The 144,179-nt window shown below is 34.0% G+C and overlaps 1 protein-coding gene and 1 pseudogene across 1 annotated transcript; one reads left to right on the top strand and one right to left on the bottom strand.

The window, feature by feature from the left end:
* Window positions 1–46,337: 46,337 nt before the first annotated feature.
* On the bottom strand, window positions 46,338–124,683 carry LOC145668681 (uncharacterized). The gene is made up of 2 exons (XM_081736751.1): window positions 123,798–124,683; window positions 46,338–60,695 (listed from the first exon to the last, which is right to left on the bottom strand). Exon 2 carries the CDS (start codon window positions 60,561–60,563, stop codon window positions 58,662–58,664), a length of 1,902 nt encoding a protein of 633 aa, XP_081592877.1. The 5' UTR covers window positions 60,564–60,695; window positions 123,798–124,683; the 3' UTR covers window positions 46,338–58,661.
* LOC145669331 (5S ribosomal RNA) lies at window positions 104,507–104,625 on the top strand (annotated as a pseudogene).
* Window positions 124,684–144,179: the final 19,496 nt, after the last annotated feature.

Raw genomic sequence — 144,179 nt, 5'->3', positions numbered from 1 at the left:
TCCTGAGTTATAAGACATAAACTGAAAATAGAGTTGGAAACCAGATACAAATTTTTGCTATTTCTTTTGAAATAAAATGCTTTAATTTTTTTCCACATTACTACCATTGGTTAGTACATCGTTTGTGTACATTTCTTCATGAAACCCCATCGTTTGTGCTTCAATAGTTTCAGAGATATGAGTGAAAAACTTATAGGAGCCAGTGTGAACTTGACCTCAAGACTGCGAGGGTATAAAATATGAAAATAGTGTCATTCGTTAGTGCATTGTTTCTGCTCGTTTCTGCACAAAACCCCATCATTTGTGCTTTTAGTAATTCCTGAGTTATAAGCCAAAATCTGAAAATAGAGTTGGAAACTGGATACAAATTTTAGCTATTTCCTTATAAATAAAATGCTTGTAATAATACCCCACGTGAAGTACAAATAATGAAACTAGTGTACTGATTAGTGCTTCTTTCGTGCTCTTTTTTGCACGAAACCCCATCGTTTGTAGTCTATCAGTTCAGGAGATATAAACGAAATACTTTTAAGGATGCCAACTTCACGCAGGCCTCCCGATTACAAACCCAAACGATGTTATTAGTGTCCTTGGTTAGTGCATGGTTTGTGCTCATTTGTGCACGAAACCTTATCGTTTGTGCGCTATTAGTTCCGGAAATATAAGTGAAAACTGAAAGGGGGACCAAGTTCACGCTGCCCCTCTGATTTCAAGCGCAAACGGAGGGGATTAGTGTCATTGGTTAGTGCATCGTTTGTGCAAAAAAACCCATCATTTGTGCTTTGTTAGTTCTACAGATATAAGAGAAAAACTCGTAGAGGCCAAGTTCACGCTGGCCCCCCCGACTTCAAGTATAAAAGATGAAAATAGTGTCACTCGTTATTGTATTATTTGTGCTCGTTTTTGGATGAAGTCCCATTGTTTGTGCTTCAATCATTTCTGAGTTATAGGCCAAAAACTGAAAACAGAGTTGGAAACTGGATATAAATTTTTGATATTTTTTTTTAATAAAGAGCTTTCATTTCTCCCACATGTGAAGCACAAAAGATGTGATTTGGGTCATTGGTTAGAGCATTGTTTATGTTCGTTTGTTACCATTTTGTTTCTCGTTATATATTTAATAACGCTGTTAGTTTTCCGGCACGAACGATAAAATTCAAGCATTTTCGAGCACAAATGTTGAAGAATCGATTGACATATTGAAAACATTGTTTTCGGAAAGTCTCTGGGCAACTTGAGTATCGTCATTTAATTCACTCCGATAGCAATGAAACTCGAGCACTTTCCTTCACAAACGTAGTTCAACTGAACACGATATTGACGTCAATTTGCCGGGATTTTTGAAATGTGAATAACGTCTTAGTTTCATTGCACAAACATTCAAACTAGAGCACATTATAGCACGAACGATTAATGTCTTTAAATATGTGCCATCTTAAAATCTAGAAAAATGTCACGGTTAACTTGACGTCAAGTTAGCCGGGATTTTTGAATTGTTAATAACGTTGTTAGTTTCGTTGCACAAGGATTAAAACTAGAGCACATTTCAGCACAAACGATTAATGTCTTTTAATATGTGCGATCTTAAAATCCAGAAAAATGTCCCGGCTAACTTGACGTCAAGTTGGCTGGGATTTTTGAAATGTGAATAACGTCGTTAGTTTCATTGCACAAACGTTCAAACTAGAGCACATTTCAGCACAAACGAAGAACAAACGATTAATGTCTTTAAATATGTGCCATCTTAAAATGTCCCGGTCAAGTTGACGGACATAAAGGCGAATCTTGAATTCAAAATTCGCCTACATTTTTTCTTGAGTTAACATCTGTAAATTCCATTGCCTGGGGTTATTAGGCGAAAGCGACCATGCTTCGCAACTATATTGCACAACAGGCATGATTATCGTTTTATGTATTTTAAGCTTCAAATTCCTCGACAGAATCCGCGACGACAAGAGATTTTGAACTGAATAATAAGATGAATTACCTACTTTTAGTCGACATTTAATTTCTTCATGAATATGGTTCTGGTCTGTTAAAAGTGATCCTAGATATTTTAAGGTATCCACTTTGTCAAAAGTATTATTTGATATTTAACGCATTCATAATTTGCCGTATTACGATCCCGACGAACTTCCATGTATTAGTTTTCTCAATAAGACATCTGCATATGAAATCTTCTTAAACAGATTGTAAACCATACTCTGAAATTATTATTTCATAGCACATAAAGTCAACAGAATATTATCCTTCTGTACGCTACACATATATTAGAATTGACCTCATTGTGTAAAAGTATTAACTAGATTGTTTTACTCCAATACGTAACAGTTATTTCATATTACAGCATTCAATGCTGTTTTTGTTTCTTGTAATGCTTGCTTGGATACAAACTCATTCTCTACTGGGCAAATAACCAGGTTAAAAGTCCCCCACGCCTTTTCTATCTGCATGGTTTGGTTAGAAATGCTCTCTATCCAGAGAATCATCTGGGTGTGGACCATGAACCGCGGTTCAGTAGTTATCAGGGAAGATTTCTTTCCCTTTCTTTCCAGTTGCTGGAAGCTAATCGTGAGGAGAGTCACAACGTCCAAAACATTCTCTGCTAAACAGTTAGGCGGAGTTCATGCCATTTGTTCAGTGATGCTAACTACCATATTATTCTTACATCAATTGATCCTATAGGCATGGCATCTAAATATACGCATATGTTGAATTCTAGAGAAACATATTTAAAATTTTGTAACGTCTTAAAACGTCTTAAAATTTTGTAAAATGGTTCACGGAAAAATATATATTTTTTGTAAAAGAAAAGAACTTCCAAAACTATTTCTTTCTTTTTTTTTTAGACTAATGAAAAAGGTGACATTTTACGCACATGTCTTTCCATACTTGTGGAAGATAAGGAAGGATAAGGAAGTTCACAATGGAACAGAAACAATGCTTTTAGGATAATTATTAGACTTTTAAAATAAAATAAGACAAATTTCTTTTAAAACATACTTTCTTTTAAGAATGAAAGTATTATACCGTACAAAAATTTTTAAAAATAGAAAAAAATTTTAAACACACTTTCTTTAGAAAATAAAACAAATCGTACTAAAAGTGAAAAATAATTCAATGAAATTACTTTCTTATTTGAAAAAAACTATTTATGCATGGCAAAATGAGAAGTATGGGGAAGTTCTCATCTACTTATATTATAAATTTATTGTACCTAGGTATATGAGAGCGCTCCTCACGCTTTTTCTTTTAGTCATGATTTTTTTTTTTAAAAAAACGTAATTTTCTTCAAAGCAGAATCATTTTTCACTTTTTAGTAGTTTTATTTTTTTAAAATATTTATATTTTATTTTTTAAACTTTATAGCACGATTATTTCATTTTTTAAAGAAAGTATGTTTTTAAATATGTTTTTATTTTATCATATTTTCATATATTAGACCTATATTTCATTTGAGCTATATTTCATTTTACTGTATTTCTCATACGGTCTATATTTGTATGACTAAGCTTCAAATTTCCCATATTCGAGATTAGCCTAATGCCTCCTAGCTATGGAAATTACGAAAAAAAATGCTATTGTTATAAGGCGAAAATTATATTTTATAAAAAGGAGTTTAGCTCGTATATGTTGGTATTTGTGGACACGGACGTCATTGGCTGGTGAACATAACCCCTCCCCACCAACTACAGATACCTTGTGTAGAGGATGAGCTAGGCCCCTTGTAAAGTATTTTCACTGCATAACATATTTGAAACGACGGAATGCAACCCGTATGCCTTTCATCAGGGCCGTACGCAAGGGATGTGTCCTGAGGGTTCGGATCCCGCCTTAAAATCCCAATTTTTGAACAAATTTAGACTAATTTTAGGGACAATTTTACAAATTTTAATATAATTTACCCTCATATTGGATTCTGACCCCTCCCACAAAGTAAATTTTTGCATACTGCCTGCCTTTCATATTTTCTTATCTGGAAGTTTCACGTGTGTATCTGATAAAATAAGTGTTAGGCTTTTCTCAAGAATCTGAATTAGATTTTATAAACAATTCTGACTTATTCTATTCAATTCAGATAGTTGGTGTTTTGTACTTAAGCATGAAAATACACTCATACACTCATAAAATACATTCAACTAGATAAAGGTCTATTTTTTTTTTTTTTTTTTTTTTTTTTACATATATTGTACTTAAAAATAAAACAGAAAACTGCAAGAGGATATTTATTGTCCCATAGTATCCAAACACAGTATACACGAACGCTCTCTTCAAGTTACTATTATTTTTTTTCTTAAAAGTATTACATAGAGGTCTCGAATCAAAACTGAAATACTGTGCCATCTGTTGAAATAATAATTATCTAACTGGCGTTACCTAAACATATATACCACACTCAAATGTTTACAATCAATCGATAAATTAGGGCGAAAATTATATTTAAATATTGTACTGTTATTACGTTTAAGTACGTATCTCTACAAAATTTCCGAGATCTGCTTAGTATAGAAGTGCACGGGATTTTTAAGTGGCAAATTTTTGAAACTAACATAGTAAAACGTAACCTAGAAATCAAACTTGTTGATATGAAAGGCAACTGTAACTAACAGATTCCGGTGAGGGTTTGAGTTGTATAAGTTGCAGGCACTCGATACTTATTTCTAATTTTACTAAAAGTATCATATAAGCTAGAGTGATGTATTATGTGAAAATATTGTACTGTCATTAGGTTTTATGTCAGTGGTGGATCGAGCCCGGGGCTAGGGGGCTTAAGCCCACCCAGTTTTTCGAGTGGTAAATATAATTGAACCATTGTTTATATATTTCTGAAAGTTTATAGTAAGTGTTGAATTTTATTTTTTATTGGAAAATATTTTGAATTATTACAAAATAGCTGCAGTTGCAATTTTTCTGTTATGCAATGTGTAAAACAATATTACTTGAGGTCCACAATGTGAACGTCCAACCTAGCCATAATATCAATAGGGAGAGAGTTAAGTCAGAATCTTCTGCAGAACCCATGAAAAATTGTAAACTTATGACTATCGGTTATGGCTCCCCCCTAGTTTTTACCTTCTAGATCCGCCACTGGTTTTATGAACTTGTATAAAATTTTTAGAGCTGTAGTTAGTGTAGAACTGCGTGAATTTTAAGTTGAAAAATTTGAATGTAACAACTAAATGAACAGAAAATTAACCTAATAAAATCTTTGTAAAAAAAAGAAAGAAAGAAAGAAAGAAAGAAAGAAAGAAAGAAAGAAAAGAAAGTATTTGAGAACAATAAAAAGGGGAAAAATAGAAGTTGTTTATACCGTTTAGAAGCTGAATAGTGAGTTGGAAATTTATTTTGAAGAACGTAGTAAAATGTGATAGAATAAACATATGAAAGGGAAGGATTTACTTCATGTAGGGAATGACAAAGAATAATTGTATGATTTAATATAACCCAACAAAAATTCACATATGAAATCTTTCTTTCAGTTTTACGTCCCATGGTTATACCGTGTAGGCTAAAGGAGACAGTGATGATGAGAAATGAATCGAATGGTGGAATGAAGAAAGTGGAAGGAAACGGGAGAATTCAGAGAAAACCCATGCACATGGTGTTTGTCTATACCATAAAGTTCACTTGGCGTAAGAGGTGATCGAACTAGGGAACCTATGCACCAGAAGTGAACGCTCTACCACTGAGCCACCGCGATATGGAAATTCACTTAACCGCGATATGATATGGAATCGAACATCAGTCTCGTTAAATTTGATGTGAATGCATTATTACAGAAGCAGTGTCTCCGCTGTCTGAGAACAACTTCTCTCAAAGCTTTATTTTGATTGGATTAGAAAGAAGAGAGGGAAAAGAAAAAGAACAATTCATATCTTTCTTTTTCTTTTTATTCTTATATTTCATTTACGTTCAATTTCTGTCTCAAACTCTCTCTATCTCTCTCTCTTAGTTTCTTTTTCTTCCAATGTTTCTTCTTTTTGAATCAATTGCCACGCTTTCCCCTTAAAATGTCCTTGAGCGCCACATTATAAATACGTGATCTATTTGATTGATAGGTATGAGGTAATTTCCATCCTTTATGCAACTTTTTTGTTTTTTAATCAAAGGAAATTTTCTGGTGAAATTTAGCAATTGGTTTGTAATTCTTTCGACGCATATCCTCCTCCCAGCTTACAATATGTAAGAAAAAAAAGAGGTTTTAGTAGTTAAAACAACATTAGAGTTTCGGACTGAAAAACTCGAGAAAACATGGGTATACTACTACTACTACTACTACTACTACTACTACTACTACTACTACTACTACTACTACTACTAATAATAATAATAATAATAATAATAATAATAATAATAATAATAATAAGTCAGTGTAGATTTCTTACCTGTAATGCAAGGGGTGCTAATTCGATTCGTGGCCACGCCAGTTTGTTGTGGCCAACACCGCGTCCTGGGTTTTGTCCATCTTCTCTCGTTTCTTCCTTTTATCCCATTTCACAAATTCTTTCGTAATCATTCGTTTTCATGAATTATTCAAATCCTTTAGCCTATTCCCCGAAATCCCCACTTTTCTGTAAATTTAGTGTAATTTTAGTGGTGATTTTACAATTTATCTTCATTTGGACTCTCCGAAATAAATTCCTGCCTACGTTCCTGGTACTGTATGTATATTTCTATTGTTACAGAGAAATATCAATAAAATAATTATCCCTTTGTTTTATTGTTATGCATCATAAAAACGAGCTCAGTTCGATATTTAACTCCTGAAACCTTCATTTAAATTCCTTCTTCTCTACCCCAGTACCGGTATTTAAATAATACCCTTCTAATAAAATCTTTAAAACCTTCTATTCAAATATATAGCAAACTCCATAGATAGCGGATCAATTTCGAATTTTTTAAGAATTTATTTCGCAAGTGCGTGCTCAGGATCCCACGAATAGGATTGGCATTTAAATGCCGTCCGTCTGGAAGTATTTAAACTGATACTTTTCTCCTGCCCTAATTACATGAATGAAACAATTTAATAAAAAGTTCTCCGTAATTGATTAATTAGTGGAGGATAATCATACTTCATGAGTATTTCAGTAAGTAAACTACGTTATGCTATAGGCCTAATAAGTTATATACGTAAAAACTTAAAATCTTTTCCCAATTCATAGGGATGCATTCTTCTGTGTATTCAACAATTATTTTTCACGTTAAGTATAATGACTTATTTTTTACTTCTACTGTTTCTTCCCTTACCAGTTTAATTTGTACTTAAGCAAAGTTTTAACAGTCTCTTGAATTTTTCGATTATTATTCTCCCGTTAAAAAAAATAATTAAAAGGTGCTGCCATCTATTGACGAGTACCACTCTTGTATTATATACCGTATATGTACGTTGGTGAAAATGTATGAAGACATTTCAAATTTCTTCACAAACAACTCACAAACTCATACTAACAAGTATTTACCAATAGTGTCTGGTGGCCTGTAAAAGAAGCGCTTGCAAAATTGAAGTTGTATTGACACAGAGGGGCGCGCCTTTCGCCCTCCTTTCATATTAATGAAATACGGAGAGGAAAGCACCTTCTCTATTTTCACATTTATTGATTTAATTTGACATTCGTTATTAGCGCTATGATATTTAATTACTATTCACTCTCAAACATAAGGAACAATGCTGTACGTATGCATGAAAGTTATTTCTATACAAAACTTGTAGAACTGAGCATGCGCGCCGACTACGTGGGTGCTCTGGGGCTGCGGCATCAACAAGATTTTTAGTTTGGACCCGGGTTTGAATCCGTTTATCTCGCGTTTAAGTCAACCGTGTTACCGACCGAGCTAGGGCAGCCCCAACTTATCCTTATAGTTCCGATATATTTTACTTTATCACAGCACAGCCCTTTATGACAAGTGTTCATAAAAGATTTTAACTAAAAAGTAATCAATCAAATATCAAGACTTCCCTGAAAACATATAGTCTAACACGTCACGCCATTGATATGCACCCATGAATTTTGGAAAGTCGACGCCGTTGGAACTGAGTGTTATTTATTATTATTATTATTGTGCATTTTCAGTGCCTTATCCGTGGAATTTATTTTATTAAGTCAGGGAGGAGGGAATAAATATACTTCCTCATAACTATCTGATTCTTGCCCCAAACAGTGAGGATTGAAGGAAAACCTTGTAGAAATATACATCACATTGTATTAAAATAGACTAATTTTTAGGAAAGCAATTATGGAATGGATTTCCTAAATCGAAGTACCCCCACGTCTTTAAATTATTATTATTATTATTATTATTATTATTATTATTATTATTATTATTATTATTATTATTATTATTATTATTATTATTATTATTATTATTATGAAAATTAACCGCAAAGATATGTTTAAGTATATGTGTGGGAGGGGTAATTAACCATTTCATTCTTCACGTACTTTATCTCCGAGCAGTTTATACGTCATATTGCATCAAAATCGAATACTTTTGGTAACAGTTATCGAAGAAAATTATTATTTCCATCACACAGCATTATACTAGTACTCGTATATTTCTTTTTTAAATCGAAATTTGTGGGACTTAACCCCTTTTATCCACTTATTCTTGTCCAGTTTCAACCATAACCGTTTTCAACTGAGCGGAGTTGATCGGGACTCCCTACTGAAAATATACACAATATTTTATCAAAATCGAATAATTGTTCCGTAGTTTATATCGAAAAAAATGTTTCTTATGTGTATGTGGAATATTGCAGCATACGGTGGAATTTGCCCCCTTTACTCCCTTATTTATTATGGATTGTAACTCCAAATGATAAGATTGAATATGAAGGATAGAGAAAAGTACCTGCAAAGTGTCATTAAAATCAGATAAGTTTTAGGGAGATTTATCCTGGAACAGAAGGGCGGACGGACAAGCACACAAATGCCTGTTGAATCTAATGGTAGAAGCTCCATATGCTTGCTTCAACTAGTTAAATGAAATATAAAAACATACTGTAAAGTATATTTTAATAATTACATAAGTTCCATTTCATTTACGGGATTATAAACAATAGTTCGATTACAATCTCTAGGCACCCTTTCATTACAATAAAATAACAATACCTTGTGTTTTATTGCAGCACCATCATGTTGATATCATACTTGTTTACCTTCACCAAGTGTGTTTCTGTCTTTCAACTATCCTTCTCTTCTTTTTTCCCACTCCTTCGCCATTTTCACACAAAGCGGAAAAAAGTTGAGTCCACTCCTGCTAAGTGGCAGTTTCATATGAATGTAGACCGCCGGTTTCCAAATGACTGCAACCCTTGTCGACAATACGAGCAGATAGGAACCATGAAGGCAGGGATAAATGTGCTTTTCCATGTTAAGTAATAGAAATTTCTTGCCATATGCTGAAAGTTAATGGATGTAGTTGCAGCATTCATGCAACTATAAACGTAAACCTCTCTTTCTTTCAACTTTTTTTTTTTTCGTATGAATTTATGGAGAAACATGAATATTATCTTGTGCTGAAGAGCAAAGTTTCATTATTACTCAAATACGAGGGTCAGTATTTATATTTTGAGCCTTGGCAACACTGATTGTAATTAGGCGCTATTTTTTTGCTTGTATGGAAACGTTTGACGTTGTTGACCATAACGTACTTCAAATGTTTTGTCAATAGCTTTATTTGTGATGTTTACTTTGACTTGAAGATTGCGTAACAACAGAAAAATGGAATTAACTCGTGAAAATTTTCGTGCGATGATTTATCACAATTTTTGACGTGGATTATCAAGACAAAGGTGCATCGATCAGCTTACTTCCACATTTGGCGATGAAGCCCCATTCTTTGCCACTGTGAAACGCTGGTATAACGATTTAACTCGTGGCCGCATTCGCTCACTGACGAAATTCGTGAAGGTCGTCCAAAATCAGTAGTTATTCATTGATGCTGTGCAACATCTAATACTGCAAGATCGTCATGTAACATACTGTGAGGTTGAGGCAGCTCTAGGCATTAGTTCCACCAGTATATATAAAATATTACATAATAATTTAGCTGTGAGAAAAGTTTGTTCTCGTTGGATCCCACGTAATTTGACAAAAACTCAAAATGAAGCTCGCGTCGATTTGTGCACACAAATGCTCAATAAATAATGGCAGTGCTTCAAAAGAAGTATATAAGATTATATCAGGTGACGAATCATGGATATATGCATATGAGCCGAAACGTAAACACCAATCGACTGTATGGGTGTTTCAAGATGAACCAAATCCAGCAAAGGTTGTTCGCGCCCGAAGCATTTTTTCGGGAAAACTGGTCATGTGGCAACTGTGCCTTTAGAGGAACGTAGAATGGTCAACTCTGAATGATACACAACAATATGTTTGCCGGAGGTTTTCGATCAAATACGGAAACCAAATATGCGCCGTCGGATCATTCTTCATCAAGACAATGCGAGCTCTCACACATTTTGTCTAACAACCAACTATTTGAACACTCAAAAAATCGAATGGATGGGTCCTCCGCCATACAGTCCTGATAAGGCACCCAATGACTTCTTCTTGTTCCCGAATGTCAAGGATAAATTGCGTGGGCAACGATTTTCGTCGGCGGAAGAAACCGTTGATGCGTTCAAAAAACATATTATGGAGGTGTCTCAAGAAGATTGGAAATAATGCTTTGACAAATGGTTCGAACGAATGCAAAAGTGTATTGATCATAAAGGAGAATATTTCGAAAAACAATAAATCAATTTTTGAATGACAAATTACTATTTTTTTCATTGTTAGGCTCAAATATAAGTAGTGGCCCTACTGAAAAAGAAATTTGAGGTTAAACTAGATGTGATGTTTCAGTGAAAATATTTTCAGACGACTTGATTATTATTAGTAAAGGCTTCGGCCCCCTGTGCTTCCAATGAAGTGTTGAAAACTGAGGACAGGTGTGCACTAATCAATCGTTTCCTGAACTAGTAGTCCAACCCAAGTTGATTTAATTGGCATTCTTATTTGCTATCTATTATCACCTAAATCTGTCTCTCAGAAGCATAGGTAAGATTATCTTTTAAGTTGGAGAGGGGAAGTACCACAAATCATTGCAAAGATGATAGTGTACTAGAAATTGTGTAACTAGAAATACAGAATTGAAGCACAATTTGATTCATATTTCGAAGATTATTGTATCTTGAGCTATCACTACAATATTACCAATCAAATGCACTTTTGATTCTAGTTTCATGTTTCGGAGTTTTACACTCTCACTTAATTTATGGTTAGTACATATACGTTTGGTGCGTAAGGTCTCAAGATCGGTTCCAAGTAGTAGCGATAAATACAATCATTACTAATTAGAAAATTGATTAGGGTTTTAAAGAGAATTTTGTCTGGATTTAATCCCGCTCACCTCTGGTACGAGTGATCCCTTGTTCGATTCCAGACCATGAGAGTTTATGGCGAACAACACTGTATTCTAGAATTTTATAGAAGTCCTCCTATTTCATCCCATATTCTCATTCCACAAATTATTTCATAAGCGTTCACTTTTGTTAATTATATGTCTCCTTTAGCTTATAGGGCATAACCATGAAGCCTTACATCAAGGGGGGGGGGGGCAAGAAAAAGCGACATTTGAAATATAGTTTCAAATTTTGCTGTAACTATTCTAAAAATTCTATTGGGTTTTCGATATTCCGAAGTACAATTTCCTCTAAGGGGGCCCGCGCCCCACCTTGCCCCCCCGTGATGGGCGCCCTTGCCTTACATTAAAGATTCCCGAACAAGTGCATAAATTCAAGTGAAATATTTAAATAATACTGTTTGACTAAAGTTGAGTCACCAACCTAGATTCACATAATTATTATGGTTTCCAACCATCGAGGATCGAATCTGGGATCTTTCTATTCCGAAGTAAGCACACAGCCCAGCCACCTACACGATGCTGTTTGACAGGACTTCTAATCTGCTGCGTTTCAAATCTACTGTAGTATTAATTAATTCTGACCACATGCAATGGTGCGACATGATCCTATCTTACTAAAGATTGAGCGAAGAAAAGAAAAAATCAGACAGAAATTAAGACCAGACCCAAGGTGAAATTAAATGACACCCAGTCGCATAGAATATGTGACACGAAATGTGCATTACTGTAATTTTGAGCTTTGGTTCGATTCGTTCCGGCGATATCCCGCCCATCATCTATTTTGTGATGCATAATAACCGTAGGCAAGAACTGAGCTCCTGAAGAAGTTGTAATGGGCGACCACCATTGAAGAAACTGACTCCGACTCTCTCTTACATCATAACCTTTCTGACCTCCTGCTTCATAGATCGCCCCAGATCTTGATTCGCACACACATGTATTGTTCAAGTCAGTTCCTTTATGACGTAACAATGGAAGGAGCACGCCACTCAGAGGTCAAGAATACATAATGTAACTCAAAACCAGATGAGGATAAAAGGAAAAAAAAAAAAGAAGATCGGACGTGACGTGGACTAAATGTTCATTTTTTTCTCCCCTCCACTCTGTGCTTCTTGGATGGAATATGAAATAAGAACTCATATGGCATATGACTAAGTACCCTTGTTTTCGGATTCATCCCATGTTTAAGAAAAAAAAAATGATTGCAAAATAGACAGTTGCAGAATTGTAGAAATTGTTTTAGATTCAAGACATGTGTACTAACTAACTCACTTTAGAAAAAAATGTCAATAATGTAATATAGTAATGTCCCAAAGAGTCATTTTATAACGCCCCAGTGATGACTTCAAAGGATTTTCCCCGGGAGGGGGCATTCAATACACTGGGAATGAACAGCAGTAGTGTGAAAATACTGGGAATTCACATTGAGTACGATAGGATATATGATACAGGACGAGGAATTTCGTTGCTCCAGGGGAAACTTCTCTTGGTCCATCTCAGAAATCATCTCTGTCCACAAGTCTATAGTAGTGACATTGTTTATGTCTAATTCTCTTTTAAAATTATCGTTTGCTTGTAGAAGTTTAATGTCTATATTTAGACACCTTGGCTATATAAGAAGTGGACCTACTGATTAAAGTGGGATCCGAACCAGCGTAATGTATTGAATGCTTGACCACCGGGAATCGAACCTAGTGCCACGTACGCTAAAAGCATACGCGCTGGCCATTAGACCTAAGGCAATATCTCTTTTAAAATCGTCATGCATGTATATATCCAGAGAAACTGTGTTTGATATAAAGATTTGAAACTGTATTAAAACAGCATTAATAATATAAACAGAAAATGCTTGAGTTTAATGCCCCACAATTATGTCCTTTAGGCTAAGGGAGACGGATGATTAAGGCAAGTGAATGATGATGGAAGAATTGGTGGAATGTGAATGTGAGAGGAAACGGGAGTACCCGTAAATACCTACGGGCATAATGTTGTCCACCACAAACTTACTTGGCCGGGAACCGAACCAGGGACCTCACGAACCAGAGGCAAGCGCTTTCCTTCTTAGCCACCGTGCTCGTCAATTGTATACTATAGGATTGTTAATGAAATGTTGATTTACGGCAAATAAACATGGGAGTTCAAGCCACTTTTGAGAAAATCGTTTTTTTTTTTTTATCTAAATTAAATTTCTCGTCTCGTATCGGTTTTAGTTTCGAAAACGAGACGGGAGTCGAAATGAAATATATTTATTTCAAATTCAAGTCGAAACGAGAAATTTCTCGAGTCTCGAATTAACACTAGTTCATCCAAATTTTAGAACTCAAATACTGATGCGGAATGATTCTGATAACTTCTAGATGAAATTAAGAAAAAAAAATCAGGTCTTAAAGTTTGTGCATGAATTTACAAAACGACACGATACAAAATTTTGAAGATGAGACGAGAAAGAAGTCTTCAAGTATCGAGACGAGATTTCTTCAAACTTTTGGAGAACAAGACGAGAATATCTTATTTCTCGTCTCGTCTTGTCCCGTGGGCAACACTAGTTAACTACACTTATTTAAGTGGGTAGGAAGAAACTTCGACGTCTTTAGACAATCTTTTAAAAACGATAATTATTTTAAAAAAATAGTTCGGACACATTGAGCGGCTGGTCTTTAGGCGAATGTCCACAAGAAATTAGAACTTCTTCGGTATTTAGAGGCCATGAAACTTGTCGATCTGTTGAAATTTCGATTATTTTTTTTTTCAACAATCAAGTTTTTTTCTTTCCTCCTGTAGTCGCTCAAAAGTACAGTAAACATAAAAGAACTGCAATTTTATCTGTGGTTAAAGGAAGGGAAGTAAAATGATGCTTTAGAAAATTCAGTAATTAAGACAAGAAATATATGTAGGAGTGGAACTGAAGTTTGCGCCCTTTCAGGATCGAGAATAACTTACATGATACGTTTAACTACAGGTTAACGTGCGAGCTGAACCACATGAGCTTCCACAGGATTCGAACCCAGATCTTCCGCACCTAAGGCATGTACGCTTACCATATAGCCAAGAAAGAGTTAGGAAACTAATGTGTATTCAAACAGGAACTTTAGAGGTCTAATCACTGCGAAATTAAAATAGTACTAATTTTACAGTAATTATGTAATATATTCAAATAGATAAAAGATAATCGAAATGTGGAACAAGAGCGCGCTAGACAATATCATTTTGCATGAAGTACCGTTATCACGAGTCACCTAGTAGCTTTCCGTTTGCAGCCATTTATAAAGTCGAAAATAGATGCCGACTGGAAATCGAAAGCAGATAAGTGAGTCGTGATAACGGTATCTCATGTAAAATAATTTTGTCTAGCGAGCTCTTGTTCCATTTTTCGATTATCTTTTATCTATTTGAAGATATCAGATAATTACTGTAAAATTATTGGTAATTTAATTTCGCCGTGATGGGTCCTCTTAAGTTTATGAAAAGGAAACTGAAGTTTTCTTCGACTTTTTTTAAATGATTATTATTAAAAAGAGAGTTCAAATGGTTTAGACAAGGGTTTCATGAGTCATTGTTTAAGCCGAGCATAAATGTATGTTCAATTGCTTATTTTCCTTACTCTGCTAAACATAATCATTTGCTTTTTGCGGAAGGTATATATACATACACCTAACATTTTCTTAAACTTGTTGTCGTAGCTTCAAAAGTAGAGCTTTTATTGCCTCAATTTTATCTTTGGACCTACCTTTATTGTTATTAGCATTGTCTTTATTAATATCTTGCGGATTGCTTCGTCCTGTCAAAAGATAACTTCAAGAGAAGAATGTTATTCAGATCTTTCTTTCGATTCTCACTTCCGGAAATATCCCTGAGGGTATAGCATCATTATTGTTCTTTATTTTTGCATTTTAAATGATGGTCTATTCACGTGCGAAACTGTCTTCATAAAGTCTTTTGTCCAGCTTACTATCAAGGACACCTTTTCGTGAGGCGTGCCTGGAAAAGGCGGAGCACAAGAATAACGCCTAGGAAAAGAAAACGAAAAAGCCCCTCCGAGAGACGACGTCGGGACCCATCAATTAATCATAACGACCCCGAAAGCGATCTCGCAAGTGAAGAGTGGGCTTTTAAAATGATCTTCCTTTCTTCTTTTTTAATGATAGACCTCATGCCTCAATGACTTTTCTTGTTTTTTGTGATGTAACACAATAGTTGGTAGCTACCGCTTCTCCCATGAAAAACATCTTGAGAATCGTAATTCCAGAGGCGAGACGCTTTTGGTAATCCTTTTTTACAGGAAGAGGGGAGTGGATGTTTGCACCAGAAATTTTCCCCTCAAGGTCAGTTCTACAGCCTAAGGCCAGGGTGGTTTCCAATATGATTGTTCCGTTCTAGACTTAGGCAGATATCGTCATCTACAATATCCAACGGCATTTCCGTTCGTTCAAATGGGACATCTTCTCTTATATCCATTGTCCATGGCATGGCAGCTCATAGGTGAGACAAGAGAGGTGGGAGGGAGAAATTGCCTTCCAATAGAATTTAGAAGCGGTCAATACTTCGTCATACAAATATATCGAGGGACACGGTAAAGGGTTCAACTCTGGTTCACGGGGTCCCTAGTTCGATCCCAGCTCGTGCCAAGTGGGCTTTATAGTAGACAAACATCGTGTTCGTGGATTTTCTAGTATTCTCCTGTTTCCTCCCACTTTATTTATTCTAGCATTGCATTCATTTCTTATCATCACTGTCTCCCTTAGCCTAGCCGGCCAGCATAACTGTGGGACATAAAACTGAAAGATTTCATTAGAAGTAAAGTAGTTCAGGCAAAGAATATATTAAGAAAATGAAAAGCCTTTTTTGTTCGAAACATTGACATAAAACCCAAGGAAAGGCTGATGAAAACATATGTACGGAGTAGGATGTTGTATAGACAGTGAGACATGGGTTCTAAGGAAAAAGAAAAAAGAAAAGAAAAGGAAAACGAAAAACGAAATCGTTTGAAATGTAGCATTAAAGAAGGATGTTGAAAATTAGATGAGTGAATCAATTATCAAATGAAAGAGGAATGGAAACGGTAATTTTAAAGAAAGGAATATAAAGAAGATTATTTCGAAAGGAGAAGATAGGACATATTATGAGACATGGAGAAATCACCCTATCATCTATGGAGGGAATAAAGAAGGAAAAATATCTAGAGAATGGCCGCAGGTATTCGGTATTGAAATATACGAATCAAATAATTCAAGATGTAGGAAAGTATGGTTAAAAGGGAGTTACCGTGGCCCCATATTTTTCAAATTTTGGGGGTTTTAAATGTAGATTTCGATGAGCTGTGTCTAATGGCAGCGCTTTTGATTTCTGGAAACGACCGCTTCAAGGTCAAATGAGAAGTCAAAAAGTGGAATCATTTGGGCAATGCGGACCAGTGACCTACTGGGACGAAAAGGGTGTCATTCAATTCGTATTCACACAAACATAAATAATTGATATGCCATTTTCCCGAAAATTCTACTTTGACCCCGAAAATTAACGAAAATCTGGAATTTTGGATCCTGGATTTTCGCTAATTTTCCGGATCAAAATTGAATTTTTGGGAATATGGTACATTAATTATTCATATACGTGTGAATACGAATCGAATGACATCCATTTTGTCCCAGTCGGTTACTGGTCCGCATTGCCCAAATGGTCCCACTTCTTTATTTTTGGCCCCTGATTTGACCTTGAAGAGATCGTTTCCAGAAATCAAAAGAGGTCCCATTGGACACAGCTCATCGAAATCTACATTTTAAACCCCAAAAAGTTGAAAAATATAGGGCCACGGTAACTCCCTTTTAACCGAAGAAACAATGGAAAACTGCGCCAATCACAAGATTGATAAAGTGAGAAGATTATAGAATTTGTTGTTAGTTATTTTGCGTTTTTAACCAATTGCCTTATTAACCCGAGTAGACTCGGAATCCTGTTAAGTATAGAATAATATAGGCCCTATCATTTACCCGAGTTTACTCGTAGGATCTGTAACAAAAGTTTGCATTTTTCTGCGAACCCGAGTATACTTGCTACAGAGTTAACTCGGGACAATAATGTTAAGGTTTTTGTTAAAGGATTTATGACGTCATAGCACCGTCAATTATATATTTTGTTTCAACCGTTATTAGTGACATCAAGTGTACATTCCAAAAAACAAATAAACAAATGTGTAAAATAGGTAAAATCTTTGTGACTAAAATATGTAAGGCAAGTGCTATTATATTTTTTCTATTTATTTATTTTTAGTTTTTCTGTGTTGAATGTTCAATCTACAATGGGTATCCCAGTTGTGTCCGGTTTCCGTAAACAAATATTAAACCAAAAATGACAATACATAATTTCCTAAGAACATAATTTCTTCACATGGCTTTCTTGCGGTATTGTTCTCCCTTGTGCTAACTGTTAAATACAAAACTAATGAAATTTACTAGAAATTTAAATTTTTGACAGAAATACCTATCAGAAAATTAAGATTAATGGTTGTTATAATCCATTTTTCTTTCCCTCTCATTTTAACTGTATTCTATAAATTTAACGTTTGCTATAACTTACGTTGAAGTGTTAAGCATGGCAGATGGTGTTGAAAGCTGACTTTGTGACCTTTTGCTGCGAAAGAAACATTCACTCTGCGTTTTTAGCATAATCAACAACTCGCCATGCGTGCTCATATAGGCTTCCAGCAATTCATTACCATTGTTTCTTTCAAAGCGATTTCGTTTTCATTCTTTTTTCCACACGACAGAAGGAGAGTCTGGTATGTAATTTGGAAATGGCACACGACCAACCCACTAGAGGTAGACTTAGTCACAAGAGAAATGAGTTAAGGTAGTTGGGTTAATTTTCAAATAGAGCTACTGTTTTTCCTACTTGTTTCATACTTTTATACTTCTTTTGAAAAATGGAAATCAATAAATGCAAGAGATACACTTTATGCCCGAAAATTATCTCTATTTTTAATAAATATCCAAAGATAGTAAAAGTAAATGGAAACATAAAAATCTGCTACACGGTAAGTATTTAATGCATTGTAACTTACTACTTATGTTGGTCGTAGATAAACCCCTACAACATACATTTAAAAAAATAAAGTTGTTATACTTGTCTAGTAGAGAACTGATTAATGTGGTATCAAGATTTGATTTTGCATTTAATCTGTGCTTTTTTAAATATAAAAACAAAGTAGTTCTATGACGCAGTATATTGTACTGGGACATGGGAAACCCAGGTTCGATTCCCAGTCTGAGCTCGTAGTTCGGATCCCACGTTAAAACTGTAGGTCCACGTCTCATATAGCCTGGTTGCTGGATGGGACACTCAACTCACAAATCAAATCAAAATCAAAACAATTCTTGTATTGGACCCTTCTCAATAAACATTTTTGGGTGTGCGCCTGTTCTCGGTCAATTTCTTTGAAAATTTAAAACACTATTCATACAGTTGGTTCAAGTTGGTAGTCATGCACAATAATTCGAAACTACGTTGGGTCTAGCCAAACAGTTTACAAAATAAATAAATAAATACAATAAAAAAGTTATAAGTTCGTTCCAGCTATAAAATACGTTTTAAAGGCGTTGCCACACAGAGACATACATTTAAGAAAAATATCTATACTATGATTTAAAAAACCAATATAAAGTTCGTTAATCATTAGAAACTGTGAAACAGCCAAAAATAACTAACCTAATAAATGATTTAACCTGTTATACTCGTTTAAGATTTTAATGAAAAAGAATAAACACAATGGAAATTTATTAATATTCAAATTACCATACCCAGAAGAAAATCACAATATACGACAGAGTTGAACCACCACGAAAGGGAATTCTTATCATCGAAGAGAATATCACCTATGAACATGCGTATCAAAACTGCTGAAGAAGAGTTCGTCTGCCGAAGGGTTCGGGGTTGTAATTAGTTGTGGGCACCAAAACCGTTTTTTTTTTTTTTTTAGACACTAGTTCAGAGGTACCTATAGTCATTGTATATATACATTGCAGGCCGAAATGTACGTGCAAATGTCAGCCTCATAATTCGTAAGTGTTTATATATATAATTTGGAGTCCCCTCACCTTAACCGAAAAAAAAAGGAAAAAGATAAAGAAATGTTAAAATTCAGGCTGTACCAGCTAATTCGGGACAGGTGGCAACCCTGGTTATAAAGACAGCACGTGTGATAATTAATCAATCTACTATTCGGAAATAAACTTCTCCAGCACGCAAAGACGTAGACCCGCATACAATAGATCAGGAGGTACAGAACAACCTGCTAGCAGAGAATGTGTATATCCAAGCATGCATAATCAGTTGCAACAACATAGAACTCTTATATTTATTTCTAGTTCTAACACCTAATCAAACTGGTTATCGATCATCTACTAAGGATACTTTTATAAATCACACTACTAAAAGCCAAGCATTCGCGAATACTAGCTCTAATACCAGTCCTGTGCCATGGAAGGTGTATTTATAAGTGAGAGAACAAATCGTGCCTTCGTTAGCACAAGCTCCATTACCAATCCGATGTTTTGAAAATTACACTTATAAGCGACGCCACAAAATCGAATCTTCGCCAGCGACAGTCTGGTGCGAAAGGTGTTAATCCTACAATCAACATCATTTAGCTAAGTGCTCAAATGTATTTAAATGTGTCTAGTGCGTTCAAGATAATCAAACTAAGGATTGACTAAGTAGCTCCATGTTCTAAGGGCTTTCCTAAGTACACAACACGCTCAGAAAAATATCAATATTATAGTTAATTTTGAGTTTAACGTCCGTTTCAGCAGTGAGGCTATATGAGACGGGACCTACTGATTAATGTGGAATGCAAACCACAGGAGATCCTGCCGGGAATCGAACTCGTGTCTCCTACGCCAAAGGCGCGTGCGCTAATCGCTTAGCCACAAGGGAACTCTATCAATATTATAGTTATAAATGTAAAGAACTAGTTTTACCTTAGTAAAGCTTACAAACACCTTAATAAATCTTACGAATTCACTTTGCAACTACTGTAGTTACTGTTGAAGACAAGCTTCGTACCAAATGTGTACCTTTCTTCATAAAATATTTTTCGACAAGTTAAATATATATACACAATCAAATTCGGAAAATATATATGCAGACTCCATACCAAACATTCCTTTCCGAACTATTTCACTTGAAATCTGCACCTGATTCATACGGGCTAAAAAAAGAATCTTTGATTTTTGCATATTAATAGTATTAGAATTATATGCAAAGATCAAGTTTCACAACTCCTTCAAGAACTACAAAAGAATACTCTCATCATAAACGAAAATCTTTTGACGTCTAAACAACACATGTACATTCCTCTGGATGATGGCTTTTCTGCATGATGTGTTGATTCTTTAAAATTACCAGAACCATGCAACCTAAACATACAACCTCAACATACAAAAAACGTCAAGCGCTAAAGAGCTGAAACCGAGTTATATTTTCTCCCACAGATGGCACTATATACCATAAACGCCTTATTACTAGTGTTAAGCTGAAAATTTCTGGATATACCCTCGTATATGAGACAAAAATCTATTTTGTGGAATCCGAACTATTGCTCGAGTTGTTACCCGCAAATGAGCACGAGACAAGATTTGAAGGTGTATCGTCTGGAAAATGTGTGAAAGTAATGTCTCGTCTAGGAACGTATATATATGTTTATATCAGAAGTGGTCTCTCTCCTCTCGAATCACGTCACAAAACTTCTGTTTTGCCTCGTCTCGTGCAAAACCCTATTCTTATCAGAGGCAAGCACCCATTTCAACATCGAATCTAGGACTATCACGAAATGGAATCTTCTCAAAATGAAGCAAGGGACTTAGGGCTTAGATAAATTAGAAGTGTGTTATATACGTACTTATAGGGTAAGTCAAGATAGTGTTCCCAATTTTGTTAGCTTATAATTCGAGCAATAATGAGCTTTTCTTGCAAATGCATTTTTTCTGGAATATAATCTCAGAAAGTTTTTATCTCTTTCTATTGCAGAGGCGGAATTACCTAGACGTCCACAAGGAGGCACTTTAGTCGAAGTGAGCAGTATGGCTTCTATAGGCTTGATTTTCATGCGACTAAGTCCGTTGTGCAAGTACAACGGCATTTCTGTGAAAAATTTAGAGTATTTGTGCCACCAGTATTTGAATTGTGTGTGTGAGTATTAGAGTATTTGAATTGTGTGAGCACATCACTGCAGCTGTAACCGAGATCGACTTTGACATACTAGGAAGGTGTCTTCCCGTTGTGTCTACTTCCCGTTATGCCTACAGGCCCTCCAGCACTTTGTAGAAAATATTTTTAATGATCTTATCTGTAGGCAGAACGGTAATTCCCGTTGTGCCTACTTCCCGTTCTGCCTACTCTTTCGAGACGGGGAATTCTGTGCAGGGAGGGATCTTTTCTAGGGATTTTTTCTTTAGTAATTCTAATAGATTCTGTAAGAAGAATAACTATTCCTTTAAATTTCATCATATATTTTAAATGTTATCTTACTTGCTCTTCTCAGAAAAAATGACTAGGTACAGTTTTGTTATTAGCAGCGTTATTCACGTCTACTTTAGTAGAGATGTGTTTTTTTAATACTTACAGAGAAATGGAAAATTAATTGATTCAGTTACAAGAAAATAAACTTATTTCGGTCTAATATCAAGTCATTTCACAACAAAATTTTATTCAGTTTTCCAGTAGTTCATCTCCAACATTCTAAGGCTCGCAGTACGTAATAGGTGCTACAGTTCACATCCTCAAAATATATTTGGCCATATATTAAACAAACAATGCAAGAAGATGCATAATTCGGTCTCTTTTCTTTTTCTAAAAAAAGCCTTTGTCTTCTACATCACAGATCTTTTTCCGGCATCACCTCTATATATGATCAGGTGCTTTGTCCTCTATACATGATTCTGTATTACACGCAATATGTCGTACTTATATTGTAAAAAAAGAAAAAAATGGGACCGCAATGGCTCAGGGGTAGAGCGTTCACCTCTGGTGCATGGGGTCCATGGTTCGATCCCAGCTCGAGCCAGGTGAGCTTTGTGGTGGACAAACACCGTGTGCGTTGGTTTTCTCGGTGTTCTACCGTTTTCTCCTACTTTCCACTATTTCATTCATTTCTCATCATCACCGTCTCCTTTAGCCTAGCCAGCATTACCGTAGGACGTAAAACTTAAAAATTTCATTTCATTTCATTTATACTGTCAATGTAAATACTAAATACCACATATCGTCAATATACCCAATGTAATTTAAATAAAGATCTCATAATCGTTGTTCAAAATGTAAACAGTATGCAACCACATCTATGTAAGCCATCAAGCCTATTACACGTGTTGCTGTTGCAGCAAGAACAGAGTGAGAATGAAGCTTGTATGCTGATGTTGGAGGTAGGAAAAAAGCCGAAGGAACCAAAGCTGAAATATAAGCGAATTGAACAAAAAATAAAATCATTGAAGGCACGTCTGGAATCACATGTAATAGACTTGGTGGCTTACACAGATGCAGTTGCATACTGTTTGCATTTAGAACAGTGATGGTGAGATGTTTTAAATATATTGGCTATATTAACGATATATGGTATTAACATTGACGATATGTAGTATTTACATTGACAATATAAGTATATGTAACATTGCATGTAGTATAGAATCGTGTTAGAAGACAAATTACCTGTTAAGGTAATGCCAAAGAAGGAGCAGTGATGTAAAAGACAAAGGCTCTTTTTTTTCAAAAGGGCCGCCTTATGCATCCTCTTGCATTGTTTGTTTAATGTATGGCCGAACATGTCTTGAGGATGTGAATTGTGGCACTTTTTAGTACTGCAAGCCTTAGTATGCTGGAGATAAACTACTGGAAAACCGATTAAAATTCGGTTGTGAAATGAATTGATATTAGCCCGAAGTAAGTCTGTTTCGTGTTCGTTTCAGATACAATGTCAAACGGGTTACTGGCAACTGAATCAATCAATTCGAGGAAAGAGATATGATGGAGACAAACACTCTTTTTAAAGGCCGCCTTATGCATCCTCTTGCGTTGTTTGTTTAATAGTTGGCCAGACATGTCTTGGGGATGTGAACTGTGGCATTTTTTAGTACTGCAAGTCTTAGCATGCTGGAGGTAAACTACTGGAAACCCAAATAAAATTTTGTTCTGAAATTGCTTGATATTAGATCTTTTTTTTTTTTTTTTTTTTTTTTAATGTTTGTTTCACATACAATGTCTAACATTCTTGCAACTGAGTCAACCAATTTTCCATGTATGATGAAACTTGTAGAGGTGGTGGTTGTTTTTACAGAAGCTTTTAGAAATACTAAAGAAATATTCCCTACAAAAATTCCTCCCTGCACATAATTCCCCGTCTCGAAAGAGTAGGCACAACGGGAAGTAGGCACAACGGGAATTACCGTTCTGCCTAGAGATAAGATAATTAAAAATATTTTCTTTAAAGTGCTGGAGGGTCTGTAGGCAGAACGGGAAGTAGGCACAACGGGAATGAACCACTAGGAAGAGTTTGGCAACAATTTGATTATAGACTAGATCTGTGTCGTGTAACTCGTGGATCGCATATTGAACATTTGTAATACGTTAGAAAAACAATTTTTGAGTTGATGAATTAGTGTGTGTAATCTCTGTTTACATACGTGTTATTAAAAGCAAATAATAATAATAATAATAATAATAATAATAATAATAATAATAATAATAATAATAATAATAATAATAATAATAATAATAATAATAATAATAATAATAATTGAAATCGGAAACAATTTTGACTCATCCTATATATATATGGCCGGATTTAGGGTGGTGCACCGGAGCATGTGCCCCTCCTTCCGTACTGAATATACACTACTTAAAGTGGAACTGGCAGTGGAAATAGCAATACTTTCCTAAAATTCCATGTCATGTTTCCGTTTCGGGCTTGAAAGACAGCGGTTTTGCTAAACACAATAGTTTAAGTCAGTTCCTCGTACACATCACAGATGCCTAAACGCATTTAAAAAATTTAAATTTGATTCAAATGTACTGATAGTTATTGGTGCACCTCCCTCAGAAAATCCTGGATCCGGTCCTGTATATATATATATATATATATATATATATATATATATATATATATATATATATATATATATATATATATATATATACCTAGTATGTATGATTAGTAATAAAGAGTACAAATCCTAATTTATTACTATATAATGAAGATACATAATAAAAACATTTTGCTTCTTTGAGGAATTTATAAGTGACATAATCGGCTTTTTCTGAAAGATAAATCTAATTTATGGGAAAGAAATAACTATAAAAAACTAGTAATTCATATTATAGTGTTCGTGCTGTTTTTTTAATGTAGAAGAGATCCTCTTATAACTTAGATGAACTTAGAGGTTAAACCACAATAAACACAACGAAAGAGGAAGTTACATAAATTAAAAATAATAATCTTATGCTCGAGAAAGTGACATAGCCATAAGCAACATTTTTTGGTTATGTTTAATCAAATCATTCCGTTGTTTCTCTTTTGCAGAAAGAAGATGGGCGTTCCAAAGGGCAATAAAAGATTATCTCTTTTTGTTTGTTTGTTTGTTTTCCTCCTTTAACAATTTGAGTTTTCTTACTCAAATTTTCAGTTCGTAAAGAAGAAAGGGAAGAAGAATATTATCGTATTCATTTCGAAATAAGGAAGAAAACAAGATAACATTTTTCGGTAATGAAGTCCATTATACCTGATGGAAAACGTGTGCGGAAGAGAAATAGAAACTTTTTTTTTTTTTTTTTTATTCAAAGCATCTTGATTATGCATTAAGTTCTGGAAAACTCGTGTATTCTCTCTTAGAAGTTTCTTCATAAAGGATTATCTCTAATTAACTACTATAATATACAGGATTTTCAGAGTAAATTTGACAGTTGCTAGTGGAAGACATAACGAAATATATTGGAAACATCCAAGACTGCATACTTATGATAGCAGTGAAAAAGTAGGTCACTCAAAAAACCCACCCTCAACATTCACAACTGCCTCGAGATGGATCCAGAATTTGGCATATATGGTACGCAAGGTCTCTTCAGGTAGAGGTTCAGACAATGCCCGAATCCTGTCGATCACCTGAGTCTTTATGTTACATGCAGTGCGGTTACTCACTTGCTCAATTTCACTTCATACACATAATAATCCATAGAATTGCAACCATGAGAATTAGAGGTCCATGCGATAGGACCGGTGAAATTGTAAAAATTTTGTGACAACCACTTCAAAGTCTTCACAATTGTATAGCAGGGAGCTGAATCTTGCTGCTACGCTCATGAGCTCTCAACAGGCATCCTTTTCATCCAAAATTTGATCACCTATAAGCATTCGAATTGAGCCTAAGACCCTGTTTGAAGACGTAATGGTAGCATCTCATCAACATCCAACGACCATCACATTTTGGGAAAATTTAATGTCTATATCATGAGGAACATCCAACATTGTAGGCAAGCCATATGTTGTTCTGAGTATTATGTACTTTTTCCTTACAAATGTTTTCTTCATCAGAGAAGAACTACTTTGTTCCTGGATCAACGGGGTGTCACTTTGTTAAGAAGTTCCTCAGCCTTGATCAAGCGGTTTGCTTGAAAGTTGTATGTTAAAAGTTAGTCCTCATTCATTGTAGAAGTGATTACAGAGGTCCTTATTCAAAGCTAACTTCATGATGGTTGCTCCAATACCCATTTCCCTCATTAAAGCTTGGGTTCTCTTACCTTCCCCATCTCTTTCTCCTTCAAGTGTTGAATGAATTCTGGTGTTGAGGGAGCAATTGGAATGCCGTCTGAGTGGAAATTTCACCCCAAGGCATGTTCAATAACCTCCACGTTCTTTGACAATGCCAGCTACCAATTTGATGGGGCCCAAATTTCTGGAAATAGCCGTTGTTGAAACCAAACGGAACAGTCTAGAGTTGTTCTGTAAGAAGATGTTGTCATCGACATGAATCGACATGTTGATGCAAATGTTTCACAGCTACTACAGTACAAGGATGGTGTTATATCTACAAATACTTTCAGATCAGAGTACCTTAAGCAGCAAAAAGTGGTGTTTGTCATACATATATGATGACATACCACAGCATAAGGAACTCACTGTCTGGTGCTTCTGTGAGCAGGCTGTCAAAAGTTCACACACACTTCCTTACATTGTCTGTTGAAGCCAACCTTTTACACGTCCTTGAAAAGGACAACCGCATTTTGAGTCTATTCTGCATGTTTCCTTTGTCTACTTGTTTCGAGTGAACAGGAATCTGCACCATATATCAAAAGGTTAACGTTTTGAAATTGATTTTGGATGCTTTGCTAAGTAAGAACTTTGAAGTAATCCCAACTTGGACTGACGCAACTGAATCCTACAGGTAACAATCCAAAGATGATGTTCCTGTGATAGCGTATTTGATTGAGTGAAATGTGTATGATCATCAATATTAGATATATTGTCTATAAAACGGAATTCTTGTAAACGATTCTAGGCCCTAACAACATCTCTATGGTCTACTCCCATCACATACGGATCACATCGCGTAAACTAATAGCTTTTGCAGACGCAGTGACAATACATGTGTGGTTGATTGTTGTTATCATCCGACGGATCATATTGTGACAATAATAGAACCAGGGCGCAAGTAATGACTTACATTGAATACACGAGCACATTTTCCTCCGCGAAGACAGAAGTAATCGTTTCGTATCCTGTCTTCTTACTCGAGAATTGCTAATGACACTTGTTTAATGTAGTAACTGATGCTTCTGAAGCAGTACGAATGATGGGGAAATAATTTATTAATTTGATTGATTTATATTTACGTCATTTCCCAGCAGCGAGACTGTGTAGGACGAGATCTATAGTTTCAAGTTGGGTCTGAATTACTGTTGTGCGTTCTATAGTCCCCACCATGAGCTAAACCCGGAACCTCGGGCACCAAAACTACTAGACCAGCCATGAGAACGAGTATATTGATTGACTTCTTTCCATGTGTGTACGAGTAGATATATTATTTATTTTCCATAATTTTTCAAATTGTTAGGAGCAACGTAATGTTGTCCTTCTTATTGTTAGAAAAGCACGAGATCTTGAACAAACTACTTAGATGAGTATGAATACGATTGAACTCTCCGTGTTTTGATCCGTTGACGTGATACTTCTCCTGTTGTTATTGTAACTAAAAGTAAATATTTTAAAAAACGAGTGCCTATAATATATTGGAAATGATGCATTAAGAAAAGTTCATGGACCATCCTTAGCTAAGGTTATCATTTTCTGAAATGACAAAATACTGGCACATTTTCATCTACCTAACTCGTTATATAAACATTAACTTTCGATACAAGCTTTAAATTGTTATGTGTTCATCACTTCTAAGATTCAAAATTCGTAACTCTTGATAAGTTTTACGTCCCGCGATTATGCCGGCTAGGCTAAAGGAGACGGTGATGAGGAGAAATGAAGGAAATGGTGGAATGAAGACAGTAGGAGGAAACGGGAGAACCCCGAGAAAACCGACGCACATGGTGTCTGTCCACCACAAAGTTCACTTGGCTCGAGCTGGGATCGAACCAAGGACCCCCATGTACCAGAGGTGAACGCTCTACCACTTTTTTTTTAGTTTACTGACTCACCGAACATGTCTCTATAACTTACTTGAACTATTTATTACTAATTTTATTTGCTTTTCCCAGTTACCTAGAACGACAGGGACACGAACACAGAAATATCGAGAACAGCTAAAATCACAAAGGCTCTCCCACCGGGAATCGAACCCGGGACCCCATACACCAAAGGCGCAAGTGCTAGCCACAAGATCAGCGGGGAGTGCTTACCACTGAGCCACCGCGGTCCCTAACTCAAAACTCGAGTAACCTAAGTGAGTACAAACATTATGTTGTTGCTTTTTCCTTTTTCTTATATTCTATTTATATTCTGATGTGTTGTGATTCTTTCATATATCATTGTCCTCATTACATACCATTCTAACCAAATCAACGGTCATTTATCAAATATACATACACACACGACGTCTTTTGTGAACTTTCAAACCAACACTCCAGTCACCATAAATATTATCAATCGGTGAAAGAAATTGCATATGAAAGTAAAATTCACCCTTCCATCCACAAGACTCTTTCTTCTTAAGTATTGTCAACCATTTTGTATACATTGTTATCAAGTATTGAAGCAAGAAAGAAGAGAGAAAGAAGTGAACCAGGAACTTTGTATGTGGATCATATCCATCCTTTAATAACCTCCTCCTACACGCATACGTGTTATAGCCAATATGCGATAAGAACTTTGAACAAGAGTCCAAGTGCAATTACAGTTTCCGGTGAAAGGAAACGATCAATAATGCCGAATTGGAAGAGACAAGAATGGGATAGCCAAAAAATATACATATCTTCTTTTTTATTTATTGTCCAAATGCTATTTTATTTCCTGATAAATCTTCTTCAAAATAGAAAGCAACAAGTGAAATATATATGTATGTACAATCACCTGTAACAAAGTGAATATCTTTCCCGCAGTGGATGATTCAAACATTTTCATCCGGGAACAATATATATACTCATCAGAATGAGACGAGAGGATAGTCCAGCTTATTAATGGTTATTTTTCTCTTTGTATGCTTTTACCCTCTCATACAATCAATGCCATGCTGTGGGGGAAGGGGCGAGCGGGGTGACGGCTCCGGGCGCCAAAATAAGGGGGCACAAAATTCGGGAGGAAAAAATAAGATGGAAGGAAAAAGTAATAAAAAGTGCTCAAAACTAAGGAAAAGCAGGATTTATTTTTGAAAATTTTCTTACGCTTCTTGCTTTCGCGGCTGGTCTGTGGATTTCACTCATATGTACGGGGGCGTCGTCGTATGTATAGTCTCGCCCCGGGCGCTGATTTTCCACGGCACGGCACTGCATACAATATGAAATTCACGTTCATGTTCAGTTACAATCTGGGGATTTTGTCTTCAATTTAAAAAAAAAAAAAAACAGTACCATTCCTTGAAGGAGTGATTGTTGTAAAACATTAAATTTGTTTTTCTATGGAAGAATAGTTTGTAGTGTATCAGAATTCGAAATATAACGATAACTAAACAGTGTAGTAATATATTCTCTTCTGATAGAAAGTTGAGACCTTATGTGTTTTACAATATCTAGTATACGTATCAGGATATGACTATTAACACACACATCGGACACAGAGATGGAGTGGGTCAGGTGGGTTAGTGGGTCATGGGTCAACATGACGTGACTCATTGCGACCCACCACCCACAGACCCACTCTGCTCAGTGCATCGTAGACTGGTGAATTCTGAACACTGGTGAATTTGTCTACATTTCAATTTCAGGGCCTCCATTTTCCTTCCTTTTTCATTTGTTTGTATTTACTTACCTGAGATGAGTATATCTAAGTAAAAAAGAACTTCAGGCACTTTTGGGTATTGATATTTGTGATTGTAGTAATAACAATAGGAGATACAGTCGAATTTTATATTTTTCGCCTTTACGTTGGTTTACTTTACCTTGATTTGAGACTTTCAAGTTTCATCCTATTTTCCATCGAAAAATATCTGTAATTGAACAAGGAAATAATTATAGTGGCCTAAACGTAGATATACAGAACTACATATATAAAACATACAGGACTGTATACCTACTTTTGGGCCACTCTGTATATGGTAATTAAATTGAAATTCATCGTAATATGACCCATGACAAACACTTCATCATTTTATATCGTAAAGGTCAGTTCCACTAGTATTGGAACAGAGCTGTACTTGAGTGATTGACCGTAGAAACTCCAACTCCGATTAGTGATAAAATTTCACAGCTTTGTTTCATTACAAGTGTAAACTCTTTAGTTAGTGGAGAGGAGAGCATGGATTATAGGTCAGAGTTGATGAGTTTTGGTGAGTGGTGGGTCAGAATGGGTCACGATAGGTGGTGGGTCCTGGTAGGTCAGAGTGGATCACTGTGGGTGGTGGGTCAGTGGGTCATGGGTCAAGTTTTTATTGACCCATCCCATCTCTGCCGGGAAAATACGGTAACTGAGTAACTCATGCGGAGCCTGCACCGTCCTTTTCACAAGTGAGCAAACATTGTCATCCAGTGTGAGGACACCATTTCTGTTGACCATTGCTGGATACTTGGGACAAATTAAAGGTGGATTTCATAGAGGTCAGCACTGCCACGACCTGCATTGATGGTTTTACCTTGCCTGAGAAAGGCATAATACCACCAGAGACCGCCATACCAGGGACAACACGTTTTGCTGTTCAGAAATTCCTTCTTTTTCGCTCAATTTCATCAATTACCCGCCTCCCTTACCATAAAGGACATAATCGTGTGACGTAAAACCAGGCACTTTATTTTTCAGGCTTTGATCCTATGATATTGACTAAACAGAAAGTTTGTGAATTGTAACATTTTCATTTCCAATTAAGATTCAGAATTAGAAACGAAACATTATGGCTATTACTTTAAGCTAAGAAAATTACTTAGACTATTGTCTTTTTAAATATAAATAGACTCAGGCCGAAGACCTCCCAAAATTTCACTTTCCATATCTTTATTACATTTCCAAAGAAAAAAAAATCTGCAAACCAGCTTTGTAACTTTGTTAATAAATAATAATAAAAAGAAAAAGTATTTTAAATTTAGAAACAAAAATACTTGACTATATCTAACGCTTCATATAGTACTGACTACCCAAACCTTGAAGGTATCTAACTAACTAATTCTGGTTTGTTTTCTCAAGAACATTTTGTTTCTTTTTTTAAAACTTTCTTTGTAATACAGTCGTATTTATTTCTCTCTTTTTGTTTTGCCTACTTGAACTGGATTTGTTATGACAACGAAAGAAAGATGCTAGTTATGCAGGAAAAGGTTACATAAATCTTATCTGCTACCAAAACAACTTCTTGCAGAAATATGTGAAATTCTGAAAGTATGACAGTTCTTACCCTCGAGGAATTAAAAGTAAAGAAACTATGCTCTCAGGGTTTTATCATTGTTTTACATGTGTATGTGAGCGTTAAGGAAAGCAGCAAAGAAGCAACGTTGTAAAACAAGAATGATTCTTTATTACGTCAGAGAACCACTCGTTTGCCGAATACTAATTGAAGTAAGTATCCTTACAATGACTAGATCTACTGTTTGTTTTTGGGTTGTTGATGTATATATATATACGATTGTACGTAGCCCGTGCTACTCATCAATTGTATTGCCTACTGCTATGCATAGGATATTCAAAATTGCTTATTAAGATTACGCCTAGAGGGCCTTATAAGATTTGAATGTTAGTCCGTTTGCACATACCTACCTTGCTTCATATGATAACTCTTAAAAGAAAACGAACTTTTTAAATTCTGATTCTTGTAATAGATATGTAGAGCGATTATTTGGCCTCGTTCGTTAATGAAGTCAATCCGTTAATATGGTAACGGTGACTTATATCCATCCATTAGTCTACAAAATAACTCTTGAACGAAAGCGATTTTTTAAAATTATTTTTTTGTAATAGGTAGCTAGAGAAATAATCTCGGCCTCGTTCGTTAATGGATACAATCCGTTAACACCTTAACTTATAACGGTGACTCTAATCCATCCATTAGTCTATACAATAACTCTTGAACGAAAGCGAACTTTTTAATTATGTTTTTAAAACTAGGTAAAGCGATTATCTCGGCCTCGTTCGTTAATGGAGTCAATCCATTAACATCTTAACGGGTAACGGTGACTTATATTCATCCGTTAGTCTACAAAATAACTCTCGGACGAAAGCGAATTTTTAAATTCTGTTTTTTGTAATATGGTAATGTGGTAGAGCGCTATCTCTGGTGCTTGGAGTCCTTGGTTCGATCCCCGACTAAGTAAGTTTGTCCGTGAAATTGCACAAAATTTCAAGACAGATGTTCTCTTTCAAAGCTCAGTTGTCATGGTTTTACAGGAGACAAGTGAAGTTTATCTTCTAGGGCTTTTCGAACCTGTGCGCTATTCACGCAAAGAGGGTCACAATCATGACTAAGGACATCCAGTTGGCACGCCGTTTTCGTGGAGGACGTGCATAAGTTTGAAGCTTTGGGATTTAATTGAAAAATCGTGACCATGGGTATTCTTGGGGTGCCTCCCGTTTCCTCCCACATTCCGATTCCACCAATATTTGCATCATTATTTATTTGCGTTAAGCATTCGTCTTCCTTAGCCTAAAGGACATAATCTTGGTACGTTAAACTGAAAATTTTCATTCCATTTCAAATAATGCATCCATTTTGTTGGAAACAATACTTTTCTTCCTATTTATGTTCCACATGTCGAGGTCAAATTTTGCAATAAATTTTGTTACTTCATTCCCATTGCCCAATAGGCACAGTACATTTATGTGTGCTAATGAGAACACATAAGTCATTATCAAGTATATGAGTATCATCATGAAAATAAAGACATTGAAATGGCCTGTGGGTTGAACACATTGCAAGAAGAAATAATGATCGATGGGCAAAAGCAATTCTTTAATGGATATGCCAAAAGACAAGAAGAGTCATATATAAAACGTCGTTATTCAAAGAGATATGACGAATTCAAGATGCAATGCGGAGTAAGTGGAAGAGAATTGCCCAAGATAGATGGTTATATCTATCTATCTATCTATCTATCTATCTATCTATCTATCTATCTATCTATCTATATCTATCTATCTATATATATATAGGGTGGCTTACAAGTAGGTATAGCCCCTGCATTGATCAAGTGTAACATTCTAGCTTATGGATTTATTTGCTTCCGCTCTTCGGAGCTTAAGATGTATGTAAAAACACATTAAGAAGATATAACAAAGAGACTAACTCAATACCTGTATGGATAACAATAAGTAAATGATATAAAATACCATGAATCGATCAGTACGTTACTGTATACCTACTTTTGGGCAACCCTATATATATATATATATATTATATATGCAAACACCTATGTACTATTATTCGTGCACCACGAATGACTACTGTTACCCACGAGACGAGACGAGAAATAAGGTTTTCTTCTTTGGCCGTCTCGTCTCGTAAATTTAGTTGAATTTTTGTCTCGTCTCGTTTCTCGGAAATGTATTTTATTGTTTCTGACTTTGTTTAGTAAATTTATCTACAAAGTTTATGCCTTGATTTTTTCTTAATTTTGTCACGAGTGTCTACGAAGGGTGTGACATAACAACATTTAAACCATATTCATTATAATGCATATAATGCAATATTGGAGCATACTAGGTAATGACATGCGCATCTTTAAAGGTTAATGACTGCTCTTCATTATGTTCTTAACCCTTTCAGACCTGGTGGTCACATTTGTGTACATTAAGTTTTAAGCTTAATATAATTACTCTGGAGGATTCTAAATGGCTGGGTTTTTATGTCAGAATTCTTTGAACTTTTCTAAATCACTTTCCACTATTTCTGTGGTGTTTTAATCTGTTGTCAGGAAGCAATGCACATTTCTTGTAGACTACTTGCAAAAGCTATCACAATGGACAAAGCTCACCCACGTAGGCTGTTTTATTCTTGGCGAAACAAGCTATTTGCAATAAATTCTCCTTTTGTTTTAGTGATGTATTTTGAGTTTCTAAACTATATAGATCAAAATGATGTGTTCGATTAATCCCATTTTTATTTTACATACGTATTTCAACCCTAATGCACGCAAAATGTTTCGTCCATAATTCTCTAAATATGACATCCGCAAACGAATTGACGGTTGTATTTCATTTGTTAAGTCATAAAGAATAATAATTCAAAATAACAATAACACCGGAGAGTAAACAAAAAATCAGGTCTGAAAGGGTTAAATTACTTTATTAAGTTACTTTATTATTATGTTCTTAAATTATCAATTTATAGTTTTATACTATAAATCACGTAACACAAAATCAGTGTTTCATGTCAGTGACAATAATTGACACGTTTCTCTTCGCACACGACACGATACGCAACAGTATCGTGTGTTAATGCTGCGGTGACTGACAGTGTGTTGCAATATGTGAGGCTTTGTTCAAGGATTTGTGTGTAGAGTAGACCAGACATTGATGATGCAAAATGAGACCTTTCCGACTCTCAAAGAAGGCAAATTGCGGATGCTCGGTTAGTTAAAATAAGTGTAAATAAGACTGCCAGAGGATTAGTGATATCAAGAACAACAATGTCCAACAACATATAGAACCTCATCAGAGAAGAAGAATGTAGGCCAACAAGATCTAAATGACAAGGATCGCTGAACTTTTAGAGAATTTTAACAAACAGATGTAGAACAAATACGAAACAACTGACTGCAGAATCTGTTTACATAATTACAGTTCCACGAGAGCTGCATATTCTCAAAATTTGCAATTTTATTGAACATTCATATATCTGATGACTGCTATCTGAGCGTTAGAGCAAAAAAGGTGGTACAGAGTATATACAGCATGGTACGCCGATAATTAGGTAAGCAAGGATTATGGTTCAATGAGTCATTTTATCCTAGTTCCTAACAAAAAAAAAAAAAAAATCAGGTTTATGTGTGGTGGACGCTCAAAGAGACATATATTCCCAGACTGTCACTTCCTACTCTTAAATATGCCGATGGGTCTGTATCGATATGGGTATGGAACAAAATTTCATGATTTTTCGTTTATCCTATTACTACTCTCCTAACACGACTTACTACAAATGATTAGATAGACATTTTAAGTAGCAAGGTGCATCCTACTGCCTATACTGCAGGCGGTTTTGGTACAAAACCTCGCGGCCAGAACCTATCAGCGAAAACCTCACGGACCAAAATCTCGCGGATCAAAATCTCGCCTGGACAAAACCTTGCAGCCAGAACCTCGCCGCCCAAAACCTCGCGGGCAAAAATCTCGCAGGGTCAATATCTCGCCTGACTAAAGCATCACCGCTGACCCAAAACCTCACCTAGGCAAAACCTCGCCTTCCCAAACACTCGCAGTCCAAAACCTCGCGTCCCAAAATCTCGTCTTACCCACAATCTCGCCTGACCAAAACCTCGAGGTCCTAAATCTCGCGACACAGAATCTCGCCTGGCCTAAACTATGCGAGACGTAATTTTGCCTAGGAAAAAATGTCGTCAGTATAAAACCTCGTCAGAACGATTTCTTCGATGTAGAATGTTCTATATATTGCTATACGTATATATTTATTAATAACACACAATTGCATTATAATAATGTCGAGAAAAAATTCCTAAAGCGTCCTTTGGAAATTTATATACCATATAATGAAACAAAAATCCACTGACTCACTCACTGATTCACTTGTAAACAGATCTATGAAAATATTAGTTGCAGAATCTTGAAAGTTTGTATAAATATTCCTCTTGCACCCGAGAGTGTAGGTAAGAGAGTGTTTTATGTTATTTTTAGTGTTCGCAAGATCTCCAAAACAATTAGGCGTAGAACTTTGAAATTTTTACTAAATGATCTCCTTGGATCATAGAATAAGACGATGTTTAGCGAAATGTGTGTCCTAAAGGGGGATTGGAGAGGGCTTGATTTCTTTTTATCATTCGCCAAATCTCCAAAAATATGTTTATTATTATTATTATTATTATTATTATTATTATTATTATTATTATTATTATTATTATTATTATTATTATTATTATTATTATTATTATTATTATTATTTGGAATTTGGAATTGCATATTAAGAAACTCACCGGGTAATTTTTATGAAGTTTCATTCCGTAAGATTTTGGCCAAGCGAAATTTTGACCCACGAGATTTGGGGCTGCAATGTTTTGGTTACGCGAGGTTTTGGCCTGGCGAGATTTTGTCCCTCGAGGTTTTTCGCAACGAGATTCTGGGCAGGCGATGTTTTGACTAGGCGAGATTTTGGACCTTAAGGTTTTGTGGGGTGATGTTTCGCTCGCGAGATTTTGTCCGTATCCCAGTGCACGGTACAGGCTAAGGAGACTCGTTAATTCGAACTTGATCATTCAAATATTGGGTAATTCGAACGAAAGTTTACTCCCCTTGAAAACAATGGTAAAAATAATGGGTAAATCAAACTTTCGAACCCCCTGTTTTGATAATTAGGTCCTTCTCACCTAGAATCATAGTACAATGATCTTTAGTGTTTAGGGTTGGAATTGTTAGTGTAGTTTTTAGTATTGTTACATCTAGTGTTTTAGTAGTTTGTAGATGTTTAGTTATCCAGAGGCACCCGTAGGGAAGCGTATGCAAAACTCATAAGTGATGAAATAGAGAAAAAGCGTATGCCAACCTCATCTAAAGTTTCCGAAATGTTTGAAAATTTAAAGATTTATTACATGTCAACTAATTTGTATTAATATAGTATTTTACCCTATAAATGAAACAGGAATTTGTTCGCTCTCCCCGCTGGTCTACTATCTATGCCTGTGTCTTTGGTGTCCGTGACCCTGGGTTCGATTCCCGATGTGAGAGTACAAGAAAATTAATTTCACAAATAACGTAGACATAATCATGGGACGTTAAACTAAAAATTATTATTTTATTTCTCAATTTGTTGATCCTGTAAAGACACACATCAAGGCAAACATAGTTTAACAATTTCCTTAAGTGAGAACAGATAATTAGGGTTGTTTATGGTTTTATGTTTTAATTCAGTGTGTGTGATACTGTTCTTAAATGAGCGTGTGGCTTTATTTATGTACGGGTATTAGTATTAAATGTTGTTTGTTTGTTTGGTGATATTAGGTCACACGAATAATATGTTGCCTGAAAGATACGATCTCTTGCATGCTATTTCTCTTCTTTCACATGGTACTCTTCTTCGCTTAATTACTTTCGAACGACGACAGAAGAGAAGAAAACATGGTAATAGTACAAATAATCACATTCAACCTGAGTTGTGAAGAAATTGCCTCTGACCCCTAGCTGATACCGCGAAAAGTATGAATGTGACAGTGATATCTGTCATTTTCTACTATTTTTACATATTCCGGTAAACGCCCCGTATGACCCCCTGGTTCCAATTTTGAAAAAAAAAAAAACGCCTCTGACCCAGAGCCGATGGGGCTGTATTTGGAAGTCAACGCCTATAGAAGTATCACCATTCATCTCAGCGACAGCGAAAACTATGAATTTGACACTAATATCGGTAATTTTCGATTATTTTTACATGTCTCGGAATCCCTCGGCCCGCACATAATGATGGCTGAATTTGAAAGCCATCCCAAATGAAAGTATTACCATTGATATCAGCGACCGTGAAAACTATGGATTTGACACTAATGTCGGCCATTTTAGATTATTTTTACATGTCTCGGAATGCCCCCCCCCCCTCCGGTGAACCCCGGCCCACATACAATGGTGGCTGAATTTGAAATTCATCGCTATTGGAAGTGTTACTATTGATCTCAGGGACCGCGAAAACTATACATATATATATATATATCCAGTGCCGGATTCAAAGGGGGCTATAGGGGCTAAAGCCCCCCTTGACGCTCAGGTATACATTGGATAGAATGGGTTTCAATCCTGCTTTACACTGGATAAAACGGCAAACTATGGCTTAGCCTCTTCCTTGATCATATCTTGGATCCGCCACGGTATATATATATATATATATATATATATATATATATATATATATATATATATATATATATATTAGGGTGGAGTGAAAAGAGGGCAAAAAAATTTTTTTTCGAAATTCGATTTTGGATAGGGGGCAAAAGTTGCATCATATTATAGTACTTTACCATGGAAAATTTCAATTCTCTAAAATAATTTTTAGCCGGGGCGCAATGGGCCTTAAGTTTGCCAGATTATGCAAATAAATGAAAAGAGGCCAATTTTTTAAAAATCTAAATTCGAATTTGGATATGGGGCAAAAGTTGCATCATATTATAGTACTTTACCATGGAAAATGTTAATTCTCTAAAATATTCTTAGCCGGGGGTCAATGGGCCTTAAGTTTCGTAGATTTTGTAAACAAATACACGTTTGTTCTGTATTTGTATAATTATTAGATAGCTCTTCGCTTGAAGTAGACTGTAATTTGAGGGTGTTAAGATTCGTTGTCGTGACGAGTTGAATTTCTAAAGCTACCGAAGTTCATATTCTATGTAACAGGCTACATCAAGCCAGAATTCACCACTAAGAGGTGGCTGCCGTCGAGTTCAATCCCACCCACCCGCCAACATTAGATTGAATGTTTCATAAGTTTCGTTCACGTCTTCCTGCAAAATACTGCGACTTTGTCTCAAAATTAGGCATGTATTTTCTCGAGTCAATTTTGGAACGAATAAAGAAATCGCTCTCTCGTGCCCCAGATACTGAAAGAAGCTTCACTAATTATTTCCACTACTCTTTCCACTACTTGCGTATGATATTTCAACTCAGGGATATCAATACATGTATTTTCTGAAGCGTAAATTTCTTGCAATTTTTCATCTGTCTCATGAGTCAGTATTAGCGTTCTGTTACGTTACACTCATTAAAGTTTATCATTTCTGTGTAATTATTAGTCTCGAAGTTTAATACTGGCACTTCGAAGGAACGAATTTCAGAAGGTTTACACTGCTTTCTGGATTGGAATATTTTATCAGCAGCAAGGATTCGTGTAGTTGATCTGTCGACATCAATCATAGCAATGAGAATGTTTTGAGGATTCGCATAGAATGCATTTCTGGAAATTACTTTATTGACTAGAGTCTTATATAGCTCTTGCAAACATCGCGAAAGTTTTATGGTCAGGAACAAATGTTTAGCTCCGTATTTGACAAGAGGTTTCAGTTTGATGTTGAACCACACTGGTGCATATACTTTTACTACGAACTTTGATAGAGTTTTGAGCTCCTCTGAAGGATTTGGCATTGCTATATACACCTATAGACGCAAAAGTCTGTAAGCCACTGTTAACCAGCGAACATGCCCAAGTTTCTTAATCTGCTAGGCTTTTATCAGTCTCATCTTATTACAGATTGGAGTATTTTACACAAGTACCTCTGATCATAACTGAGATCAGGCACATTTAGGAATGTAGGAGGTTTTGAAGAAATCTTTTCGAAGCCCTACACTGAATTTGTTTCACAATTCACAAATGATCTACCAATAGAGCCAAAGAAAGTGTAAGGGCCAATACTTACACCATTGATTTCTTTTAGTAAATGACGAAGTGATAGTTCAATGAACTGCAATAAGCATATGCACCACTGCATGGGTCTCCCGAAATGGTTTTCAGCACTCTAATCACTCCTCCTTTTGACCCAACATTAATATTAGTGCCATCGCAACCGATAGCTACCACATCTGATAGGTCCACATTATTTTCTTGTAGTTCGCGGCAGATGAAACTAGCAATACTCTTTGCAGATGCTGATCCGGTCAAAGCATTCCGGCATAGCCGAGAAATTTGTTACTCGTTTCCACACGGATAGAATAATGCTCTTCCATCTTCATTTTCCGGACATCGTGAGCGTTTGGTCTTTCTTCCAATCAAAATAGATGGCACGAGGTTTTACTTTATTAACAGTCTCTTTAGTTCTTACATTTATACCATTTTTCACAACCTCTCTTTGAATTTTACTTCTGTCAATTATGTTTTGCGACTGCTCTAGACTCAAATATTAAAAATCTTCCAAAACCGCAGTAGCAATTGCTGCAATTTTTCTACTAGTCACGCCGGTTTTCTCCTTCACTTTTGCTAATGTTGGGACGAATTTTCTCATTTTCGTGCATCCAATCTGTGCTTGCTCTCTTGTCTTCTTCAAAGGATATTTCCAACTAAAATTGATCTTCTCCAGCTTAAGTCTTTATTGCCTTTCTATCTTGTTTCCGAAGATGACAAGTAGTCTGAAGATTCGATAATGTAACTATAGTAGAGTATAATACTCTTTGGTTGAAAACTTCACCGTAAGATCGCTTTTTGGCTTTCCTTCCTTCTCTTTTCTTGAATTTCTTTATCCAAGTAATATCAATAATACCGAATATAATTTTTTACTCACCACCGAGCAACACAACTAGGCTAGTTATCGCCCAGGGCAAGAACTCGCCTTAGCACCTCCCGGCCAACCAAACCAAAAGGCTCCCCAATTATACCTGATATTGGCATCAGACAGTAGTTCTCGTATTCCATTCTTTCTTCAAGTGGCAAAGCTTGATTTCAAAATTATGGCACATATTTTAATTTTTAGTACAAGATAAAACACTAAACTACTTTGTAACTGATTGACAAATAATCTGAGAGTAGCATGCTTGACACATTCTTAAAGTCTTAACGAAATAACTGCAAATCACAATGTTTTTGGAATTATATCAGGATGTGGATATGTGTAGAATGAATCAACAGTCTTTTGCTTTAAAATAGAATATTTAATTATGAAAAACAATCAAGCTGTTGTTTTGAGTATACTCGAACATTTTACAAATATCTTAAATCGATGTAAGTTAAATGAAAACACAAAAAGCTGGAACTAAAATTTAACCTTGCGGGCTCTTTTGGATGCAGAGGTTTTTATAATATCCTCAAAACATAGCTTTGAAGCTAACTTATGATCTATGGATATGATCCTAAGGTTGGTGAGTCGTTGTTGCCCTCTTAAGTTTCTGAGGTATTTTTTTATGATCTTTAGTTTGCTAAACTCCTTTCCTTGCTTTATAGTGAAAATAATTATTTGCCCAGTTTTGCGCCCCCCCCAATTCGGCGCCCGGGGCACAAGCCCCGTTTTTCCCCTAGTTACGCCACTGTCACCACCAACCAAACTATTATACTATTAACAATACTGCCAAAAGTTCATTGTAGGATATCAGAAGACTTATTAAATAGCAAAAAGCTTTTTTTATGACAAACTCGCAAAATGCTTATAGTTGATCACTTTTCGTCTTATTATTCCCAAGTTTCAGGATCATTGAACCCCGGCTAAAAATAATTTTAGAGAATTAAAAATTCATGTTGTTATCTATTGAGAAAGGATGCATCTTTTGCCCTCTATCCACAATACAAATTAAAATCTACATTCAGCGAAGATTTGCTACATAGTTACATAGTAAACGGAAATTGATTTGCAAAATTTCAAACTTAAAGCCCCTTGCGCCCCGGCTAAAAATTATTTTAGATAATTGAAATTTTCTATGGTAAAGTACTACGATATGATGCAACTTTTGCCCCCTATCCAAATTCGAATTTCGAAAAAAAAAATTTTCGCTCCACCCTAATATATATATATAAGTAAAGGTAAAGGAGCTATTTAAAATTTTGTTAGCCCATAAACATCCATGTACTTTCGTATATAAAACACATTTTGTTTTCTCTACATAAATTTTCAGTATTCTTTGTTTATGCCGGGCTATTTATGTTTTTTTTAAGGCGACAAAAATAATTGAAGCTATTATTTATATACTTCTGAAAGTTTATAATAAATGTTGCGTTTTATTCTTTATTGGAATTTTTTTTGAAACATTAAATATACAATAGTTTCAGTTTCAGTTTTTCTATTATGCAAAGTGTAAAACAATACTTGAGGTCCAAAATGCCAAAGTTCAATCTAGCCATAAAATCCATCGGAAGAGAGTTAAGTTGGTAACTTCTGTAAGACTCATGAAAAATTGTAAACTCGTGATACACTTATCATAGTCTGGGCTCTAGTTGCCACAGTTTTCGCCTTCTAGATCCGCCACTGGTCATATCTCACAACTAAATAAGATAGTAAAATTGATGGAACCTTAAACCGATTTCGTTGAAACGTAATTCAACATTTGCGCAAGAGCTGCTTTGAGAGAAGTGGATGATAAATAGATGCAACTCACAAAAGTTATAAAAACATCAATAGCGTACTATATATCCAACCAATATAAACTGAGGTACGGAATTAGATCATAAATATATTTATGTAGTTTTGAAAAGAAGATGAGCGCTCCTGTACAACCTGTATACACGGATTTTTTTTTTAAGCTACATAAGCACAATGTTTTCAAAATAGAACGCACATATTATTTACGTTTGCTTTTGTTCATCTCTTTTATTGAAAAACAAAATGTCACATGGGCAACGAGTAAGTCGTCTTGGGTAGTTAGACAGGTTTCGGGTCCTACTACTTCTTTTATTTAAAAAAAAAAAAAATACACACAAACATGTGTTTCACAATCATTGTTCTCACGTAAGAATAGAGTCATAGATCAGCAAGTAAGCTAGTACATGTTATATTGCTTCTATTATTTTTTTATCCCCCTTTACTCCTTTTGTTTCTGTCAGTTAGCAAGAAGGAAAAAGAACACTAAAAATAGAAGAATAAAAAGGAAAGAAAGAGAAGGATTTACAAGTACTTTGATGAAAGCTGAGAAACTTGTGGAGTACTACTTGCATAAAACATTTGTCCTCTGCAAATAGAGAAACAACCATGCACGTACGTACGAAAGGACAAGTACGCTCAACGAGTTTTGGACGGAAAAAAAAAAAAAGCAAAAGCAAAATGAGACAAAATGGCGAACTCGCACGAGAAACAATCTAAGAGCAATCGTCTCGTGCAATGTGAATGTCCGATAGATAATCAAGCAATACTACCATAAAGTATAATAAAAATACAACAGAATAATATACTGTATAAAATTAATATACCCAGGTATATTACCATTTTACAATACTAATAGACAGGCTAATTTAGGTTTTAACCCGGAGTTTTATAATAACAAGCTGAAATTTGGTGGACATGTAAAATATATTGTCCTAAATAACATACTCGAACTACCCCCCCAAAAAAATCCGCTTGAGGAAACCAAGATGTGATATCATCAAGATGGTCGCCGACAAGATTTATATATAAATTCTGTAAATCAGGTTTTAAGTCAAAATCAGTTGAAACATATTTCATTTGCTTACCCTTGGAATACCAATATCGGGTTCAAATGATTTAGACAATCAGAAATATTGTAATATTTATTTATTTTGTATATTACTGTTACGCACACACACGAAATGCCATGATTTGTTCTTTCATCTTCCCAGATATTTCTTTTAAAGTTTAATTTTTCTAAGTTACATTCTTTATTTTTGAAAGCGAAATATTGATAGTAATGTTTTTAGTTTTGCGTTTCCTTTGAAGTGTCTCCTTTTTTTTACCGCGCAAGAATCAAGATTTTGGATCAAAAATGGTTGAAATAGGAAAATAGGGAAAATGCACTTTGTTTGACAAGAAGGCTCGTTATAAAATACAAGTAAAAAGATGTGTAGGTAGATAAGATTGTCTTATTTCTGACAGCAGCCAGTCTTGCTTCCCGCAACCCTTTCTTCTTTCGAACCATATGACCAGGTTGTCAACTAACATAACTTCGAAGACATACATTCTCCGCATTTTTAGAAGAACAATCTTATCTCATTTCGTAACTTGTTTCCTTCCCCTACCAACGTTTTGAAGATCAGTGAGATACAATGGTGTAAATGGATCAGGAAAGTTGCTATCTGCACCTTCACGAGCAGGAAAAGAAACACGCCTTATGTGCTTTCCAGCACTGTAGTATTTCCTTGTAAAATGTAATATTAATGAACTATAAGAGCTTGATTAAAAATAAAAAAGTTATTATTGGGGTAGCTTAACAACAGAAGAAATTTTGAACTGCATAAGGCAAATAGTTTTCATAATACTCTTTGGAAAGAACTTCACCATGCTATTATATAGGGATTGATGATGTCAGCTTAAAACGTTAGACACGGCCTTAAAGTTTGAAACGTTGTATTTTCTCGCAAGGGAGCCGAATTTAAAAAAATAGTAGAGGTGCTCTAATTCACAATCCACATCAAAGGGTTCCTGATGTATGGAAAACCCCGTTTAAAGGGAGCCCAGGACTCTGTCTCGGAAAATTTAGAAAAATTGGCTCTCCCCAAAATGCAGTTTTGCATACTTTTGAATGAGAGTGCACTTTGTGAGTGTGTGTGTGTGTGTCTGCAGTGGAAAATATTCTTGAATGAGAGTATGGCGGTGTAAGCAGAATATTCTAGAGTTGTATAGCGCCATAGGCGCAAACTGACTATATAGCCACGAAAGAGCTAGACATTTTTTTTAAATCATAAAAGTAATTTTTCAGTGACAAAATCATTCTTATACAATTCTATTAAAGAACTGCAATCTTTAGTTTTTTAAAGATGAAATGTTTCTTTGTCTTTTTAAAGTGAATCATAGAAGATTTAGGCAATCGATTATCGACACGTTGTTCACACTATCTAATACTTAGAAATTAATTTTGCTGCAATAATAACGAAGGGTGGGGGCGACAAAAGCGAAGGGTTGAGGGAAGTCATCAAATCTTCGAGAATTTTTTTGGGTTTTTGGAAGCTTTGGTCAATCTTATCATTGAACTTTTTGGTCAATCTCAAACTGAATCGAAACGTTTGCAAGTTCTTGATAACTTCAAAATCTATCTCGGACACTATCCATATTATCCACAGCTTCTTTCGGTTGTAAGAAGAAACTTTGTAAAACGATAAAAATCTAATAATAAATTTTATCTCCAGATTTTATACCACCCTCTCTATTCTATGAAAGAAAACGAGCCCTACTATAATTTAAGAAATATGTAGAAAGATTAGAATTTCTTATTTTTAATTTTTTTCTCTTTTTATGGGGTTGCTTGAACACTGCAATATCCATAGAGTCGACTCCTCATCTTCTCGGCATTTTACACAGAGTATATTAGAAATTGCTTTCTATAACAACCGTGTGTCATATGCTATCGCCATCGTGCAACATGGCGCCTTAAAATGAAAGGAATATATATTTCCAACTTTGTTTTAGGTTTTAACTGTGCATGACTGTTTACTGTAATGAATGAATGAATGGAAAAATATTAAGAAGTATTCGTTATTTGCCTTCAAGAGACAAAAATCATTGTTGTACCTTTGAACTTAATGGTGGTAATCAGTTTTGTGCAGTGATCGAATACTTTTAAAAATGAGGTGTAAGAATCACTTATGACGCTATAAGTGACAATAAACAAGATTTGTATTACAAGCAGTAGCTACAATGTTCGATGTGATTTCTCATATGGTGGTGGAAGTGAAGGCAACTCAAGTGTTAACTTAACGGACTGGGCTGTCACAGTTCCCATGCATTGATGGTGAACATTTTGGCTCGTTTCATCTAGATTACAATCGACGCCAAAGTCATATAAATCGAGAGAGAGAGAGAAAAAAAGAATGCTCCAGCATATTAAAGTTATTAGTTAATTGCGTCTGGTCTGTTAAAATCACTTACATCTTTTCTTACAAGAGAATTTGCTCGATTTTTTTTTAAAAAAACTACATCTTTTCTTACAAGAGAATTTGCTCGATTTTTTTAAAAAAAACTATCTGGTTTTTTCCTTCCTAAACTGCAAAAAAGTTGTATCACATCCAGTGATTTTATATCAGTAATATGGGTCATGTCTTACGATATCCCGATTAGGGTGGAACTAACCAGATACTGGAATAACCATAGCATACGACGAAAGTGCTCTTTGCTTAAGAAAACCTAACAATATATACAAGATATTTCTAAACTGTATACATGTTTCCGAGATATATATATACTGGGATATCGGATCGAAGTCGAGTAAAAGAAAGTATTGATTATTTTTTTAATCATAAATTCCATTAATGTACAATTCGATCTGGTGTACAGGCGGCTCAAAGGTTGCATATTGCATTATATACATATGGAACTATATATATATTGCATTATCTTGGAGTCAGGAGTCATCTTCCAAACGTTGTCAATGTTGTTTAGGAACACTCTATATTAGGTTTCAAAAATAATATATTCTATAGCAGTGTTTGAATAGTGTATATTTGAACTGAAAGTTTTATAAATTTGCATTTGTTGAAGGATTGGATCTTGTACTGGTATTATACAGTTAAATAAAAAATATTCCATTGTTTCTCTTAATGAACTTGTCTTTTATTACAACATTCTATTTTACAATGTATCACTAATATCACTGTAGGATCAATACCATCAACACACTACAAAGAAATTTATACAAATATGAAAAAAAGTTTTCTTAATTTCGCTTTTTCACGAAAGAATTCATCATAACTTAAGTAGGCTATATATAAGTTTATATATATATTTACAAGTACACAAAATACAAATAATAGTTTTTCCTTACACTTTTTTACACAGTGTTTTCTTTAACACTGTATGTACAGAAAACTGTGACACTAAAAAGAATGACTAGTGCAAGTGTAGCACTTTTTATATTTATTATTGTGTAATGTGAGAATGAGAAAAAAAGATACAAAAAGGAAAGAAAATAACCTCTCGAAAGTAAACTAAGAAACGATCGACTACACACATAGCAAACAAATGAGTGAAAACAAATTTTAGTGAAAATATTTTTTTAATTATTATTATTTCTTAAGGAATCAAAAAAGAGACAAAACTCGAACCCCTATTTTCATCTAACAAAAATCACACAAACAATTCAAAATTGCAACTAAAAGTATAAAGTAAATAAGGTACATATTTCTTCTACATTAACTCCACTACTTTTTAAATAAATATCCTTTTATCTTTATTTATTTGCGTAGCAAGATTTTTTTATTTAAATAACAGAACAAAACTGCACAGTTTGTTGAAAAAGAAGAAATATAGTCAAATCTTTCTCATAACTAGAATATTGTCTTTTATATGTTTTTCTGTAATTACACTTGAGCTTCATTAAAGGAAAAAAATATCGCAATGAACATAGAGACAGAAGAAAAGTAATCTTTCATATATAAACAATAAATCATTTTTAACACTTTATATTTTAATCAAACCACTATCTTCAATTAAAATATAAAATTGTTTAATTATCATATTTTTTCTTCCCTATCCATCAAAAACTTTATTCTAGAATAAATGCTGTATTACCAGGTTGAATGTATTAATTTAGAAGTAGATTGAATGTAAACAATGTGAAGAATTAGAAAAAGTTTTGTTCACTTATTAATGATCCTAACTTTATTTTATTTACGATGAGATATAATGTTCTCATATGCAGTGACGGGTTACAGAGAAAATCCTGAAAAAAAAAAAACATAAATTTATAAATTGAATTTTAACAGAAAAGTTTATCTTAATACCATATTTCTCACGTATAAACAAACAGCTTTACTGCTTGCCAGGTACATCAATAGTTTCACATAGTTTGGGTGGTTGCTATTAAGATCGAAGAATTACAGACTAGTGTAAATTTATTAGTTAAGAAATTTTGTAGAGAAGTAAGGCACTTTTGTTGCAATTCCAAATAAATGTAATAATAATTTCATTAATGTATATAGTTCAACAAAAGATATATATATATATATATATATATATATATATATATAGTTTAATAAAAGATTGTAGAATAAGAACAGACATAATACAGTATTCCTTGTAGTATATACCTCCTTAACAAGAGAACAAAGGTCCATAATTTGCTCACAGTAGAAGATACAAGAAATAACAAAAATAAGAATAAAATATAAGAATTTAGATACCATATTAAATTTAAGGCAGTGACTGACTGTTATGGTAGCTTATGGACAATTAATTGTTTATTACTTTACAAGTATAATGAAAGTAAAAAAGAAATTTTTTATCTTGGAGATTTATAGTTATTTTTTCTAAGGAAAATAATATAATGGTAACTTTCCACACAGTACTTCAAAAAATACTTCATTTACAAGTGAGCAAATATTCATTCTAATAATTGTATACAAAAATAGGATTTTTTTTACATATATTTTACCAAAAAATGAACATTTATCTTCATCAGTTTTAAGATGAAAAAAATTCTATAATATATATATAGGTATATAAAATATCTTTTCAAATAAATATGTCCGCTCTAAATATCTATACAGAAAAGATAAAGGAAGTCTAACAATCAATCTTTTAAATGCACTACTATTTTCTTTCTTACATAAAGTTATACATAACATCAAAATTTTATAAACGTCGTACATATATCATTAGGTTGTCATCTTACTAATGTAACATTTCAGTATAAACTTGATAGTTTTCAACTTTAGGTTAATGGAGATCAAATTCTTTTTTTTCTGCAGTTACGTAAATACATTTTCTTCTAAATTTCCTAATAAAAAAATAAATGAAGAAAGTAGTGATGAATCGAGATATTTTACAAAGAAAATTTAAGGGAAAGAATATTTTTACAGAAAATGTAATGAAAATAAATTTTGAAAGGAAATGTAAAGAAATATAAAGAAGACTAAATCAACACCATGTTATTATACCTCTATAAATAATTGTACTAAATTCTATGCCTATATAGAAAAGTAAAAAAAATAAACGCTAAAATATTCCCTTGATGACTGAATTGTAAGTACATTACCAGAACAAAAGTGCGAAAAGTGTAATATTTTGATTAAATTGTATTCGTTCATATTAATAGTGAACATTTTGAACTCGTGTTCTAATTTTTCCTACTGAGGTTTCTTTTCTTCATAGTTAATAACTTTATTCAAATTGAAAAATCTAGTTTACAGAAATGGAAAAAACGTATTTGTGAATTTATATTATTTAATGCAAATATATTTCAATAATATCACAGAACAAAATAATTAGCAACAGTTAGTTTTCTTTTCTGGGTATTAAAATTAAGACTACTGCGCTAAATCAGAACAATACATGCCTTAAAATTGTGTTCCTTTTCATTCTTATGGTACTCTGTTCAATTTGTAATAGTAACTTATTTTAAAGATTGTAGACAATATAAGAAATAAAAATGCCATCAATCTATCAACATACAAATGCAAAAGATGGTAATGGTAATGGTAATATATTATGTAGATAATTCAGTGCTTAATTAATTTTTTCTAAATAAATGAATTTAAAAAGAGAAAAAAGATAATAGGGTAAGAATTTATTACATCGAATATGGTTACTGTAGCACTTTCTTTGGGTCTAATCAGAAATTCCAGTTTACCTTGAGTTAAATTAAGTCTTGTGCGAGAAAAAAATTAGATTAATCAGTATGAACTCAGGATTTACGTTAAAAGTCCAGTAGCTTTTCTTATTATCATTATCTCCACAAAAACACTAAGTGATTCCTTCTTCCCTCAACAGCCACAAATTGGATAGCTTCATCAAATCATTTACCATCTGCAGGAAACTCAATAGTTAAATAAAAATAAAGAAAAGGAACCTTAAATGATCTAATCAATGTATAAGCGTCAAGAGCTTTAAGTATGGTGAATTTCAAGCCTTATTGTGCTCATTGATGTTGGTGTGACTACAGAGAATTTGACAGTTTTATGATGTTTTGTTGAAGAAGTTAAAGTTGCATTACATGAAAGGCAATTATTCTTGCAGGGTTTATTTTTTCCTCCTTGTTTATGATTAATAACGGTAAATTTGGACACATTTCTAAAGCCTTTTAAAGGTAAAAGAATTGTAATAGAATAAATTTGTACACTAAGTAAGCAATAAATTACAAATTTATACTTGAAAATATATGATGAGCATTTACTAAATATTAAAAAAAAAATCTACCAGCAACTCCGTGCATGCTGGTATATTTCATATATATTTCGTTCTGTATATGTACTTAAATTGACTGATAATTAAGTAAATATCTAAATATATATAAAAATGTAAAACCTATTTTAAATTAAATGTGAATTTCGTATTTTTTTGTTAAAAGAAAAATCTTTTGACAAAGTTTTATAGTATTTAACATCAGAAAAACTCAGGAAATATATAAACTTCTTGGAATCTTTATCTATTACAATTGTTGCTACAGATATTTCCTCCTTCGTATTTTTGTCTACTCCTAGATCATTCATAAAGAATGACTGCACAGTTTACGTAATTTTAGGAGTTGTACACTGACGTAATTTCCTAGGAATGAACAAGTTCTCGGTTATCCTTTTTTTATTTTCACTCTCTTTTTTTCTCTTAAGCATTCAAATGAAGAGACACAATGAAAATGACTTTATTTTTCGGTAGAAGACGGCGTAGTTTATAAGAAATAAAAGAAATGAAAAACGTTAAATAAAAACTGTCCTCTGCTATCTTAATTGATGGTAAAAAATGGGCACGGTCATCTGTGCTACCTTGATGCGTCAGTTGCGGATCCTACTATCCAGAACTTAAAAAGAAGTTCCTTAGGAGATAAATTAGGAGGGGAGAACCAGAAAGAGTAAAAAAAAACTATTCTTGATTTTTCATGGTCAAAAAGTAGTTTGGCTACTTTTACGATGATCGAAACGTCAAATGGGTTGAGGTTACCAGTTCGCCAATCCATGGATGGAAGTGTCAGGTCTATCGCAGTGACCTTGTCGCTTCAGTGAGTAGGCAATAAGAGAAGATGTCTCAAAAAAGGTGTATTTGATACTCTTGTGCAAAAAGGACAAACGTGAATTAGGTAGAAACATTAAAATAACAATTTACAGTCACAACTGCATACTGAATTGCAATAAAACCTACAGAAGAGTTCTTTCATAATATATTATTGTATGTATTCTTAACTCTTAACGTTCTATACGCAATAATACATATTAAATTTTATATGTCAACATCCCATTTAAATAACTATGAGTAAGGAAAGAAGTTTAACAGTGTGTTGAAAGTTAATATGGAATTCGTAGGTTGTAGTCATGAAATATATATGTAAATTAGAAACTGTATATAATCAACAGAGAGAATTTATGATAAGATAGTACAAGAAAAAGATACAGATAAACGCCTTACCGAGGTCACATGATTTTTTTTTAGTTTGAGTTAGGATGTAACATGCAAATATATTGGAAAATAAAGGGACAACACTGATCCAATAAATGTTCAGATCATTTCAACTAGCAATTATTTCGTTTTAAAAAAAATATTGCTTCACCAACTTTACAAAGTAGTTTGAAGTTTGATATTCTTCTCTAATGCTAGCTGGTACTATATATTTTAGCTAGTACATGAAGCATATTTGCATCGTACAAATAAATATTTAATTTAATGTACATTTGAATTTATATAATTAATAGTTAAGAGAAGAAATAGCGAAAGGAACAGCAAGAAGTAAAAAAAATATATTGTTAGTATTTGCAATAAAAATGAAGGAAGACTTGCTAAAAAGTTTCGTGTGGAGTATTGTTCTGTCTACACAGGTACTAAATTATTGGCAAGAAAAGAATAGAATCCTTCGAAATATTGATCTGTCAAGAACGAAGAATATTAAGAAAAGCAGTGAAGAAAAGACAGAAAATGAACAAGAGAGGAACAAAATGACAAAAATCCTTATAAGGAAACAAAGAAAGAGGTTCAGAAGAAATTATATCGCAAGATATCCGATAGAAAGAAAAGAAAGAAAACAAGAGAGAAGAAAATGAATTGCTATTTAGAGACAGAGTTAAAATAGATAATTTTTATGTAACGATATAAATATTAGTAGAGAACTGTAGTGAAGGGAAAACTTTGCAGCAATAAGTGACTAGCCAATAGTGATCATAAAGACAGATGATATAGTGTTAGTGGTTGCTAATACATCAACTCAGTACACAGAGAAAGTTTTGTGAACTTTTCTACTATACTAAATGTAGAATTTAAAGAAAATATCTCAGGACAAAGAAAGTACCTTTCTTACATTTCGAACTTTGAACCTTGTAAGTCGTATTTCAAGAGATTTTGCCGATAATAAGAGAGGCACTAGGTATTAAAACATGTAATTAACGTTAGCAAAAATTAAACAAGTCTTAAGTAAATGATTTTGATCTTTGAAAAAGAAATGAATTCAACATTCAATTCCATGTGAGTACCCTATAAAATTAAATTTTAATTTAAAAAAAAAAAAGTAATTTCCGCGATTACAAAATTCGTACAGATACTGTGTGTGTACGCGTATATGTATGTGCATATCTACAAATTATAGCATTTTTTTTTTTATTTCTTTTATCGAACAGAAAAAGTAAAACCGCACATGGAACAAACGTAGTATTATGTCGTAACGGTGCACTTCCTTCACTTACAGTAAGGAAGATCAATTGCTCGAGGGCTTTCTTTCAATTTTCCCTCTTTTCAAATAAAAATTATAAGATACTTTCTGTATTTATTTTGCGTTAAGGAAGGGAAAGGTGGAAATTATATCACATACATACAACGTAGCTTCTGGTGAAAGACGAAACAACTAATCATTTTTATGCTATACTTTCTTCCTTACCTAGGATTTAACCTTACATTGTTTCTTGCAACAAAAAAAGAGTAAAATCCAAAGGAAAAAGCACAAATCTCCGTAATAATTCATTTCACAGTAAGCGGTGGTAATACATTATCGTATTATTATTTTTTTTTATAGATTTAACGGAGTGAAATCGAAAGTATGTTTTTTCTAAACGATTTTGTTCTGTAAATAAGATTCTCAGTAAATACAAAAAAAAAGGTACCGAGTTTATCGTAAGTCTACACTTTAGTGGAGTGTAATACTATATCTCAACAAAAACATAGTAAAAAATATTTCGAGATTATTAAAAAAAAAGCCAAGAAACATGGTGAGAAAACCAGAACTACTCTATTTTGCTACAATATATGCACTTCTCATCCCAATGAAATTTAAAAGAAGCAATATTTCTTATCGAAGCTGAAGGGACATGATTCAAACTCGTATGAAGGAGTTAATAATTATTTTTGTTAATAGTTACACATATTCATTAATATGTTTTAGACATTAGAATATTAACTGTTAATGAAATACAACCTAAAATAGATGCATTTTGTCTCTCTTGTTCTCTAGATACCATCTTATGGATTAAGATTCCAATACCGTACTTCGCAAATTTAACAGTACGAGAATTCAATCTGAATGCCGTTCATCCTAGCTTTGGAACTGCATTTAATTAAATAAAAGTAAAATGTGACCAAATTAAACCACTTTTAATAGAATAATATGTCTGACGAAGGCAATGATACTTTGTCGAAACTATTACATTATTATTTTTTAAAAAAATGATTTGCTTTCGTCAGATATTACCTCTATTTAAAATAATTCAATATTAACCAATTAAAAAAAAAGTAATATGAAATTACTAATGCGACTCAAGAGAACAAAACAATTGCTAATGAAAATTGTAATTTACTATAGTAATCCATAAAATTGTATACTTTAATTCTTTATCATTAGTTCGAAAAGATTACAAATAGATTTTCTTACTATTAGATGCATTTACGTGGCGTAAATCAAAAGTAAATATGGTTTACATTTTCCGTTGCGAGTTCCGTGATTCAAAGTTCGGTCAAGTCAGGAAAGTAACTGTACTGAATAACTTTTACTGATTCAATATCTGTTTTCTATAAATGTAAAAAATTCTTTATGGTCTGCTATAAAACTCTTTGAATATTTTAAGACGTTAACCCCTGAAAAAGCTTGTTGTATGTAAGAGAAAATTCCCGTTACCAAATTTTCCTTCCATGCAAAAGGTAATGAATAGTTATTTAAATTAGTAGTTTGTTTAAAGATAGCGTTAAAAGAATTAAAGTACATTGAACGATTTACCCAGCCGTTTCGAATATGAAGTTAGTAACAGTCGCCTAAGGTAAAACAAAGATTTCAACACTAGAGAAAGCTTGGGTTCAACTTGATGGTAGCTGTATACGTAAGATTGAAGAAGAAGAAGAAGAAGAAATATGATGTTATATTTAAGTAACATTTAACATGTATTGGCAACACTTGTTCGCATCTTCTCTATTCCAATTTCCCTTTCATTCTTTGTGCTTCTCTTTTTCTATCTCTTAATTGTGATCTCTCCCTTTCTCTCTCGTTCTCTGTATATTGGAACGAGTCGGCGCCATTGTGCTCTCACTCTTCGCTCTTTTACCTCGAAGAGGACTTGGGCAGTCCAGCTTGGGTGTGGTCGCCATGGTCGGTACCAGTCACCACGTTTTTATTTATGACCTGCCCTAGTTTTACGGAAGTCCATTCTTTTTTAATCATTTTTTTTTTTCAAAAAAAGAATTTATTTACATTTTCTTCCTTTACTGTTTTGGTGGATCCAACCGAGAAATTGCATTGAAAGATACTTCATCCTTGAATATCACCCTGCCTACCTTTACATTGGAACAAGATTAAAAAAAGAAGAAAAAGCTATTTATATTGTGACTGATGAAAGACAAGAAAGGAGAAATTTGTAAACTTTGTATCTCAATTTGCGTTTCCACTTGATGCTCCAAAGTAAACTGAATAATTTTCAAGTATTCTTATTATTATTTCAGTGAACAGCATTTTGATCTAAATAGTTTCAGTTTCTCTCCGGTAAGATCGAAAGAAAAATACCTCATAGTAGATGTCCAAGGGTTAGCTTCGAACTAATACAAGAAATAACATGGAAACTGAAGATACAACAGAGCAAAGAGCTTGTAATCAACTGGTTTGAACAATATTTAGGTATTGTATAAGAATTCTTGTTCATCTAAGCGTAGATTCTTTTAACTAGTTGACTATCGCAGACAACTAAATTTCATCCAATTGAAAAAAAAAAGGTACTGGAATAAGAGCTTTTATATTTCAAATGTGCCCTTGCTGGTGCTGCTGTCGATGGGTGTCTTCCTGTGTCTCCCTCGAAAGAGGAGGAACAGGTTGCTTTAACCGAGATCTTTCAACAATTGGATGTGGAAAGGGTTGTCACATGGACGGACTTAGCTGAGATCAAACGACTGAATGACAAATTGGCAAACACAGCCGAGGTCATTCACTTCTTTCCCCAAAGTAAAGGGAAGGTTTCCTCCGCAAGAAGATAGCGGGAGTGAGGCCGAAGTGTGTTTCACATATTTTCCGTGGGCACACTTGAAATAGAAAAGCACTAATATTATTATTTCTTTGAATTGACGAAGGAAGATATATGGTTGCATAAGTAACGACTGTACACTAAAATTACTGATAAATTAATTAAATTAATTCTTTGATTAGGTAAATAAATATGTGACCACATAAAGTTAAGTGAAAACCTATGTTTTCGCAAGCAAACAGATTGTAAGCTGGTTGTCATTAAGTAAGCACTGAACAGGACATTGTATTTGTTATTTGTTGATAGTGAAAACTAAATAGTTCAAAAAAAGGAACACACTTAATAAAATAGCATGTACATATGTCTTAAATACGTGATACATTTTTCAAATCCTTGTTTTCTTTTATTAATCTTCCTTTTCTTTCTTTCTTTCTTTCTCTGCTACATTTAAAATCATTACTTCACTTCACAGCTGGTCCTCCTCCCCATATAAGGAGAAGGACTTTCACTAAATCTTTCCACTGTTTTCTTTTACGTGTTGTTCTAAATTAAAACTGTCAATCCTTTACACAATTTTTGTTATTTTGTGATAAGATCAGGTACTTTTCTTACGTAGGAGCAAAAACAACAAACACTCTCATTTTTGAAGTAATCATACTTTGAAAAAAAAAAATCATCAAGGGAATATCAACAACAACGCAAGTATTTAAAAAAAAAAGAAGTAAAGAAAAAGAAATTATTGAAGTTGTGTCACAAAACAAGAAGGTCCATCAAGATTATTTGAAGGAGAGATACTTTAAAAAAATTGCTTCTTTTCCCTCTCTGTTTCTTCTCCTTTCCTTCATGCAATTTACCTAAGGCAATTTATGACAATACTTTCTCCAGATTTCACGGTTGCTACATCCCTATTAGCTATTCTTACGTAGTTTGCTTCTAAGTTGTCTTTAACTTTTTTTTTCGTAAAGCAAAAACAATTGAAACTAGATTGTAGAAATCGTAGTTATATGAACAAATATTGTTTTTTTATTTTAACTCTATGCATATAGTAAAGAATTCACATAATTTTACGTTAGATAAGTTCGGTTAGTTGCGTATATGGTGAATAGCTAGCTTAAATCTATTCCAAATTGTATGTGTTCTTGCATAGAAATCAAGTACGCCATCCAATTAATTTACGACCCCTTATCAGGACCATATCATTACGAAACAAGATGACATTAATGAAAATAACTCTTGCATCTAAACGAGGAGATTAGTGGAGTAAAGTAGAGTATGGAATATAATAAAACTGTAATATGTGACTTAACAGTAATAACTCAACTTACAATGAGGATACCTGATCTAAAATCCCAATCAACAGAGTGGATACGAATCCCTGTATGGTCCACTTTTCTATCCTTGAACATATGTTCGAATATAGAAGTCAAATATAGAATACAAATAAAATATTTATAGACATATAAAAAATGTTAAATTTTCTTTTGCTATGGAATGATTGGTATTTTTAAAAAAAAGTTACACACACTGATCTCAGACTATATTAGGAAATATTATATTGAAATTTTAGATGTAAAGAAACGCTAGGAAAGCTATCTCGCGCAAATACTCAGAAGTAAATGTTTTACGATTACAGTAATTAGCAAAAACCCATTTTTTTTAATCAAAGACAAATTTAAAATAAAATAATTTATGCAATTTAATTACAGATCTAAGGCAAACGGGCATACAATAGGTTGTACACTAGATAATGTTTTAGTATAGCAAAAACACGAAAACCAAGCCAAATTTTAAAAAAAATCAGTCTGATTAAAGGATCATCAAACTATCACAACATGTTCAACCAATTTTTCGACACAGTAATCTATTCCTGGACCTTTCTGTTTGAGCCACATTTACAAAGTATAATAATAATAATAATATAAAAGCATAGGATATTTTTACTTATATACAAATATAAGGCTACAAATTTATTACCTGATTTGTGACAACAAACATAATAATCTTATCATAACCATTATAACTCTTTGCTTTATCCATCAGCTTTCTTCTTACAGATTGACTAGTGATTTCCAAATATAATATATGTACAGTTCTCATGGAACGTTACACTCCTTAAATATTAATGTGGTTTCACATGCCTTACAATAATATACACAAAAAAAAAAAAAAATCAGACACAGTTTTCATACTATATATATCCATCCCCGAGTATGAACTAGGTACTGTTAACTTCAATTGAACATTCTTCCATATGTACCTTACATACATAGTTTACTTTTACTTTTCCTATGAGTACGTGTTTGTGATTCATGTATTTTCATTTGTTTTAAAAGATTAAGCATAAAATGTGAACATCATAGGTTAAAATGAAGAGCTAAGAAATATATACTGATAAAGTTGTAAATTACGATTATTTATGTGAATATAGTAATTTGAGTTTAAAAATAAATAGTGTATGATTTTATATTCTACAGTTATCAACAATAATTGCAACAATGTACAGAGGGACAAGAACTACTTTCGGAGGGACAGGAAAGGAGGGGAGAGACACGCCCATCCAAATGAACTAAAAATTTCTCTCTGTCTCTTTCCTGACCGACCGGACGATTTCTAGAATGAAAGTGAAAGAGCAGAAAGTTACGTGATAATGAGGAGCAAAAAAGAAAAAAAGTATTAAAAGTGTTAAGACACATACATACATACATGTACCTATGTAGTCATACATGCATATATATAAGACGGAAATGTACCCTGGAAACAAGTTTTTTTAATTAAAAATAAAATAAGTTACAAGTTAAAAGAAGAAGGATATTTTTAAAAGTAATAGTATTTAAAAAGTGTATATGTACTTGTGTGTGTGTGTGTGTGTTTGTGTATGTGTGTACTCGCATCTATATTGTATGAAACGTATCCTTTATATATATTAAAAAAAAAAACATTGAAACACGTACTCTAGTATACACACAATTTTCCTTTTCCCTTTAGCACTTGCTGCATCTACCAAAAGTTTTTTTTCTTCTTTCTCTTTGTCCATCATTGGTCCTTTTCTTTCTTTCTTTGGTTTTTTCCTCGTCTAAGTTTACTTTTGTATCAGTGCGAGATTATTAAAAAGAAAAACGGTAACACATAAAGAAGTACACTTTAAAAACTGTGCACTTATGCTAAACTGTTCTATAGTCTTTCATTTGTAGAATTTCACTTCCTTTGTAAAAGAAAAAAAAAATAAGAATTCCTTGTCCTGCAAATATTTTACTCTGACAAAGTCTTTCTTCAAGTGATAAAAATATAACCATTCAGTAACATTGAAAACAATACAGTAAAAACTTCCTTCTTAATTGAACTTGACTAACTGTTTTTTTTTTTTTATTTCTTATTTTGGTTTTGTATCACGAAACCTAATAGTAATAATTTAAATTGCTGCAAAACAAGTTCGATAGAAACAGAAGACTATACACTACATAGCCAGCACTAATTGAAAGAGTATTTCACTTTAAATCTTGCTTTTCAGGCTTCAGAAACCGATTCTTCCTGGCGATTATTTGGTGAACAAGAAGAACTTTCAAATTTTTGATTAGTTTCACAACCTCTTTGAATGGGAGAAGAAGAATCGTTGGTAACTTTGAGCGACACTTGCGAACTAGGACATGTTGTTCCTTCTTCCTTTGGTGAAATAGTTGAAGACGAGCTGCTGTGTGTTGAGGATGATGACGACAATGATGGTGACGGTGAGGACACATCCTTCTCACTAAAACTATTCTCATCCTGCTGTCTAGAATCGTTGTTGTTATTGTTAGAATCATTCCTTGTAGATATACGCTGCATCTCGTCTATTGAATTAGCTCCAGAAGTAGGAAGCTTTGTGGGGCTGTTATACGAATCAGCGCGAAGTAACAGAGGTGTTGGTAAAGGTAACTGATGATGGTGTGGTTGATGATGATGGAGTTGATCTCTCTCAGTCGTGACCTTACCCATAAAAGAACGAATCTCCTCAAAATACGATTCATCGTTTCTGGACTCTGTTGACCCATGATCTAGTCCAGTCCTTCTTGGGCTGTTGTCGTCGAGAATAGTAGGTCCATCAGATTCATGTTTCTTGAGGTGACGGTCCAAATTTGTTTGTTGTCCGAAACATCGATCACACAATGGGCATTTGAAAGGTTTTTCTTTATTGTGGATATTGCGAACGTGTCGTTGGAGATTGGACGAAATGCTGAACGATCGCTCGCAGTATTTACACTTGTACGGCTGCTCACCAGTATGGGTTCGGAGATGACGTGTAAGGTTAGCTGATCGAGGGAATACCTTTCCACAGAACTTGCATGCATATCGGTCCTTCATCTTATTGAGATGTGGATTTAGGATGTCCTGATAAGGTTTTGGATGATGTTGGGATCTTATCATATCAAAAGTCCCCGTGTGACCATTAATTCCATTTAGCATTGGATTTAGAAAAGGATACGGTCGAGGTGGAGGATATGGAACTACCCTATCAGGACTAGGTGGAGGATACACAGGCGGTAAGCGAGGTTGTTTGTCGGCTGCTGCAGCTCCACGATAAATAGCCTCAAGCATCATAGGGTGAATTGGTTGAGGATAGATCATGGAATAATTTGTACTTGGTGGCAGAGGAGATGCTGGTGGGAGCTCTGGTTGTTGGGGTGGTGGAGGTTGAGGAGGAGGATACGGTGAAACTGAACGACTTTTCGCAGGACTCTTCTGTTCCTTAGGAGGTGCACTATATCTTGTTTCACTATTCGCTGACGGAGAATTTGCCGTCGGAGAGGGACTTCGGATGATTACATTCCTATTCTCATCTTCTACCCTTCTGGACTTTTTATGGTCCATCCTGAGATCAAGTGGTTGTTCATCACCTGATTCTATTTCCTGAGACCGATTTGCAGGTGACATATGTGGAGGATTGGATCTTGAGTTTCTTGATAGATCAAATGGCATATCCGGATCTTGATCTCGAACTGGTATTTGAGGCATGGCTCCACCATTAATGACTGCCGATGCTTCCCTGCTGTCCGGATATACTGAAGCTTGCTTTGGAGAACCGTCTCTAACATGGCTGCTGGTGAATATCGAACCCAGGCCAATCATTTTCTTGGGACTCGAATCCTTTTCGCGCATTTCGGCGTGTGTCACGTGCTCGACTTCCAAAGAAGGTAGTTGTTGGTTTGTACGCACCCGTAAAGATGCAGATTCGACATAATCTTCGTTACGGTGTTCGCTAGTGTCCCGTGGGACTAAAACCAGAGCTTCCGGGCGGGGCTCGGGCTGCTGATAGAGTTTAATACCCTGAAGAGGCAGAACTTTAGGAACAAATTGTACCTGGCAGGGGCTTGGATGGGGTGCGACCCTAGGATAATAGCAGTACCAAGGTAATGATTCCACCACACTCATCTGGATATGTTAAATACAGGAGCTTTCCTTGGCTCCCGTAATATTCCTCCCTTCAACTTCCAGGATTTGGCCTCTACAATGAAGGACTTTCCTTTACAGCTGGGGCCTTGAAAGAACTTTTTCTTTTGGGTCCTGAAAAGAAAAGAAAAAATATACATAGATTAGAATTGCGATAAGATCTTAGCCAATTTATTGTACAAATAAATTTCTAGCATGATTTATATATAATCATAAAAGTCAGTTTCGAATTCACATAGTTCAATTTTATTTGAAATATTCACTGATTATTTTGTATTCTTATTTTAAGACATATTTAAATTTATGTAGATCTATTCTCTTTATTCTATAATGTGGTACTTCATTTTTAAAGTTATTTTTCCAAACTTGCACAATCCTTTCAAATGTATACTGGCACTAACTTTCCAACATTTAAATACTTAGCTTGGAAAGATAGTGCAAGTTTGAGAAAATAATTTTAAAATTTGAAGTATCAGAATTAAAGAATAAAAAGAATAGATTTATTTTTTTAAAAAAATGTGGCATTGAGTCAATTTGCAAGTTTCCGAATGTAAAATTCTAATTTGAATATTTCAGGTCAAGAATGATTGTAAGATAATTTTGTTATGAAGTTATTCCGAAGCAGTTGATTCTACTACTAAATAAAAACTATGGATTCGACACCAAAAATTAAGGAAAAACCTTCGATAATACATAAAGAAAATTGGTCAATGGAAAATGCCTGGGGAGTAGAGCAGGTGGTCATTTCCTTTAGTTCAGAAGATAAGTGGATTGAGTTAGTTAGATTTGAGTTTAGCGTCCCAATCAGCAGTGAGGTTATATGACACTTGGACTTACAGCTTAACGTGGAACCCGAACCACATGAGCTTCTCCGAGAATCAAACCCAGATTTCCCGAGAATCAAAGATGCGTACGCTAACCGCTTAGTCATGAGGGAGCTCAAGAAAGTAAGTGGAAAACTGCAAATTAAGGAGCTGTAGTTAACGACACCATAAGTAAGAATCAGGATTAGAACTTGGATTCCACATATGAGCGGCTCGGGCAAACGTGATAGTAAGCCCCCTTCCAGTGCAATTGAGTTATTAGATGAAATGGGTTGAAACTAAACCATAGAATGGTATGTACGTAGTTTAATTGTGGATATGTAAGTGTCGATGGCAGAGGAAGTTTGATTGGTATGTGTCATTACATCGAATTGCATACGAAAGTTGAACCTTCTTTCACAGTTTACTTGAAAATCAGGAAATGTGATATACGATTGTTTCCCCGAGCTACTTATATCAGAATAACTATGTCTTCATTACCCACATATTCAGCAACATACGCTAATTAATATTCCTTTGAAATAAAGACTTTTTAACTTTTTATAGTAAGAAAAAGCCAAGGTATTTTCAATGTAGTTGTGGTATCAGCTGCTAGTTTACGTTTGTCGTGATGATAAACTAATTTTAAGAATATTTCCTAAACTCAACAAGATGAATTACGTAAATTAGAATTACTTTTTTCTACCGACTACTGTTTTAGTGGCATGTATGGACTTTTGTTTTTCAAGAGAGTAAAAACGCAGTGTTAACTCTATTTCATTCTATTATTGTTGTTATTATGATTTATACTGTTTTCGTGTAACAACTAGTCACGTTCTCGAACTGGTTCGTTCCTCCTGCCCAAAGAGACTCACAATAACCATTTCCTTTATAAATTTATATGAGTTCCTGTTGCCCTGTTGCCTTAGTCTACATCTTCCGTTATTGTCTTCAAGACTTAGACTAAAGAAATACAGTACAAGTATGAATACATCTTTAAGGAAGATGTACTGCCATAAGACAATGGCTGCAAAAAAAAATAGTGCAAAGAGAAAGGGAAAATTTTCATTTCAAATTATAAGACATATTTAATTACCTTAGGGTTCTTTTATCCGCAGTGTTCTTCTAATTACATTGAATTAAATGATTCTTCCACGGGATTCGAACCGCTGCGGATAAATGATTCCATCCAATACAATCTACATAGAAAACCGCCCATTCGCCGCGAATCATAACTACCAACGGTCGGATTTTCAGATCGGGGCGGTCCCAGATCCGCATCGTTGTGAATAAAAAGACGTATTTAACTCAATGTAATTGGAAGACTCGGCGGTTGAACAACCGCTATCTCAACCCGAGGATAAAAGGACCCTTAGAGAAACAATGCTTGGGTTTCCATAAATATAATTTCCTTGAAAGGTGTATGCAGTAAAATAATAATAATAATAATAATAATAATAATAATAATAATAATAATAATAATAATAATAATAATAATAATAATAATAATAATAATAATAATAATAATAAAGAGAAGAAGAAAAATCTCGGTCTCTAGCCCGTAAAGAGGGCATACTATGTTGGTGGTAAGAACTTAATCTTTGGTACGAGAGAGTATCTGGTAGGTATGTGCAAATTTGTGATGGACACTGTAGTATTCTTCCAATCTCATTCCACTGTTTCTTACATAATCATTTAGTTTCATTTATCATCCATCTCCTTTACTTGTTTAATTTTTCCAGTACCCGTAAGCAGGGGCTGGTAACTAGGTCATGCATTTTAGTTCTGTTGAAGCCGAGATAGTGTACTGGGAGACGGTCTATACTGTGTAGGTTCATCTTGCATGTTGATCTCTGCACAAGACAACAAGGGTACCGTATTCAAACTCCGGTTATCGTTCGGTACCATCATTAATGATAGATCCTGTCTTTCATATCCTCGTTCTTGCACATAGACGTAAAACTCAAACAACAGCACGTGAAAACTATGGTCTCAGACGAAGCACCTGCATCTCAGTGGAGTGTAGTTAAAGGGAATCGACTACAAAGCTGTTATTATTTTAATCGATATTCTGTTACTTCTTTGTTCAATCACCTCCATACTTGTCCCCTTCTCTATCATTTTAAATCGATATTCTGTTACTTCTTTGTTCAATCAGCTCCATACTTGTTCCCTTCTCTATCATTTTTAATCGATATTCTGTTACTTCTTTGTTCAATCAGCTCCATACTTGTTCCCTTTTCTATGATTTTTAATCGATATTCTGTTACTTCTTTGTTCAATCAGCTCCATATTTGTCCCTCTCTCTATCATTTTTAATCGATATTCTGTTACTTTTTTGTTCAATCAGCTCCATACTTGTTCCCTCTCTATCATTTTTAATCGATATTCTGTTACTTCTTTGTTCAATCAGCTCCATACTTGTCCCCTTCTCTATCATTTTTAATCGATATTCTGTTACTTCTTTGTTCAATCAGATACATACTTGTCAGTCTTTCTATCACTTTTAATCGATATCCTGATACTTCTTTGTTTAATCAGCTCCATATTTGTCCCCTTCTCTCCAAGTAGCCCCGAAAAATTTTGAATTTACATTAAGAATAGAACAGAAACAAGCTAACTAGGTATCAAATCGTCACATACCAGCTCACTAATAATGATAATATTATATACTTGTTAATTTTCTCTGTCCTAACATTCTTGTGGCACACATGACCTCTTAGCTCGATTCCCGATGAAAAGAGGGAGCCGCGGTGAAAACAACAAGGTAGAACGCCTATCTCTAGTGCTAAGGATTCACGGCTCGATTCCAAAACAAGTGAGTACGAGGTGGCGGACAACATCATGTTCGTGTTTTTTTCGTGGCTCTCAAGTTTCTTATCATATTTCCTCTTCACTAAATTCTTCCAGAATTATTTACTGCCATTAGTAATCCGCGTCCTTTAGGTATAACTATTAGATGTTAAATTAAAAATTTAATCATGGGAAGTCAAATTTGAAAGATTTTCTTAGTTTTACTTCCGGTCAAAAAGATAATCCTTCCGGATAGACTTAAGGGTAATAATGGCATTTAGAAATCGGTACACTATCTATTCAATGTAATATTCGTCAACAGACAAGAACTCCCCAAATAATAATAATAATAATAATAATAATAATAATAATAATAATAATAATAATAATAATAATAATAATAATAATAATAATAATAATAATAGGTTGTGACATAACACTCAACGAATTACAAAGAGTGGAAGCAGAGAAACAAAAGCAATAAGAACAATGTTATGAACGAAACAATATAGACAGGCGGAGATTATAATAATATTAGTGAAAGGCGATGGATCCGTATGTGTGTCTCTCTCTCGTGTATAGAATGAGAAAAATTGAAAAATAAAAAGAAGGAAGAAAATTCAGTTTGGAAGAAACGAAGGGGAAAAGGGGCAATTTGCGTTATGTGTGCGCGTGGCTGCCCGTTTGCCGACATCACGATTCGTGGTACAAATCTTCACGAGGAGTCGTGAAATGGTCATTTAAGCAATTGACATGTGTATTGCACGATTCAGTCCTTTTCGTTTGATCTTTTCTGACTCTTTTTTTAAATTGTATTTTTGTTATTACATTATGGAAACATCAAGAAGAAAGGAATTCGAAAGAAAAGAAAAAGAACCTCTATTTCTTAAAAAGGAAATATTATTTTGTTTTCATTGACTTCAGGTTAAATACTGTATTTTTTTTCTAAACATAGTACTAAAACAAGTATGTAACCAGTTCCTCATCTTTTGGGTAGTTTTTATAAGTTTTGGTGTTTAACGAGCCTTATAGGATATTTGCACGTTTACCAAATCTCTGCAAACAAGGCTATTTAATTGTAGCTATAAATGCCGACTGCATGTACATTCTTCGGACATTTCCTCAAGTGCATTTATTATATATGCCTACTGTATAATTATTTCCTTTAATACACAATTAATCCTTAAAAAAGTAGTCCTTTCGATGGGTCCTTTCATTTGATTCCCCATACAAAGTTTTTAGTTTCGGTCCGGCGAAATTAAAATACCGCTAATTTTACAGTAATTATGTGATATCTTCAAATAGATAAAAGATAATCGAAAAGTGAAACAAGAGATCGCTAGACAATATTATTTTACATGAGGTACCATTATCACGATTCACTTATCTGCTTTCGATTTCCAGTCATTTAGAAAATCGGCATTTATTTTCGCGTTTATAAATGGTTTCAAACGGAAAGCTACTAAGTGACTCGTGATAACGGTACCTCATTCAAAATAATATTGTCTAGTGCGCTCTTGTTCCACATTTTGATTATCTTTTATCTATTTGAAGATATCACATACTTATTATAAAATTATAGGCATTTTAATTTCGCAGTGATTACGCCTCTTAAGCATGTGCTATATTGAATTTTACCTAACACCATACACACAGCACTACTTCTAAGATGACGAATCGGTTTATTACGGATAAAAAAAAAACGGTAATAATTTATCAATCTCGTTTCACTATTAATATCATTGCTATTATTTACCAAAATAACTGGCATTAATGAATTCTATATGGTTTATTTGACGTTTAATCTAATCGAATTTCCTGTACATTCTCTAGGAAGATTTTTAAAATAACCCTTTAGCTCCTAAAAAGAACTATTTTCAATCATATAATATTAGAATTTTCGTACTTCACTTGGTGTCAGGAGCCACCATAAATAATAATAATAATAATAATAATAATAATAATAATAATAATAATAATAATAATAATAATAATAATAATAATAATTATTATTATTATTATTATTATTATTATTATTATTATTATTATTATTATTATTATTATTATTCAAAAGTAAGGTTCTGTGTAATGTAGCTCCTCTGATTATCATAGATTATGGGGACCACGTTGGCGCAGTGGTAGAGCGTACACCTCCGGTGCGTGAGGTTCTTGGTTTGATCCGAACCCGCGCTAAGTGAACTTTGTGGTGGACAAACACCTTGTGTGTGATTTTCTTCGAGTTCTTCTGTTTCCTTCTAGTCATTCTACTGTACCATTGTCATTCGTCTGACCATCACAGTACTCCCTTAGTCTCCGTAGGCAGTCGTGGATGTTAAACAAATTATGCAAATTATGCAAACTTTTATAGTCTCCTATTGAATAGTAATATTTCTAATGTTACTTTTCATATTATAGTTTGAATGTTAACTCTGAAACATTAATATTACATAGGCAATTTTCATTAGATTTACGTGAAACCTTTATGTTAAACATAATATTGCCTTTATCCGGGACAGTCTGATTATCATTTTGTAATCTAGCTCTTTCGAAGGTGATATACGTGGTGGGGAACAGCATATACTATAAGGGTTAATTTTGCATGCCAACTCCATTGAACTCAAGCTCCAATCATAGCTCGGTACTAATGCTAATAATAGTTCCCTTCCTTCATAGCATTTGGTGTTCTATTGTTCTCTATCGTGATATTTTACAATCATATTATACACCATAACATTCTCCATACGTTACAAGATACCTTCAAAAATGTACGACATATCAAGTGCTTTAAAATGTTGATATACTGCAGTGTTGACGGTGAGTTAATTTGTCTCGTAATAATAATAATAACAATAACAGAAAAATTTTCTTATGGTAGGGTATTATTACCTTTTAGGTAAACAAGCATTTATTACGACCCTGAGCGCTTACCAAGGCAAAAGTGACCAATATTTTCCATCTTCATTGAAGTGCTTTGAGCATTGCCGTCTAAAGTTATGACTTCTGTTACGTTTGATTATTTTTTTTTTTTGAAGAAAATAACTAAATAAAAAAAAACTAGACAATCACGAATTTCAACATTTTGCTGGTCATCATCATGTACGCTACATGGAATGCAATAAAACGAAAGAATTTAATATATATTATGGTAACTTACATGTGAGCACGTTTACTGTTTCCTTGAGGTGCCTATCAACTAATGTGTTCCAATTACTCACGACCAACAAGTAGGCACTCATATATTTATATATACAGAACACATGAATATGTGTATATAGCCTACTTTTATGTTCTTCACAGGTACAATAGAACATTTTTTCTTTTCTTAAAAAAAATATCAATGTTTCCTCCAACTTATTGCTCATCTGTCCATGACAAAAAAGACCATCATTTTGTTTATCTAAAATATCACGATGTTTAAATCTAAGGTACTGTAGTAACGGAGATACTTCAACGTCGTAGAGGTTACAGATTTCAATGCTTGGGTATTTGATATAATAAGAAAAAGTTTCTTGAATTTAGTTTCAATATTTATGTATATTTTAAGGGTTACTCGTGTTGGTTTTTTGGATATCTCAGTATACTTTGAATCTCAAAATTTAATTTATTTCAAAATATCTTTGTACTGTGAAAAATGAAAAAAAAAAGATATAAGAAAACTAGAATAAATACCTAGGTAAAGTACATATAAATGTTGTTCCGAAATATGTAGAAAAGTACAGTATTTTATGTACCGCCTGTGACACTTTTCGATCAGATTTTTGGTAAACGCAATTTTTGTAACATGCTTTACAAGTATGGAAAAACAAGTTGGAAAATTCAGATTTTAGATATTCCCAAACCCTGTGGCCATATCCATTTATTTCTCCATAAAAGTACGAATCTTTAAAGCGGTTATTATACTTCAACATTTTTGTTTTAATTCCACAATCAGAAATTCCAATATAGGAATTCTCCACTTGTGGATATTGTTTTCTATTAGGTCATGTTTTGGTAATAATTATGCTTATATATTTGGTAAAGACTAACTGAAATTGCACTAGAATTGTGTAAATATCAAAGAAAATTAAAAGTAATTTTTACATTTTCAATAATTCCACAGGTATACCCATTCATTTTTGCGTAAAAGAGACTTTTGGAATGATTGATAACTCTGTTAGTTTTTCAATACACAATATCATTTTGGCAGAAGCTCGAAAGTTCAAAACTGGATTTTTTTTTATTATCACGACATCAAGCCTGACCTGTAATTCAATAAAAAAAAAAAATAATTTATGATACCAAAGAGCGAAATTGGAGCAGCAAATGTAGAATTTAATCACTAGAGTTGAAATTGGTAATACGTATGTATGTCTTATGTCTTATCACAGTACATATGTATGTTTTATCACAGTTCTAAAATTGAGATGCTTAAAATTTAAACTTTAAGTTTTAATTTCAAGAATTTCAAATTAGATTTCTAACAGCAAGTTTTATATTGCCATTATTATAATTTGTAGGAAGAAGACTATCAAATTAATGAAGTTCTTTTGTTTCTACTACAATGAACACCGAGTTTCTTGAGTCACGGATCGAGTAATATATAATACAGCCCAATAGTTTGTATCACTAGTAAAAATAATACTTTTCAACAATTTAAAATAAATTGGTTCTTTGAACATGAGCTTATTTTAATTTTAGAAACGAAATGGGGAAATCTGGAAGTTTTAAATATTTAAATCTCTCAATATTTGGGATTTCAAATTAAATCCGAGTCCTAAGTGATACATTTTTAATATTAATAGTGATGTTTGACTTGTGAAAAAAAATCTAATTTTTCTAGTAGCTCTTAGTGTATACACAGTTAGTTTCAAGTACAGTATATTCTCATCGTGTCATCTTAAAATAAATTTTAATGGAATTGAGTCGAGATGTAAAATTAAGAATTGCCTTCACTTCATTTTAAACATTTGAGTTCAGTTTTTGTCTTTATATAACACCTAGGTCATGAAGGACACCTAGGCTCGAATATTACAGTATGCTTCGAACCACAGTTGAGGCTTAAAAATAAATATGGTTCCATTGGAGTGTGTACAGTCTACCGTGGAACATCAACGTTTACAGTATACGCGGTTCCCCCTATCTTCTCTCCGAGAGAGAGGGATTATCGGTGTAAACCACCAACCCTGGCTTTAGAAATTCGAGGTTTAATACGCGATAAAGACTGAATGTGAAATTGAATTTCCAAATGTAAGTATATAAATAGAAACCATGATCGAAATTCGAGTTCTAATTACAAATGATTGTTCAGTATTCTTATTGAAATGAGATCCTTTTATAATCTTTAAATTTCCTTAGATTGTGAAAAGGATATAGGTTGTAGTCTGCGGTTTATATATTACAATACAACTCATTTGTAGTGCACTTAGTATTGCTCCAGTGATTCAGATCACTGTTTGCAAACAGAGATACATTTCTGTATTAAGTATGATGAAATTGTCATCATCATGATATTATATGATTGTGTGTGTTTTGTGAATATAGACCAAGTTACGCAAAACGAAGATGCTTATAGCAAGAATCCACGGAACAGAAACGCAACACATATATGTAATATTAACAAAGGAGAAAGTCAGGATGCCGGAACTAACACACAGTACATACATGTCTTCCATGTCCTTAGGGACAGGTTTGGTCCAGCTCACATTCAGGCAATATATACATAGATAATAAAATAAAAGGAGGATTACTGCAGCTTCCTACTTTACTAGAAAGAAAGATAAGAAATAAAACTGTAACACGAGCTGTAACAAGAGCAAGTTACTTCACTTCATTTTGCAAATGGTTTTATTTACAGTCATTTCCAGTGCAGAAAACAAGCTGGCAATACCACTTTCTAATGAGGATGGTGACGATTTAAATAATAACAATAATTGCTTTTGCTTGCTTGTTTATTAGTACATACTAGAAGATATCCACTACAGTGTAAACGAAAGTAAAAGTTTTACTTAAGAGATTATTATCGTAAAATACATAGATAACAATAATAATAATTACTATCGTTATTGGAAAATGTTTAAATTTTCAATAATAAATGCAATCGAAACACCTCTTGTTCCGTGGTTTTGTCGTTAAACATTTTTATACCAATATGTTACAAGTGTACTTATCATTGCAAAAGATACAGTGAAATTGGCTCTAAGTAAAGTCTTGATTTGGCTACATCCAAACTTAGCAGTAAACATACTAAATAATTCAAATGCGTACAAACTTTCGTAATAATAATAATAATAATATCTTTGATAGAGGATGTTGTTTAATTCTGTGGTAATATTTCAAACCGATATATGATTTGTTTTCATTGGTCAATATAGGGCTGCATATTTCTGTTTCATAACTTAGCAAGCTTTAAAATCACACCCTTTAATAATCGACATATGGCGCGTTAAGTACACACAAGGGAATCAAGTCCACGTTTAGTCGTATTGGACATATTTCATATTTAAGATCTCTGTCTAAAGCTTCTTTCGTAACAAAAGATTCATGTCCACATACTGCAAATTACCCATAATGTTAAAAGAAACACAATGTTAACATTTTTTTTCATTTAAGTGTACCTTACAAACTTTGTCTTTTTTTTCTTTCTTTCTTATAACTTTGGTAATTGGATTTTATATTACCTTGTGATCTGAACATTCCATATTTTGGAATGGCACAAGATTTATATTATATTAATGATTTCTTAATAAACCAAAAATATGGAATGCCAACCTTGATGGTTTCTTGTGTATTGCAAAGAAGAAAATCTAGTAATATCACGGCAATACCAACATTCAGTAATTCATTACGGTTTTCACTACCAAAGTAACCGTGAATGACACAAATAGAATCTATGAAAAACATCTTGAGTTTTCAATGACATTTTGTTTTATTAAATAATGGAATTTAGTTTTTCCTTTAAAATCTCGTATTCTTGTGATTTTTCCTTTAACTGTTGGAGAATGCAGTCTTCACCTCTAGTAAAATTACGAATTTTATCCATTAAAGAAGACAGCGGTAACCCTAAGACTAGTTGAGACTATTTAATGTTTACATATTGATTTTAAAGATGCAAGGAGCTCTATGTAACAATTAAATATAACCAATGACGATGGAAATTAAGGGAAAACGGAGGAGATGAGTACCAAAGAAGAAATGAAGGAAGGTGATCACCTATGACATCAGAGAAAAAAATTGAATGGAGAATGGATAAAAGACCGACCGACATAATAGAAACTCATTGAAGGTAGCGACTATAAATGAAAACTGATAGAAGAAGAATACATGGAAGCTACATAAACCATTCTTAACATATCACACACTTTTTTGTTTATGTATCATTAACCTAAACACGCACACACAAAAATCAGGAGTTAAAAAAAAAACAATAAGACGCCATTAACTCTAAAATCAAAGTTTGACCAATCATTCCAATCACAACTCAATAGAAGTGAGATTTTGTATTTTCTTGAAAAAATAGATCGGGATTAGGTTCACTAATTTTCCATAATAGATTGATTGTATGAATTGAACAGTCGTACTCAAACCTGTTTAATTTGGGATTCATGCTAATAAGGAAAATCTAACCAAACTACTTATCAATCACCACTCGTTTAATATATATAAAAATAAAATAAAACATAGAAAAAATAAATTATTTATCTTTTATGATCAGATGTACAGTCTTGACCAAAAAATTCTGGCCACTCAGTTTCGCTGTATAAATTCTTGTACTCTTACCTATAGACCTAAGTGGAAGTAAATGAAAGAATGCGTATCATCTTCAGCTATTACAAATCTTTATTTTAACTCAAAATTCCAAATCGCCCTATATACAGTTGTGAGAGTATGTCTTTTTTAAAGAGAGGTGAGTGGTTAGGATTTTTTAAAACAAGATTATACAGCTTGTTCAAAGCTTCATCAGGGACACTTACAAAAGGTTCATAACACACTGTGTGGCAATGATTTTTAAAGTGTGGCACAAGAAAAAAGAAAGAAAGAAAGAATTAGACACTAAAAAAAATCCAGCAAATAAAAATTTGTAAATTTACACGAAAATAACTTTCAATCAAAGATACTACGAAGGATCTTGTCATGTATGGATGACGCGGAGGGAATATTGAGAAATCTCAGAAGTTGATGTTGATGCTATGGATACATATGTCAGGTTCACATAACTTTAGGTGGGAGTATCCTAGTTTTTAGTTTAATTATTCGTAGGTTTACTAGAAATAAAAGTATAGCATTGTTGTTTGCCTCTCAGAATCTTTCTTCTAACTCTATAATGTTAAAACGTACTATCTGCAGCAGTAGGGTTTTGAAATGTAAGATGTGTGTTCACTTTTTTTTTTAAAAAAAAGAAAGAAAAAAACATTTGATTGGTTGGTTTCTTGTAGTTTAGGATCCTTTTTCAGCACAGAGACTATATGAGACATCGAGAACCTCCAACAGGGAATCAAATGCGGAACTTGTGCAACAAGGCTCGCACATTAGCCACTATATGATCAGCGAGACCTTTTTTTTTTAATGAAAACTATATATGTATACCAAGAGAACAATGATTTGCAAATTAAACCTAACAAAATGGCCTATATTTAGATTTTCTTGATCTAATAAAGGAAATTATACTGTAGATGATTCAAGGATTATTCATCAGCTTCAAATTAAAATCAAAATAGATGGAAGCTTATATGTATTTAAAAAAAAAGTTTATATTATGACTTACAAGGCTTTGCGTAAGAAATAATATACGTGTTAACAAGCACTAGGAACACTTCTAACAACTGAGCAGCTAAAGCATTAAAAGAAATCTCGTTAAGTTCATTCTTCCTATGTTGTTATGTATCTGTATATGTATATATACACAGTGTGTGTTAGAAGATAGATTCAAATAAGGCTAATAAAAAAAAAAGATTACAAAGCAAAAAAATATTACACATACACATCACAAAAGAAAAAAAGAAACATACAGAGAGAGCGCTAAGGAAAGAATAACAGCGCGGTTAGTGTCTTCTTCAACATCACGTTGGAACAGCTTTCTTGGCTGCGGGCGAAAATCATCATGAACCCAGCCCTGGATGAGTTCCGGCCACCAGAAGGTCATCAGCTGGCGCCCTAGATTCTTCAGGCAGGTGGGGCGAGTGGTCAGGAAAGCTCTTCAATTACTGTAGAGATTGTGCGTATATATCTGTATACATACACAGTACGTATATACATATATGAACATGATTTCTGTATTCTGTATGTGTGTGTGTGTGTGTATGTGTGTAGCACCTTGCTCGCATGTACCTTGTTAAATTAAAGGGGAAAGCTACTTCCAAATCACGAAGATCCCACTAAATGACTAAAGAAACGCGCATTCTTTTAACATTAGATGGATTAGCTACGTGGACTATTCAAGACTTTCTTCTTCTTCTTCTTCTTTCAAACTGACAGTAAGAGTCGAAGAACGTCTTCATTAGATATAAAATCACTTCTCATGATTGTAAATCAGAAAAGAGAAATATTTAAAAAATACAATACAATACAGTACACAGCAGGAGTTGTGTTTAAAAAGTGTGTTACTTTTTCTTAAATTTACTTTTGTTTCGCAATGTCCCAAACTTATTATATATATAGTGTTTGTTAGTGATCTTAATTTATGTTCTAGTTAAATATTCTAGTGATTCTATGGTAATAATCGTTGCTTTCCATCATTTCCGGGACCTTGAATAAAGAGTTGGGAAAAAGACTCATAAAATACTTTGTGTGGAATATTGTATTGTATGGGTCAGAAACATGGACATTATGTAAAAATGATGGGAAGTTACTGGAAGTTTACGAAATGTTAGTGGGGAGAAGAATGGAGCGAATTAGCTAGGTCGAGCTTGAAACGAATGAGATGGTGTTAGGAATGATAGGAGAGAAAAGAGCAACGTTAGAATATTATTAAGAAGACGAAGAGAAACTGGTTGGGACATTGGATAAGAAGGAACTGTATCATGAGGAAAGTTTTAGAGAGTATGGTGGCAGGAAAGAGAGGGAAGGGGCGAAAGAGACTACAATTAATGGATGATATGAAAACAGAAAAATCGTACGCGAAGACGAAGAGGTTAGCGGAAGACCGTGGAGCATGGGAGCATCTCAGTTGCGGCAAGTGACCTGCCAATAATGGCAGAATACCTATGATGATGATGATGATCCATTATTTCCAGTATTAAGAAAACTAATCCTTCCGTACAAAAAATTCAAAACAATTACTGTAATTCCCTAACTTTCACGACATATGTTTTTATAATGTCTTTATTTTTAGTATGTTTAAAATCTATTTCAGAGGAACTTCAGTAAATGATAATGTGGTCTTAAATTGTGGTCATTAAAGATTAAGTCAGAGATGGTAATTTAGTAAGACGGCCAAGACTATTTTCTTTGCTTCAACTTATTATTAATATTATTAATGAGATCAGTATCCTCATTAACTTTAGTTCAGTTTAACTTTAGTGGGGTTCATCAACCATTGAATTATTTGTTTCCGTCATCATAGGTCTAATGATCAGAACATCGATAAAAGAAAAAAAACTGTAAACTAAAAAAAAGAGCAATCAAGAGCGAAAGAATAAACAAGATAAGTGAAAGAAACAAACTTGTAAATATGAATTATGTATGAAGAATACAAGTAAAAGAAAGGAAAAAGTTGCGAAGCAGCTAAAAAGAAAAAAAAAAGTACACTTGTTTCAAAATCGTTAAGTTGAAATACATTGAGGTATCATTGTTTTACACATACAAAATTAATTAACAAACCACTGAATTATGTTAGTTAATTTTGCTTATGTAGAATTTAATGAACTAAGTAGATAGGGTTTTTAATATGTCCCAAACTTATTATAACTTTATCCAGTTATTTTAATTCTCGTATGCATTGATTCTAGTAAATGAGTTTGTTAGTCAGTATGTACGTACATCTAGGGAGTTCAGTGATATGCTCAACTTAGTTGATTTTTTTCTTCCTCTATTGCCCTTGCTGATATTCTATTCGCATAATTTTCTTCCTTTCAATCGTCAAAATATCGTAAATATCAAATTATATGTTGTAATTCAGCTGGAAAATTGTCATTAAAACCAAAATAAAAACAAAGAACCTAATGCATTGCCTTCAGGCACATTACCTTGGTAGATTAATTAACATAAGGAAAAAGAATTTCCTCGCATATGTTACAAGGTTAATTCATTAAAAGACTAAATTGGTTAATCGTTTGTTGCAGTGGATTGCAACAAATAATGAGATTTAGCGGTGTCTTTTAGCATTTGTATGTCTTTTGATGTGTCGCGGTTACTTGATTAAACTCCAAGATATGTCAATTTGAGTGTACATTAATGTTGGGTTTTAAGGTGGTGTAGGATGAAGGATCATGTCCCGCGTCAGCACATAAAGAATTCTGAGTCATTCGCGAGATGCTACGTACTCGCAGAAAGAGACTTACGTTGGGGAAGAGCCACGATAACACTCCAACTCACACTTCCTCCTTTCGTCTTAAGTTCCTTGCTAAAAATCGAAGTACTTATTGTTTCACACTTACACTACTCACCAGATCTTGCTCCATTTGTTTATTCGAAGCTGAAGAAAACCAAGTAAAGTCGCCAATTTCTAGAAAAAGAATAAGGTAACTACGCGTGATTCCAATAAACACATATTGGCAGTGACAAATGAACCATGTATATATTACAAACCAACAACAGAGGAAGAATTACAAAGTTTATTTTCTAGTTTAAAGTATGATATGTGAAGTAATGTAGTGTTGGTATCAGTGGCGTATTTAAGGGAGGCTTCCAGGCTTAAGCCCCGCGAAATTTTATTTACTATTTAAATGAAATATCTTGCTGAATTTTCAGGTTTCCAGGAATGAAGTTAGCAAAGCCTCCCCGAAATAAAATATCTTGCTGAATTTTCAGGTTTCCAGGAATGAAGTTAGCAAAGCCTCCCCGAAATAAAATCGTAAATACGCCACTGGCTGGTGTTCATTTTTCACTGCAAAAAATGGTAGATTACCGCGTCAATATAGCAAAACAGAGTGCAGCATTTTCATCGCTAATTATCAGTCCTAAAATTGACAATCACCTATTGTTTTCTTTGAGCTCATTGAAGTAACATAAAGAGTTCTTTCCCAGTCCAAAAAGAAAACGAATTTTAAAAGAAACACGAATGATGGTAGAAAAATTAGCCACGAAACTAGATTTTCAATTGTTTTTGTTTAGTCTTTGCTACAGAAATACGAATGGTTACGCAAGGAAAAAAAAAAACAGAAATTGTACCTGCTTTTCATTGCGTTTTTATCATTTTATTTTCGTTCATGAGGATGAGAGTGCTGCACGAAACGCGATTTAAGAAATAAAAAATGGAGGAACAAATACTATAGTTAAAGAAAAAAAAAATAGATTAAGAAAAGATTTCGTTGATTCGATTACATGTCTTGTACGGCTACAAATGAAGCTCTCACGCTCAGCTACAGAACAATGAATGAATCATAGAAAGAAAAAGGGTAAAAAGAAAATAAAATAAAAACCTGATGAAAACGTGGTGTTGTCTAGTATGGACTGAGTTGATGACACAGCGCAAAGAACTAACCAACCGTGGTACACCTCTTTAACTTGCTACCACCACCAAACCATCTTATGCAAAGAGAAGAAAGAAAAAAATGGAGAATTACGACACAACGACAGCTTTTCTTCTACTATTACTTCTTCTTCGTCTGTGAAAAGAAGTCTACTATATCATCATTATCATCATCATCATCCCATTTCGTGACTTCTTACGTGTCTTCAGCATAACAATAAATAGTATCCTAGGCTGATGGAATTGGGTCAGTCGGTAAACAGATTACAAGCTTAGGTCTAATATATTTAGAATATTCTTCATGACTTGTACTCCCTTTATAGTGTCAATCAATGCTTAAAAAAAATAAAAAATAAAACTCACGTTCCTTTTGATGTACATTGATGTAGAAGATGATATAATCAATAGTGTGAAGTAATGCCAAAATGGCACTTACCATGTTTCAACAATATTTTGTGTCTTTGCAAAATAAGCAGAACTCAAAATTGATCTTGAAAATCTTTTACGGGAGACGATGACAAATACTTAAATACATTTTATCTATTTACGGTAGACTGAGCAGTACTTATGGATTAAGAAACATGAAGATCTATTGTATTTTGTCTTGTACGAAGTCAATCCAGTTGGGATTTTTGGTCCCTAAGATCCTCTTTATACAATCCAACATCTTCTTGAACCTCCAAAATCATTTTTCATTTAGTTCTGAACTAGAAATCTGTACTGCCCTCACTAAAATATTTGAGCCAGTCATTCCATTTATATTTAGATGTCTCCGTTCTTATTATCCAAATGATATCCAATAATTTCTATTATATCTAGTCGTAATTTTCTATGAGATATTAACACAGAACAGAGCTTCTTGTTAAGTTATTATACAGTAAGTCGTTTTCCTTCATTTATTGCACGGAGGAATTGCCGTAGTCCGATCCTAAGAAAATAGTTCGTAATCACAACACAAGTTATGTACACTCATGTCCAAAATGACTGTCACATATCTATAACTGTCTTCTTGTAAGAATATAATTTGATAATGATTTTGCAGGGCACCTTTAATCTGATACTATGTGTATAATTGGGAAATGTATATTTGTGGTAAATTTCATAGGAAAAGAATTTTAAATACGAAAATTAGAGTGAGTAAAATAAAATGTTGCTGAATGGACAAGAAAGTTTTATTTTCATTTTATTGTTCTTATTTACTGCTCTTTTGAGATGAAATTTACCACATACATGTCTTTGCCAATTATACACATACTAACATTATAAGAAATACCGGGCGAATTAGTTATCAAATTATATTGCTACAACAACATATTTATGGACATGCGACAATAATTTTGGACATCATGTGTGTACATAAATATGCAGCAAGTTGTTAGTACCCCGTCAGGAGTCTATGTATAACTTTGTTATTACTTGTAGCAATTTCGTTTACTGTTATAAAGATCATTACGGAAAAATTACTTTATGGACCATGTTTGGTATGATGACTAGTCATCAACTGTAGCAGGTAACTGAGTTTTCTTCCAGAAAATTTTTTGTCGTCCGGGAAGAGAGGGAAAAATAAATTTATATGAGGACAGTATTGGGACAATTTTTTAGTACGCAGTGACATATTCGGTAAGTTGTCGAAGGTCAGGGAGTATAGTTTGCTAACTAGGGGAGGGGGAATTCGTCCTGCAAGTATGCCCAAAAGAAACATTGCAAGCAATTATCATTTAAACAATATGGAAAATTCAATGCCTAAAATTTTAATATTATCATATGTATCTCTTGAACAGCTAGTATAAAGGCATGTCATTTACTATGAGGATGGAGAGTGATTCTTAGAATATGTGTTTTAATTGATTCTGTTCGAATTTAATATGGTTGATTCAGAGAGCAATGTGAAAGTTCCTTTTAAATCACACAAGTTATATAAGAAGACATTCGATATGTAACAGTTATGAACCCACAGTCATTTGCACAAATCCATATAACCAATGCGGAGAAATGGGTAGCCACTATATTGATTGTGCGGTGGCTTGCGAGTAACTTTGCTAGTAACATTATATTGAAGACTCGCTCCGTTACAATGTTGAAGTGTTGCATATAGTAATTTGCCATACATCTAAGACGCATATTTCATCAATTTTATTACGAGAATAGGGAAGGAAATAGCCAGAAATTATGATTGACTAATGATGTGAGTGGTATTCAACAATTGTGAACGAATACATTAGTCTGATAAATGTGTGTCATTTATCTGTTCTTGCTGTTTTTACGTTGTTCTAACTATTTGTACTCTGGACCAAGAAATCAAGTAAATACTAGGAACAATCCTACGAGATCCATAACTGGATATCAGATCTGGATCTGGATCTCAACTGGGATCCAGAATCCAAAATTGAAGCCTGGATCCAGATGAGAGGTATCCAAATTCATGTTTTTAATAAATTGTGCCACTCTTTAAACGGACCTCCAATCACGTAGCAGTAGAGCCTAAAGTAGAAGACATTGTCAGGCAGCACGCTTGTCGTTGGCTAGTGATGAATTCCTGTTCTTGAAAGCTTTCCGTTTGTTGCCATGTCACACCTATAAGCCAAAGCTGTACAACTGGGGTATTTCAGGGGTGTGCGCTAAATTGCAACGCAGCATTAAGATCCGCGAGGGTAAACAAATAGGTTGATCCAGGCCGGGACTAACAGTGTCGGAATTATATTACGTTAAGTATTTATTCTCAGTGCTCATACTGTGATTTATTCAGCTAGTAGGCAAGGTGTGTATTTTATGTGGGAAACAGACTTAGCAACTGTTGTTTTCGTATACTTCTTTCTCTTTTGCTGCCTCTGAAATTGAATTTTACGAGTTGTAAATATACGGTTTTGCTATGTTTACTATTGTTTTTCTATGAATATTGACATGATTGAAAATTAACATGCTGGTAAAAGAGAACTACACAAGTTCCAACATGCTTAATCAATAGATCCGCGATAGTTTCAGATTTGTATCTTGGATCTGCATCCAGATCCAGATACCTGTATACCAGGACCGTATCAAGATCTACCCATCCCTTACTCTATAAATCTATATGACTTATCTGTAATTAAATCGAAAAGTTTACATCAACAAAATTTGTCTTAGGATAGGCTCTGTATATGCTCCGCCTAATCAGAGGAACCAGATCTGTCAAAGTCGCACACAAACAAAAGATGAAGAAAGAAAAAAAATGAAAATCATCTTATAGTGGAAGTAAAAACTTTCACTGATAATGTTATGTTTGTAATCTTGTGGGAACTTCTTGTGGATTCAAAACACATCCACTTGACGTACCTACATCATCCTTCTCATCTTCCATCCAGTTTCGCGTAACGAGACTCGTTTAATCCAATAGAAAGGCAACAAGATCTTCTTTTCCTTTTAATCATACTATAACTTCTTTCCTTTCTTTCCTTCTTTCTTCAATTCATTGCATGACTAAGCAGAGTGACAATCTTAAAAGCAATTAATACGCAAGAAATAAACAAATAAACCCAGACAGGATAAAAAGATAATGGAAGAGAGTGTGAATATCTATCAAGGTACTTGATGTTCACAAAAGAAATTAACATTTCATTTGTGAGAAGGTTAGAATTTTTAATTAGAATTCTAAATAAAGAACAATCACCAGGAATTAACTATATTGAGTGACAACTGAAGAAAGGAAAAGTTTCCAATAAGGTCAGCAATAATCAATTTCGAATACTACTACTGCTAATAATAATGTATTTGAGTTATTTTTAGTTTAACGTCTCACGTTTACGACCTGAAGGAATGGAAACTGGCAATGAATAGTGATGAAAGAATTGGTAAAATGATTAGAAAATGGCAGAGATATCTCGTGGATAAATGGTCAGGTTCTTGCCTGTGGAGCGAAAGACCCGAGTTCATTTCCTAGCAGGAGCTAATATGGTTCGGTTCTTATCTTAAGCTGTAATCTGCGTCTTATATAGCCTAAGTGCTATAAATAACAATCAAAAGTTAGCAAGTGGAGATATGTATGATCTCACCACAAATTCATCAGATGTGCTTGGATCAAACTTACGACCCTTTGGTCGATACGTGAGCGTACTGTCACTGACTCAACGTTTCTTTTTACTTTGTTAAAGAATGTACCACTTCATTATCTGTCAGAAGCTATCTATTGTTATCCAATCTTTCTACACTAATCGATACTTATTTTGCAACATTATACGATTATTTAATATTAACAATTGCTAGTTATTTATTAGTAATTTACTCTGGAAACAGTGAAAGGAAATTTAGACCGAAGTAGGACAGAACACATATTTGAGGATAGCATCCTAATATTTATTTGGTAGAGCTGAGTGAAAAACTGGGAAAATATTAAGTAAGAGTGGCTGGTCGTGGAATTCGAGCTTGGTACGATCCGATTATGAAGTGGAAATGATAATCATTCACCTAAGTCAATCCGACATCATTTATGTTTCCAGGAGGGAAATGAGTCTTCATCGAAAGTATATATGCTCTTTCTTGGCTAGTCTAGTTGCTAGCGCGCATGCCTTTGGTTCTAGTGGTTTTGGATTTGATCCTGGTAAAAGAATATTGTGTACATCAGTGTCGTTTGGATTCCACCTTAAACCGTACGTTCACTTCTGATATAACCTAGGTGCTTCAAACAAGACCCTAAACACAGTACAACAAAAATTAATGGAAGTTCTTAAATTCAAGTGCAGTTTATGAACCTTGTATTCAATATCACCTTTCAATTTTATTTCGAAATTCTAAGTTTTTTTTTTTTTTTTTTTTTTTTTAGTTTAACATCCTGATTGTGTCTTTTAGATTTAAGAAGACAGATGAAAGTGAAAGATTGTGAAAATGAATGTTTTGTGTTCTCTCACAGGTAATCGAACTCGAGACCGCGTTGAACAAAGCAACACGCGTCAGCCACTTTTTTCTTTTAAAAGTTAAGTGATTAACGAAACAATTCTCAATAACTTTATTTCCTTAATTACCATAATTTTCTTAATTTGCCTTTTTTTCTTACTCTATTTTCAATTTAACAACAGGGACACGAACACACAAATATCGAGGTCAGTTAAAATCAAACATATAGTCTCTTTCCGGAAATTGAACTCGGGACCATGTACACCAAAGACACATACATTAACCATTAAGCCAGCGAGGAAGACTGGAAAATTTAAGACATTGTTCATGCTCGGGACAAGAATATAAACTAAATTTGCATGAGTACGGATAAAATGAAATATTTCGTTTCAAAATTAATATTAGCTCATTATATTGAGTACAGTGAAAAAGGTGAATGTATTTCTCATTAATGAAGTATTCCTTAACAGTTAAATACCTTACGAGAAAACTGCATTTTATTGTTAGGACCTTGCCTTTCAAAGAAAAAAAGATTAAGTATATTAAGTTACACATGTGCCATCGATAAGGTTAGTGTTCCATTAGGGAATTGAAATTCCTTCAGATGTTTTTACGTTAAAATAAGTGTATGGACAAGGGTTTGGAAGTCAAGAAAAATGTGTCAAAACATATGGCCATGAGTCCATACCAAATGTATTTTTTTCTTTCCAAGATTCAATACATGCTAATCTACATACGTAGAATAAACAACTGAAATAAATGTTTCAAACAATAAATATGCAGTGAAACGGTGCTCGTCGCAAATGAATATATAAACAATACTTTCGGCTATCCATTTCTTTCAGTACTGTATGTATATGATGTAGATGAAGGGAATTTTTCTTCATTACTAGTATCTTCTTGTATTTCGTAAGATACGTTTGAATATGGTTATTTTCCAATTTCACTTGATTTTCTCTTTCAAATTATTATTATTATTAATAATAATAATAATAATAATAATAATAATAAATCACAAGTAGTTCTGTATATCAAACGCCACCTACAGAACTCAATACGATTTTAATCAAATTTGATATGGGAATAAACCTGGTCGTGCTTTAATACGGATGTGAATTTTTTTTCTGTATAGATCTTAGGTTTCTGAGTTATTTGCCATAAAAGTTAGGATTTGGACTTAGTCATTTTCACCAAAAGAAAATTCCCTTCTTACTACTTAGATCAAGGACTAAGGAAAAATCGCAAAAAATCTCTATTTGCCAGATAGATCAAGGATTAGGGAAAAATCTTCATAACAAAAATCTCTACTTGTTATTTAGATCAAGGATAGGGGAAAATTGCAAAAAAACAAACATCTGGATTTGCTATTCAGAACAAGGATTAGGGAAAATTGTAAAAAAAAAAAAAAAAAGTCCCTACTTGCTACTCAGATGAAGAATTAGGGGAAAATCGCAAAGGAAAAATCCGTACTTGCTACTTAGATCAAGGATTAAGGAAAAATTGCAAAACAAAAATCTCTACTCGCTATTTAGATCAAAGTATTAGAGGAAAATTGCAAAAAAAAAAAAAAATCCTACTTGCTATTTAGGTAAAGATTAGGAGGAAATCCCTAAAAACAAAAATCTCTACTACCTTTTCAGATCAAGAATTAGGTGAAAATCGTAGAAACAAAAATCTCTACAAACACAAAAATCCCTACTTGCTAATTAGATCAAGGATTAGGGGGAATTACGTGGTAGATACTTGTTACATGTCAATTTCAAGTTAAATGTTTAGCAAATGCAGTGTGTTCTTGCAATAAACTTCTGATGCAATCAAGAAAGATTGAATTTGTTAGATAATTGGGAGAAGTTCTTAGTAGTTAACTTTATTTAGAAAATTCACACTTAGAATAAATTAAAATAAATTTTATATATATATATATATATATATATATGCCTTCATTTGATACAGTTTTCGTGTAACTTGCGTTCAAGCAACTAGTGAAGATTCACAAATCTCACATCAAAGATAAATGAGAGTTTCCTTTTAGGAAGAAAAATTCCAAAACTAGAAAGTGGTGGATACTCGTATACTCAAAGTTTCATTTGAAAGCGTATTTTGAGTGATGTTCCTTGTTTATGTGTATTATATTATGATGATCCTTAAGCATTATGTATACGCCCTGAATACCAACCAGACAACAAAAGGAAACAATTTTCGATTTCTTTTTTTGTTTGTATTTGAGTGTGTGAGTGTGTATGTGCGGAAGCAAAAAGGATTTACTTTTTCAGGTGATGTCCTTTTTTCTATTCTTTTCCCGATATTTTTAAAAAAGAAGAACCAGTAGTCGTTGTGTGTATATATAGACATACATACGTATGTATATGCTTGAAGTATATTATAGGTGGAGTCCGTGGTAGGGATGAAGAGCATGATTTTGGAGTAAGTTGCCATAGGAGATGAATGATGTCTTTTAAGAACCAGGTGAAAGTCGTGGGAGTTCCTTTCTTTTCTTTCTCTTCTTTTTTCGCCCCGTAGTAGTCTTTTTTTTGACTTCCACTTGTTTAGTACAGTTCTTTCTTTCTTTCTTTTTTTGTCAAAACTAAAGTAAGTGACTCGTTGTAGCGAAAAATAAATAAAAGAAAGGAAATAAGGACAACGCAAAGGTAAAGTAGCCTGAAGTTGTGTTGCGTTGGACGGATTCAGGAAGTTGTTCTTCACATGATGGAGTGGACATCAATGAAGGAACAAGCCAGGATCATTCAGTTACTGGAGCGGAAATATATATTTTTCTACAGAAATGGAAAGTTAAAGTGAAAGAAAGAAAAAGGAACTTTGCTAGATTACCTGTCTCGTACTGGATCAAGGATGCCGTGATATGATGACTACAGTACACATTGTCATGCTCACATGATGATCACACATCGTTGGTTATCCTATTGTTGTTTTCGTTTTATTAACTTTTGATTCTGTCGTTTACAGGTTATGAGATGAATACCCGTTCTTTGGATATGGGAAATAGGTTTATCGGGAACATTTGAACTCCCTTTCTTTCCATTAGGATGTGTACATCAATCGAAACGGAACGGTGAGAGCCTAGGTTGACTCAAGTGCTAAATATATTCTTTCATTTCACTCATTATCTATCTCCTTCCACAGCAGTTCCTCTTCCTTTGCTGTTCTCGTTAGACATAGCATGCCTAGTTTTTCATCCAGACCGAAGACTCGTAAGAAACTTATATACGAACCAACAAGCAAGTGTTAGAATAGAGGAGGAAATGACAGAGGAGAGTGGCAATTGGGAGGGAAGTTCGACAGTGATGTTGTATCTCCCCATCATTATTTAATATTTACCTAGAAAAGATAAGGAGAAAAAGCCTACATAATCAAGAAGCCATTTCGGTAGGAAGTAGAATGATTAGTTGTATACGGTTTGCAGATGATATAACACTTGTAGAGGGATCTCAAAACAAAATCAACAAGATGTTAGAAAATTTGAGGAAGAGCTGTAAACAATATGGGATAACAATAAATGTTAGAAAGACAAAAACCCATGGTGATTTAAACGAAGTGATCGGTGTCAAATGAAGAAGTAGGAGGGGAGAAAATAGAACAGGAGTCTAGTTTTCGATACCTGGATAATAAAGTGTGAAGGTGAAATAAAAGCAAGGATAGGAATGGCGAAAGAAGCCTTTAGAAGGACGAAAATATTATTTTGAGTAAAGAGTTTAGAAAAGACTCATAAAATGGTTCTTGTGAAGTATTGTACTATAAGGAATAGAAACATGGACTTTACGCAAAAATGATGAAAAACTACTGAGAGCTTTAGAAATGTGAGTGTGGAGAAGAATGTAGAGAATTAGTTGCGTCGAACGGAAAACGAATTAGAGGGCGTTATAAATTGTGTGGGGGGGAAATATTGAAAAGAGGAAGAGAAACTGGCTGGGAAAAAGGATAAAAAAGGAACTGTATCATGAGAGACGTGCTAGAGGGCATGATGGCAGGAAAGAGAGGGAGACGGCGAAGGAGACTACAATTGATGGACGATATGAAAACAGAAAAGTCGTACGTGAAGACGAAGAGGTTAGCGGAAGACCGTGGAGCACGGAAATTTCTCAGTAGTGGCAACTGACCTGCCAATATTGAGAGAGATATGATGATATTTTTTTCTTTCTAAGTTGGTTCGTTTCCTCGCTTGTATTATGTGGTTTCTGTTGAAAATCTACGTGTTACAAATAACCAGAATAAAGCATAGAATAATAAAGGACAGAGGTCATGTTTAAATTTATTTTTTTTCTCTAGCGAATAATTTTTATTTCATTATTTGCACTATTTTTTCTACTCTGGCTGTAATTGGTTCCAAATTCATGAAGACAGATGAGGAGCTCAGAGGAGAAAGAGTGACCTGAAAATTTGGTTTTGGGAAACTGTATTGGGAAGTTGGAGGAAGAAAACGTAACACAAGGAAACAGTATATTATAAAATAAAAAGAACAACAACAGAATCCTAAAACGCCCAGGGAAATAATCAAAAGCATTTTATTTCCATCTTCTAATGCAACACTTCTTATTCAAGTTGCTCCATTTGTGCAGTTAACATTCTGTGTTAACACCGGAATACTGCCAGACTTAAGCTAAACGAGCTATAGTTTAAGGCCCCACTCTCACGGGGTCACCAAAAAAATTGGAGGAAAAAAACTGGATGAACATTTCCAAAATATGAGATTTAAAAAATGAAACCTATCTACAGCAAAAATATTTCATGTAGGTTCCCATGATGTTAGTAAGGGGACCTTCCTGCTGGCCTGCTTCCTAAAATAAAACTACTTTTCTCATGCCTGTATACAGGGTGCCTACGTTTTGCACGAACTGATTGCATACCAACATGTAGTATACAGTTGCAGACTGCAGTGCTGACAATTTATTATTGACAAAGGACTGCAAGACATATAAAGATCCGCATTTTCTTCAATAGCTTATGGCCTTATGAAAGCTCAGTCCGGCTTGAGTGGAATGATACATTTAATAAATTAGATACCTCCTTTGTCATTCATCATTTTCTTAGCAACAAATGAATGAAAACACTGAAGTAAAAACGAAATGAAATTGTAAGTTTTGCGTCCACGATTATGCCGGCTAGGCTAAAGGAGATGGTGGTGATGAGAAATGAATAACATGATGGAACGAAGAAGGTGGGAGAAAACGGGAGAATTCCGAGAAAACCCACGTACACGGTATTTGTCCACCTCAAAGTTCACTTGGTGCGTGCTGGGATCGAACTAAGGACCTCAGATACCAGAGATTTGGGCTCTACCACTGAGCCATCGCGGCCCTAAAACATTGAAGTGCCCTAAATAGCTAAAAACTTATATTTCACTATTCTTTCTTAAGCTGGGCGTCGTCAATCATTAATTTTTGATAGTTTTTTATCATTTCAGATCAGTTAGCTGCTCTAAAGATGATTATTGTGACGTTTGGATTAGGTTTATATAGGAGTACATGGGAAAATTAAAATCTGTCCTCCCTTCAGCAGAGAAAGTGAACGCCTCAAAGAATCTTAATGAATCTTTTTTCTTTTTTTTTTTAGTTGAGTCATTTGTTTCATTACTTTGCAATTTTTTTATATTTATTTTGTTCTGTCTCATCTGAAGAGTTTATTGAAATTAAATCTTGCATAACATACTATTTGGCCTATTAAGTTTACTATCCATTACATTGCTTCTAGCTAACAGCACTTAAAACAAACATAAGCTTATCTATATAACTTTTGTATTTACTCGCATGCCCATATTTTGCTGATGACTTTCTATTCTGAACCGCAAGAACTAACCGAAAACAGGCTAATGAAGATCACATAAGCTGGAGGACGGGTAATAATAATAATATTAATAATAACCCAAGTATTACCCTAATCACATAAAAGAACATCTTGTAACCATATTTGCTTCTTCTTCCTCTTCTTCTTTTTATTCTCAAAAGGGAAGTTGGGAAAATTATTTACTCTTGTAAATTGAACTACTTGTAGCAGACTGTTAAACCAGATGCTTTAAGAGTTTTTCACGGTCTGTTGAGCGTGATGGAGGCGTAAAAAATAAAACATTTTTTAAAGAAAAAAAAAGATGATAAAGACGACGACACAAAGAAATAAAGAAATATATGTAGTCATCCTCACTCACGCCTACTACGTCTTTTACTGGCTTCTTAGTAAGTTGATAATAATGTTCATGATGAGTAAGTACTCAGCCAATGATGTTAGCTATCCATGCATCTTTTTTTTTCTCTCTCCTTAATAATAATAATAAAAAAAGGAACTGACTATGAAAAGACTTAACTTTATCAAATATAATGACTTTTGAATATATACAAACATACCATCAATGAATGTCTATCGTAACCGTCAATTTTCTGTTAACTTGTATTATTTATATGGTGATTTCTGTATGTACAATTTGCCATAAATGTTTTCTACGCCTGCTTGAAAGCGATTTACACCTTTCTGGTCGTTCAGTAACGCTTGGGCAGTCATGCAACTGACTGACTAGCTGAGCTGAGTGTTAAAACATGGATTGAAGTACAAAGTGTTATGAAAGATTGTTAAGGGTGGTAACATACATTTCTGTGTCTTCTTTTATTGTACATAATATATATAACATAGGTACTTAATCACACTTGAAAAGAAACTAGCACGCAACATGATGTGGTCAATTGGCTGGAACGTTTTTTTTTTTTTTAAAATGTTTGTGTGTATTGCTTTTGCTAGTCGTACACACCTTCTCTCATAGTGTATTTTAGATTGTGTGTATACTATAATCTCTATCTGTTCCTTTTCTGAGTCCTGACCTTTTTGATTTGATTTTGAGTTTAGCGTTTCCTTTAGCAGTGAGGCTATATGAAATGTAGAACTTCAGTTTAACGTGGGATCCGAACCACATGAGCTACCGCCGGGAATCGAACCCGGGTGTCCCATGTCAAAGCCGCATATGTTAATCGCTTAGCCACGAGGGAGCTTTTCTGACATTTTTCTTGCTTATCTTTGATCTATTTGGACTTCAAAGTTCCTTCTTTCAAAAACTTTTAAAAATGTAATTCTCTCTTTCATTATAATACTCGTATTTATAATTCAATATAAAATATAATCATTGTAATTGAAATATGCAGATCACAACTTTGGAACCCATCGGAAACAAATGAACAACAAATACTGGCGGAAATATGTCATGCTTAACCTATCGATTATATGGTAAGGGTGGTATGAGAATCCAGTTAACTCATAATTCAAGTTAATTACCATTTACTCATAATTTTCAGGTAAATTCATTTGGGTGTAGTCGCATTCTAGTTGTCCCCATCCCAGAATTTAAACTTGTCAGAGACGTTATGCTTAAATATATTTTTGGAATACTGCATATACGAGGGAGGATCCAGATATAATCAGAATCGCACTCCTGCGCATTGTGTACTTGTAGTACGAATTTTCGCAGCTAGGGCGCTATGGAAGAACCGCTCGTGAGTTAGTATGCCAAGTAGCGCCAATCGACAACGAAGCATGTAGTTTCTTTGGTAGTTCTATGTGTGTGTCTATAATACACTCATGACACGAAGAAATGGGAGATTCTCACGAACAACGTGCAGCTGTAAAGTTTTGTTTCTTACTCGGCTAGATTGCGGCAGATAAAATATATTCTTGGAATAATAAATCCATAACAAAATGTAGTTTACTATATTGAATCCTTTTTACTTTATGTTAATCCAAATTGAAATCATTTTAACACAAGGCCGAGGTAGAGATGGTGTGGGTCAATGAAAACTTGACCCATGACCCACTGACCCACCACTTACCGTGACTCACAACCCATTGGACTCACGATCCACTCTGACCCACCATCCGCCAAAGCCAATTGTAATCAACTCTGACTTATGATCCACGCTATCTTTTCCACTGACTAAAGTGGTTACACTTGTAATAAAAACAAGTGTTCTTCATTGTTGAAACAGTATATTGTTAAAGATTGGGATATCCAATTTCAACAATTAAGCCATTTCAACAATGAAGAAAATTCTAAATAAAAAATCGGCATGGATTGTTGCCTTCGATAGGCTATGAAGTTAATTCTCTAAAAATTTGAAGTCTATAGTTTAAAATTTGTAAAAGAAAACGTGAATTGTCTGAAAGGTAAAAAATACATGAAAGAGATACGAGGACTGTAGTGGCATCTATCGGCAAAACTTGTCCTTTAAAACCAACCTTAAAAGAAATTTACTACCATACCTTTCTCTTGAGACTCAAATATGTTAAGAATAAAATGATTAATTTACTTTATCTTTCTTAAAATATGTTCTACAGTAAATTTCGTTTAAAATGTATGAAACTTGAATTCTTTAGGAAGAACAAAGCCCTGACCCTTGTGGTAGAAATCAATGAAGAAGAAGATGGCGACTTATTGGTAGTGGAATGGTAATAGGGATTTCCTTTAAAAACTCAATTTGTATACATTCTTATTAAATAATGCACGATAATAAACAGTACAAAGCAGACCCCAGGAAAGACTATAAAATAAGCAGTTGTAAAGTAATTTTGTTTCAAAATGAAATGTACCTGGTTATTTCTTTATGAACAATCTTCAACTCTTCGTCAATAAATTTTCGACGTTTCATATCTAACAAGTAAGGTTTCCCAGGTGATACACGCCGATTTTAATCAAACTTCACAGGTTTGTAGAACAGCAAAAAATAAGCGACACGTATTTTTTTATAGCGGCCCATATGCATATTTAGGCGGTATAATAGGGCTGTCAAATTGGGACAACAAAGCATACTTTATGTAATAGCGCGAAAACGAGAAGAGATAGCCCACTGTTGTAAACGAGCAAGTTGTCATGACACAATAAGCATTTCAATAACACATAGCGCTTCCACGGGGATAACCCACAACATCCGCAAATGGACCAATCAGGGATGAAAAACAGTCACAGAGCTTTATCTATTACGCGGAATCCAAATAACGTAGGTAAGAATAAAGAATGATAAAAAATAAGTGATACGTATTTTTTCGTTTTTGCAAGATGAGACAAAAAACGTAAATAGATGCATCGTTATCTCAATGTCGAAAGATTGGAGAACTGGGAATATGAAGATGTGAACGCCTGTATGAGAGGCAACCTGTCAATCAGTGTTGTAAAACTGGTTGCAGGTGACAGGTAGAATCCTGCTCGAGAGAGAAATACCAAACCTGGTCTTGTTGTTCAATGGTTTATATGTTATATCTATTAGTAGTTAGTGATTGCGAACAGTTCAATGCTCATAATCAGTAATTCAAAAGCCGCCCAGCAGTAAACGAAATCAAGCCTTTCCTGTAAGAATCGGCCGTATAGGGTAGTAATACAAACATTGATATTGTTTTGCAACAAGCCCGTTGTAGGGATAAATACGCCCTTTGCGGGATACTAAACAACATGTTGAACACAATTGAACAGGTTGACAAAAATAGACAATTCATAGTCACATGCATATGAGCATGCATTTAAACCAAAACACATGAATATGTTACACAAGCACTATTTTCGGTAACATGCTGTATGTTGAACCATAGCCGGCTGCTATTTAACAGAATGTAGCGTAATGTCGAATATTGTATGGAATGAATATAAGCAATTGTAGTAAATATTCGTCATACAAATGATTCTTATTGAAATCGGACATGAGCCTAATAGAACTTCCGGTCACCAACTTGTGGAAGGTACGCAGGCTGAAACCATAATTTGATTATTTCTTTGGTTACTTTGCCGGATGTCGATGCAAAAATCAGCAAGATTTCTGGTCGAAGCATTGTCTGTTGTACCCGTGGCCCGAACTTTCTCTGAGGTTCTTTCTAGACGATGAGCATAGGCGACAGTAGCTTTCCATTGGCAGATACGATTGGCTGTATCGTGTAACTGTGTGTCGTCGCAGACAGAGACTGAACATTTGCGTAGACCTGTTTCTCTCCACGCATTGCCAGACATCTACCCGAATGAAATTCCAAATTGAATGCACTCTGATCTGTATTATACACATTCTCTGCGTCATAAGAATTTATACATGAGCGAACACTTTGCACGAACCTATTAGCATTATCATGTATATCTTTGGATTGTTCTGCACTATTGTACGTGACATATTTTGTAATTTTCCGTGATATGATGTGATGACGCCTTTTAAACTGTCATAGTCATTTCTTTGACGCTTTAAGCCCGTCGAATCCCACAGTTTGACTAGCTTCTATAGCCCAACGTCGTAAGTCTGTGTCATGAATTATAAGTAAGGCCCGGATTTTCCTTATATTCTTCCCGATATTTTTTCCTTTGTATGTACGCTGGTGAAAATATGAAATGTTCGCAAATTACGAAGTAAAGAGCCATATAAACCAAAGTCACGTTACATATTTTTACATATTTTGAAGTCTGTTACATATTTTCCCTATACTGTACATATTTTTACATAAATTCAGTTTCCTTGCTCCTTTTCGCTAATTTTTAAATAATACGCAAATAAAAACAGGCCTGTATATGGAATAATAACTCAAAAAGTACTTTATTTAATTATCTGTATTTTTTTTCTCTAACTTTGTTCAACCAGTTTGCATTGCGGGAAAGCTGGGTTAAAACAAATAGTACACCCTACAATATGCAAAGAAACATCGTCAGTTATCGCTTCCAATCCTGAATAAAAAAAATGTTTTTTGTATATAAAGAAAGAAAACCCAAAACAATATAAGGATTTTTGTGCTTATCGCCTTTGCAAGCAGACGCCACTCGGATGTGTGCCGACAAAACAAACTAAAACGCACACAGTTGGTTGGCTTTCTCACTTTTTTTTTTTTTTTTTTTTTTTTGTATCTGCAACCTCTACGGGTGGGGGTGGGGCTGGCAGTGAGAGGGAGGTGATTGGAGCGGCTAGGCTTTATCACTTGTTTCTTAAATCGATTAAAAAATCGCTTTTGTATGACTCGATGGCTACTCCGCCACTTCTTCCTTCAAACAAAGGGGAAAAGTATTCAGTTTCGTGACCGGTTTGTTAGTGTGCACGCTTGTGACCGAGTCAGTTTCTTGTTTCCTCTTTAGCGTCAAAATTGAAATCGTGGATAGCTATGGATGACGCTTATACCACAGATGGTAAAATTGTATTTTGTCAAGTATTCGATAAGAAAGTGAGCTGTTCAATGAAGTTGCAATTGAATCAGCACATGAAAACAGCTATTTACCTGAAAAACAAAGTGTTACAACGTGCCGCAAAGCAAAAGCTTTTAACCTAAACAAGACCAGCATCTGAAAACAGTAGTGAATTTTACAAAGACCTTGCCAATGCGTTCATAGCAGCAGACATACCGTGGTACAAATTGCAAGTCCCACAGTTCGCGTCCTTTTTGGAAAAATATTGCAAGACACACATTTCTGACGAATCTACTATCCGCAAGAATTATTTGGATGTGTGCTATGAAGATATTATCAAACACATTCGAGCTGAAATTGGTGATTCGCATAAATGATTTACGGTGGATGAAACTACAGACGTATTAGGATGTTTAGTTGCCAATCTGGTGGTAGGAAAGCTTGACCCTGATTCTCCATCACGGCCATTTCTGATCTGTTCAAAACTTTTGTACAAAACAAACCATTCCACAGTTGCACGTTTCGTAAATTATGGACTGAGAGTGCTGTGGCCAGAAAGTGTTCCTGCAGAAAAAGTGCTTCTGATGTGTTCTGATGCTGCGGCGTACATTTTAAGAGATGCCGATGCGCTTAAAGTGTTCTACCCAAACCTCATTCATATGTGCTGTTTGGTCCATGGTTTACATCATGTAGCAGAGGAAGTGCGGATCAACTTCCCTGAAGTCAATGAGCTTGTGTCTTCTACTAAGAAAGTTTTTGTGAAAGCCCCTGGTCGTGTGCAGTGCTACAACAATATGCTACCAAATATGTCGCTACCACCGCAGCCTGTACTGACACGGTGGAGCACCTGGATACAGGCTGTTAACTTCTACAATGACAATTTTGATGCTGTAGTCAGTTGTCACCACATTTCCTGCAGAATCCAGTGCAGTAGTGCGTGATTCTCGAAGTGCGTTCAAATATCTTGTTGTTCAATGTTCACTAGCGTACATTGCAAGTAATTTCGGGTGGATTGCAAACGTTAGCGAGAAGCTAGAAAAAAATTCAATACTTTTTTATGTTCAATAATGTGATTTTTTTACTTTCTTGATCCATATTTTCATTTATTTCTCTTGAAAATTTGTACGTATCTGTAGGAAGTTATTTACACTTGTTAAACTTTTATTACGTAAATATGTTACAGTATATTTATTAGCTAAGAAAATAGCACAGGCACAAAATAAACACGAAAAAATATTTTTACATATTTTCATATTTTTAACATATTTCTTACATATTTCATTGATTTTTGTTACATATTTATGTACATATTTCGGTACTTTGTACTACATAAAAATCCGGGCCTTAATTATAAGATTTTTGCATTTAGCAGTATGAAATTTCTCATATACGATTGCATCAATATGCGTCCCTTTTTCATAATTTGTTCCACCGTCATGCAACTGTCTTTCCCATTTATAGAGATCTTTCCTACTTTTGACGAACTTGAACCTATGTTTCACAGTTTCAAACGACAGACGCCTCTTCTTTCCACTTTTCCAAAACTGAACTGCCTTCACTTTATATTCTGTGTCTACAGCTTCGCTGGTGCTCCCTTTCTCCGCAATACCGACGTTGTATTGTGATAATCCTTCGTCTTCGTTGCTTTCTGTGATCTTCACTCGCGAGTGAAGAAGCGACGTCATGTACATCATTATCAATAAATACCAGATCATCTTTAACGTCCACTTCGATATTACAACCTTTCCAGAAACTTTGCAGGACATCAACAAGTATATCCTTTATTTCCATTTCATATTTTGTTTTTTACAGTGTTAACACGTTTTGTTTCTTTGTGTGTGTCCATTAACATATCCAGCACATTGTGTGGATTTACATACATCATTTTCACAACACTGCAAACAATAGCATACCATTTACACACACCTCATGCTGACTACTTCACAACACACGGGTTCATATGTTCAAGACTTCTACCGGTATCTTTACATAGCATATACACACAAACACACGTATATCCACGTATAGGATGCACAAACGTTCGCCATCAACCGGTCGTCTATTAGTTTCAAAACACAACTGGGCCCCCACTTCCACTCTGTAGGGCTTCCGTGTTTGACGTAGACATACACTCGCAGGTAATACCCAGTTTTCGCCGCATTTCTGGTTCTGCTTCTTTACACTACAATGTCCTTGAGCCAATGTCTCTCTTCTGGCGTGTCTGCAACCAGTTCTACAACACTGATTGACGGGTTGCCTCTCATACAGGCGTTCACATCTTCATATTCCCAGTTCTCCAATCTTTCGACATTGAGATAACGATGCATCTATTTACGTTTTTTGTCTCATCTTGCAAAAACGAAAAAACACGTATCACTTATTTTTATCATTCTTTATTCTTACCTACGTTATTTGGATTCCGCGTAATAGATAAAGCTCTGTGACTGTTTTTCATCCCTGATTGGTCCATTTGCGGATGTTGTGGGTTATCCCCGTGGAAGCGCTATGTGTTATTGAAATGCTTATTGTGTCATGACAACTTGCTCGTTTACAACAGTGGGCTATCTCTTCTCGTTTTCGCGCTATTACATAAAGTATGCTTTGTTGTCCCAATTTGACAGCCCTATTATACCGCCTAAATATGCATATGGGCCGCTATAAAAAAATACGTGTCGCTTATTTTTTGCTGTTCTACAAACCTGTGAAGTTTGATTAAAATCGGCGTGTATCACCTGGGAAACCTTACTTGTAAGTTCATTATACGTCATACGGTGACCGTAATGTTGGTGTATCAAATATTTTAAGACAGAGAATGATGCTGGGCTAGGGCTTCAAAATATATACATGTGCGGAATACGTGTCCTAAAAAGCGCGAATGATGAACTATTGTGAAAATTACTTTAGTTTCAATGTTTTCCCCATCACTTCTCGGTTTACAAATTCTTCGCTATTAAGTATGCACAAGATTCTTTTCAAAACGATATTTCTCGTACATGTAAAACTTTCACTCGACTTAACTGATGAATTCGTGTGGTAACATCCTTTCTAAGGTGAATGGTTAAATATTACAATTCTTTCCCATCTTTTTTTTTAATGTTATCAATCATTGATAATTTATTTAAGGAAAAAAAAACTTGCGGAATATGCATGTATACATCAAAAAGTGATGGAGGTTTAAATTTGTACTTATCTATGCGTGTTGTTTATACTGTTCATTGTATATTGACATTCCTGAAAATGGAAATAAAACATCACCCAAATAAAACCAGTATGCAAATTATGTGTGATTGGATGGAAAAAAAGATGAGAATCGTTTGTCTCAATGACGTACGAACATCATTGTAGTGTTATAGGTGTATGTGTGAAAGGTTGTAAAACACTGTGTGCGTGAAATAGCTTCATTTCGTAATCATTTTTTTTCTTATTTTATTTTTACACGTTTCATCATGATTTTTTTTGCATGCCTATGATCTTCGATGTACCATTCATGATACTTAAACACGCATCCGCCCAACTAAAAGAAAGGGAAAAAAAGAAAGAGTTGTACATATCTCAGAGAAGATGAGAGAACCATTTCCTCCACAGCAAGAGGCGGTATATATGCTTGAAGGATGAGTAAGTGATGTGAAGTGAAGTGAAGAGAACGCGTATATTTTTGCGCAAGTTGGCTTTGGTTGATGTACCTAAAGGCGAGTACCGAAGGCCAGCATCATTTGGATTGGCTATTCCTTCTTTCTTTCTGGTCTGATGCAATGATAATAGAATGTCGTTCAAAGAAAAGAAGAATAAAATTTAAAAAAAAATATTTTTAAGGCATGTGTATATGTTCTTCTTCTTAGAAAGTCCTTGGAAATAATCATGTTTTCTAAGGTTTAATATAAATTTCCTAAGCTATTCAAAGAATTTAAGAATTTTAGAATATATAAGAGAAACAGTAACTATGCTTAATCACCCGGAAGATAAAATTTAATTTTAAACATAGAAAGTAGGAAAATTTAAATTTTACATGCTATTTTCAAATTCTGTTATCAGGCAAGTACCGAATGATTTTCGTTTTAGTTTCAGTAAATTACAAAATGCATTGAGGTGATAAGTTGATTTTGAGTTTTAACGTCCATTTCAGTGGCTAGGCTATATGAGATTGATTAATGTTAAATCCGAACTACTTGAGCTCCCGCCGGGAATCGAACCCGGATCTTCCACGCCAAAGTCGCTTACGCTAACCGCTTAGCCACGAAGAAGCTCCAATTACAAAATGAAATGCAAATGTTTGAAATCTGCTTATTTATTTGCAAGATCCCAGATCCACAGCTACGAAAGTCATTTTAAAGTAGAAAAATTAACAATCTTAGCAATTAAATTGTGGGAGAAAAACTATGTTAATTCCATAAATTAAAAAGTATCAGAATGTACCTCTAAGACCGAAGGAAAACTCTAATAGAACAATAGTCAGAATGATCAGCTGGGAGATTTGAACCAGAGTTCTTCCGGTTGTGATTACGAGATAAGAATGCTAACTGTTTACATCCGCTTCCTCAAATTAAGTGAAGAAAAGCTAAAAATAAATTTAGCTAACAGAATGCGAGTCTTAATTAGAGAAAAGAAAACAGAAAGCCAAGTCGCGAAAAGTCAAATCCGGGTAAAAGAATGCGGGGTTTAAAAATAAATTAGATATCTCATGGGTATGACTAAAAAAATTGAAAGGAGAAAATTGTGATATGTAAAGAAAAGTCATTTCGTGCCTGTAATATGTGTAATGAAAAAGTATTGTTGTAACATGAGTCGTATATATATATATATCAGAGTAGATGTGTGTTGAGAAAATATTTCTCTAATCCCTGTCCTCCACACCGTAAAAAATGCAAGATGGGCACATTGAAGTTGTACCTTGGTATTCCCTCTTAAAAATTCTTTATATGTTATTCTTTTAAAATTTTTAAAGAGAATATTGAAATGAAATGAAAATTTTTAGTTTTACGTCCCACGCAACGCCCTTTAAGCTAAAGAATGAAAGTTAATGATTGTGGAATGAGGATGTGTAATATTAACAGGAAAACCTCGAGAAAATTCACGGGCATGGTATTGTTCACAATAAACTCCTGTGGTCGGGAATCGAACCAAGGACCCTTTGCACAAACGGTGAGCGTATGTAATAATGATTAGAGTATCGTGTGTAATAACGATTCGCTGTAATACGATTTCTAAAGTACATAAATATGTTCCAACAGTTGCCTGTTTCACAGAAGATGCTAATGCAAAACTACCGTACTATTGCAAAACTGATAATAATCCAAATTTTTAGAATTGTATGTCATAAAATTGCAGCTATACATTTAGTAATGCAAGTTAGAGTTAATAACATTGTGGTACAAATAACTTGCAATATTTTTGTAGTGATTCTTGTAAACAACAGCTAGTAATCTTGTAAGTTTTGTAAAATGAACCACATTGCTTGGTCATTAGAGTAATTGGTGATTGTAACAATAGTGCAATATCGTAATACGCAAAAAAAAATCACAAATTATGTTGCTTGATCCATCTTAGTGACTACATTAATTTTCTACGGTATGTTTCTTTTTCATTTAAACATCCTACAGAATTGTTTTTTTTTTCCTTAGTCTATATATGCTAATGGTATGACAAAATTTGTATATTCGGTCATTCGTTAGTTATATCACGAGATACCCCGAGATTAGCAACACTGCAGTCACAGCGTGAGAATCAATCTATTCGGATTTATTGTAATAACTCTTTTATGGTATGCGGCATAATATACGCGTGTTTATAACGTTTCAAATGTGCCCTTTACAGCTGTATATGAAATAACATCATGAATATTTGTGAGAGCGTTCATAATGGTCGATCACGTAATCAAGGTGTAGAAGAGAAATTAGGTTATTGCCAAGTTTAGTTCGCTTCTTGTCCGTCAATCTCCACCAAAAGTATGTTAGTGATGCTAGCTGGTGTCTATCGCAGTAAACCTATTTCCATTGTAAATTATTAGAAAGATATAAAATGGTCGAATGGATTACATAAAGGCAAAGAAATATCGTAACAAATGGTATTCAAGGATGATACTCAAAATGGTAGTTAGTCTGAAAGAATAAATGAAAAAAAAAAGAAAGAAAAGGAAAGCAAGATGCTGAATACTTAACGAAATGCAAATGTTATGAAGATTATTACGTTTTAAGAAGGGAGAGAAAAACCGTACACGACGTTTCCAGTGACACTTTATAATTATTATTATAAGTAGTTTGTACGTCACTGCAACTATTATGTGCATCAGTGTTACATGTATCTGTGCCACTGTTAAGAGTACCAGTGCCATTGTTAGGAGAATCTGTGTCACTGTTAGAAGTATTGTTGGCCGCGGTGGCTCAGTGGCAGAGCGTTTAACTTTGGAGGGTCCCTGTTCGATCCCAGCTCTCGCCAAATGAGGTTTGTGGTGATTAAACACCGTATGCGTAGGTTTTCTTGGGATTTTCCCATTTCCTCCCACTTCCTTCATTCCATCATTTCATTCATTGCTCATCATCACTGTCTCGTTTAGTCTACACGGCATAATATATGCCTACGTATATTATGCCTCGTTTAGTCTACAATGTCTCGTTTAGTCTGTGGAACGTAGAACTGAAAGATTTCATTTCATTTCGTAGTAGTATTGTGTCACTGTTATGTATATTTGTGTCACTATTAGAAGTACCTTGTCACTGTTAAGAGCATCTGTGTCACTGTTAGAAGTATCTGTGTCACTGTTAAAGAGTATCTGAGTCACTATTAGAGGTACATGTATTGTGTCACTGTTAGGAGTATTATGTCACTGTTTTGAGTATCTATGTCACTAATAGAAGTATCTGTGTCACTGTTAAGCGTACCTATGCTCCATTAGGAGTATCTGCCTCACCATTAGGATTATGTATGTCACTGTTAAGATTGTGTGTGTCACTGCTAAAAGTATGTGTATCAATGTTGGGAGAAATCGAACACAATAGATGCAACCTGCTATTTAACAATGCATATTTTTAATAATAATCTATTCCAGTAGATTAAAAAAACTATCAAATGCATCAGCATCAGGTTGGTAACATGCTCTTTTGGCGACTTAAAAATTCGTTTCTCTCGATTTTCACAAAGAAAACTACGGAGAAGAACTTACCCTCATGTATGTCACTTTGTCCAGTTCGATTTAAAATATATATTTTTATATGTCTTATCTCTTTTGGACAATGTTATAACTAAACAATAAGAAAAGTTTAAGAGATAGTTATAGTTGTTGCCTATCTTTCCTCTTGTTCGTGTTATAACTAAAAGTTTGATGAGAGTATACTTGAGTTTCAGTTTCATCTTAATGGGTGGCGTGGTTTCTGAAACAGCTTCAATTTTTAGGTTAGTAAAATTGCATATTTTCTCAAAAACTACGCATCAGGATTTACATTCACCCGTCTCATTTTATTCCGCTCAATAAGATCTAACGAGTAACAGACATCATATTTGGATATTGTTTTTTTCGTTACAAGCTTCTAATATTGTAGAATTCTACAATAGTCAATGAAATGTTAATCAGTTATTAATTGTTTTACCATTCAGTTAAACAGAATTCTTATACACAGGGTGTTTCATAATTTCTGTTACAGCGCTTGGGGGTTGAAAGTAGACACGAAACCAAGCGAAAAAGGTTTATTACACCGAAGTTAAAAGCTGCGTCCTTTCTGGAAAAAATGCAGAAAATTGAACTTTGAACCTTAATAGCACAAAAGACTAATTGTGTTAGAGGAAGCGGTGTAGTGAATTTAAGAGGAAACCACACCGTGTTGTCAGGAAGTACCAAGTTCAAGAGTATGGGGAAAGTAGATGCAGAATTTCACAATTAAGTCAAGGTTTCATAGTTAATTGTGGATGGGACAAGGTTTAATAAAATCTTGTATAATTTCTCGAATATCTTGAATGTGGTATTTTCGAAATACAAATATGGTTTCCTCTGAAATTCATCATACCGCTTCTTCTAACACTATTAGTCTTTTGTGCTGTTAATGCGAAAAGTTCAATTTTCTGCACTTTCCCTCGCTCATAACTCGGAAAGAACATCGCTTTCGACTTCGGTGTAATAAACTTTTTTTCCCTTTTGTTTTTTGTCTACTTTCAGCCCCAAGAGCTGTAATAGGAATTATGAAATACCCTGTATATAGCTGAATGTTCGTTTGTTTGTAGGTTTGTTTGTCCCTGATACAAATCTTTACCGTTGGCTTGATATACTTTTAGGTAATAGTTGAGAAGACATCGTAGGGTATTTTGATTTTTTTTTCTGTAACTGCGGGTTCTTGGTGCATATTAAGAATAGGTATACCAGTAGAAAATTATTACGAGGTCGAGTTGGGTCAATGGTAGAACGATCACCTATGATGTATAGGGTTCCTGGTTCAATCCCAACTTCCGCTAAATGGACAATCACCGTGTGTGTAGATTTTCTCACTTCCTTCCACTTTTTGATTCATTCATTATCACCGATCTCATTATCAAAGCCTCCTTTATCCTCGTGCACAATCTTGGCGCATTAAAAAGAAGAAAGAAAAACATTAAACACATTCTGCCTTTTTGATAGCATTGACTCTTAGTGCCTTCAAAAATGTTATCAGCTACACATTCCATTCCTCGGTGCTGATTTCATTTGGGAGTTTATTATCATTATTTTAGCGTTTTCTGAGCAAATTTTCAGAGATCGGAGACTATTTAAAATATTATCCTGGTAACATCAAATAGTTATAAATATCCACAGATAGCTCCTTCAGCTGCCAGTTATAAATATTTACAGATAAATCAATTCTGTTTACAGTTACAACTGTGCCAAACATCAGTGAGTTTGTTTCATTAATAAGTTAATCCAAATTTTCTAACCATAATGTTGAAAGTGGCTTCCCAGTCCAATAATTAGCTAATCTAACGTTTTTGCTATTGGAGATACGGATAATTATGATATAGTTATATGCTCAAACTAATATTGCCTATTATTTCTCACTAACATAAAATGTATAATCTTTTAGCAATTATATCAGACAACCATAACATCACAACATTGTGTCTCGTATCTTGATTAAAAAAAAAAAAAAAATCTGGGTTATGTTTCTATAGGTTGCAATTTTTCCAAATATTTATCTTTTATTGTCTATTAAAAACTTTATACTCTGGTATCTATTTCGTTTCTAAACTATTACTTTAGTCATTAACTTATTAATGGTCTTTTAAAAGCAAATTCATTCAATTAACAATACATATTAGATAAAATTGTTTCATATGTTTATTTGCAATAATGACCCACCTCGGTGTCATTATTTAATTTCACATTAAGCTAGTATAGGTACATCATAGGTATACCGAGTACTAACATTTGCTACCTATAATATATAGAAAGCTATTTAAGGTCTTTGCTATAACATTTTATTGTTCTATCATTCTGTTAAAAGTTTTTAGTCATTTGTTCTTTTGTTCTTCTTCGCATCCATTAACCTGAGAGAATGAAAAAATTCGACACAGCACAGCAGAAACAGCACAAATTGGATCTAGAAGGTTCTACGTCAGAACATGCTATTTTTAAGCTTCAATGAAAATTTTGGCACTGTTTATACTTTAATTAATTTCTATAATTCCAATTACGATGTTTAAACCTGGATTTCAACTATTGTACTGTATTTACTTCTTATGTTGTTAGGTTAACGTTCTGACCCAAAAACATGTTTTTTCTTTTCTTTTCTTATGAAATGAAATGTTTGTTTAACGTCCCACCATTATGTCCTTTAGGCAAAGGGAGAGGATAATTAAGGCAATTGGATGATAATGGAAGAATTGGTGGAATGATAATGTTGGATGAAATGTGATTTTCCCGGGGAAAACCCACGAACATGATGGTGTCCACCACAAACTTACTTGGACGTGGATCGAACCAGGGAACCTATAAACTAGAGGTAAGCCCACTACCACTTAACCACCGTGCCACTAATAATAATAATAATAATAATAATAATAATAATAATAATAATAATAATAATAATAATAATAATAATAATAATAATAATGAGTGGCGTATTCTTAAAGTTTCGTACATAGACTAAGTGACCTCTAAAATTATTAACTTATTTTTAAGTTTTTTTTATATTCTTGACTGCAGTAAAAAAAAATTAAGATAGCTGCTTAATTTTGGAAAATAAATAATAATCAAATAGAAGTTGAGGTTGATGATTTTAAAGAAGTTTATTTATTAGTACTTTTCATTCCGATTGTGACTTCAAGTTTGTATCAGCAAGGGAAGTTAGAATAGATAAAAACAACCAAGTTAGATCGAAATACTAGACTGAAGTATTGAAATGATAATTCGATATTGAAAGACTGGCAACACTGATTAAAAATAGCAAGATCGACGACCACACCGTTAGCTCCTGATTGCGGTCATAAAGACGCGTTCGTTCCTTTCGGAAGATTCGACGACCGATGCGATGGCCTAGTCAGTGAAAGCTGGCCAACGTGAAGATCTCCACCCAATATGGCTTGGTTCTGAGTCAATGGTTTCTGATTCAGCCTGTGAGAAGAAGAAGAAGAAGAAGAGAAATCCTTTTGCTTTCATTTTGTGTCCAGCAGACACTATAGATACCTTCTTTTTAATTCCTTTATTTCTTTAGAATTGGGCGTTTTAACACGTATTACAACAACAACTACTTTTGAAACGCTCGTATTATTGACTGCCACTTGTTTGGCAAGTCGATTGCAGAACTCTGGAAGTCACTGAAACAAAGAAGATGAAGAAGAAAAAGAAGAAAAGAAAAGAAGCTAGTATCCTGCCTAAACAGTAGTTCAATGAAAGATAGGATAGTACGACTGTGCACTGATGTGAGTTCAATAGAGCATATATGGAAAAAAAAAGAAAAAAAAAAACAGAAAGTGTTTAAAATACATAACATTTTTCGTCTTTGCATTTTTCTATTTCTCTTCCGTTCCGTTTTGTTCAAGCCTTCTGACGGATTTCAGAAGAGCAAAGACAGTTGTGTTCTATCCGCGTAGAAGGAAAAGGAAAACTTTTTTAACAAATAAAAAGAAAATAAGAAGCAGCACAGTTTCTCAGTTTCTTAATGATGGTTTTACGTGATGAAGGAAAGTTAACATGTCTTTGTTATATGTTGCCCCTTTCTTAAGCGGAATGTTTTCACCAATTCTTTTTTTTTTTTCCCTAAGTTCCTTTTATAAAAGTGCTAAATACAAGTCACTAGAGAGAACTTTCACACTAATCTAATTTTTGCTTTTTGTGTGTGTGTGTATTAGTTCTTAGAATTTACACTATCGTCTCAAATTAGTAGTTAATTCCTTAGAACAGTGCTTATTGTTCCATAGATTCCAACTCCTTTTTAGACTAATTCTAACAAGTAGAGGTGATATAGAATTTCCTGGGTGTTGTTCCCCCTCTCTTCGTTTCAAACTAACCAAGTAATGTACGTACAAAGGAGCCATCATAACATCATACATACAGCACTATTCAATATATACACCACAAAAGTAGTTTGTGCTCAAATGACACGTTAATATGCATAAACATCAACAAAATATGTCTTGAAATATTTCCGCATAAAACATAAAAATGAATCAGTTACATTTGCGACTGGGTTTGGTCAAATGAAGAAAGGAAAGAAGCATGAGATACAACGCCCTTCTTTTCATCTCGAAAGCAATATTATTATGTGATAATTATTGCGCCAACGGCCATACTATGCTCAATATATCGATTCGCGTTCGATCACCGAAGTCAAGCAGCATCGGGCCTGGTCAGTACTTGGATGGGTGACCCCTTGGAAACACCAGGTACTGTTGGCATCCACTGAGGCGACACGTACCTAGTGGTTAGGCGTTCGATTCCCTACCAGTGCTTCCCAATTTTCGGCATCCATTCAACGTCATGAGGCAAACTGGGAAGTCACGTGAAAACAAGATATGAAGGCCACTAAGTCTAGAAAGCTCCTAATAGGCCATCGCAGTATGCTGACCACGTGCTGGCCTTTAGACTGGACGTAGTTCAGCCGGTCGTTAGCAGATGGCGCTGGAGTAGGCTTAGGCCCACAAAATGGGATGTTACTCCAAGAGAGGGATAATTATTACATTCTTAATGTTATTTAGGATATTGTGTGGATATGACCATTACAGTCAGGACTAACAGTTTAGTTTTGTTTAATTACAACTTTCCGGTGAGTCAATCCATATTTAATTAGGGTTTCGCTAGAGACAAGATCAAGCATAGCTCTTCTAATAGAAACAAATACATTTTTTTGAGACGTGACATAACTTTCAAAACACTGTTTCGAGACGAGACAGCCTCAATTCTCGAGCATATCCCTTAGATTTATCACTATCTAATAAAAGTGTTTTCCATAAAATTCTAGTTGTGTTAGTGGAATGAACTAAGATATATCTATCGGAACTGGAAAATACTTAAATAAATGCTTTTTGTTGCATTTATTTTTGAAAATTAGAAACTTGCAAAAAAAACTAGTATTTTAAAGCGGACAATATTTTGAGCTTCTTCTTTCAGCATCTTCCACATATAATTCGCTTCAATGAATGACAAATTCGTATTTATTTAAGCAAATGGCATAATATTCCAAATTTCGCGTCGTTATACGCAATGAGTCAGTTAGAACCTGTACTAATACTTAATTTACCTTCTGAAGGCATTCCTTTGAGACAGAATTTCTTAAATTCGAGCAAATGAGTAAGATATTTGTATTAAGTGGATCAAAAATACTCTTATAAATAATTTTGTATCTTTATATTTAACGGATAGAAAAAAAAATCGTCTTCCCCACTTCAGACGCATGTTACATTGACTCCCACCCCGTTTGAAGTAAAATGTTCATGCCATGTATTCTATGTATCAAAAAGTGCCATACACCGAATTTCATTGTTTATTACATTATGTAATAAAATCTATTTAAATTTTCAATGTTTGAAAAATTCCCCATAAGAATTTATTGTGAAACTCTGTGGTCAATTATCACATCTTTTCGAATAGGATGACGGGGAGACACATTTAATGATGCTCAGTTTTATTAATAGAGATTGAAAATAAACTGACATTACAGCTCTCGAAAAGGCTGTGGTTGTCCAGACGGTTGTTGTTTCAGTAATCTTGGTCAGCACATAGTCCTTGGATTTCATGAACAGAAAACATTCATACTAACCACACGTTTAGTCCGAAGCCATACAGCACATTTACTATAGCATAAGTACAGTTTTGTTTCCTTTATTTGACCACCATCCTCGCCGAACTGGAAGATTGCTTTTCATGAGATCAGCAAAGTTAAGCAGTGCTGGATATGGTCAGAGAAAAGATAGGTGACCGTTCTTTATTCCCCATGTGGTGTTGGAATTACGGTGTCCACCCAGTGTCGTGAGAACAATTGAGGAACTACTTGAAAGAAAGAAATAGCGAATTCTGTTCTAGAAGGCCAGCAGTAACGACGGGGGTACCGATATACTAATCTCTCCGAGTATGAGTGCCATAAGCCGACTAGTAGACCTGGCCCCAGGACTGTTCTGCCACGAGTATTTTTTTGTTCTATTCATCTCCGGTTGTTAGCTAAGCGCTTATGTGTACGAAGAGATATGATCTTTGCACCTAATGGCTTAGCTTCAGGCAATGGTTTATATATTATAAACAGGAAAAGAAGAGCTACTTTTATATATATATATATATATATATATATATATATATATATATATATATATATATATATATATATATGGCGAATGATATCTTGTGTGCGCGTGTACATTGTCTGTACGACTTTTTATATTCGACTTGATGTGCACATCCTTGATACTAAATAGATTCTTCCTGCTCCATGCGTACAAGATTAACGTTTCAAAAGAAGAAAAAATAGGTACAAAAAATATTGGAAAATTAGAACAAGACCGTAATGAGGCAGAAAATTATGCACTATCAGTCATCAAGAAATAATGTATTATTTTTTTCTTTGATATAATCATTAAATAAATGCTCTCCATATATTTCCGTCAAAAGAAAGAAGAAACAACATTTTAATATCGCCCTCCTCATAATCTGTAATTGCCTCGTACAACCTTGGTTATTTTAATAGTTTGGACAATCAACGATTGTAGTAACATCCAAAAGTGAGAAAGACAACATGATTTTTTTAATTCGTAATGACTCAGAGATACATTTTAAATTTAAGTGAATAATGACAGAAAAAAATATTTGAATAAAGATACTTGAAAGAGACAGGAGAACTTCGAGAAGACCTATATGGTCTCCAGTGGTGGATCTAGAAAGTAAAACTGAGGGGACCAGCCAGAACCAAGACTATGATAGGCATAGCATGAATTTAGTTTAACTTCCAAAAATATATAAATAATACCTTAAATTATTTTTGTCACCCAGAAAACTGGGGTGGGGGCTAGGCCCCCGGCCCCGGGCTAGATCCGCCACTGATGGTCTCCTACAAAACTAACTAGGCCTGGGATCGAAAGAGGAAATTTCGAATCAAAAGTGAGCCACATTGCGTCCCACATTCGAACGAAAGTTTGTTAGTTGATGAGTTGATTTTGAGTTTAGCGTCCCTTTCAGCAGCGAGGCAATATGAGACGGGACTTACTAATTAGCGTGGAATCCGAACCACGTGAGCTCCCGCCGGGAATCGAACCCGGGTCTCCCACGCCAAAGGGGCGTACGCTAACCGCTTATCCACGAAGGAACTCGAAAATTTGATAGATAAAATCAAATCCAATTCTCCTATACGTGAATTCAAAATTCCTGAAGTATTGAGTTTCTGTTCAAAGTTTTAACGAAAGTAAAGATGGAAAGATTTGACTACTAATAAGATGTGACATTTTTAAATTCCTGCCCGGTCAGCAAGAACAATGTTGATGGTTGTTAAATATATCGGTGTAAATTGGGTTAATGGGCTGTATCTGGAAGTTTGTTAAAATAAATAAATAAACAAACTACGATAATAACTAAAAACGTAAACTGGTTTATACTATTTTAAAAATCACTCTCAAAGGCCGCAATTTCTCAAGACAAAAGTTCCTCACTTCAAGTTGAATATCAATAAATTTAAATATTCATATATATAAATTAATAGTTGATACAGAAGGTCATTCAAGCTCATGATGTTCCCTCCCAATCAACCGATTGTCTGTACCTTTTACCTTATTTGTTACATGTTCATATTAGTCCATATTTGAAATAACAAAGTATACATATCTCCACCTATCCCTGTCATATAAAACAAGTCACTTTGGCATTATACAAATTCTACCACTACGATTCATAATGTAGTACCCTGCACAGGTAATGATATTCATATGTTTTAAAAAAATGCATTAGTAAATTTGCAGCTATTACAAGTCTTTGATTTTTGATTATTTGCAGAACTAGTCTTACGAGTCAGCATGAAATAACATGCGATTTTCCCGGTAATACATTTATTATTTTGGTGTTAAATCCAACAGTTATGAATGTTGCAGTTATTTCTCTTCCATTAAAGAATAAATGTCAACAGTCATACGCATGAGGAAACTTAAATAAGATAAAACAGGAACATTATGGAAACCAAACGGTTTCGTATATCAAAGCCCGAATAGGTGACGTCGTCAATTCATTTCCAAGGCCTCCTGAAGACTAAGACCTGGTTCAAATATTACTTTTTTAAACTTAGTCTTCTGGGTTCCTAGAAGAAATTTCTGGAAGTATATTATTCTTCAACGTTGAAGAAGATGGAGGATATGAATCTTGGTGACCAAAATGGACAGGTGTGTGTGTGTGTGCATGTGAGTGTGTATGTATTTCTAGTGTGTCCAAGCTGTCGTATAAAACAGCAGGCGGTTATCGAGCTTAGAAGATACGATTACAACCATATCAACATGGCCAGCATGTTAAAAGCACTTTTCTTTCATTGTACTTGGGTTAATACATTAATATGTGGGCACACGTATGGTTGTGTCTCTGTATTTGTCTGTGTGTGTGTGTGGAGGAGAGTCACGTCTGGTCTTTCTGCAGAAGATACAAAGAGAAAATGTAATCACTCTCACAGCATGAAATGGATGCTGAAACTAGTGTCGACCTTCGTTTTTGAATATCTTTTTAGCAAAAAACGAGGTAACCACCTTAACACGAACCTCAATATTTTGTCTGTTTGCTGTGAGAGGTGGTATTTTGCGATGTACCATCAAATATCACCAATTCTTTCTATTCATTTTCTGCTTTTAAGGATCTTGGCTTGACCCTTTTTATATTCAATGATTCCCGGCGAGAGCTCTTGTGGTTCGGATCCCACGTTAATCTAAAGGTCCAAGTCTCATATTTCCTAGCTGCTGAAAGAGACGCTAAAACCCAAAATCAAATCAAATCAATTTATATTCAGTGAACAACTTAAAAGGCAAATAAGAACATTTAAAAAATGTAGTCAGTGAGCTTGATAGACTCTGCAAAATGTTTTTGTTTCTAAAACCTTTCCTATAATGCTGAACTTTGACTGTTCCAGAGCTCTGTCATGGATATAAGCTATAACACACGCGTCATTGGCACCAAAGGACCGAGTTCGGTTCCCGGTGGGAGCTCATGTGATTTGGATCCAACGATAAGCTTAACGATCTCAAATCTCGTCTCGTGATCAATATTAATTCTAATATAGTCCAGACATAACGGTTACATAATCAATTCCCTGTACATTCATGAATATTGCAGATACGTAGTATAAGACAATTATTCTCTTAAGACAACGAAAACTGAAGCTTGGAACCACGATATCCAGAAATTCAAATTTAATCTACAAGTTAAAGGAAACGAAAAGATAGAAGTTACGTTCTGTAAATCTTGGCAACACTGAGCTTCAACTGCTTTTCGTAGCAGCTTGAAACAGAAATAGAAGCAAAATATGTAAAAAATTTAAGAAAGAATAGCTGCAGTTGAGAGTAAGTGATAAATATTGTAAATCTTCGTAAATTTTCCTGTCATTACATTTCTCATTGCAAAGAAGTCACTTGATGGTATAAGTGCTAGATTCTTTATTTGATCTTTATCATTTGTACGTAGTGTATGTACGTATGTATTTAATACTTCGTTTTCCTACTAGTCGGTTACACAACAATCCAGTTCTCCAGCGTATTAACAATAGACCAGTTACCATTACGTTCAAAACATGGAATTTTCCATTACTTACCCGTTCTAGTTACAGGATCGAAGTAAAGAGAGTATACAACATGATTCTTTATTTACTTTTTCTTTAACAATTTAAGAAGTACCTTGTATTTCAGCTTTAATTATTTTTAAAAAAAATCTCAGTATTATTTATAAAGTGAATCAAAAGAATTGACTTCGCCTCGTTCATTTAGATGTTAAAGAATGACTTTAATTGTAGGTTATATATAAGTCCTTTGAAGGCAGGTTTTCCACAAAGGCAAATTCTAATTGGTTGGTTGGATATGAATTGGAGTTTAGAGACCCTTTTAACACCGAGACTATATGACATGTAGACCAACAACTTAATGTGAAATCAGAACCACGTGGGCTCTAGCCGGAAGTCGAACCCGGGTCGACAGCATTGAGTGCACACGCTGAAGGCCAAGTTCCAGTCAAATGGATGACCAATGATCGAATTGGGCTGATATAAACCATAGTGAGAAAAATCCGTTATCCGAACAGCGGTATATTGTACAAATATACGTAATCCTCTTGCTTACTACGAAATCAGTACGGAGCATACGTTATCCGTATGCTACAAAAGCACTGTCCTTAGATGTTACATCATGCCGTTGCAGGATGTCTGACATCTAACAATTTTTCGTATATCACATGCATATACCTATGTTACGTTCCTCAGCTATATGTTATATATGCCCATTTTTATGTGAGATCCTGCCCACCTATATTGTTTCGTACGGAAAGTACGTATAGATGGGTACCTGCTACTATATATAATTATATATAAGACGGGTATATGCATATCTGTAGTAATTTATTTTCAATTCCATCACTAAGGATGATCACAAAACAGAGTCAATCGAAACGAATAATCTGCTTAGCCTTGAAATAAAGTCAATGGTTAGTTGCTTCCTCCAAGGCTCAAGTTTTTCGGCCAAGAATCCTGGCTGTTGTTTTACATAAATTTTCCAGTTATCACCAGGAGAATACCAAAATTGAACCTTTCAATATAGGCTTCAACGACCGATTTTTCCAAAATTTCTTTTCATTTTCTATTGCTGACATTTTTAAAATGGTAAAATGACCTCATATCGGTTGAGTGTAAAACCAAGAAATAACCAAATAAAAAAGTACACTTCAATTTGTTGAGTTTTGTATTACAGTTATTTTTAAATATATACGTTCTTTATTTGAGATTTAACGGCCCTTTTTACTACCGAATATATGAGACATAGATTTTCTGTTTAACATACAATCCAAATAGCATGTATTCTCATCGGGAATCGAGGACAGGACTTCTGCACCAAAAGCAAGAATGATATACATCAGTATTTCTTCCAGGGATACTTCCGATTGGGATTTGCCTCCCCTTTGGAATAAGCTACCCACAAGATTTGACTAAATTAAATTACCATTAGATGTCACTCTTGTGAAGGAACCATCCTTTATCAAATAAATGTCCCACTGGAGAATCCTCACATTTCGATTTTTCCCCGTCCGGACAAAATTTTCTGAAAGAAAGCCTAAGTTACTGACAATTAATCACGCGTGATCTCTGATTTTTTTTTCTACTAGAAATTTGAAGTAGTCTTTCTAAAGTACTGAAAAGAATTCTGAAGCAGTTGTGTCATTTTTTAAAACTATCATTTCTCATCTCATGTCAGTACAAATGGAAGAAAGATACGGAATCTTCAGCCGAAAACTTAGGAGCTTATGAGACTTTTAATTTATTTACTTTACATAGGAATAAAAAGCAATTGAGGTCATAATGACTCATGTTCAATTCCAGTTCTGGCGTAGTAAAACACTAGGTTTTCTTTTTCTTTACTTTTTCTATTGTTTTTCTATACTTTTTTGTTGTGTTATGCTTAGCATTTTATAATTCTGATATTATTCCATGTTATTTTGCATTGCCATTAATTAGCGCGGATACTAGATGTATAACAATGGAAAATGGAATCTTCTTCATTTTCTTATTATACCCTTTAGGTTGGAAAACAACATATAATAAACGAAGATAAAAGGAATTTTGGAATTAGAAAAAAAATGGTAAGAAATGGGGAGAGACTCGAGTAAATCCACAGAGAAAATATAACCTACCACAAGTTTACATAATCTGAGATTCGATCTGACAACCTCTAGCACGATATGTATGAACACTCTGATACTAAGATACTGTGCCTCTGATTTATTCTCAGGATAATCTCTTTTAGCCTAACTTTAGTACATAAACGTGGCGACAAAAAAAAAAAAAAATCATTTAATCTCAAATTCACCTAATGACAATTTACCGCTAAAACTGACACAGTTTATATTCAATTTTAATAGAATAAAAAGTTCTTTTTTATGACGAAAGAATTACCGGTAATTAAACAGGAAGTGAGCTTTGAGAAGAAATTTCTCACCATAATCTCGTCTGTGGGAGTTTTCCCTTCAGAGTTATGGATTACATAACTTTCTATGTATGTGTAGGTTAACGTCACATCTACTCTTGATCAAGGAAATGAAATTGCTATACTTGCCTCTTTGAAACATAAATGGTGTTATGTTGGTAAATTTACATTAGAATTAACAGAGTTCGAATATTTTGCTGTGGTCCCGCGTAGCGTAGTCGCTAACGCTCTCGTCTTTGGTGCGAGGGGTCTCCGGTTCGAGTCCTGATGGGGACACTCGGTCGAAAAAGTGTAAAAGTTTTTTTCAGGCCAGCCACCCTGTGGTTTTCCTGGATTTTCCTCATTCACACCAGTCAAATGCTGGGATGGTACCTTACATGTAGGTCCCAGGCGATTTCCTTCCTATTCCAATCTTTTTCTCCTTCCCTTTCCTCGGATAATGTGATCACCAAGGGACGTTATCCCTCATACGTGATGGGCTAACATGGCCATAGATGCTAACCGAAAACCCAGAAATCTAATTCCTAATCCTAATCCTAATATTTTGCTGATACGGTGTAGTTCGACTTAAGTAAGGTACTAAAATAAACTTAGTTATTCGTATTTCGTTTATTAGTTGGAATTTAACGTCCTTTTTTATAATTACCAAGGCTATAGGAGAATGAGATCAGGTCAAGAATTGTCATAGCCAGAGAAGCATTCAACAAGAAAATGTCCTTAACTAGCAGTCGTAATAATGGACTAAGGAAGAAATTGGTCAAGTGTTATATATGGAGCATTGGAGTGTATGGTTCAAAGATTTGGACATTACGGAAGTTAGAGTAAAAATATTTAGGAAGTTATTCCCAGGACCTGCCGAAAGACAGAATACTGAATAATAATAATATGAGAATGAATCTCTTGTCCGAAAATTGGGACCGAATCACTATTCTAGCTCTCCCTGCTGATCTAGTTTCTAGTGCGCCCGCATGACTTTAGTACACATGGTTCCGGACTCTATATTCCTGATTGGGTATACTTGAAATTTGAACGAGTTACGTGGTTCGGATTCCACCTTTACACACTATAAATTCACGCTTCACATATTCTGGGTGCTGAAAAGAGAGACAAAACTTCAACTAACGATCAAACTGAATCATGACTTGGATTTCGAATATTACTGATACATATTTTCAATCCTAGATGGCACGCGGAGAAAGCATGCAAATTAATTACTTCGTCACGAAAAGGAACTACCAAAGTTTTATGCCGATATAATCATAAAAGTTAACTTTAATTAATATATGTTAAGTATTTACATACAATAGAATAGCTTGGTTTATCTATCTAGGTAATACGGTGTCCATGCTACTATTACGAAGAGAATTAACACAGGATTTATTAATATTTCAGGAAGTAACTTTTTAATGTACTGATTCTAAGTAATGGCCTATTTGGGACCAAATTATTATTTTTCTAATTTCTTTCACTTTATAAAGTTAATTTAGTTTATTATTGTGTAAGTATCACGAAAATATAACATGTTGATTTTTCCTGCGCATCAGATGTGACTTACGCCCTGTCCTATAAATAGGACGCTGGTCCTTTCTGATATACTAGGGAGGACATATTTTTAACTAATTGCATTCTATTGTTTTAGTGAAGCAATTAAAATTTTTACCGCTAAGTGCCTCAAAGCATTGAGTGATCACGGCCGGTCTATCGAAGCACGAAGTCTTCCTGATTATATATATATATATATATATATATATATATATATATATATATATATATATATATACATTTATTTTACTTATGGGATTTTCCGACCCTGGAAACTTGTAATATTTGGAGAGTACTGGAAATCATTTTTGGTCATGATTTTGGTCATGGTATTCATAAACTTTTAAAATAAATGAATAGTAATTCCGTCTCATTAATTCTCAAAAGAAAATTTTGTTTGAACAAGCATTCAAATGATATATCCCTTTTATCACATTCCTTTTGCCAACAAAACTTGCGTAGATACTGGAAACCCGCATAAAGAATTTTCTGTAAAAATACCAGTAGTCACTGGTAAATCCTTTGTGACTTTAATTTATTTACTTTGTCGCTTTTCGTATGCATATTTTTCGGTGTAAGAAATAAGTGTATTTGTTTCCTGCGTAAGAAATATGCAGAAAAAATAATTTCTATAATACTAAAATTGAGGGAAAAAACATGTATTCGCAGTATGGGTTTTTACATCACATACTGTACATGAATTTCATTTTCCTGATACCAATTGCTGGCGTAGTGACTACTTACTATTTTACTAGATTGTTAGCAATTTTAAAACATGTCTACTTTTTCTTCTACTATTGCATGTTATTTTAAGATATATTTTAAAAAGTAAGCAAGAAAGATAATAAAAAAAAAAAACATACATGCCTTCTGACAAAACCACTATAATTTGACATTGAACTCATGTCAGAATTACATGGCGTGTGTTGAGTTAACTTTTAACACGAAATACGATAGATTCTATAAGTTGTCAAATATATTAAAAAGCAAAGCAACACATACACACACAAACTCAAGACGAAACACAAACACAAAATGAATAACGTAAAGATATTTTGTTCCACAACAACAAACAAAAAAATACTATAGATCAAATGTCGTTCCAAAATTGGGTGCTTATAAATGGGGAGGGAGAAGGAGAAAAGTGAGATGAGTATTTTGTTTATTTGGTCGGAAACGGTCATAATATTAAATTACTAGCATTAAGGGCTTGTTCTTTGTATGTACTGAATAGTATGCAACCTGTGGTACAGAAAAGTAGTTTGGGTTGTCTAACTTGAAGGCATCTGAGATACTCTATACTTTTAAAACCTCCAGAACGTCGAGTCCCCAATCTTCTCTCGAGCCTAAAATCACAAAAGCGACTTTGTATTTGATTAGAACTGCTAAAGATCTATCTGTTTATAAAATTAAGTGACAGTAGATGACTTGTTTCTATGCGAAAATCTGATGAGAGATAGACAAACAGATAGGCACACAAGTTCTCTTATATTTATATTTAGTAACGTAAGCAGGAATTCGCCAAAGAGATGTTCATATCATATAAGATGTATGTATGGTAAAAGCTTACTTTTGGATAATATCTTGCTCAAGGGCGTTAAAACCCGGAATTACCTCTTGCGCGCGCCACAGCATGTATTGAAATGAAGTGAAATATTTCCATTTAACTACCCACAATTAGGCTAAGGAAGACGGCTAATTAAGGCAAGTGAATAATGATTGAGGCATTGGTGAAATGAAAATGTAGGACGAAACGGGAGTATCACGAGAAAACCCACTGACACGATGTTGTTCACCACAAACACTTAAATCGATCCAAGGACCTCCCTCACCAGAGGTAAGTGCTCTACCACTGAGCACCTTCTAGTGTTCTTCTTTTAGCACCGAAGTTATATGAGACATGGACTTACAGCTTAAGATGGAATCGGAACTACAATAGTGCATTCAGTGCTCTCTGACAGGAATCAAACCCGGGACTACGCGTTCTAAAGACATGAATAATAACAATAGTAATAATAATAATAATAATAAACGTAGTAGTCCAAGACTTTTTGATTTTAACATACGTATTAACACGAAACTAATATCACAATAGCATTTAAATTAAAATTCTTTGCACATGTGTTTAATACTGACTAGGTCAGATAGGAAGTTTTTTCTTGTTTCCTTTAAAGATATTGACAAGTTTTGAAGGAACAAATACTTAATACAGCAATCACTTATGTTTTTTTTTATCTCGACCCTCTTTTTTCCTTTCTTTCTTGTTTTCTCATTATTATTAACTTAAACATTTGCCTTTTTGTTTTAATTTTATCATGACAAATAATATATTATGTATCAGTTGCGTAACTTTCATTTAAGTTTTAGATATTATTACAACAAAACTAAACTAAAGAGAAAAAAAATATCTAAGTTCAATGAACATAGTGTGATAGTATATTGGCAATAACAACAACAATAATAAAAAAAGGACAAGTATCAATTGTCATATTGTTGGTGAAAGTAGTCCTTGGAAGAAGAAAATAATACTCTATCTGCATTACCCTAAATCTCCACTTTATAATAGGTATTATATCGTCTGTAAATGTTTGTAGTGCAAGTTTACCATTAAACAAAGTAGGGACAAAAGTAAGAAGGCGAGAATAACAAGCAAATTGTTTTTTTTTTTTTAAATACTCTCGCTTTCTACTGAAAAAAAAACCTGTTCTTTTGTTTCTCGGCTTCTGATATATTTATTTACTTATTTATTTATTCGCGTACTCTGCAGAAACCCAAACCAGACAATGGAGACTTAAAGGAAACATAATATTTATTTCGTCTTGTTCTTTCCGCTCCCCCTCCCTCCTTGTCTTCTTCAACGCGTCTTCACTAATAAACACTATAACTAACTACTTACTAATCGTAGCATTGAAGAAACAAACAAGAAAAAAAAAAAGTTGTCTTGAAGACAAGAAACTGAGACAAATATTGCTTTGTATGGCCTTCACTAAAAGTGGAAAACAAGACATGGCCAAATTTTGTTCTGAAAATTCTTATATTCTATATGGAAAGATGGAAGGTACGTGGACGGTTTGTAATAAACGGGTGTCTTGACTATTTTATTCTAATAAATTTACCATTATTTGAACATTTGTTATTCAATGCGACGGGACTTTCGGCAACCATTTGATCTTCTGAATTTTCTATTTCAGCAATTCCGTACAAGATACAAGACGGATGATTAAGGCAAAGTGAATAATGCTTGAAGATTTGTTGAAATGAGAATGTGGGAGACAACAGGAGTATCCTAAGAAAATTCACAGACACGATGTTGTTCACCACAAATACATGGCCGGGGATCGAACCAGGGACCTCATGCACCAAGGGTAAGCCTGAGACACCGTTTAGTGTCCCGTTTCAGCACCGAACCTATATAAGACCTGGACCTGCAGCGTAAGATGGAATCGGAACTACCGTAGTGCATTCAGTACCCTCCCACCGGTAATCGAACCCAGGAGTGACTTCCTTCTCATTAACAATTCGTCTTGTTCAACCTGCAGAACATAAACGTGGAGCTATTAAACTAAAAGCTCCCTATTTCCCCGACATTAATTTGAAAGCTTATTTGTTTATATGTACAATTTCTTGGACAGATATTACTTTAGACGACCAACTATATAAACAGTTATTCCTTATTAGAAAACTAAACTGCACTCAAAGAAGAAGAGCACTGTAGCTCGGTGGTACTGCGCTCACCTCTGCTACGAGGTATCCCTGGTTCAATCTCAGGCCACGTACGTTCGTGGTAGACTTTATCATGTTTTCCTCCCTTGTTTCTTATTTCATCAATTCTTTCTTTTTTTTTGAGTTTAACATCTCACGATTATTCATCGAAGCTAAGACAGACGTTGATGATGCGATGGATGATAATAGTGAAATGATGAAAGTGAGAGAAAACGGAAAATTCCCTTGAAAGCCCATACGCACAACACGGTGCTTGTCCACGATGAAGTCTACTTGGCAGAAGCCGGGATTGAACCAGGTATCTCACGTGCCAGAGATGAGTTTTTTTTTTTTATTAGAGCCATCGAGGCTCATCACTAATTCTCCGATAATCATTTGATTTCATTAATCATTCGTCTCTTTTAGTTTTCAGGGAATTTTTTCAGACAGAACATTCCATATACCATTACAATATACAATACACACAATGTGTTGAATGCATTTACTGAAAAATGTCTACAATCTTTGAAATAATATTGTGATAGTTATAAAGTAACTGAAACATTAAGTACTGTACAGAGAGACTAGCAGAAGTGGACCTATTTGAATGAGAATATTTGGAAAGATATATTTTTTAATTGAAAATGATGATACCAACTAAAGACAGCTAATTTGGGGGTGGGGGGGGAGAAAGATACATTTGAAGGTTTTTACTCTCAAATATTCGTTCATTTTAACGTATAAATTTTGAGGTAAACTGCTATATTTAAGGCTAGGTTTGATCAAATTTAGTTTGTTAAGAAGTTTGATTTTTAAAGAAAAAATCCTTCAAGTGTTGTTCATTGTCCCACTCTACTTTTATCATCATTTCTATTTTTTTTTTTTTTTATCATCACTATTTTTAATGTCCGCTTTTCTTCGTCATATAGTAATGTGGTAGAAATGAAGCCTGTAGAAATGAAACCTGTAGTTTAATGTTTTATGGTTGTGTTATTACGCTAAAGAAATGAAATGAAATTAAGTATTTCCCACGATTATACCTTTTAAGCTAAGAAAGGCAATGATTAAAACAAGTAAATGATGATAGAAGAACTGATGGAATGAGAAAGCGGGAGAAAACAGGACTACCCCGAGAAAATCCACAAAAACGATGTTGTCCACCACAACGTACTTGGCCGGGAATCAAACCAAGTACCCAACACACTAGAGGTAAGCACTCTACCACCAAGCCACCATGCGCCCCCTTTTGGCTAAAGAGTAGAATGACTACTGAAAGTGAATGATGATGTGAAAGTGAATGATGGTATTATGAAAGTAATGAGAGGCAATATGTTACTATACACCATGAAACAACATTACCTGGTAACGAATCGGAAATCCTTCGCAACAGAGATAAGTACGTTGTTAATAATAATTATACGTTCTTAAAGTACACAATAGTATAATCCTATACAAGGAGAAACACTTAACATTAAAATAATAATGGTTAATTGTAAACTAATAGTCAATCATTGTATACTTTTAATATCAACTATATTCATCGCAATACACTGGCATATAATTTAATATCGTTGTGACGAAAATATACTTGCCACTGTTTCATTGTAAATCTGGCTGAAAATCTTAAAATTGTAAGATTTCCCCCAGTAAGGATTTTCAATTAAATTATGCTATCAAAATGGTAATACACAAACTTAGTTGTAAAATTTCGCATACAAAAAATATAAATTACAGTGACTGAGTTTCATACTTTCTAAGTTGTTTGAACTGAAAATTCTGATGTTTCCTAGCCGGGAAGGTGGCATGTTTCTGTAATCCAGCTCTCTTGCAGGCGATATAGTCTGGTGGAGAACAGCCTAAACTGTAAAGGTTAATCTTTAATGGTAGTCTATGCACCCGCCAACTGGACCGTCGTGGTTATAGCCCCACGTTAATAGTTGGTCCTGTCCTTCATAACCTTGATGTTATAAATGAATCCAAAACAGAACTCAAACCCTTCTGTATTTCCAAACTCAAATATTTCCTGATAAGTATTTTCTGTTCAAACTTTAACGAAATTCTTTTAAGAAAAAATGGTGGAATGAAATATTTAATGTAATTTTGTGCGATTATAACCATCGGAAATAAAAAAAAAATACATTTGGAATTGAATTCTTATGGAAAAACTGGTGAAGTGAAGAAAAGATAGGAAATCGAAGACTAATGGACACTAATGTTATTCCAGAAAAGTTTTTTTAAAAAATCTATAATGAAACCATAGACCTTTCACACTAACAGTGAGCGTTCTACCACTGAGCTACCATGCTCTCTAAGGCAATTCTCTATATTAGGTGTGCTTTAACTACAGCATTCGCCTTATATTTATCTTTCAATATATTTGACTTAATTTAAACAGGTACGCAATCCTCGTTAAAGAATATGTCAACACCTGCAATGAGTAGAGCTGTAAAACATTTTCGACTCCATTTATTTATTTTGATATACACTTAAAAACTTCACTTGATACCCTTAATATCAGATATAAGACATAAAATCACAGCACAGTTATAAGACATAAAACCAACTTCACAGGTGTAACTTATTACCTAACTATAATTCTATGGTCTAATACACTTGAAATTTATCGCTACAGGAAGTAAAACCCAATTCGATTATGATTGTTTGACTCAATTCCCCAAAATTTTGTTTTATACGGTATTATTCTCCTATTATTTTCTTCGTCGTCACTTTTTTCCTTTCTCGATTCATCTCAACTAGAATTCCATACAGCACGTGTAATTTGCATGCAAGAAATTACATCGTTTCGAAGAAATTACATTCTATCCTTTACCCGAAATCACATGATATTAAGTGACATGTATTGTATACTTCGAATGTTCCACATTAAAACTTTCAATTCTATCATCTACATATTAAGCTATTTTTTTCCTTCATGCTTCATTTTATTTAACCTTTATGTTTTTTTGCGACTTAGCGATCGACATTTACATCCATGTAATACAATGATTTTACTTCTGATTTGTTCAATGTTCGTAGCTACGTGAAAGAGTAACATGTCCCTCCCGTCATTGATCTACTATTTATTTTTTTCGTTTCTCTTCCCGTTTTTATTTATTACTGCTACCTCTAAATTTATTTCACTTCCTTTATTACTGCCATTATTATCACTAGACATAATATTCATAATCACTAAGATATTTCACTAAATACGATTATGACAAGCCATTATATATAATATTTAATTTTATCTACGATTCCACACGAGACGAGACGAGACGAGATATCACTTTCTCAACACTTTTACGAGACGAGATAGGCTCAATTCTAGTCTCGTAGACAACTATAGTCTCGTAGGTAACTCTAGTCTTACCTAAAATTATATCTATTTTACATCTATTAACTAGCCTAGCACGAACCTGTAGCATTTAGTTTATAAGGAAAACAAGACTTCCCTGCCCACTCATAAATATAGGAAATACTCATGCTTTACACTATTATATTCATAACTTGATAAATCCGTTTAGAAACATTGTCTCTCTTTGCATATTCTCGTTCGATTCTTAAATGAGCTAATAGCCACAAAGCGAAAAGAGAGAAGGAATACATACAGCCATTACCTTATAATTAGTTCAACTACCATTTAGTTTTAAAGTAATATAAATCGAACGCAAACTGTAGAAAAGAACAATATAAATTATAGCAAATAAGCAGAGAGAGAGAGAACGAGAGAAAGAAGAATGAAATTTTGTAGAATATTTATACTTTTTTGTACGAACAAATCGATTCGAACAAAATCTGTGTTCGCTACAAAATTTCTACAAATTGTTAATCTTAAAATGAACGCAATAATATGAATACTCATGTTTAAGACACGTTTTTTAATAGCAATAATGTTACTATTATCTTTAATGTATTATAGAGTATACCTATAACACGTCTATGATTCATCTACTATCTATAATGTATCTATAACTCATTTTTTTCTAAACTGCTAGTTAAGGTGGAAAACTTTCAGTTTGTATCTTATCCTGCCACATTAATTCTGTCGAGAGTGCTACTTTTTTTTTTTTTTGTTTTGTTAAGTTTTACCTTATACCCTAGTACTCTGACTAATTGTGCAGTAAGGATACGTATGTATAAGTCTATATTTTTTAAAACAAAATTTTAAGTACACACCAGGAGAGAGAAAAGTTAATCTCAATTTTATCCAATTCCTTTTGTTAAGAAAGTTTAACGTTGCAGAAACACAAGTGAACCAGAAATATAACCTTTGCTAATCGAATCGAGTCAGAAATATTACTATAAGATCCCACTTTCTACCTTTATGCAAAGAAAACTCTAGATTACGTTAATTGCTCCAGAAATTCAAAACAGATCCGAGAAATTTAGGTTTCTTTTCAGCTCATACATTGTTAACTATTACTTACATCATAAAGAAGAAACATGTATAACTCGTGATATTCTATTTTTAAAAACGATAATTATAATATCAAAAATCAATTCGTTGTAGGATACGAAATAACAATGATCCTAAACATGAAACTACGCCAAATTTAGAATATTTCAATAACAGAAAATTTATTAAGATATTAAACTCAAATGGTAATCATACGCTAATATTGCATTTTTCGATATCAGATCTTAATATGAACAAAACTAGATAAATGTGAGATTATCTTCTAAATTAAGTGATATAATTTGGAACAAGATATTCAGAAGTAAAGTACCCGATTGTTTTCATATTTTAATCACTACACCACAAATATTAGAACTCGTATACGGAAGTTAATATTTTCGTAAATCTTGAAGGTAGACTTGCGTTATTTTTGGAGGAAATAGGAAGTTAAATTACGTTGTAAAGAAACAGGAAAGAGTGTCGAATAGATAAGGACGTTTCCTTGTGTCATAACATTTTATGCTTCTTTTAAAGTTCGAATAAAGGAAATATTATACAAATTGAAATTATTTTGTTAGCGCGTACTAGCAATGTAAAAGGGTATCTCAAATATGTAAATGCTCATCTCTATCCACTAGTATGTAAAACGTACTTGCTAAATGCAAATTGTTAGTACGTGCATCGAACAACTCAATTAGAAGCTACCAAGCTGTTTTCGATTTGATATTCATTCATTCTTTCTTTCTTTCTTTCTTTTTTAATGAAGTGATTATCAGTTTGTTCTTGTGTGGTATTACGCTCATCAGATAACGGTATATTGCTCGCTAAGGGTTTGAATTGGTTTGCAACTCTCGTTTTATAAGCAAATACAAAGTGAATCGTATTTCTCGCTAGCAGGTAAATGAAAATTACTTTAAAATATTTTTGAGTAATCATCGAAAATGTATCACTCCTAATTTTATCGCAGCTCGTACTGAAAATAAAAACAGAACTTTATTGCAAATATCTCTAAAATTCGAAATTATGACGTAACATTTTAAACAAGAAGCGCGTGATACTAATTCGAAAACTGTCGAAGGAAAATATGTATAAGTGGAGATATTTTAGAAGTACTTGCTCATGAGCATGACACAAGTCAACTCACTAGAATTGAGAAGTACTTGCTCATGAGCATGATACAAGTTAACTCACTAAAGTTGAGAAGTACTTGCTCATGAGCATGACACAACTCAACTCACTAGAAATTTTCATTCATTGAGCACCGTGAGTGAGTGTACGTTTTAGACGTAGTTGCTCATGACTATGACAAAAGTTAACATACTAGTAATTTTTGCTCATTGAGCACCGTGAATGAGAGAATAGTGTTTAGAAGCACTTGCTCATGAAAATGACACAAGTTAACTTTTATTATTATTATTATTATTCCTTGATCACCGTGTATGAAAGAATACACTTTAGAAGTACTTGTTTACAACACAAGTTAACTCATTAGAAAATTTCATTCTTTGAATACCAGAGAATAATTTTATTTTTTTATATTCGAAGATAGTATTGAAACAAGATTTTTGATACTTTTCATCTAGTCTTTGAATCAGTATTAAAAAAGAGAATTTCTAATTTTCCTGATCTGGTCTTTGAATCACTCTTTTTTATCTATACTTATTTACAATAATCAGTCATAAAAAGTCAAATATTTTTGAAAATCTTTGAAAACAAGATAATGGCTGCATGTAATATGGTTTCGTAAGGAGACTATTAAGTTTGTGATAATAGAATGACCAAGTGAACTACTTACCCGAAGTAATTAGGCACCAAAGTGATTATCCTGGTATTTGTATTTACTAGAGCGTCAACAATTCACGATATTTTACGGAAATATGTTTACAGATCAAAATTTCCGGCAACATCACGAAACACACTTGTCAGATAAAAGTTATAAAGAACTATAGAATAAAACCACACCAGAACCACAGTCAAGAATAGGTCATTAAACAGAGAATAAACACTTATTCCAGTTAATAGAATAAAGGAAACTAGTTCGCCTTAAATGACTTTTTTCTTTTTTTCACAATGACTACACCCGCGACACTTTCGTTGTACTTTTTCCAAATAATTAATAATTTTAAATATATTCCAATAGAATCTCCTGTCTTCACAGTACACGATCACACGATTATGTCCCCTGTCCAGGGATAATCACACACAATCATTCATTCGTACAATCACATCACATCACAGTAGTAGTTGATCTCTTCCGAATAATCCGTGACACCAACGAAGCTCTTAAAAATCCACTAAAAACTTCTGTCAGTAGCTGATGATGCTATAACGGAAAGTTTGCAAAACAGTTTTGGGTAATTCTCACTTTAGGATTATAATGTCGCTTCGGGTGAGGTCTATTGTCTTTAGGATACTTCGTCATTGGTTTTCCAGGAAGGAACAAATAAAGGACGTGCCGCGTGTATATGTGTTACGTATGTATGTATATGGTATTATGTGTTCTACTATGTCAGACCATCACCATCCTTGCGGCGTCGAGCATCAACGTGGCCCGCCTGGTTCTTGGTATGGGTTGGAGTGAACTGTCACTCTCGTTCGGAGCATAGTTTAAACTCAATAACTTTTACTGGTAGACCTAGTTTCCTGCTTCGCATCCCCCCACCTCCGCCTTGTCTTAACGATCAAATATGTATCACCTGTGTATGTGCATGTGTGTGTGTGTGTGTGTAAGAGTGTTTCTTTTTCTTATTTACCGATCCCGTTACGAGGGTCTCTCTCTTTCTGTCTGTTAAGGAGGAGTTGACGAAGTAGGGTGGGGTACAATAAGTAAGGAAAAGGTATGTCAGCTACCGGACCCCAGCGGGAAAAGAGCGTAATCAAGAAGGGAGATAGGGGAAGTAAGTATGTGGATGTATGTTCTCTTGCGCGGAGGAGAGCAAACCATTTGTAAGTGAATCTATAAAGGTGATACTACAATTCACTTTTCCTTTCTAAATGGCCTTATTGGACTTACTTATTGGAGCGGTTTGCCGTCAAAAGAGGGCTCTCTTTCTTTCTTTCTTTTTTTCTTTTCCTCAGGCTCCGAGAGGTTCTGCCCTAGTTCCACCACCATTCTCCATCCGCCCCACTACTGTCCGTCCACTCACAGGTTGTGCCCGAGGCCTCCAGATGTAAACAAATGTGGAAAGAAACTTGGGATTGGGTGGAGCCTCTATGCGGACGGATGATAAAAGTGAAATAGAAAGTACTCTTGCTGCTTACGATACGATGTCTGCTGCGGAAAGGTTTTGCCGGGGCGAGGCGAGGCAAGGCGCGGCTACGGTGAGGGGAAAGAGGAAAGCGAAATAAGTTCTTGAAGAAGAAATGAAGTAACGGGACAACAACGGAGCAGAGAATCAAGCAGCTGAGGGTTTTTATCTCTCCTTTTTACTTCTTGCACAGTCAAGAAACACACCTCGCCTCCTTCTTTACCTTGAAAGCCGTTCTCAGTCTGCGAGCGGAACTCGTGGCAGGCGGACGTCTTCGCGTGTCAGCGGAAAGAGGTGATACCACTCACCTCGATACAACGCCAAGCAAGTCCTCGTGTTTGTTTGTAGCTTCATGAATGTCATCCTTGTCTGTTCGTAGTGTTGGAAGCAAAACACAAACAATTTTAGCTAACAAGTCACCTTGACTAATTCGCTACAATCTTGAGGTTCGCCAGTGGCTTTGTCGTAGCACCATATTAGTACTGACCACTGGCCATACGGCAAACCTATTCCATTTGGACTGTTACGTAATAAGTACGATCTCTTTTAAAGTTGCAAATCGGAATAATAATCAATCAAGAACGTCGGTATCATCATTAAATTTCAGTTGAGTATATCTCTATTACTACTACATGCACCTTCCTCTTCTGTGGTCTGAACTCTTCTTTAATAGCTCTACTGGCTTCTGATTTGTATTTGTTGTAGAACAGCGTTTGTAATCAATTGCGTAGTCTTCACATATGTCTTTGGAGTTAATTTTTTCACTTTTCGTTCCTTGGTTTGTCTCTTTGAAGCACACTTCTTTAATAACCGCCCGATTAGCATGTACCGTACGTTTCTGGTGTCTTCTGAGTTTATTCTCGACTGCGTGATCATATGGGTATGACCGACGGGTTTCAAAATATGGGTAAACAAATAAAGTTGTTTCTGTTAGTGCATTTTTGACTTTACTTCCCCATGAATTTTGCTACTTACTGCTTCGCATGTAATGTTTTCGTCAGCCGTACAGTCATTTTAGTATGTACATTCCCGAATTCGATTACAATGGGTTTTATTGAATTTTATTCTCATTTTAGTAACCCATTGAGCAGGCTGGGGTCTACGTGGACCTCATATATGAGACATGGACCTACAGTTTAACGTGGAATCCGAACCACATGAGCTTCCACCGGGAATCGAACCCGGGTCTCCCACGCCAAAGGCGCGTACGCTAACCGTTTAGCCACGAGGGTGTCTCGATTACAGTGGAGGTATAAAATGTTTGGTATTCCAATTTCGTAACTTCGGTGTTAGAAAGCTAGAAATAGAAAGTCGGTGAGAATCGGTCAACTGACCATAGTCATGTATCTTTATTTTTTTTAAAAAAAACTGATTGATAACTATTCTGTGTGGACAGTAGAGGGATCTACTTAACTTCCATTGATATGTTTTTTATCAGGTAAAATAGAGTTAGTCCCTAAGAAAACCTATTTTTCAAAAAGAGAAAACCGGAGAAATGTTTGAAATTTATCAACCATTATTTTGCAGATTTCTTTGTTTGTAGATCGGGCTATTAGCGTTATTTACGGGACGAGATAAAATTTTCGTGATGAAATACCAGGCTAGGCAGAGTTCTTTCAATAGAAACATTTATATTTTTCGAGACGAAACAGTCCCAAATCTAGTTTTGTGCGCACTGTGTGCTATGAAATGGTATTGAACGTTTGCTGTACACACAGGATAGGCTGGTAGTGGCCTTTCTTGCTTCGCAATCGGGAGGTCCTAAGTTCGAAGTCGTTGGCCGGCCATTCTAACAGATTTTCCCAGGGAAGTTTCTCTGTTCCACTAAGCGAATGGCGGAATGCTCCTTTGAATACGGGTCCTGGCCTACTTTTTGACCACTTACTTTTCCATTGTTGTTGTTTTACTTGTTAAGTATTGTAATGCAAATTTATCGTCCAGGCTGTATCAGGATATTCGTTAATAAATAAACAGATTTTGTTAATAAATAAGTACATGTTCAGTAATAAGTAAACAGAAGTTGGTTTAGTAAATAACTTCTAATTAACATACAAATAGATGTTTGTTAATAAATAAATAAATAAATAAATTAACGTTCGTTAACAAATAAATAAAGAAATTGAAGTTTGTTAATAAAATTAAACGTTTGCAAACAAATAAATAAAAAAATAGATATTTATTATTAAATAAATAAATAAAATTCTACCATTACATTATAGCAACATCCAGAATGTCTGAATCAGGTACACACACACGTACATAAAATCCGAACAATAAATTACTATTTTACGGTAAAGTTATATTTATATTAACATTACATCATACTGTATGTTTTGTTTATAAAACATTGTAAAAGGAAAGAAAAGAAAAGAAAGAAAATTCAAAATTTGTTCACTACCTATCATTGAAATCATTGGATATTGGATGAACCAATATTCAAGTTATTGGATCTATCAATATCCAAGATGTTGGATTCATCAATAAAGTGATTTCAATGATAGGTAGTGAACGAATCTTCCATTTTCTTTCTTTCATAATAAATCTTGATATTTTGTTGGAGATGTCAAATTCTCAAATAAGTACGTAATCGCTGCCCTGTTCCGATTCTTGGTGAAAAATCAATTTCCATTAGATTACATTCCATAGCCGTGGGAGGTAAATGTAACTAAAAACAGACAATTAAAGCTAGGGTTACAACTCACCTTGATTTTGTTGGGACAGTGTTAAGAGAAAATGTTCCGCGTCTTGACGTGCCTTTATCGAGACTTTTTAATGTCCCGAATTTCAAGTTTATTGACGAAGTTGGTGACTATTATTATTATTTATTGGAATTTAGTTTTCACTATTATACAGAGATTTCAAAATAAGATAAAATCTCACAACAGCGCAGGCAGCTAGCAACGTGCCTGGTAATAGATAGTCTGAGTTATTGATTAAAATTCAGTTACCCCGGTACTCAAATACGGGAACCGTTAGTCGTATCAGTAGCAAAATGCTAGTTCAGTCGACGATGCTGTGTTTGCCGGTAATTCGTGCGCCGCGCTAGCACTGTTGCGATGTCTGAAGACTCTGTATTTTGCCAATAGTACTATTTCGGGACATTGGAAAAGTTGGTCATTTAAACTTTTGTTTGAGCTGAAACGAAAGAATGGATGCGTTATGTATTCACTTCCTATTCTGCGATCAGTTTAAATGGCTCAACAGCAACCAAGAGTCATTAAATTGGCCATAGTCTTTATCATATATTATATAACAGACTTATATGATTTGTCTCACTTGCCTTTTATTCGTTATGATTCACTCTTCATTTGCATTATTATAGTAAAAGGACGGCTGATACAATGCGGTACATTTCTCTTTCCCCCAACTCTCCTCAACCCCATACCATTAACTGATGAAGTGTTCTACATTTTACTTTGGAAAGATGGTAACCTGAATAAAAATCAGACATTTTATAGTAAAATAAATCTTAATGTCATATTTATTAATCTTAATAACATAACCTTAATAAAATATTTAAATTGCACATAAATATTTTGTAGTACTATATAGTATCAACATATCTGATGCAAAACTTGAAATGGTTTCCAAACTAGTTTCTGTTTCTTTTTATTACTGAAATTTTTTAAAAAATGTAAGAAAACAAGACAGGCTCCGATAGACTGCTGCGGTAGAGTTTACCTTGGACGACCTTAAAGACAACTAGTATCGGCGCCATTATTTACATATCTAGTAATGAGATTTCAATGATTCTTTAATATGTACAAAGACTACAGTGTGCTCTTCAGACGTTGCTATACTTTTTCTATATCTTTCCTTTATTAAGGAAAAATATCAACAAATCGGAAATTAGAAAAACAAAATTCTTACCCTTCTTTAAGTAAAATTATTATCTTTATCATGAGTAATCTATTTCTCTTTTGGCATAAGCTCCTTTTATGACTGCTATGACTGCTGTGATTTAGACATTAAATCATTTAAAAATGCAAGTTAAAAGTGTTGTGGCCGGGTTTACCTTGGGCAGTCTTTAAATATGGCCGACGGCCAAAGCTACGTCTCGACACCATTATTTACGTGAACTGTTATCATATTTCAATAAATCTTTTTATTTTTTAAATCTGAAAGATCATAAAATGTTATTTAAAATATACTGTATATAGGGGTTGACCGATAATTTGTCTTCATGTAAAGTAATAATGAAAAAATGTAACTTCAACAAAATTTATCAGAATTTAAGTACAATTTGATCAACTTGTTTGATTTTGTTTAAATTGGACAGGTAATATATACATAATAAGCTGAGATAAAAACCGCTTATTTTTGTTATTGACAATTAATTAAACAATTATTTAGTTTCTAGAAATAATGTAAGTAAAAGGCTAATAGTCATCGCAAGAAACAAACCTTATCTCTAGGAAGTACTTTCGAAAAACATCGTCTTCATCGTCAGCCTAGGCACACTTCAAAAAAGATTTAAACTATAAAAAGAATTTTAAAAACGTACAAAGTAAAAATCTTCTTGTCACTATAATTAGACATATAAGTAACATATGTCTAATTATAGTGACAAGAAATAAACAAGTAATAACCAACGTTATTACAAGAAATAAAATGACTTACCTTTGACATATTATGAAATTCCAAAGAACATTGATTATTTTTTCGTACAAGTTTTCCTCGGAGCACAGACAATCAACAATAAAACAGACATAAATTCCTATGAAGCCTTACGTGAAAAACACTTCTTTATCCTCTTCCAATATGGCGGATCGATTCGATATATGCGAGTTCGATACCAAAGATCTCGCATCAGGGCATCTCTAGTTCTTAATATTACCTCAATGGGTTCTTCATTTGGTATGTAACTGCTAATCTGTACCGTTATTGGTAGGAGTGTGGTCTCGGAATTGGATATCGAAAATCGATTCCAATGAAATGTTTAGTCAAAATATCGTAATATCAAAAAATATCGAATATCGAAAAACATTAAAATATTAAAAATATATATAGAAATTAATGTGGTCGATGAGACGAGACCGGACAGAATCTTTGAGACGAAATATGAGACGACACGACATTTTCACAACACCTTTTCGAGATTAGGTAAATGCCAAATGTTGCCTCTTAAGGAACACTAATAGGAAAATATAAAACACGGAAAAAATTTCGATGTATAGATATACTGTATGTTGAGCACTGCTCTTTTCCGATATCGATATTAAAATATCTAACAGTGAATCAATAAATATCGAAACATCGCACAACCTTATTGGCTGATTGATTGAATCTAAATTTAATTTCCTTTTCAGCACCGATGCTAAATGAGGCGCCGTTAATTTTTAAAGAGAGTGAAGTGTCAAAGAAAACGAAATAAATTTTTACGAAGACAACAAGAAAACAATGATCAACTAAAGTAATATAAAATGATATTTGCAGAAAACTGGTGGTTATTTTGTTTGAATCCCGAAATCCATATTGACTAATTCCTACATGGATGTAGACAGGGAAGGGTATATCCTATTATCAAAGTTTATGTATATAGCTTGGTATCATAGTATCAACCTGAAATACCTCATTTCCCACACAGTGCATAACACTATTTAAATGTGTTCGTTTCTTACACCATGAACTGTAATGATGCACTTTGGGCTTCATGATTCCAATAGTCGGAGTAAAATAAATTCCATACATTTTTAATTTTCTTTTTGCGACATAATCGCATAAGCTTTGCTGTTTGATCTACTTTGAACAATTTGGCATGACTGAAAGGCTAGATTATTAGGAAGCAAGGAAATTTGCATGAATTGGGGAAAATCGATTATTGGGATTTTAATCATCTATATCTATCTATCTACCTACCTACCTATATATATGTAGGTTGTAGATAGATAGATATAGATATGGATAGCTGTATATGAATTAACAAGACTAACAATTATAAAATTAAAAGTAAAGAAAAGAATGACAACCTCATTTTGTATAGAGATATTGTGCATAAGATTACCTCTGTCAAACAATCAGACCCACGAAACACGGAAAATTATAATAATAAACAAATAGAAAAACTACAAAAAGAAGTTACAAAATACAAAAAGATGAAGGCAATCAGTTAAAAGTTTAAAAAAAGTTAAAACACTCGGGAAACAATGTATCTTTGTTAAAAGTTAGAACACTCGCTGAAACAACGCATCTTCACATAGAATGGAAGCTTATGTGAATGCTATAATAATATTTTAAAATATATATTAAGTGATAATTGACTCCATACTGAAAAGGAAAGTATAGTGAAATATCCAGAAGATTTACTAGTCGGAAAAGTTCGTTCTCATTTCTGACGAAGCAGAAGAAGGTTCAGAATTTTCACGAACCAGAATGTCATTAGAATCCTGATTAGAAGTCAATAGGGACAATAATGTTCCACTTTAAGCAAAATTTAAAAAGAAGTTTTTAACTTTCTCACTTCACTTTTGGAGAGTCCATAGTGACTGAGTTTTCTTAGTATGTTTCCTCTGATGCACTAAAGAAATGATGGGATTGTATCTTCAAATAAGACTTTTTTTTTTACATCTCTTCTTTCCAAGTTGTTTACTATGTTAAATCTTTTTACACTTGTATTTTGAATATCATTATTTTAAAAAAAATGACATCACATATGCAATTATTCCACAAACCTCTGACACGTGAATGTGTATTTGAGGCTTCGAGCTCGGTGGCAGAGGAGCACCATTTCTATTGATAAAAAAATATTTAATATATATGAACTAGACAGCTACTGGGACTAATGACTGGAGCGAATTTTTTCTAATAATCATTGATTTGTAGAGATTGTCAACTGGGATAATGTAATTTAGTGTAATTTAATGTAATTAAGTTTTTAGAATAAGTGGCTAAAACTCTCTTTAGAGCAGAATAGTCGAAAAATACCAGATAGGAAATCTTATCGTAAGTTCGTTCTGAGCCATACAACATTACTAAATAATACGATTAACTATCGATACTGTGTATCGTAGAAGTGGCAGATCTTTTATTATTCTGCCCTTTACCAATTTCAGTATGTTTTCTAGGAATCGACGAAATTTCACAGAACATTTTTTTTAAACCGGAGAAGGGTAAATGTATTCTCTGATTATTGACAAATTTGCACCTCAAACAGTAGGAATTATGTATAAACTTCGTAGAACCTAGAAACCACATTGTAAAAAAAATGAATAATTTTTACGTAGGTTATATTAAAAAATGATTTTGTATTTATGCATGTAAATATGTAAGATGCAGTTAGATATTTGTAAGAGATTGTAATGATTTGTAACCCTCATTTAGATCTCTTTTTAAGTGTCACTGCAGTGCTACTAAAGAAAGGAATCAAATATATATGAATTTTTCCCTACGTTATAATATACAAAAGTAGAACAACTTAATGTTCTGATTAAGAATCAAAGAAAAAACCGTAACGATCATTTTAAAGAAGGAAAATTATCAACTAAATCTGATATTTTGCATCGATAATAAGATGAAATTAACAAAATTGGATGAACCATTAGTTCTGATACATGTATACAGCAGTGTCGATTTTCTAAAGGTTGAAAGAAAAGGATTCACCAAGCAAAACAATATAACATTTATCAAGTATGGAACAAAACAGAAGTCAGGAGGAGAAAAGAACTTTTTTTTTCCTGCATAACACTTGCGATCCTCCGTTCTATGCATCAGTGTTGTCAGAGCCCATATCACTTTGAAGAATTTCAGAGTGATTGGTTATTTTGATAGTTATTGGTGCACCCCCCCCCCTCAGACAATCTTGGATCCGGCCCTGTGTCCAGGTTAACTTTGTGGGTCTAATTAAACCAAAGAAGGGTCTAAAATATAATCTGTTAAGACTTTGATCTATTCTTGTACCCTTGCATAACTTTACAATTGTTATTGACGATGTGCTAATAAGGCATAACGTGTATACTATTATTAGAAGTGTATGGTATTTATTGTCATAAACTTAACATTTAGTTGACCTATTAAACCAGTTGTTCTAATGCACGTATTCACTCAGCTAAGAAACTGTCAAACTTTTTTTTTTATTCATTATTTATTATTAAAGTAAGCAAGAAAATATCACAGGAAAGGAGAAAAAAATATGTGTGAATCATTCAGCAAAATCAGATAATTTCATCAGGTTATTAGCTGTTTAACAAACTGTGGAAAACGAAAAACAGCAGTAGTTTAATACATTTAACGGTCGTATAGTGACAACGAGATACTGAAGAATCCAGCTTCCGGAAGCGTAACTTTTTCTTTTGCTGAGTGCTTGCTTGATTAGTGCGTGTGTCCCGTATGAGAACAAAGAAAATAGGTGGGGAGGAGGTAGGGGGAACTGTTGTGAGTGACTACATGTAGCAATGTATGTGACATATACCCACGCATTAAACTTCCGCTCTTGTGTTTTATTTGTGTTCTATTCTTGCACAACACACTGAAGTTTCACACTATTAACAATTAATGTATACTGTATAGCGTGTTTGTCACAATGACAGTATTTATAAGTTGCTTTATGTGTTTGTGTGTTTTTGAGGACGTATAATGAATATGTATCATTCATGTATATAGTATATATGTGTATAATAGTAGAAACTTTTTTTGCTTTGTTTTTGTTTCTATTGAAGGTCAAACAGTATGAGATTACATGACTAAAAATCAATTAGCTACTACATTGTTAATGAAGATCATATTAGTGTACTATCTTTGATTAATAGTAACAACTTTCTTGTTCACAGCCAACTAACAAGCATACACTTTCTATGAACAGAACTGACTTTTCTAATGATGTAAATGTGAAAAGGTACAGCTTGTATTACCGCATACGCACTTACAAAGCTTGTACAATGGAATATGTGCAAACTAGTAAAATATGTTAACTGCTGAAGATATTTTTTATTCTTCCTTCTGTATCTTTCAGATAGAATTTGTTGAACTTGAGGTCTCGCAAAAGATTCAAACGTCTTGAATGGGCATCTTAAGAAAGCACTGTAACCTCATTTTCTTCCAATCTAGGCAAAAAATCTTTTAAAAAAAAGCTGAAACATATGTTTAATTATTTTAGACTAGTGTCAACTACCCGCTTCGCTGGATGAAAATAAGAAAAATTGATAAAGTGTTCCGTTAGTCAGTTACTTTTTACCATTACTGAAGTGTTCTCTAATATCAGTCATTTTCGATCATTTCTATATACCTCCCCTCTCCTCCCCCCCAAGTTGCAGAGCTGAATTTGGATTCAAGCGGCATCGGAAGTGTCACTGTTCATCTCAGCGACCCCGAAAACTATGGATTCGGCACTAATATCGGTCACTTTCGATTATTTTTTAAATACCCCCTTCCCTATGATATACGGTTAAAGTGAAATGATAAAAAAAAAAAAAAAACTTTCGCAAGCTCGAGCCTTATCTATGTTGAAAATTTGATCGAGATTGGTCGGATGGTTCAAGAGTTATTAAGTCATAAACATAGTCACCTTCATTTTTATTTATATAGATAATTGCAACTCCCACCTCTTTTTCTTCTGATCCATTTTCTTTCCTGCTAGGTCATATATATATATATATATATATATATATATATATATATATATATATATATATATATATATATATATATATATATATATATATATATATATATCAAATTCCAGAAGGTCGTATATCAAATTCCATATCTCTAACCTTCAAAAATTCGGAGATACAGACATTTTAATATAATAATTGCTACAACTATTCCCATTCGCCGTCAAATTTCCAAAAATCTTTCCTAAGCTGTATCTTAAGTCATAACTTCTATCCAACGTCTAGATTTCAAGTTTCTAGCTTAAGTTGTTTGGCCTGGGCATTGATCAGTCAGTCAGTCAGGACTTATTTTCTACAGGGTGGACCATTTCCCTTGACACACCTTTGTACGTTTTGACCTAATGGATAAGAAACGTTTTGGGTCTCAGCAATAAAATTATCGGGTCAGACGATGACAAAAAAAAAAAAAAAAAAAAAAAAGTGTAGCAAGTTTAGGTTTATATCTTTCCTAGAGCTTTTCCGGCACCATTTCTCGCGATACCTGTGGAAGTATTTTTCGAGACTTCTGAGCTTCCTCACTTAGCATCTCTATTTAGAGAGGAACTACGGGTATAGTAAATTCTTAAGAGATTTATCACGTACGCGAAGACTTGTCTAGGTGGCAAGATGACACGACACAACGGGACTAGCAGGCAGTCTCTATGAGCATTGAGCGGGCTCCCAGACTCATTGAAGCTCGCTTCGTTTGCTAGGTAGTAGGTAGTAGCAGCTAATTCTAACAAAAATCATTAAATGGGAGACTACAGAAAATATTAAAATGAAAATGAAACCTTGAACTTGATAGGAAAATTTTAAAAGTCTACAAATATATAGCAAAGCATTGATTTTGAATATAGTGTTGTAAAAATGCCCTCAGTGCGCATACCAAGAGTTTCAGAGGCCTGCTATTGGTCTTAAAGGATTGCTATTGTCCTTATCAACAATACCAATATTTATCATTTCATAACTATCAACATACTTAAGACTAACAGGTCCGTCATACTACCATACACGAAAAACATTTTTACAAGGACGGTCAATTTATACACTTCCGACAGATGTTTTCTCATGAACGAGTGATGCCAGGATGAAAAACAGATCTGTTCTATATAGAGTGGACATTCCCCTGCTAAAATACCATAGACGTTCGTCCCAGTGATCGAGTTCATTTTTGGGGGTTTGTCCAGCTTTTTTTTGCTATTTCGACCACTGTGCGAAGTATCAAGATTAATGATCCACTCTGTACGTAGAGATTACCTAAAATCACTCTAGTTTTTGAAAATACAAATATTTGCTATTCACGCAGGCTTATTACATGCTATAAAGTGCAAATACAAAATAAATGAATTGAGCTTCACATCGTAGTAGTCAAGTATTTTAAGCAGAAATGATAGACTCAGTTCCGGTTTTCAACAAGCAGATAAAGGGAAAAATGAATCTATTTGTGTGATGCTGAATCTACACCAAGAAACAAATTTCCACTATTTCTTACTGTATCTGTTTCTCGCTATCTATAACCGTTTCCCCATATTGGGGATCAACATTGAAACCGGAAGTTGTAATAAGTACTCTAATGCGATTGAACATTGAAATCGGAAAAGGTAGTTTTATACTACTTCCGGTTCGAACAAATGGTAATGGATGAAGGCGGAATCTATTCGTGAGACTCAACCTATATCAGAAAACCATTTCTTGCTCTTTCTTACAGTTTTGGTCTTATATCTGTCGACTGATAGACAGACAGACGGACGAACATAGCTCTTCTGTAAGGCTTCAATTACTTATGCTTTCTGTGTATTGCTATATGCACACGGGCGTTGCTAGTATTTCAAGAACTTCTTGCTAATTCTTGTCAAGTAATTGAAGATGGTCAATATTAAACATAGAGGGCAGAGTAAGAATTAGTCCTATAAGCGACAGTAATGTTAGCGACAGGAACTGTTATCTGTCCTATGAGCGACCGATTCATTTACATTGAGATGATGAAAGATAATATGATACCTTCTCGTAAAGTATGTTTGCCCCTGGCGTTATTATAGGGGAGTCAGCAAGAAAAGGTCTCTGACAGCTCGCAGCGGCGTCGCCACTAGTCACGTGTCAAGGTTTTTTCGGTGCATCTATAATGGCAGTTTCCTTAAGGGTGTAAAACTGGGTGACCGTGGTTGGTAACACTAGCACTAAAGTAGTGGCTGCATTTTTCTCTCCATACATGTAAAGAAACTTCAGGAACCATCTCATGATGGCTCCTCTATAGCTTCTGAATATCCTTGCTATGAAAAATGTACGTACCAGTGATACTGTTCGTCAAATATAATTTCTCTCCGCTGTGAGTTAAATTTGACATGAAACATACTAAATAACTAAACGAGACAATAAAGATATTTTCATGAAAAGTATATAATAAGTCCTATATAATTAAGTTATATATAATTAATTTGTTGAAAATTAATATAGTAAGTAGTCCTATATAATTAATATAGTAAGTCATATATAAGTAATTATTGACAATCCAATTGTAATATCTCCTTTCTTCAAAGGCTCTTCTTTCTGTACATAATATAATTCAAATCTAATTACTCACTAAGCAAAGCAATATATTTTATTTTGGACCAAGTTAAAGAAGAGGGAACCTCATCTTCTTCCATTATCTTAATATGAACGAATGGATGACTCATAGACCAGTTAACAGAGCGAATCGGTCGCTCTTAGGACAGCTAAAAGTTTCTGTCCCAAATAAGACTGTCACAAGTAGGAGGACACAAAGAGTAATGTAAAGTAATTTTTAGCGTTGTATTAAGAGCTTGACTAATGCGTGATGCTAACTTCAGTATTTAGTAACACGTAATTGAAGTTAACAACGATTTATATCGCAAAAGGCCAACTTTGATCTTTTCGCAGGGTTACACACTTTACAAGAAATCAAGTTAAATGAGTTCTATTATGTCTTATATTGATTTCTCCTATTGTATTTGGACAATCCTACAGAAAAGTTGAGGTTTTCCTTTTTCGATATATACCGTTGTTAACTTCACTGGGCGCAAAATAGGTGCAAAATTAGGCAAATATTTGGGGAAGCGTTTTGGTTTGGTTGGTCAGGGGGCGCTAAGGCGAGTTTTTGCTCCGGGCGACAACTAGCATATTTACGTAGCTGGAGAGATGCAAAACAGTAGGATTTTGGGGGGATCAAGTATTCCTTTTTCACTATTATTATTATTATTATTATTATTATTATTATTATTATTATTATTATTATTATTATTATTATTATTATTACTTGATTAACGAAAGGAAATTTTCGTTTTTTTTTTTTTTGACTTTATGATTCTATTAATGAAGCATCGCCTATTTGGAATCTACAGTATGTTTACAACATTCATTACTTACGAGTTTTAAGTTCAGTTATGAGCTAGCTGTCGTATTGGTTTCCGAACCGGCATTTCATTAGTGGCCAGGAAGTGTAAGTTATGCAACACAGCTTATCACAACAGTCATGTTGGTTGCCTGACCTTCTTAAGTTCCTTAAATTTATTTATACATTTTGTCATGTGTATTGCTTAAATTCAAACTGGTAGACAAGAAAAGAACGATATCATTACTTAACTTTCCGCAACTTCACAGAAATAAGTAATAGTAACTTGGTAATAGTTTAGTTAAGTTGGTAAATAAAGTATTGAACTCTGATCTGGCAGTATTTCTATCCAGGGATAGTTCTGGAAGGGTTTCTTTTCCCAGTCCTGGAGTTAACATAAATGTATTGGCAATTACTCACTATTTTCTGGGGCACATCCTTTAGCTAATAGTATTCCAATACACTTACCTCATTTGTCGATTTCACCCCCTCCCCTCCATTGGACATAATTTTCTGCAAATATATATATATATATGTTTCTATGATCGAAATGGTAATGAAACTATGCATTTTCGATTTTTTTTAAAAAAAATAAATTAATTAATGAACAGTTCTTGTTAAAGGAAGGAAATCCAAAAGAAGACATTATATTTCAGGAAGCGTTTTGTTTATTGAAGGTCGGTAGCAAGTATATCCTGCTTCCTTTTAATTAAAAATAAAACTGCTATTGCGCTACATTTGAGAAGAGGGGGGAATAGACAGAAAAATAAAAAAGATAGATCAGAGTTGAAAACTGACCTGATGATTGACTACCTACTTCTCAATAGTTGTTTAAACAATCTTTTTCTCTCTCTCTCTTTCTCTTTCCCTTCTCTCTCTCTCTCTCTCTCTCTCTCTCTCTCTCTCTCTCTCTCTCTCTCATGTATCATTAACATTGTACCTGTTCAAGATATTGCAATTACTGTCAGTCATCTTTCAACATTCGGAAAGCAAGAAGTACAATGTACGGAAAGGTATAGGTAATAAAGACGAGGATTCGGGTGAGTTAGTACGGGGGAAAGGGGAAAAGAAGAGGTAGGCAACTAATCCTGCTAAAGCATGCTTTTGCTGGCAGGCATTTTAATGGTTTTTCGGAGGACAACTTCTTCTTTCCTCACTATTTTGTTGATGGATGGATTCAGGTGTTCCTAAAATTGGTTATGTATAGACATATACCTGTTCTTTTACGTAACAAACAAGGAGGAAGCTTTAAGAGGACTCGAAAACTGCAGAAAATATTTCAACGACCAAAACAGGTATTATTTTAATATTTTTTCCTTCTTTACAAGGAAAAGGAGATTCATAACCCATTTGTGTTCCTTAAATCAATCTTAATTTTTTTCAATGAAAAATATTTTTTTAAAATTAGACGCAATATCGAATTTAATGATGTTTTCAGATAATTGCTGAAATGTTGTGTTACGTGTACATAAACAAGTTAGCACTTGAGACAAGCTGGGATTTTAAAATTTCACGATGATATCCACAAATTGAGAGATTTTGAAAAATGAAATGAAATCTTTCAGTTTAATGTTCCACGATTATGCGCTTTAGGCTAAGGAAGAAAATAATGAAGGCAAGTGAATTAAGTGAATGATGATGGAAGAATTGATTGAATGAGAAAGTAGGAAGAAACGGAAGTACCCGAGAAAATCCACAGACACGATGTTAAATTTTAAAAAAAGAATTTTCGGAATGATCCAAAACAATGGATCAAAAGGTTTTGATCTTGGCCAAGAATTTTACGAGTGATAAAAAAATGCATCAAACGATTGGGATCTTGGCCAATAGTTTTTGGATCAGGGACCACAAGATTTTTGAACGACCCTTAAATCGAGTTTTCGTATTTTCTACAGAATAAATACTTCATACTGATTTAATTAGTAGTTTGGGTTTGGCTACACTATATGTAGTTCTCCAGATATAAGGCGTACAATGAAAATTTTTGATTGAAATATGATCCAAAAAGTGTTTATCCTACTACCCAATGAAAATTAAATCGATATTGTATATTGCCTTTTCACGACAAAACGGTTAAACCTTTTGAAATAAATTTCTAAACGTATTTAACACATCACTCAATGTGGATCTTTTATTATTTCAGTTTGATAATAAATTATCTAAAAATTGAGATCAATGCATATCAAAATGTCCATGGAATTGCAATTTTCAGTACAACACAGTTGAACCATTTTTCCTGTGATATAGACAATCCAAAAAGTTCTTCCATGCCTACCATTCAAGTAATTCTATTCTAAGAGAAAGGATCTCGCACTTTTCATTTATTTATTTTTACGGAAAGGAAACTTCTATTACATTGCTTAAATTTGAATTCGTTGCATTTTTCTAGGAAATTAGAAAGGAAGTAAACTTTTATGGTTCAAATGCACGTTCTTAATAATAAGTAATAGAGCATTTTATTTTATTCAAAGTGCCTTACCGTTGAACGAAAGAAATCATCATCGTAGGTATTCTGCCAGTATTGGCAGATCACTTGCCGCTACTGACAACATTCCATGAACCTTCCATCTCCCGCTAACCTCTTCGTCTTCACGTACGATTTTTCTGTTTTGATATCGTTCATCAATTGTAGTCTCCATCGCATTCTCCCTCTGTTTCCTGCCACTATATCCTCTAGCACATCCCTCAATGATACAGTACCTTATTAGTTAATGTCCCAACCAGTTTCCCTTTCTCTTCTCAATAATATCTAAAAATGTTCTTTCCTCCTCCACCATTTTTAACACCTTCTAATTCCTAACTAATTCTCTCCATTCTTCTCCACACCCACATTTCAAAAGCTTTCAGTCATTTTTTCTAAAATCATTTTTTTTGCGAAAGTCCATGTTCTTGCCCCATGCAGAACAACACTCCACACAAAACATTTTATGAGTCTTTTTTCTCAACTCTTTATTCAAGGGGCCACAAAATAGACTTTTCATCCTCCCAAAGGCTTCTTTCGCCATTCCTATCGTTTGTATTTATTTCACACACTTCACATAATCACTAATGATATTACCCAAGTATCGGAAACTAGTCAGCTGTTCTATTTTCTCCCCTTCTACTTCCATATTTCACACCGACTGCTTTGTTCCAAATTACTTTGGCTTTATCTTTGCATGCAATACATATAAAGAAAACTAGCAATAAATACAACTACTAGTTAGCAGTGTTATCTTTTTCACTTACACAGTGCATCAATAATTTTTAAAAATTCTAACAGAATAAAAATTATCAATTAATACTGGCGATGAACGACATATTTTCAAGTACCACAAAAAATATTACTTTTTTTAAATAATATTTTTATTTTCTCGGGAACTTCTTACTAGAATTTATCTTAAGGAGGTCATTTATTAAATTTATACCTATTTCCTATATGTATCATCTTTGGACAATATCTTATATCTAAACCAGTATTCAAAGTGGGAAAAAAGCAGAGACGGTATGTTTTATTACAATTTCGACTCGACATACTAGCTATCTAAATGTTGAAATACAGTGAGGGTATGTTGCCTAAAAGATTGCATTTCTATTTACATGACTGAAAACCATTGAAGAGCTTCCCTTTAGTTACGGGGGAAGGGGGTAGATATGAAGAGACTCTGATCCCCTGCCAACAACTTTCTGAAAAAAAAATAAAAAAATATCCCCTTATGTTGTGTTATAGAGAATTATAACGAAAATGTTCAAAAATCGAGTTTTTATATTAACAATTTCCTGCGGAAAACTCTCGGACCACCCACTCGACTGAGGGGTATTCCAAACCCCCGGAAGATCCGCCCCCACAGCAGACAACTAAATCCGCCCATGCTTATATATGATTTAAGGCAAGAAGACACGCACACATATAAGAAAGAAACAATTCAATATGACACATCAAAATATAAACTAGATGAACTTCTTTGAAGACACCTCATTTTAAAAAACAAAAGGTAGGAAAAAGTTAACAAAAATGTCAATATTGTCAACTTAAAAATTATTTCTGCCTAAGAAATATATTTTTTTTTACGTGCCTAGTATTCGTCAATTACTGTGTATAAAATGGATTTATTAAAGGTATTTAGCATCTGCTCTTCAGTGACGGTATGTCTTGATCACTGAAAAACCAGAACCGCTATGCCTTCGTCACTGAAAATCCATAGGCGGTATGGCATACCACCGCATACCGTCTCACTTCGACCACTGATTCTAAACAGAACTTAAAGTTCAAGAGTTAATCATAATCTTATGTTATATACCATTGACTATTGTGTTCACTGTCGTGTTGTTAACGTCATTATTTTAAAAAAGTTCGATAAAAGTATCCTTCAGTATCATTTCATCTTAATCAGTGGTATGGTTATAGTATAGCAGTGATTCCAATTAGTGTGTCGCAAAATTTTAGAATTTGAAGATCATGATGCATTTAACTAGTTGACAATTAATTTTCAGATAGACTGTACCAGTTATAACGGGTTCAGTGGCAACATCAATGCTCCTTACTCACTCTTACATAGAGCCACCACCTTATAGAAGATGGATGCAAATAACCACTCGCCCGCGGCGAGTGGTTGATCGGTGCGGGCGTTATTAAACAGTAAAGACTATACAAATCACGATTGGGAAGTGAGATGTGGGCTAGTACCTTCTTTCTTGGGCTAGTAAAATTTTGTTGCTTATTTGTATCCCTGTTATAGAGACTTTTAACCTTATGCTAGTATAATTTCGCGATGGCATAGATGCTTAGTAAAGTATATCGTTTTTCAAGAAAAGTTGGGAACCACTGTTGTACAGCATCAATTTTTAACCTTACAAAAAATCGTTTCTCTCCAAAACTACGCATAAGGATATACAACTCTTATCAATTGGACAGCAAAATAAGATGTGTCAATAGTATTGTGCCCTTTTATTAAATATTTTTCTCCGTTATACGTTAAGAATATTGTAGAAAGTTAGCATTGGCATAATGTCATTAGGAAGGCTAATAATAATAATAATAATAATAATAATAATAATAATAATAATAATAATAATAATAATAATAATAATAATATAGAGTTAAAAGTCAACAGAAGAAGAAATATATTTTATTATTTAAAGTATATTTCATACAGAAGTATATTATTATTTAATATAAATGTATGTAATTTATACAGTTGGACCTCAATAGCTCGAATTTCTTGATAACTAGAATTTTTAATCCGCTCCTTATACTCTCCATAACACTCAATGTTAAAATACCCTCTATAAGTCGAATGTTTAAAATTTACAACCTCGATAAGTCGAATTTTAAGGGTTTTATAATCATATTTAAAAACTTCGATAACTCGAAATTTCGTATCTGCGAGCATCTCTAATTCGAATTTATTTTGATGTGACTTCGATAATTCAGCTACAGCTCTATGTTTTTACGTAATTATCATTGTTGATAGTCCTGTCATTGTTTTAATGTATTTGTAGTTGTGTTTTACTCATGTCTAGATGTGAGAAGCCCCCCCCCCCCTCTCTCCCAAAGCAATACATATACAGTATTTTATTCTACTAGTCATTTTATTTAATTCAAGTAACTTTCATAACTTTTAGTTATAGAGGTTGAACGAATACAACTTTGAGTTATAGAGATTGAACGAATAAAACGTTGAGTTATAGAGTTTGAATGAGTAAAACTTTGAGTTATAGAGTTTGAATGAGTAAAACTTTGAGTTATAGAGGTTGAACGAATAAAACTTTGAGTTATAGAGATTGAACGAATAAAACTGAGTTATAGAGTTTGAACGAATAAAACTTTGAGTTATAGAGGTTGAACGAATAAAACTTTGAGTTATAGAGGTGGAACGAATAAAACTTTGAGTTATAGAGGTTATATAGTCACTTTTAATTTTTGTTGTGATCACCTTGATTACTGGAAAACTCAATAACTCGAATTTTTTGTCTATTCCCTTCAGCTTCGAGCTATCAAGGTCACAATTTAT

The sequence above is a fragment of the Thermobia domestica genome, chromosome 13 (assembly GCF_964235325.1).
Source record: "Thermobia domestica chromosome 13, izTheDome1.hap1.1, whole genome shotgun sequence".
Lineage (NCBI taxonomy): Eukaryota > Metazoa > Arthropoda > Insecta > Zygentoma > Lepismatidae > Thermobia > Thermobia domestica.
Note: the sequence above shows the minus strand (reverse complement) of the source record. Positions and strands in the feature narration are given on the sequence as shown.

Coding starts and splice junctions, on each gene's coding strand:
- LOC145668681 (XM_081736751.1), bottom strand. CDS start 60,563: ATGAGTGTGGTGGAATCATTACCTTGGTACTGCTATTATCCTAGGGTC.